Raw genomic sequence first — 144,179 nt, 5'->3', positions numbered from 1 at the left:
CTCTTCTTGGACACCATGAGTTAGTGATAAATGTCTAGACAGAGGTGTTACCAGGTGTGATTGAAAATTTATGTGTGAGCTCAGCTAGACCATGGTACTCCGATATCTGGTCAGTTGCTGTGAAGGTTTTTCTAAAGATGAGATTGATATTTAAATGAGTAGACTTGGGGCAAAGCAGATTACCCTCTATAATGTGGTTGGACCTCATCCAATCAGATAAAGGTCTTAAGAGAAAAAAACTGAGATTCTCCAAAAAAGAACAAGGAATTCTGCCAGCAGATGGCTTTTGGACCACACGGTTAAATCTCTGCTAGATCTCCAAGCTGCTGGCCTGCTCTGCAGATTTCGGATTTACCAGCCTCCACAATTCCTTAAAATAAATCTTTAAGATAAATGGATATATATTCTGTTTCTCTGGGTATAGATATTTAGATTATGTGTTTGCTCTGTGTCCTTTCCTCTTTCAGTCTCTTCCTCCCTCGCTCAGATCTTACCTTACTTCACGTTGTTTGGTTGAAAACACTAAGATGTTTGAGATGAGAGAACCACGGGACAAGAATCATAGCCCAGGAAGTTAACCCAGATAGCAATATGGCGTCTACGCTGGAAAAAGATTGGAACAATTAAAATAATAATGCCTGTAGACCATGCTGTTCAATATGGTAGCCACTAGCCACATGTGGCTATTTAAGTTAACTAAAATTATGTGAAACTAAAGAGTCCCTTTTTTAGTTGCAGTAGCTAACTTTTCAAGTGTTCAGTAGCCACACGGAACTACACAAATGGCTACCATTGTGGAAGGTGTAGATTAGAGAACATTTCTATCATCATGGGAGGTTCTGTGGGAGAGGGCTGGTATAGCGAAATCAGGAGACCTTCCACGCTGGCTATGGCAGTGGCAATGGAGAAACAAGAGGAAGTCATTTTCATTAAGTGTTCAGTATGTGCTCGGTAGTGTACCGTGAGCTTTACACTTGTCATCCTGGGTCGTTGGGAACTGTGCTCTACAGGACATAGTTATCCACCTCCCCACTAAAGAGAACGCAGTGTCAGCAACCAGGCAATCATGGAGATGAGATAGAAATCGAAGCAGTCTGAGCTCCAAAAGCTCCTGTGGCCATAGACCAATGTCCTCACCACACCTGGAAAGAGAATGTTTTAAACTTCGGATTGGAATCCTAAAGCCATTATACTCCATTTCGGGGCTTTCGCGCTAGCACTCACCTTGCTGCCTCCCTAAAACTGGCATAAAAAGCACTCCCCGCCAAAACTGGTTTGGCTCAGTGGATAGAGCGTTGGCCTGCAGACTGAAGGGTCCCAGGTTCGATTCTGGTCAGGGGCATGCCTTGGTTTCCGGCACATTCTCAGTGGGGGCTGTGCAAGAGGCAGCTGATCAATGATTTTCTCTCCTCAATATTTCTAACTCTCTATCCCTCTCTCTTCCTCTCTGTAAAAAATCAATAAAATATATTTTAAAAAAATAAATAAATAAATAAGCACTTCCCAAGTCCCCGACATTTGGAATTCTGAAAGTTTTTTCTCTACCTACAATTTGCTATCTTTCCACTTCTCGAGTTCTCCCAAACCTGCTGTTGTGGAGTCTTAGTCTATTAGGGCTGCCATAACAAAACACCAGGCACTGTGTGACTCTTAGATGACAGAAATGTATTTCTCACAGTTCTGAGGCTGGGCAGTCCAGGGTTATGGCACCTGCACAGTCACGTTCTGGTGAGAGCTCTCTGTCTGGCTCTCCCTTACTGTGTCCTCACATGGTGGCAGGGGCTGGGGTTCCTCTGCAACCTCGTTTATAAAGCACTAAGTGCACCCATGAGGACTTCACGCTCATGACCTAAGCGCCTTTCTCAGTCCTCAACGCCCAATACCATCATGTTTGGGGGTTAGAATTTCAAAGTATGAATTTGGGGAGAACACAAACATTCAGACCGTAGCTATAAGCTAGCTCAGTCTCAGCTGTTACAACCATCAAAACCCCCACATTTCACTACTGCAACTCTAACAGCCAATCTAGCATGGCTAAAAGTGGAAACTACGTGCTAGCGTTCTGTGACAGGACAAGGAGCTCACACCAGAATGTTAAAGAACACACTCCTTCTATCAATGAAAAAAGTCTTGCTGAGGAAAAGAAAAGTGGCTGAACTAACTAGGGCCCTGAGTGATACAATTGATTTACATTCTGGTGCAAGCTCTTTCCGTTGCCTCAGACTGAGAACAAACTGGTTTTGGACTGGGACTGGCCAATGGATTATAAAGGGCTTTGGCCTCATGGATTTCTGATTTTTTTTACGGCTTTACTTTTCTTCCAAAGGCCATGATTCTATGATCACTATAATACTCACCATAGATCAAAATCCACTAGCAATTAATCTCTTAAATTCCTAAAAATCTCTCAAAATTTATTTCTATGTTGCCCTGTGTTTTCACTTCTTCCAAACCTATAAAATCTGTATGCATCCTACAGAGCTTCCCCTTCTTTCAAAGTAAGCGATGTCCTTGCTCCCTTCCAATGACATCATTGCTCTTGAGATTACATCGACCTCCTAGTAAGTCCTTCAGCAACTAGATTTATAAATGACTAGAGGCCCAGTGCACAAAATTCGTGCACAGGAGGGTATGTGTGTGTCCCTCAGCCCAGCCTGTACCCTCTCCAATCTTGGACCCCTCAAGGGATGTCCAACTGTCCTCCCCTGCAACCTGATCACCCCCAACTGTCCTCCCTGCAGGCCTGGTCACCCCCAACTGTCCTCCCCTGCAGGCCTGGTCACCCCAACTGTTCTCCCCTGCAGGCCTGGTCACCCCCAACTGTCCTCCCTGCAGACCTGGTCACCCCCAACTGTCCTCCCTGCAGCCCTGGTCACCCCCAACTTCCCTCCCCTGCTGACTCAGTCACCACTAACTTCCCTCCCTTGCCAGTCTGGTCACCCCTAACTTCCCTCCCCTGCAGGTCTGGTTGCCTCTAACTGTCCTCCCCTGCAGGCCTGGTTGCCCCCAACTGACCTCTCCTGCTGACCTGATTGCCCACAACTGCCCTCCTTTGCAGCCCTGGTCCCTCCTAACTGCCCTCCCCTACCAGCCATCTTTGACCACATGGGGGCTGCCATTTTGTGTGTTTGAGTGATGGTCAATTTGCATATTACCTCTTTATTATATAGGATTGCCTTTTTTCTTGAATATCATGTCTCTAACTTCTCTCCAAATTTCCATCCATGGCACAGTATGTTCTTGTCATGTCTCTAACTTTTCTCCAAATTTCCACTCCACACTTTTAATCCACCTGAGCCAAAAGTTAACACTATAACTCTATCTCCCTTTCCAACCAGACTTCACTGCCTAACTTCTTAGCCAAATTCCATCCACCACTCTACTGAAAATGACACCTTGTAAAGATATTTTTTACATCTCATTTGTTAAAAAAAAAAAAAAAAAAAGTTAAGGCTCAAAGGCATTAAGTAACTTCAAGGTGGCACAGCCTCCAAATTTTGAACTCAAATCTATATGACTTTTTTTTTCATGTCCAATTCTGTTTACTCACTCATTGACACTTCCTGATAGTTCTTGATTTTGGAGTCCCTATTCCCCTGTTTCTTCGCTCTTTGGCACAGTCCTGTTTCCTGTTTGTCCACTGAGGGATCCTGCTCTCTACCCTTTCTCTATTGGTGGCCCATGGTTGCTACCTTCAGGGCAGACTCACCAGCAGAATGCCTCAGGGAGTCTCCTCCTAAATTGCTTACCTGGTAGGTGGGCCTCCGGTGAGGCACAGGCATTTGTCCATCCACCCAGCAGCTTGTTCTCAGGGAGGAAAGGCTGCCTGAACTCTTCTGCGTAGCCAGACTCCGAGCCATGCAATAGTCCCCAACAGAAAGTCGGGAAAGCAGAGGGGAGCACATGGGCAGGCTTTCCACACCCTGAAGGAAATGCAAAGAGAGGAACCCAGACCAGGAAAAACGAGAAACAAAGACAGAGGAGAGAAAGGCAACCCCAGATACCATCCTAAGAATTTAGCTTTACGAAGAGAGCAAGTGCTGGCTCGCTCCCCAGAACAGGCCTTGGGTAGGGCAGTTGCCTGCACTTGGGGAAGATTGTTTTTCTCACATGCAGCTGCAGCATACCAAGCTCCCAGCCTGTCATACGAAATGGTCTCATGGTCATCAATGCTCTCCATTCTCAAAAATGCCTTCTTATCCCTCCTTGCGAATGTGTTTACCTTTAACGGTGCCTCCTCTCCCCAAAGAGGTGGTCACAGTGAAATCCTCAGACATTTTCCTGACCAGTGACAGGACACTGGGGGCATCGGACCAGCTGGCCAGCCAGCTGTCTTCTTCCCTAGAGATACGGCCTGGTGAAGGGTGTGGCCCAGGATTCCCCCATTCCACAGGGAGCCCCGCTCATCCGTGAACCTAGGTGCCCTTCCTCTATGCCACTTGCTCTCCTCTTGTCCCTTAAGTTCCATCTTCCCAGGCCCGGGGAGGGGAGAGAGGAGGCGCCATCACTAGGCGATTTGGCTGCTGCCATGGAAGCCGTTACGCCTGATCCAGAGCTTTGTGGCACCCATTCCCCCCACTTATGTGAAGAGGCTGTCAAAGAGCTTCTCTTAGCGAGGCCGTGTTGGGTTACCAGCAGCTGGTCGCTGTTCCCTGCAGCCGGATTCCAGGCTTACGGGCCACGACGGGTTAAATGTCTGGGTTGCCCATGGGTGGCTGCCGTGTCACCCGGGCCTCCTGGAGACACAATGCCTTTAACTAGAGGATGGCTCTCATGGCGAGAATGACAGGAGCTGGCAAGATGGCACAGCGATATTTCAGGGCAGCCAGGCTCTCCAGCACCCAAAATAGCCGCCACTAGGAGACTGCCCCAGAAGGTCAAGCCACCGCTGCTCTGTCAGCATGAGCCCTCTGAATCATCTCAACACTTTCCATTTAGCCAAGCTCCTTCCCTCCTTCCCTGCCCGCCCTGTGCCCCCTCCCTGCACCCCCACTGCCCTTGGTGGGCTTCAGGGCTATCTTTGAAATAGAAAGGCAACCAGGGATCATTTCTCTCTTTTTATTATTTGGGTTGGATGGAGGATGTAACATGGGTAAGGCACAAGCCACTGGGAATTCGTCACCGTTTGCTGGGCCACAAAATTATAGAAGTTCAAGGCCGGGGCATCCTTGAAATCTGGCTGGGCCCATGTGGGCCAAGACTGCTCCCACAAATGCCAGTTATCCCAGGGATGCCACATCTTGGCATCTGGCCCCTTCCCCTCCAAAGGAGAGCGTGAAGTATGACCACGGGCCACACCCAGGGCTCCGCCGGCGCGGCTCCCTGACCATCCCTCTTCGAGGCTCTGTCACTGACCATCCCTCCCGGAGGCTCCGGGCCCAGCGAGGAGCTGCGGATTCCCGGGATGCCCCCGGCATAGCAGCCATGCCTCCGGGCGGCGGAGGCTCGTTAGGAGAGATGCCGCGCATGGCTCGGGAGAGAATGCTTTCACTGAGTCTGCATGTTTGGCACACGCAGACCATAAACAGAGCACCAAGGGAGAAATAGATGTGACCGGGCTGCCCAGAGGGTGTTGAAAATGTCTAATCCATCCAGGGCGGTAACAAAGCATCTCGGTGGAAGATAACAAGATCATTCCTCAAGCCGCGGCACATGCGTGCGCAGCCTGACAGCCTCCAGGCCTTGAGGGGGCTGAGGGATAAACAGGAGAGCTATGCCAATAATGAGCGTTTCCTATTATGTTTACATGTGTGTGAATATCTGGCCATATTTTGCAGATAGGCAGATTAGCAGCCCTGCTGATGGTTTGATCTAACAGAAGTGAAACATCACTGGCTCCTTCCAGAGCAGGCTCCCCACCCCTCAACGCACCCATGCAATAAGCTGTCGGAGTATCACTGACAGGCAGTAATCATACACATGACCAAGCGTGGGGACTTTTAAGGCAAAATCCATCTAAAGTGGGGCAAAAAGAAGTACTAGTGAGTGTCAAAGCACAAGTCACATCTGGCGAAATGAAATTTCATTCAAATAATGGGAGCCCACAAGAATTTGTGACTCAACCATAAAAGGATGTTGTCGCGTTTACTCATTCATTCACCACCCAACTGCATTGACTAGCAGAAACTCCACGAGAGCCGGGATCTTGTCTGCTTTCATTCATTGCTGTGTTTCTAGCTGTCTGCCACATAGGAACGGCTCGAAAAATATTTGTAGATTTGAATGAATGAGCGCATTCATCCATCAGTCAGCAAACATTGCCTGGCTATTGTGCAGTTTCACTTGTATAGGATTTTCCTCTGGGAGGGGCAATATATGTAAATACCCTAGCATCTCCTTCCATGAGTTTGAAACCAGCCTCTGAAAGGCACATACTATACAATTCCAGCTATATGATATTCTGAAAAAGGCAAAAGCAAGCACATTAATGGTTGCCAGAGGCTTGTGGGTAGGGAGGAGAGAGGTTGACTAGAAACAGCACAGGTGGCTCATAAGGCAGTGAAGCTATTTTATCTGAGACTATAATTGTAGACACATCACTGTATGCATTTGCCAAAACCCATAGAACTTTACAGCACAAAGGATGAACCTTAATAAATGCATATTTTAAAAAAATCATTTAGAAGATGGGAATCACAGGATGGAATGCAGAACGTGACAAAACCATCTATTACAAATGTATGAAGTAAATTCACTGAATTGGGGGGGAGGTTTGGAAAGGGGGAAGAGAGTGTGCCCTCCGTAGCTTTAGAAATGAGTGGAGTCTAAAACTGCAGGCAGAAAGAACAGCACATAGACAGTATACTCCAGTTGATAAAGTGGTTTCTTGTGAGGATACAAATTAGAATTCTGATATCACTATATATATATCCCATATAATAAAAGGGTAATGTGCAAATTGACCCTAACGGCAGAACGACCGCTGGACCAGTCACTATGAGGCGCACTGACCAGCTCTTGGTCTGTTTCCCCAGCCGGCAGGCTCTGGTCACCTAATGGCTCCCCCATGGCAAGGGCAGTTCTGGTGAGTGGGTGGGAACAGCCAATCTCTCGGTCCCTTCCCCAGGCCATCAGGCCCCAATCACCTGATGGTGAACGGGGAACTATGGGCTGGTGGTGGCAGAGAGTGGGGCCGGCTGAGGGCAGCTGGGGAAGATGGCCCTGATCGCAGGCCAGGCCTAGGGACCATACCTGTGCACAAATTCATGCGCTGGGCCTCTAGTGTGTGTGTGTGTGTGTGTGTGTGTGTGTGTGTGTGTGTGTATGTATGTATGTATATATATATATATATATATATATATATATATATATATATACCGTGTTTCCCTGAAAATAAGACCAACTTACAGGTTTCCTTCTGAGTGAAATATAAGGCATCCCCTGAAAATAAGGCTAGGATAAACATGAGAGATTTGGTCCACTGATTCTGAAAGAAATGGAGTCACAAGAAATTCACCAGGAAATTCAGGAATTGGATTGTTATGATGATGTTCCAGATGATGACATGATTGTCACTGAATAAATGAGTAAATTCTTGATACTGTAGGATTCACAGTTTGTCTGGTTTGTGTTGACAACTACAGTACTACTGTACCATATACAGGTAATAAATTTCCTTTATTTTCATTTAACAATAAATGTGTACCATATTCTGCTTCATGGAAAAATAAGACATCCCCTGAAAATACGACCTAGTGCATCTTTGGGAGCAAAAATTAATATAAGACACTCTTATTTTTGGGGAAACAGGGTACATATCTTAGAATTCAATAGTTAAGTAGATAGATGACAAAGAGTGAGAGGCAGATTTCTTACGCTTGGACTGGTAATTTTTAGATAAACAAAGGTAGGGAGCTAACATGATCCATTTTGTAGTGGATTAGGATTGGAGACATCAGTCTGAACTCATGTTTAATTTAACATAGATAATGATGGTTACATATAGACATATTTATAAACAACTGGGTTCTCATACATAAGTATATTTCCTTGTTCTGCCAGCTGAAAACGCCTAGAAGTAATGCCGACCTTTAGGCAATGAGCACACCTTGGCCAGATCTTGGTGTCAAATACCCTTTCCCAATAAAAAGAATAGAGCTTCCTTGAGAAACAACTGATGCTGGAGAGTGGGAAATGAGCTATATAAGAAATGCATCTTACAGTGCCAAGAAATGAGGAAGTGCTCAAAATTTTAAAAACTTAATTAGAAAATTGTAAAGGAACACAAGAGACAATTTTTAAAACCTCCAAGTGGGTAAGCTCCAAAGGACCAAATATGAAACAATAAAGAGCAATAACATAAAGTAATATGGGATTATAATCCAAGGTGTAAAAGACATATTCATATTGAAATAAATTAAGAATTTCTAAGTAATATATGTAGATACTCTGTATTTAAGGAAGTATGACTCACCACTCCTTAACTGTGGTTTACACACACACACACACACACACACACACCCCTAAATTATTGTGGAAGTGTAGAGTTGATGCTCTGTCAATGCTTTTCTTCTCCATTAGGTGATCTTGATAATAGTATTCTTTAAAATAAACTTGAAAAAAGTAACAATTATTTTGACATGTCTTTAAAAGTGCATAAGATTCCGTATTAAAGAAAAAAGAAAATCTTTGACTCTTTTGAGCTCCCTCCTGTGGCCATCAGAGAAAAAGGCAAACATTGTTTCTATAAATTAGGGGTACTTCGAGGTCCTAACAATGTCTACCCTGGGATTCCCATATCGCTGTGTAATGTCACACTTATTGGATAGGTTAGAGAATAGAATATTTACAGAAACAAAATAAAGAGAAGGTTATTGATTCTCCTTACAATTTATTACTAGAGTATCCAAAAAGAAAAAACAAAGCACGTTACACAAGACAAAAAACAAGAAGTAATTCCCAAATCAGCAATGCCAAGTATGCTCCACAGAACTATGACTTCTTGGTGAAATAAGTTTGAGAAATTTGGCATATTGTCCCCACCCACTAGGATCTCAACAATGAACATTAGCTTAGGAAAGACTGAACAACATGTTTTTCTATTTTTATTTGCCTTTTACTATTCCTTTGTGAATTGCCTAACCATATTATTTGCTCATCTGGGTGTTTACTTCTTATATTTTTGTAGTAGCTTCTTATATTCAGAGAATTTTTCTTTATTTTTATTGCAATAAAAGTACTCTCTCCTAATGTTTTTTTTATAACTTTAATTTTCATGTATCTCTCAATTTTCTCTTCTGTGACCTTTGAGTTGTGCTGATATTATCTTAAATAGTTGTCTTAAACTCTTTGTTCTGAGAATTGTTTTCTCATTACCCAGAACCAAATATATTAATTAGTTAACTTCTTTCCCAAATTGAATTTTAGCCTAATTTCTAGCCTGAGTTTTAGGAAGACATTGTGCAAATTAGGCATACAAAGCTTCACCTTCTATAACACACACAGAGAAAAAACAAAAAACAGAATTAAAGTTCTGAGCCCAAGTTTCTACATTACGTGCATGTCCCAAAATCATAAGAAGACATTTTGTCTCCAGAAAAAGTAGCTCACTTATTATGAAAAGCATTGGAGATGATAAAATTTCAGAACAACTAAAATTAATTCCAAGCAGATTATTAAATTCTCCCTAAAATGGAATGTGGTTTTCCAGGAATATTTGAAATGCCCTCGTGATTTTTTTATCAGAATAATATTTCCAGGAGATTATTTTAACTGTATCCTTAAAATCTTACCTCATGAAACCAAGAACTTTAAAACCAGGCTTGAGTATCCTGTAGCATCAGTGCAAGCAAGAAGAAAATAGCATGACAATGACAATTTTTATGCATATTTGTAGAATACTCTTTTTATGCATATTTTTTTTCTAGTGAGGCTAGAACAGCTGCATGAGAGAGAGAAAAAGAGTGAACCCTAGGAAGTAGGTTCTTGTTCATTAAAAAAAAAAAAAAAAAAAAAAGCCCAGCCAGTGTGGCTCTGTGGTTGAGCGTAACCAGGAGGTCATGGTTCGATTCCTGGTCGGGGGTTCCTTGTCAGGCACATGTCCCAGGCTGTGGGGTCAGTCCCCAGTGTGGGGTGTCAGCAAGCAGCCAATCAATGATTCTCTCTCATCACTGATGTTTCTCTCTCCCTCTCTGAAATCAATAAAAAATATTAAAAGAAGAAGAAGAAGAAGAAGAAGAAGAAGAAGAAGAAGAAGAAGAAGGAGGAGGAGGAGGAGGAGGAGGAGGAGGAGGAGGAGGAGGAGGAGGAGGAGAAGAAGAAGAAGAAGGACTTCAAAGTAAGATACAGACAGGTTTGCATTTTTGTCCTTTCTCTGGGTTTCATGAACAACCTATTCATGAAACATCACTTTATTTCTATTTACTCAGACAAATTTCAATAAAGCATCACTTTATTTCTATTTACTCAGACAATTGTCCCATTGTTTGTAAACCTCAACACGTGTGAATCAAGAATTTTACCAATACAGCCCTAGCCGGTTTGGCTCACTGGATAGAGCATTGGCCTGCAAACTGAAAGGTCCCAGGTTCAATTCTGGTCAAGGGCACATGCCCAGGTTGTGGGCTCTATCCCCAGTAGGGGACTTGCAGGAGTTAGCCAATCCATGATTCTCTCTCATCATGGATGTTTCTATCTCTCTCTCTCTCCCTCTTCCTTCCTCTCTGAAATCAATAAAAATATATTTTTTTAAAAAAGAATTGTACCAATACAGCATAGGATTTCAAGACAAAATGTAACACAAGTAAATATAGCACTTTCCTCAAGTCAGCATCTCTACTTTTCATGGACTGTTGGCTCCTCTATGAATTTTCCTGTTTCTCTTTCTCCATAAGTTCAGGGTCATAAGTTTGAACCTACTCTCTTACAGTGTGTCCTACCCCTCATGTCCAAGTATGGTCACTATGAGAGAGCTGTCACTGAGAGTCCTTGTGGAAAATTAATGGCCAACTACAGAGGGCAAAATGTTAGGACAGATGGCTCTGTCACCACTGCCAGTCTGAGAGGCTGAAAGAAACGCAGTGTCTGGGCAAATACTGGGCTCCATTTCGTACACTTGCTCCTTTGTTAATCCAATATCCCTATCAGCAGCTGTCCTTCATGGTTTGGTTGGGAGGTGGGAGGGACGTTTCATTTTCTACAGACATTTTCTATCTTTTCAATTTGTTAACGGCTCAAAGAACACATTTCAGGAATTCCTTGGGACCTCAACCCAGGAAAAAGTCCTCCTTATCATTTCTTTAAAGAACAACAGTAACATTTCTATTCTGTAATGCCAAGACAATATTGGTCTTCCTCTTGCTATGGATTACTGGATTTAAATTCTTTTTTAAGAAATTCTGCAAAAATCAGCCAAAAATACTTAATATCCTAAGATTGCATCCAGCTAATACCAACACATATTAAGAGAATGCAATGAAGAGGAAGGAGTCTTCTTCTAGGCCATTATCTTCTCTGTCAACATGGAAAAGCCAGTCACATTAGAATGATTCACAAATTTTGCACTTTTCAACAGTGTCTTGGAGTCAATTAAATATCCCATATCTTCCAATAGAACTTCCAGGCCAGAAAAAAAGCAATGTAAAAGGAAGTCATAAGATGTTCATAAAACCTTTTCCATCCTCTTCCGTCTTCTTGGTCTGCCTTAAATCTTATTTCTTCTTCTTCAGGACACTTCTGGTGCTGAGTTGCTTTCAGAAAAGAAGCAGAATGGTTCGGCTTCTCAAGTGTCAAGGTCATGCCCAAATCAGCAACAGAAGAGTATGTCTCGGGAGAGAAGCTTACTTGCATTCGAATTTCTTTACAAAAGGTAAGAATTTACCAGGATTCTTTGATACATAAATCCTTAAGAGTTTCCATCAGTGTCCGACACTCCTTCGCTTCCCATACTAATGTCTGAATTATAGCCACATAATTATCATCACTACTGTGACCGGGCACAAGTGCTGGCCACCAATTTCTGGTGCCTCAGCTTTCTGCTTCCATCTTTTCTGTTGTTATTTCTAAAGTAACAGTCTTAGAGCTCTAGGGAGTCAATTGGTGCTCTCATGCACTTTTTTAAACTTTAATAGGAGGGTTCTTCACTTTCACATGTTCTCCCTACAAAACATGTAACTAAAACCCTCCGTGGCTTAGAGTTGTCATTTACTCCATAAAAATATTATGGGGCTTTTCATTCCTACTTATTGGAATTTAGAGAAAGTGCCCTCGAAGCAACCTATCCGGTTAGCAAATCTCCCATCTGGCTTGTTAGAATAAACCCAGGCTGAGAGGCTTCCTGTAGGGCACAGCTCACAATCCAGACGTCTCATCCTCTGGTTACATGATTCTCTGGTTGCCCAATCTGATTGCTAAACTCTCTGCAAAGGCCACTTCTGAAAGGGTTGAGGATGCCCAACGTGTTGACATACCTGCATGTCTTTTATTCGTTCTTACCTATTACAGTCTGTGCCATTCAAAGTCTAGAAGTACCTTAATAATAAGTCAAGTCACTTGAGGGTTATGCGTAATTAGAGAGGAAATTACTATTTACAAGGTTTTATCCTAGCCTGGCAAGTGGGTCTCTCATGATCACATTGCCCAAGTACCTCTTAGGTCATGCTGACCTGACTAGCTCAGGGAAGGCCTGTATGGCAGCTTTGCAAACTCAAGGACCTAAAGTGACCACAGAGGATGGTCTGAAATTAAAATTTTAACTAAAAGCAGTTATGGTGGGTAGTTAAGTCCTAGGCTGGTCTCTTCTCTGTCAAAGATCAACTTCGACCTTTACTGAGCCTACTGTCTTTTTGCATCTAAGATAACATACTTGTGGCTAAGGTAACTTGTAACTTCCCTTTTTCCAGACCCCTCCGAGCACAAAAAATGACACCAGGGCAGAAGCTATAAATTCCCTCATTGTTATTGTTATCCTTTACCCAGCTATGGAAAAAAAGCATGTGTCCATCATTTTATTTTTTATCCAATCCTATTATCATCTCAGACTGCTATCATTTTCTTTTCTGTTTCATTTTTTCCTTCATTTAGTTCTTGCCTCTAAATAGATCCTATGCTCCTTGATGTGAGAGAAAAGTCTTTGATTCATCTCTGAATCCCATGCAATATCAAACCCATACAGTGGTGATCAAAAGATATTGACGGCGATGGGAAAAATATATGCAAAGATATGTAAGGCATTATCATTACTGTCCTTTGCTTTAATTTTGATGGCAATCCCTGTCCTATCAAATACTATCAAGTGAAAAAAGAATGCTGTAAGTGTGACTCCAAACACATTCCCCTTGTGATGCAAAAGATTGCCAAACTGTGACATTCTTGAGATTTTAAAATTACACTAATCCAAAAGATACAGTCTACATCTATTTGTTCTGCTTTTTGCCATTCATGTCAATAGTTTTCATATCTCTACTACACTAAACTCTTCTCCAGATAGATAAAACCATTTACAATAAAACTGGGCTGCTGTGGCAATACTACAGGGTTGGAAAGCAGAATGCAGTCTAATTCAATGGTGTATGGTAGTTCAGATTTTGCATAATAGAAACAGACTGCTGAGATACGTGTGACTGACATTGACCCATGGATAGATCCAATTTTTCTTAAATAGACATCTCTTCTTTGTTGAAGGCAAATATGTCTTGTCACAATTTGGCTGCCTAATTTTAGCTCCAACCAGCGTTTGCTTAGCCACCAAGCTCCAAATCCAGGCCAGAAATAGGCAGAAGAGTGATGGTCATGTGTTTCCCGAGAGCCCAGGCAACAGGCCAACACACATTGGAGCTAGAGTGGAATTTCTTGCCCTGTGAAAATGCAGTGCTAAATCTTCCTCTCTCACTTCTCTCTTGCTGTACAAGTGGGCCTCTCCTGTACAGTGAGCTGAGCTGTCACCTGAAACTAATGAGGAAGATGTGTCTCCCAGAAATCTGAGCTACAGTCAAAAGAATGTGACCTATCAGTCTTGACATGCCAACTTGGACCATGGTTTCTGGAATGGGTGAAAACAGGATTTTAAGATAGTTCATCTTGGTATTTTCATCAATAACTTCTACAATTTCACAGGATACATCTTTAAAGTCCTTAGATTGTCTCAAGCATATAACTCATAATAGTACATTTTTTACTATAGAAAATTAACTTCTTATTCTTCCTATCTTACTATCCCCTTTCATTTGAACTGTTTAAAATACAAAGTATGAATTCTCATACTCACTCCTCTCTTTCCTTTTCCTGATTATAAGTAGTAGTTGAAGAGTATTTACCAAGAAATTATTTATAAGCTTACAAACATAACTTGTATCTTATAGATATCTAAATTTGGCTGGAAAGGGGGTATGACAACACCTTTCTTTCTGGTGTTGTCATACCCCCTTTCACAGAAATGTTGTCATGTGTTAAGTCATCTATGGAGAAAAAGCAAAAATAGCATATTTACATTTGTTTCTAATACTGAATCCCTAGAAGACTCAAGAAAAGACATGTAAGAACAAAACAGTACCAAAGATAAGAAAAGACAGAGAAGGCCTGTGACTTTATTCAGCATAAAATCCTTAAGTCGTTTTCAGAAGATTTTTTTTAGTCTTTAGTTATATAGTATATTACAGTGAATGATATTTTAAGGTATAATTAAAGTTCTGAACTCAAATAAAACATGTTACCTTAAGAAAACTCTTAAAAGCATGTTACATTTCAGGACAATGTGACCTTCATATTGGGATTTAGAAAAACAATTGCAAAGGCAATAAACATGCAACAGCTAATAATAGCACAAAATATTAAGACTCTAACTAATATATGTGTGAAGTGCTATAGGAATGTAGTATTCTTATAGAGCTGGGATGAAAGGATGAGTGGGAACTTTATAATGAGAGGCTTGGAAAGGTATTCTGAGAAGGAGCAACAATATAATGAAAGGAATGCCAAGATGGAGGGGCATTGTGGGTCCAAATATTGGAAAAAAGTGTGGTAGGTAACAAATTGGAAGTAAGTGATGGGGGAGGGGATAGGCAGCGTCTGGTATATATTTTGTGCATAAAATGAAGCTGTGAGGCTCTTAGTTAAAAAAGCAGGGGGAGGGTGCTGTTAAAAGTACTGAAATGCAAAGCTTTTTCCTTTAAAAAGGAAGTAATGGAGTAATAGTGATATATGACTTTTATATACTTATAAATTACAAAGAAAATTATATTTTTAGTCTCATAATTTTATGTACTACAATGAATAATAATACTTTATTGATGTGATATCTTGATTTCTGGCTCATTTTTCTACAAAGCCACTTATAACAAATAATTCGTACTTTCAGGAACTTAATTTTTAAACAATACAGTTAAAAGCAATGCAAGATCACAAATAATTTCTGATGATTTTTAAATTTCAAAATGATTTTTCCACGATACAAATTTACTGGAGTTGTTAAGGATATTTTTATGGGCTGTGATAACACTGGGATGCATTCCCGATAAATTATTTTATAATATAAATTTTAGCTGAGTACTCTTGCAGAATGGTATCTTACATATTTGACTTGTCATGCAAATCTGAATTTAATTTTAAAAGAAAATTTACACAGTAGCTTTTTAATGTTTCCTCTGACATTTCCTGAAACGTATGGAAGTTGTATAAGAAATGAAAGTATGGAGGTTGTATAAGAAATGAAAAAGCAGTTTCATGATTGATATGTAACTCAAAATACCTGTTTATACATTCCATCTCTGTCTTCACTTTACAAGAAAAAAATGATTTTTAAAATGTCTCATTAATGATCATATAAAATAGCATTCCTCTCTGTCAAATGTGATCATCTTTATATTTAATTTCTATTTCTAAGCCTGTGGACATTTGCTAAAAAAAAAAAAAATAGACAAATTCAAAACTCTTTGAAGAATTCTAACTCTCTCATATGCTTTATCACAATATCCTCGTGTAAATTTTAACTTTGTAATAATTTGCGGGCAAAATTTACTGTCTTGTCTCCTAGCTCTTGACCCTACACACCAGCTGGAGAATTCAGATTTGCGCAAATGCACGGGGGTGGGGTCCAGAGACGCATGAGAAGCCCACTGTGCAGGGACTGACCCCAGGCAAAACCCGTCTTCTCTCCAGAGCCACCACTGCTGCCGCTGCTGCTACTTCAGCTTCTACTGCCAACATTGCCACTGCCAACCTGGGCCCCGGTTCTAACTCTTGAGTGCTCCCTTGGGGACCCACGGTACCCAAGACTCTCCCAGAGACATGCATGCCAGGGGGCCAGGCCGAGTGCTCAGCCAATAGCTGCGGCAGTGCTGAGCCACGCACAGGCAAGCTGCAGCCAGACGTGTCTGTGCTGCTCATGGTGCCCGTGCCCTGTTGCTCCATGTGACATTTGCTCCTTACAAAGCACAAGTTCAAAGATAAAATCATTAAGAATTTCAAGAAGTCTGTGGCAGAGCATTAAACCAAGGGTGTGGTCCCTGTGTGACTGTATAAGCCACTTGCCTAAGAAGCCTGCCTTGGGAATGGGGAATGCCAGTAGGAAAAAGAGTGGGTTTTTTATTGTTGTTGTTTTTGTTTTTGTTTTTAAATATATGTTATTGATTTTTTACAGAAAGGAAGAGAGAGGGATAGAGAGTTAGAAACATCAACGAGAGAGAATCATCGATAAGCTGCTTCTTGCACACCCCCTACTAAGGATGTGCCCGCAACCAAGGTATTTGCCCTTGACCGGAATTGAACCGGGACCTTTCAATCCTCAGGCTGACACTCTATCCACTGAGTCAAACCGGTTTCGGCAGGTTTTTGTTGTTATTGTTGTTGTTGTTTTTAATAGTATAGGGTTATGTTTTAAAACTCTTTACATGCCTTTTTTTTTAAAAAAAAAAAAAAAAAAAAAAAAAAAAAAAAAAAGCACTAACTATTTAGGCACTGAAGATTTTTGAAGAGGGAAAGGGACATTCAATTGGTATTTTAGAAAGATCATTCTGATTGTCAAGTCAAAGAATAATACTGGCAGATCAACTAAAAAATGTATATAATCTAGACAAGTGATTTTTATACAATCTAGACTGGATTTAGGGGTACTCATAGATGTAAGAAATGACCTCAGGATTTTGAGTAACAGATACGTGCTAGGCACTTTACACACATTATTTCTGATCCTCTAAGATGCATACTATCCCCATTCTTGCACCTGAGGCAGCTGGAACCTTGGGGTCCAGTTACGCAAGGTCACGCAGTAAATGGAACAGAGCTGGCCTTCAGTCCTGAGCTCATGCTCCCCTTGCCCACACCATTTCCTCCGGGCTCCATGAGGACACCCCAAACTGTGGTGACAGGTGCAAAGCTATCGTGAGAGGAAAGAGTCAAAGATTCGGTTAGTGTTTTCTCCTCCCCCTCCTACACCCTCCAAAGTCTTACAACTTGTCCGTGGTTTTCCATGTGGTTTTCGAAAGGTCCTACGAAATAAGGAGGAGCAAGGTCTGAAAGGAGAGAGACTGCAGTAGATTCTTCCGAGGCCATCTGTGCATAGTGCCTAAGACATAGCTGGCATTCTACACATATTCCTGTCCTTTCCTTACTGCTTCTCTAGACATGGTCTCACAGTGCTCGTGTTGGATTTGGTTTAGTTGGGAGTTTTGTTTTGTTTTTCCACCAAGCTGACACCCCACTTATGCTCCAATAATTGTACATTTGCACAAAAGGCCATGGGAAATGTGTGCATTTCCAAGCTGTGGAGACATTGCCCTTTAGTTCCGGACTAGCCCAGGGGATGGCATGGTTGGGAGAAACGAAAGAGATAAGGATGTAAATGAGCGAGGTGATTAGCACTCAGGCAGCATCCAATACATGTCAACAGTCGGTCAGCCACAACAGAAGGCTTTTTAAAGGGCCGCTGTTACCTTCCACAGTGAACGTCTGAGGCTGCCCACAGGGAAATGGGGAGAACCTCCGTTCGGAATGCAAGCCTAGGCGTTCCACAATGGCTGTGCCTGCATCAGTCAACAAGACTGCACTGGATGTCTACTATGAGAAGGATGATGCTGCTTAATATCCCCTCTCCATTTAACCACGGAGACCCGAGAAACTGATGATGTCGGAATATGTCACATTTGGTCATAAGGGAAAAACTAAGAGAATGGAACCCGAAGCATTATTTCACCAGGCCTTGGTCCTGTTCCCCACAGCACATCACATCCGGTTACTACAAGTTTGAGCAAGTCAGAAATTATTTTAGAACAGGTTTCAAATGACCCATTTCCCATTGTTCCAATCCTATCCTTTAAGACATGACCATTGACCAGTTTAGCACTTTCCAAGATTAAAACAAAGTTTAACTACACATTCAAGTCCAAATTTATTGGTGGGAGGGTGCTCACATTTGCTGAGTGATCATCTTCCCACCAATATGTAAAGGGCAGCAGACACCGAGAAGCCCTTTACATGCATGTCCTCCTTTACATGCATGTCCTCCTTCACTTCCACAGTGACTATATGAGTATGTCCATTTTACAGATGAGAAGACTGAGGCTCAGAGAAGTGAGGAGACTGACCACAAAACACAGCGCTAGTACAAAGTGGAGCCAAAATTTTGCTTGAGCTCTATTCAATTTCAAGTGACCTCCGTGTGTCATCCGTGATGCAGACTTACACATCCCAATCCAAAAATGTTGTTTTACTGCCTAAGACAGACTCAGTGCCCTCTATTTATTCTGTGACTTCTTATTTTCTGGCAGAGCCTTGCCACAAATCACATCAACTGCCCCAATGCTTGCTTCCTGCTGTTCAAATAAAATTAAAGCCATAGACCATAACTCTCATTTTTACAGCAGGTCACCCACGACATCAGCTTTTGTAGTAAACTGGAAAATCATTGCTTCCCCCACTGATAATCCAGGCAAACTGAGAAATACCGTGACTTAGCCCGAGTTAGACAGTTGGCTCCAGTTGTGCCCTGTGTACTCTGCTTAGCAACAAGCGTCTGGTCTCCGATGATGAAAGAGCCCGGAGCTGTGTGCGGGCCGGCGGAATGTGAGGAGCGCTGGGTGTGCAGGGTGCTGGGCAAGGAGATTAAAAGCGGGCTGGCAAGCGTGGGCTGGAAGGAGAGGGCTGCACGGAAAGGCATGTGTGTGTCCTGCGCAGGGAAGGGCGTGGGGCCACACGGAGGATCTGCAGGACGAAGCAGGGGCAACGGATGCCTGGTTGGTCTTTTGAAAGGAGGACTGAACGTTGTGAAAATATCCAAGTCCCTAAGCCACCTGTGGAAGTACCTACCCTCTGTTCATGTCTCTCCACGCCTCTGTTCTCACGGAGCCTGTGGAATCTTTAGAATAGGGGTGTCGAACTCAATCAGAGAAGGGGCCAAAATCTAAAATCTAGCCTAAATCGCGGGCCGAATGGTTTACTGAACAGGCATAAACTGACAATGTCATAAACTGACAGCGGAGTGCAGTGATGACAGCACGGTGCGGGCCACATTGCAAGGCCTGGTGGGCTGGTTTGGCCCGAGGGCCTTGTGTTTGACATATGTGCTTTAGAAGGTCATTTTCTTACATACTGGATCCCACATTTCATTGTGCTATATATAGGGTGTCCCCCAAAATGTATATGCACACGTTGAGTAATTACAGTAATTAATAATGATTAATTAATCATTATTGCTGCTGATCCATGCTGGCCCAGAGCAGCACTGCCATCATCCATCCCACTCTGCTCGGCTTCCTCCCCCTTCTTCTCTCCTCACCCATGGGGCAGCTGACAGCAGCAGTCACACGGGGCAGCTGACAGCAGCAGGACCCTGGCAGGGTCCGAGAGGTTACCACAGGCAGTGGGTGAGATTCTGTTGTCGGGAGGTACGCTGTTCAAATGAGAACCTGAAGAAATGAGCCCCCAGTGAGATGTGAGCCACTAAGGAGACAACCACCATGAACATCTTAGTCATTTCCTTCCAAGTTCCTTATATTCCTAGAATTTGTCTTGTACAAAATTGGGATTACTTGTATATAGACACTTTAACAGCTGATAGCTCAACTTTTAAAATAAAATGTATTTTAATAAGGACTGTCTGTAATTACTCAAAGTGTGCGTTTACATTTTTGGGGACACCCTATATATAGCACATGTATGTGAATTTGTATGCAGATATAGCTATAAATAGATGCAGGGAGTTATATGCCTGACTTTTTCACTTAAGATTATATAGCCAATATTTCCTCATATCAATGGATTTTTTTTTAAATAAAATTTATTGTTGAAAGTATTACAGATGTCCTCCTTTGTACCCCATTGAACCCCTCCACTCTGCTCCCCCACTTCACTGTCCTATTGTCTTTTTCCATGGGTTATACATATAAGTTCTTTGGTAAATCTCTTCTCGCCCCCCTTTCCCCTTCCCTCTGAAATCTGTCAGTCTGTTCCACGCTTCCATGTCACTGAGAGCATCTGTCCAACAATTCTTGGGAAATGTACATACTTCCATTGTATGATGACATGACCGAGTGGCCCTCAGTGCCTTTGAGGAAAGGGTGAGGAACCATTTGCTATAATGTTTCAGTCTTTCCTCTTGACTATTCCTTCAATCTAACAGATTCCAGGTCTGAAAAGGAACTCATGGTCAGAAACTGGGCAAAGCTTCTTGATTTTTTTTTATTTTTTATTGGGGCACATTCCCTCCACTTCCTGATCACCCATCCTTGATTTATTTTTTACAGATTGAGCAATACCACTGGTGGCCACCCAAGTACCTAGCTCCTAGACCACATGTGTCAAACACAAGGCCCGCAGGCCAAATCCAGCCCGCCAGGCCTTGCAATGTGGCCCGCACCGCGCTGTCATCACTGCACTCCGCTGTCAGTTTATGACATTGTCAGTTTATGACTGTTCAGTAAACCATTCGGCCCGCGATTTAGGCTGGATTTTAGATTTTGGCCCCTTCTCTGATTGAGTTCGACACCCCTACCCTAGACCATGATGCTCTGGTAACCATCCTCACCGGTCTCTGTAGGTCAGCCTCCTCTGGCCGACAAGGGAACCTGTGGCTCATTACAACTACTGCACCTATCTTGCATCTGGCGGTTAAGTGACACCACCTGAACTCTGTTATTTTATTATCCTATCAGTTAGTAGAATTCTGATGTAGCATCACACCATCCATCTTGGCCTACAATGGACAGCCAGGATTCAGCTTCTCTTTGATGCTAGTGTAAGGTGACCAGACGTCCCGCTTTTGGCGGGGCAGTCCCGATTTTTAACAATTTGTCCCACGTCCCGCGGCGACTTCGCGGGACGCGAGAAAAAATTGTTAAAAATCGGGACTGTCCCGCCAAAAGCGGGACGTCTGGTCACCTTATGCTAGTGACTCTCTCATACCTTACAGCTTTAGTGGCATCCTGCACCCAAAGATGGCTCAGTAAAGAAGTATACAAGACCCAGCTCTCTCCCCTAAGTTTTGCACAGTTTTGAAAGACTGTCCTACCACCAGAGCTCCCTCTAGGACTCACTATTTTTACAAGACAGGTTTCATTTGAAGTAACTTTTGTTTCATCTCACAAATCCTCAACAATAAGGCTATATTTAGACAACTCTATGAGTTATGTCATTTTCCTCAAAATAGCATACTGACCCTAAACCATGCCGTCAAATAATAAGGAATCACCATGCACTGACACACTGTAAACAGACACAATATCCCTGAATCTGAAAAGTAGTTGACCTATCAAAGGAGCACTGTCATATTCCTGTGTTTTATTATGGCATTGCTGGGTTTCCCTTGCAAGCCTGAGTAATGATTTCTTCATGTGTCAGTTAGCAGTCAGCTTATCCAGCCCATAAGCTGGTCCTGCCCTCTTCTTATTGGCCAGGGAGAAAGTGATGAATGGCAGCAGCTGCTGCCTCAATCAGCCCCAGGTTCCACCTTCACTCTACAGCGATCATTGACTGAGATGCCTAAGAAACCACTCAGCTGTGTGTGTTAAAGGCCCCTCAGAGAGGCCAGCATCTTGTGCACTTACACGTGAACTGAATTTGGGAGTGTTTGGTTCGTGAAATAAAAGTGTCCAGCCCCACCACCTTTCCCCTGCACTTATAACCACAGAGCACAAACCAGTGCTATAGGCATTCTGGGGATCTGCGTGCTCACTGACAAGCAGCCAGCCTTAGTTCCTGAGAGAAAAGTGGGCAAATGGAAAGGGTTTGTGTAGGCCTCCTAGAGCCGGTCAACACTAATGTTGGAGAGCGTTTCACAAAGGGAAGCGTGTTTTAGGAACTCTGCAGTCACTGAAGCTGGAAACGGCCCAAGGTGATAAGGAATAAATGGGCCAGGAAAGAGGCAACATTCCAATGGCACTCGGACTTCTCAGGAACGGAGAGATCAGTGGATTTTATACAGCTGGTTTCCTGAGTGCAGGTTTTGGGGGATGGCAGAATTAGCCTCAAGTTTTGAAGTGATGACATTCTGGACATCAGTATTCTGTGCATAGTGCTATGAGGCGTGAGTGCCTTCTAGGAGCTCCAATATTCCTGGATTTGGAAGCTATATTGACCCTGGGACTCCTTGACTGAACAGCTGACTGGCCTCTAACGAGTATCAATAATCTCCAGAGACCGAGCAATGGAGCTGGGCTGACAGCAGCATCTGCTGCCTGTCCATCATCTTTCCTGGCCAATAGAAACAGGCCATGGCTGGGAAGGCCCTGACGCTCTCTCCTCAGTGGCTATGCCAGATGAAGAAGTCATTACTACTCAGGGCTGGAAAAGAAACCAAGGATGCCTGGAGGGAATAAAAGAATGAGAGAACAGGATACAGTCAGCCAGTTGGTCCCTGGAGCACATTTCAGCCTCCGGGCACTCTTTCCAGATGCCTTGCATTTTTCAGTGTGCAGCCACTTTCCCCGGGCCTTCGCTGGGGGAGTCCAAGGTTTCAGCATCCTCGCATAGTGCGAATGTTGGGAGAGCGATAGGAATGTCTTGAGAAGGAAAACACAATGTGGCGCCTCCGAAGAGATTCAGTTTCCTCATTGTGTTGAAATTAATTCAGGGATTCTAGCAAGGAGCCATGAACGGCATTCAGAGAGAGTGAGGGGGGGAAAATGAGAGAAGTAATCGTTCAGTGCTTCTCCAAACACTCAACATGACCCAGGTCTCTCTGCACTTAGGATGTGTGTGCCTTTCCTGGCTACCCTTATCATTATTTTTAAGTCCTGTTTCTCAAACATCTTATGTATATTAATCCTATCTAATAAAAGGGCAATATGCAAATTAACTGTCACTTTGACACAAAGATGGCAGCACCCATAGCCATAAGATGGTGGTGCCCAGTCCTCTGAGCCCCGCTGGAATCCCCCAATCCTGGGGGGGAGGAGAAAGAGGGGTGGCAGCCACTGAGAGCGGGCAGCATGGGCGGCCTGGTGGAATGCTTGCTTCATTGCTGCAGCCACGAGTGTTCTGTGCCCAGCCAAGGATGGGCTCTGGGCTGTGGAGAGCCTCTGGGCAGTGGGTGTGGAGTGCCCAGGCCCCGCAGAGAGCTACTGGCACACGGATTCGTGCACAGGGCCACTAGTAGTGATGATAATAGTAATAGTAGCTTCCTTCAGAACCATGCACAACACTTAACTAAGACATTGTACATTCATGACTTCATCTGAAGCCCTAGAAAATGAGAACAATGTGGTATTGTGTCCATTTTAGAGATGAAACACAAAAGGTCAAAGAAGATGTGAGCAGCGCCAGGTAGGAGAGCTGATAAGAGGCCAAGGTGGAACTTGACCTCACATGCTGTTTCCAAGTCCAGGGCTCTTTCCACCCTCGTGGATGGCTCACATTACATCAGCCCTGTCCACAACTCAAGTAACACCGGTCAGCTGCGATCCAGAGCAGGGGGAAGATAAACTATCCAGCACCCGGGAAGTTTGTCTGGAGTCTGTTTCTGCCATGATGTCATTTCCCTGAAGAAGTTACATCCAGGCCACCAGTGTGGATGAGTTGTGCGTAATAAAATTCTCATCTTTCCATTCACCAGATTGATGGCTCCTGAACTGGGTAATTTGAATAATCTCAGTCCCGTTATGAAGAACATCCCCTCTCATTTGAGCTTTGCTGTCATTTTCTCAAATCCCTGGGAACTGAAATAGGGACAAAGTAACTGATAAAGTAAGTCTATATTGATACTGAGGTCTGAAAGGTAGAGTAGAGTGTGTGTGTGTATGTGTGTGTGTGTGTGTGTGTGTGTGTGTGTGTGTGTTTGTGTTGTCAAAAAGCAATGTGATTCACTTTGCTAGCCCATGGAAAACAATTCTTAATACTTAAGTGTAGAATTTCTGCGGGAAAACATTTAGATATGGCAGAGCATATACGGAGCAGAAAGTTAGCCGTTCTCAAACTATTGTCAACTTCCAATAAAGCACATGTTTCAGTTTCTCTTCATCAGGATACAAGCTTTTAAATGCCCTTTTCTTTGTCCTTTTACTCTTTTTATACAAATGAAATATGTATAAATCTTTTCCCCATCTCCTCAAAAACATGCAAGAAAAATTACTCTATTGTAAGTAAAACAGCATGACTAACCTGTATCTCCTTATTTTGAAGCAGTCTTTTTGCTGCTTGAACATTTCACACCAATTAAGAGATTTGGATTAGGCACTTAATCTTGGATGCATTTTCACAAGCCCTCAGAGTAATGCTTAGCAAGCTTTAATTCATAATCCCAGAGTGCATGATGCCAACAAAAACAATCCACAAAGCACATCAAGTAAGAAAGAAAAATAACAATTCTTGATCTTTTTTAGATAGCTTGCAGAAAGATTAGGGATGGGATAAGACCATTATGAATGTGTAAAAATGGAAATTTCAATAATTAAGATGCTAATTATTCTTTCTACTAGAAAATTGGTGAAAATGTCCAACTTTCCCTAAAAATAATACCAGGAAAGACTTATCTTCCACATACAAATCCATTTTCCTCTTAAATTGTAAGAACTGCAACAAAAAAGAGGAAGCAGTAGGAAAAAAGTAGAAAAAAATAAAAAGCTATAGCCCTGAATCAGTCAGTCACTTCCTGTGAATACAAATAAACTATAAAATATATTGAACCAGTTGTATCATTTACTCTCTTATTAAGGAATAGACAGGAGTTGATAGTAGACATTTTCTAGATTTAAGAGAAATGATATCAAAATTTGAACCATAATGGCCAAACATTTAAGATAGATGAAAAAAAAAACAACACAATATTAAAACAAAGAATCACTGTCTAGTATGGAGAATGCAAAGTGAGATTATTAATTTAATAATAATAAAATAAAATAAAATTACTATAGATAAAATTTACAAAAGCAAGTGTTACTCAGTCCAACTCAACTGTAGCAGAGATAAAAGCCACGTTGAAAAATTTACCATTAAATCTGTATATTATTGAACTGTCAGCAGAAAAAATAAGGATATCACAGTTTAATGAGTATTTACTTGCTTTTATACCTAATGTAAAAAATAAAGGTTTTGACTTATGTGAAGAATGAAACAATAACTTTAAATTTTAGATATTAAATTTAAAAGTTTTAAAGGGGAAGCTTAATGCTGTTGGTGAAGGAAAAAGTTTACAAGCCACATTTTTAGCTAAAAACCAGAAAGTATTCTCTCTGCCAAGTACACTACATACTTTGAATTTCTTACTAAGAGACATGGCCTCAACTGTGCAGATAATAATGACTTTTGGGTAACAATTTAAAAATTACATGCAATGTATTCTGGACCCACTCAAAGATAGAATATCTCTATGAAACATATCAAATGTAACTTTAAAACCATTCTTGGACACATGACCAAGGAATCCTGACTAAGTGTTTGTAAAGCAATTAAATTTAATTTAGACCAGTTATGAGATGCACAGTGTTAAGCCAAACCACAGAAGATCCTCGAAGAGTGAATTATGGGCATTGGCAGGAAATGAAATTAATTTTGAACTTGTAGTAGCCACAGTTACTGGTATTGGTAAGAAACTGTTGCTTGCTATTAATAATGTTAGCAAATTTGTCAAAAGCCAACAGATAGAATTTTAGCAATTCAAAATTGTAGCAACATTTTTTAAACTTTAAAAAATTTTAAAGATAGTTTTAAATTAAAGATATATAAAATACGCTATAAAGATAATATTCCAACAAACTATAAGTCAATTAAAACATGGGGAAACAAGTTCACCTGACTGTGAAGTTGGGTCACATATAAATAATCCTTAAGTGAATTTCTATATAGACTATTTCCTGGCCCATGGAGATTAAATTATAGTTGATCAATATACTACTATTTTTTCTTAGGAATATATATATATATATATATATATATATATATTAATTTTTTAAAGAAACAAACTTAAGAATGTACTTTAGATATTGCTTATAGAGATAGTCAATTTTGTTAACAATTTATAGGATGAAATTAAAATGTAATGTTTTCTGAAACAAAGGTAAATCCTCATATGCTAAACCATAACAATGTTTGAACCTTATTTGTAAAATTGATGGTTTATTTCTAAATGTAATTAATCCTTAAGAAACTTATTGGCATTTCCAGTCACTACTGCCTCAGGAGAGCAATGTTTCTCCAAATTAAAATTAATAATAACTATCAAAAAACTACAGTGCTTCCAAGAAAGTGGTTTAGTTTGACATTATTTTTTACAGAAAACAAATTTTGTTAATACCTTCATGACAACATAATTAGCAATTTTGCTAAAATGAAAGCAAGGAAACTATGTTTGGTCATATTTTGCTATGCTATTAGTCATCCAAACACCATCAGTCTATCCATAGAATGCCTAAACATGTGCAATAATACTTAATTCCAGTTGTTATTTATTTTGTCTACTTTAAATCAGGTAATATATGGTGTCACGCATATTTTTTATTTGTTTCTGTCAACTTGATTTGTGATTTTTCTCCAACTTTTTGTGTCTTCCATTTTTATTTTTATTTTTATTTTTTTAATATATTTTATTGATTTTTTACAGAAAGGAAGGGAGAGAGAGAGTTAGAAACATCAGTGAGAGAGAAACACTGATCAGCTGCCTCCTGCACACCCCCTACTGAGGATGTGCCTGCAACCAAGGTACATGCTCTTGACCGGAATCGAACCTGGGACCTTTCAGTCCGAAGGCCAACGTTCTATGCATTGAGCCAAACCAGTTTAGGCTGTCTTCCATTTTTGACACCTCACTCAGCACCTGTGAAATGTATTTACATTGTTACTGCAAGTTACAAGTCAAGAGTGAGAGTTGAGTACTTGATGCATCTCAGTCTCTCCTGATCAACCTCACCAGTGAGGCTGGAAATGCAAAGGTAAGTTAGGTCCCTCTTTGCGGTTCACTGATTTATTCCACCCCATTTAAATTCTGAAGTGCACTTGTGTCTCAGCTTTAGGACAGACTAGAGAGGGTTTTCACTTGAAGCCTATCTTGGTGATGTCGAAATGGGATACGTTAAGTGAGCTGTTTTGAAAGTCCTTGTTATGGGACTGAATAACATAAATGAGCAGTTACTACAAACAGTAACCTAATCTGCTGGCAGTTGTGAAGGAACTGACCCTTTAACAGAGAGGTTTTATGGAAAATGTGCCCAGAGTCAGTTGCTGTGATAATCCATTGGAATAAATTGGTAGGGCGACCCGATTTAACAACTGTGAGCTTCAGCCATGCAACAGTTAAACAGAGAACACTTGTTCCTGGGGAAGATAATTATCCTCTGTGCGCCCTGACTTTCGGAGCACGATGTATTTGATTACCTCCGCTTCCTTTTCCAGCAGCTGAGAAACATAAGATTCGAGGTGTGGTGGTTACTTCCCCACGCTACTTTCCCAAAGAGCTTGCAAATCTCCAAATTTTAACAAGCATTTCTTTTTGTTCAAATTGCTGGATACTTTCCAAGACGACTGACCAGTCAGGAGATGGTGAATTACTATCTCCCTTTTTTTATGTATCTGACTTTTATTAGACTTCATCTACAAATGAGCATCACCCCAAAGCACAGATGTGAATTACTTTCACCATAAATAAGAATCTAGATAACACATGCAAGAAAAAGATAGACAATACCAGATCCAACCCATGTGGATACTTTGCTGCTATAATTTCCCCGAACTCTAATCTTCTCAAGATGAAGATATTTAAATTTTAATGAACAAGGATAGACAGTGTCTTTTAAAAGAACTCCAGTAACAGTTTCAGAGGCTTTGTGTTAACCTCCGCAAGCAATATTTGCTAGAATATTCCATCACGCACAAAATCATTAAGGAAATAAAAAAGGGGGAACATATTGGCCAATTTGAAAATTGTTAAGACCAAGAGCTAGCAAGAATGTGTAGACACTGCCAAAACTGCTTTGGCTCAGTGGATAGAGCGTTGGCCTGTGGACTGAAAGGTCCCAGGTTCGATTCCGGTCAAGGGCATATACCTTGGTTGCAGGCACATCCCCAGTAGGGGGTGTGCAGGAAGCAGCTGATCAATGTCTCTCTCTCATCAATGTTTCTAACTCTCTATCCCTCTACCTTCCTCTCTGTAAAAAATCAATAAAAGTATATTTAGAAAAACCAAAAAGAATGTGTAAACACTGGAACTCTCTCATCCCTGATTGGTGTGAGTATAAATGGGTAAAATCAATAACAAACATTTTGGCATTAATTAGTAAAATTAAGCATACATAAATCCTATAACTAGCCATTTCATTCCTACATATTTCTTTAGAAAAATTCTTGTTTATACCAGTAGACATATTCATAGCTGCATGTTTTCAATATAAAGAAATTTAAACAACTCAAATACTCATTAATAACAGAATAAATTGTACTTTTATTCTCCACAACAGATCATTATACAGCAGTGTACACAGCAGAAAATAGACTGCAGCTTTACATATCAACATTAATGAATAGCAAAAAGATAAATTTTTTTTTAAAAAAGGATATATATATAGTATGAATTAATTTACATGAAGCTCATAAGCACAGAAAACTAAACAATATATTTTTAAAGAATGTCCATTACTTATAATAAAACTAGGGGAAATAGACAAGGAAATGCTTAATTTAAAAAAATACTTTTCTTACTCTGTAAAATCAAAATTTTATAGATGTATTCTTCATTTCTTCAGTGGTCAGGACTTATGAATTGTACATTTATCCAATGGGACTCTGAGCCATATTATAGTTTATGAAATACTAGAGGCCCAGTACACGAATTTGTGCATGGGTTGGATCTGCCTGGCCTGGACCCAATTGACAGATTAGGGCTAGGCCTATTGGGAGGAAGAGACTGGTGGTGGGAGGTTGGGTGGCTGGCCCACCCCTGGTCAGCCAATCAGGGCAGGGCCGGCTATGGGGAGGGCCTATAGGCAGATTGGCTGCCAAATGGGGTGGGGGGCCGATCAAGCCTGGGGAAGGGGCTGCAGGAGATTGGCTGCCACCCAGTAGGGGGCAATCGGGGGGTGAGGGGGCGCACCTGAGGGGAGGGACTGTAGGAGGTTGGCTGGCTGTCCCCTCCCCCCACATCGGGCCAGTTCTTTGGCCACAGTGGGTGTCATAGCAACCAGTCATTCCAGCTGTTATGGTATTCCAGTCATTGACTTTATATATATATATATATATATATGAATATCCATTTCCAAATAAATCTAGGAAAAATGGCCAGTGGCCTCTAATTTCATGTAGTTTTATAAATTTGGTTTCTTACTGTCAGACTATAATGAGAATATACTTATTACACATAGAAGAAAATAATACCCAAAACAAAACACCATTTGGCTATGATAAAACCTGTTGCAATCTGGTTAATACCAAATCAAAGCTATTTGTACAATTTAATATTTATCAGGATATAAGCTATTAATAGATGCTTAAATCCCAGGCCCTGCTAAGGTAATATTGGAACATTATACAACCATTAAGATCTTAACTGAGCATTTGTGGAGCAATTCCCTAGGCGAAACCTAGATCCGAGTAAATCCTTCTCGTGACTTAGAGTGGGACACTATGCTATCCAACGACTAGAGAAGAGACTATGGAACAAGCAAAATGCAAATATGTGTACTGCTCTCCTGCTATTGACTCTGTGACCTCAGAAGGATGATTGAACTCCTAAACATGAGCTCCCTGACATATAAAATGCATGTGATAATAGGGCTGTTAGAAAGCTTTAACAAAAAATATATATAAAGTGCTAATTCTGTCCAACCTTTTAGAAGTTGGGAACACAAAATTATTTATTTTGAGGTAAAATTTATAATGTGCTATTCTTTAAGAAGGATCGTAGGTTGGAAATAATATCAGAAATGTCTATAAATATTATTTGCAGACTATTTTCAAATCTAACACAAGCTTTCAGAGTTTGGGCCATGAGCATCCTTAAACTGTGATCACCTCGTCCTGTTTCTTCTTCTGCAGATGAACAAATAAGCTGAGAGTCACCCCGCAGTCAGAAGCCGGAGTCTTGCTATCCAGTCATCACTGCTTCCTTCCATTCAGCCGCCTCCATTCTTAAGAAAGCAGCTAAGAGATGTCATCAGGCTGAGGCTGTATTGCTTTCACAGAGAAGGCAGGCACTGCCCCATGAAATGCAGCCAGTGGGCTGAGATCCCAAAGTATGTGACCTTTCGAGCTCCGGGCACTCTGGGATTAAGTCTGCCACCACACCTCAAGTGCTTCAAAGGTGGCAATCGGCAGCATCCCTCCCACCTTTCCTCTCCCATTCCAACCCAGAGGGCTTCCCTCCAGCCGCTTGCCTACAGGGCTATTGGGCAACATGAGCTTGGAGGTGTCTTCTTCTTGACACCTATCACTTGGGATTTTCTTTCTACTGATAACTCTCTGTAGTTTACAGACCTACTGCCCAAGGTGAAAAAAAAACCTTTGCTTCTTCCTAACTTGTTTGTATAGTTGTTTTAACTTAGCACTTTATGTGAAATGCACAGATACAGCCTATTTTTCCAAACAACAGTAGTCGTTTGGTAACGGTGTGATCATGATGCTTTACACAAAAGTTTACCCGGAGGAATAAAGAGTAGTGCCTTTCAATAGCGACTCCCCCATATATCCAGGAACAAAGCTCTGTATACACTGATGCAGATTCGGGTTTCAAATTTATGTTGCCATTGAATTCCTAAAGATAAAAAGAAAGCCAAGGGATGAACATGTGTGTCTGTTTTGAACCATTTCAGAATCACTCTCTTCTTAAACTATTTACAAACATCAACAAACATTACTAAGGTCATGACCATATTCTGAGTGCGTGTTTGGAGAAAGAATTAGCTGTGGCCTTAGCCGGTTTGGCTCAGTGGATAGAGCGTGGGCCTGGGGACTGAAGGGTCCTGGGTTTGATTCTGGTCCAGAGCACTTGCCCAGGTTGCAGGATCAATCCCCAGTTGGGGGTGTGCAGGAGGCAGCTTCTCAGTGGTTCTCTCTCATCATTGTTGTTTCTATCTCTGTCTCCCTTTCCCTTCCTCTCTGAAATCAATAAAAATATTTTTTAAAAGAATCAGCGGTGCTGAAGAGCATAAGCATTAATTTACTAATATGAAAAGAAGTTTCCTGGTGAAAGCCACTTTGAAACCTGGATTTTTTTTTTTTTTCTTTCCAGTTTGATTTCTTACATGGTTAGTTAGGTGGCTTTCATCCCAAATTATCTGGAGAACTGCCAACTATCCACCTGCACTCATTGAGTGGCAATATTGTGCATGAGGCACACAAAATGATATGCTGTTTTTGTAATTCTACATTTCAAAATTTTAAGCTTTTTAAATTTTTTCTGATAATTATTTTACAATTGATTGACCCATGCCTCTCCTACAATAAATAGCCAATGAAGTTTGAATTTCATAGTTAATAACTGGATTTCCCCTTACAATACGATGCACAGTATTTATCCTGTAAAGTTAAGAACAAAATTAAAGGTGTATTCAGCTTTGGGGTCTGCTAGGCTAAGTGTTCTGATGCGCCATTGAACCCCAGACTACATGTTTTTACTTAACGCATAATCAAATTTACTTATGTCATCATGAAATCTGCTTTAAAAATCAGTCACCATTACCGAAGATGTTAAAGACACACCATGCCAGTCTACCAGTCAGTGCTAAAAATTCCTCCCACATGCTGAGAGGAACTCCCTACCAGCAGTTTCTAAGGAGCTGTTTCAAGAACTCCTGAAGCACATGACAGGAGTCACCCTGATGGATATCTCACCTCTGTGACGGCCCTAGCCTCCTCCTAATCCCCTCAGCATCCTGCTGAAATGGCTTTTATAAACAAAACTGTGGGAGTGGATCAACAACAGTACTGTCAAATACCTAAGCCAACAGTTTAAATCCTCACTTCCAAGTTCTGAACCTGCAGATTCCTCTAGTTGTCTTTCCAAAGGCGGTTCATACATATGCTAATTTCAAGGCTGTCCTGACCAGATTGTGTCTCAGAAAAAATTTTCCCCCCAATGTCAGAAATGTAAGGCAAATAAAGTGAGTTTTCTAGCCAGGTAAAGTGAAAAAAAAAACAAACAAAAAAACAAACAAACAAACAAAAAAAACACTTCTTCCCACTAATAAATAATTGATACGTGCTTTTTAACTTAACTCTTTGTGTCCAAGTAAATATCAGAGAATATAATTTTCTAACTTTTCTTCCCTTGTAAAAATCTAACAAGCCAAGATATTTTGCACACATCTATTCCAAATCTTTATTTCAGCACTTGGTATCATTTCTAAAAGTGTGGGTCATGTGAATTAATTTGTATAGTAATGTCTTTATACTATGCATTTCATAGAGACTCATTAAAAATAGCATGTCTAAAAGATAAATATGGTATTAAATATATTTGCATTCTTAGAACTGGCCATTAATGTCAGCATGAAATTCAAGAAAAAATTAAATACAGAAAGTTGTGGTTATTTCACCTATGCTGAAGATGACATACTTGACATAAAATATCTTTAAAATATAAAGGAGAAAAGTTTAACATTCTAATAATAATCAAATATATGTCAATAATTCCAAAGCAGTATCAACTATTCATCAGGCCAGCCCATGGAGGATTTTTACTTGAAAACACTGGTAAGAACTACTCTAAGTTTGTATGAAAATAATTGAACCTTCTTTTCCTTGTGTGTGGGGTTTTTTGTTTGTTTGTTTGTTTGTTGTTTTGTTGTGTGTGTGTGTGTGTGTGTGTGTGTGTGTGTGTGTGTGTTTTCACTAAGTCAAACTGGAGTTCCCCCACTTAGCGTTTTTGTGAGGTTTCAGAGTACAGGAATTTCTCTTTTTTATTCCTTTAAAATAAAATCACCATCCAGCCTCTCCATCAATTACTGGAGTATCATTGCTAAGTGACACTCCATGCCTTAAAAGCTGGCCTTTGCAGACATATTTTCAGCTAATACTATTAATAGTTTGAATCCACAAAATCTTGTCAGCTACTCTTCAAAGTCCAAACACATCTCTGCTCTGTAAAACAGGCAAAATGGGCTTAGACACATAAAAGTCTATGAGCTTATGACTGCGTCCATCCCGTTTGCTTAGCAGAATAAGGGAGCATAAAATGCCAACACTCAATGATCTACATAAACCGGAGGGCCAGTGCTGGCTGCAGGTCAGTTCCCCAAATCAGTTCTATTCGCACATCTTTCCCACACTGCTGCTTTGCAGTCTTCAGAAGAAGATGGCAAGGTAGACAGAAAAATGCAGAAGGTAATGTAGTCATTACAAAGTAATTTAACATCATATATGACCTTTGAGAGTCAAAGTAACTTTTATTTTCACAGTTCTAGATAGTCTTAGAATTGCACACTACAATTAGGGTACTAAAAGGAAATTTTGGTGGAATTAATTTTCACATGGCTAACTCCCTGCTGGCAGCTCAATAAATTGCTATGAAGCTTCATAAACTGAATTTTTTTCTAGAAGAAGTTTTGATCTTGCTTCTGCCCATTTAGGAAGTTAAAGGGAAACTGGATTCGATGCAATCGGGTTCGTTCATCCTGGGGGTGCTGGTACGTTTGTCCACCAGACCCAAGTTTCAGGAAATGAAACTGTTTGGTTTGCAGTCTCTTCTACAATAACGGGGTGAGGGGCAGAGAGAGACCTGCACCCCAGTTTTCCCCTTTATCCCGTAGCCCCTTCCCAAGGGCCTGAGCCAAAACCTGGCTTGTGTGCGGCGTTGGAGTCCTGGTGTTTTGAATGGCTGGAGGAGGTTTGAATTGAGAGGTGCTTTATTTTCCACTTCAGGGTAGAAAGAAGAGGGCATCCCATCAAATGGAGAAGTGCCGCCTCCTGTGAGTGACAGCAGCTCGGAGCTGCAGAAAGGGCTGAGCCTGCTCCAAAAGTGCGGGCTGTTTGTTTCCTCCCTTCTCTTGGAGCTGGTGAGAGGAAAAGGCGTTCCTGTCCCGGTTCAAGGCGGATGCCCACCCAGTTGCCTGTGCTCCTGTTGACTCCCGTGCAGACAGCAAACACCTTCCTTGGCTTTGGCAAGGCTTTGGAAAAACGGTTTCCAGTGCCAGAGGCCGAGGAATGGGAACAGAAAGCAGCCTTAGCCTCTTCACTTCCTTCCTTCCAGATGTGGAAACGGCTGCTCCTATCGTCCTGTCCTCATGCTCCCCCCCCCCCCCCCCCCCGACTTTGTGGGAAAATCAGAGTTCTTCCAGTGGCATGGCCGAAGGGAAACAGAAATGTCCAAGCGAGGGGTATGAGGGACGGGCGGTGAGGACCACAGCCCAGCATCCGATGGCTAGACGTGCACACAGCCGGCGCCCCCTCTCCGCGCAGCATTTCGGGTCACCATGTCCCCACAGGCGCCCCAGGGAGAGGCCCTCTGTCCCGACTGACAGCGGGCCTGAGTGAAGGGGGAGTGTGGCCCCCGCAGTGACCTGTGCTGGGCACCTGGGGTCCTGCAGCACCTGAGACCTGGCTCAGGCCTGCGCGGGCGGGGTGTGGAGAGGGAGGCTCCAGAAGCCAGCAGCGCTCAGCCTGGCTTCTAAATGAAGAGGTCAGTAAAACTGGATTAAGGGGTGCCTCTATTTTTTATTTTAATTTTCTTTCAAATAGATACATTACAGTTAATTAAAGAACTTCTCCAGCTGATACCGGTTTGGCTCAGTGGCTAGAGCGTCCGACTGCGTAGGGAAAGGTCCCGGCCCGGTTCGATTCTGGTCAAGGGCATGTATATTGGTTGCGGGCACATCCCCAGTGGGGGGTGTGCGGGAGGCAGCTGATCCATGATTCTCTCTCATCGATATTTCTAACTCTCTATCCCTCTCCTTCCTCTCTGTAAAAAATCAATAAAGTATATTTGAAAAGAAAAAAGAAAAAGAAAGGAAGGAAGGAAGGAAGGAAGGAAGGAAGGAAGGAAGGAAGGAAGGAAGAAAGAAAGAAAGAAAGAAAGAAAGAAAGAAAGAAAGAAAGAAAGAAAGAAAGACCTCTCCAATTGCCCAGGCGGGCTCACCATTTAGAAACGGAATTGGAGCCATGGAGCCATTTGCCAATTTATATAATTCGGGCAAAACCAAAAACTCCACCCCAAGACAATTTACTTAAGATAATCATAGTTTAGAAACAACGTATCTCTATGCGTGTGCATTTGTTCGCAGTCTTATAGCCTGAGAACCGACGTCAGACTTTTTGTTGCGTTTGTTTAATTCGAGAATAAGTGGCGTTGGCTGGCATCAGTAATCCACCTGCCTCTTCCCTGGGTCTGGGCCCTCAATGCTCCCAAACTCTGCCCCCACCCCACTCCCGCCCCCGCCAGCCCGAGTCTGGCCCGCCGCTATTCCACCTGACCAGCATCAGAGAGCCTGGCTCAACTCATCCCTCAGCTCCTGACAAACGCTCCCGGGGACACGGGGTGTGCCGGGTGCTTGGGGAGGACGGAGAGCATCCGTGTCCCGGGAAGCCGGTGGGAGCCAGGAACACCCCGGGGCAGCGAGCTCTGGTCTCAAAGCGCCCGACCCTCTGCGGGACGCCCGCGGAGGACGCGCGGGGCCGGGCCCGGGGAGGGCTCGGGACTCCTCGAAAGCAGCTCGCCCCGCAGGAGCCGGAGGGGGCGGGGGGGCCTGCGAACCTGGCGGGTTCGGGTGGAGCCCATCCCAGAGGAGGGGGCGGGATCGGACTCCTGAGGGGCCGAGGGGCCGCCCCGGAGCGGAGTCCGGTTGTGGGGGCTGGCGGCGGGGGCTCCGGGCCGGAGACGGGCGCGCAGGGGGAGCAGGACAGCGGTGCGGGCTCCAGGGGCTGCCGTTCCCCGCAGCGCGCGTTCCTGCGCGCCCGGAGGAGGGCCCCGGAGGAGGGCCCGGGAGGAGGGCCCGGACCCCTGGGACACGCAGCCTGCGGGGCCCGGGAGGACTCCCAGGGAGAGCGGCCAGCACGGCGCCCCAGCCCAGCGCCCCGCCTGTGCCCTGCCTCGCGCCCCCCGCGCGCACACACTCCCCTGGCCCATCTCCCGCAGCGCCTTTCCCCACCACGCACCAACTTCCCCTCTCTTTCCTAAGGTGATAACCCCCCTCCCGCCTCCCCGCTTCCCTCCGCTCCCCCCCCCCCCCCCCCCCAGTCCCTCCGCCCCAGCCTGGCCGGAGTCCCCGCACCTCCGGCAGGAGGCCTCTGGGCTGCTCCGTACCCGGGCCGTGCAGCCCGCCGCGCCCAGGCCCCCGGGGAGCCGGGTCCCCGTCCCGCCCTCTCCATTGGCCCCGGTCCCCGCCCTCCCGCCTCCCTCCCCTCCCCTCCCCTCCCCTCCCTCCCCTCCGCGGCCGCCGGGTGGCGTCAGCACGCCCGCTGGACGGCCGCGGGGGTTTAAATGCCCACGAGCCGGAGCCCGGGCGCGTCTGTCCCGGCGAGCGCGGCCGCGGCTGGGATTGCAGGGGCGGGAGCGGGGCGAGCAGCGGGACCCCGAGCCGCGGAGCGCACTGCCCCCGCCCCTCCGCCCATGACCCCGGGGCTGGGGTCCGAGGGCCGCCCGGGCAGCAGCATCCCCGCGCCCCGCCGACCCCGAGTGGAGGGTGAACGTCTGAGCCGGCTCCGCCGCGGAGAGCCATGAGCTGTCTGGATGTTATGTACCAAGTCTACGGTCCTCACCAGCCTTACTTCGCCTCCGCCTACACCCCCTACCACCAGGTACGTGCCGGCTGCGGGGCCGGGACCCGGGGGGCGCCCCTGCTTCTGCAAACCCCGAGGTCGGGGCGTGCGGCCGGCGGCAGCGCCGCCCGGATGCCGGGATCGCCGCGCGGCTACCCGGTGGATCGCGCTCACCCCTTTCGTTTGCTTTCCCGGAAGGCAGCTAAGCCCCGCTGCTGCGTGTCCGGGTTTGCCGGGAATCATCCGAGGAGGATGGCGCCTGCTGGGTGGTTTTCGGTCTGTCTTCTGGGCCCCAGATTCGTCTGAACCCAGGGCGGGTGCAGGGAGGTAGATGGGAGCGAAGCTTGCCCACGGGAAACCGAACTTTGGTCCCGACAAAAGCAAAAGCCTGTTTCTGTCTTTCTGTTGGAGATGCAAAGACCCTGGTTCGCATCCCTGCAAACTTATATAAGGCATGATTTTTTCCCCGTTCCAATTCGCAGACGATCGGGCCAATTAATTTCAGAACCAGAGAATTCGTTACAGAGAGTACCATAGGAAAGGCATTGATTGTATCATCTTCGCTTTGCAGAGTTTGGGGGGTATTCCTGGGGTACAATGGACTGGGCGGAGGCAAGCTTCATAGAGAATACTTCCCCTTCGGGAGACGGGGTCACCGAATTGGGCTGCCCTGCCATCAACAAGCCCACTTTTCATAAGACCACTGAACCCGGGTTCTGCAAACGCACGTTTCCTCTCATTGCTCCTGTTTGTCTGTTCTCTGGGCTGTGTCTGCTGAACAGTTCCCTCTGTTTCCCCAGCTGAAGTAGCGAAAACTAAGGACAGTAGTCCAGGAAAAGGCCAACATCACATCCTGGGGCTGGTGAGGGGCCTGACCGGGTTGGAAAGTGAGGGCCTACACTCCGGCTTTGGGGGAATTGAAATACACCCCAGTGTGGGACAGAGGCCACACCTTCACCCATTCTGCTTGCAAATTCAAAATATCTATCTGGCTTTTGTTTTTCCCCCTCCTCCTCATCTCACTTCCCAGCCTGGAGATCTGGTCTCCGTGTTTGTTTTAGAGCCAAGCGGGAATGGGGTGGAAGTAGTGAGATTGTTAAATGGCTCTTTTGACTTCAGCATCTGAGCCCAGCTCCTTCCCAGGCTGGAACTATGGCAAAGAGGCGATGGTGGGGCGGTTTCCTGTCTGTCTGTTTGTCTCCTCCCTGGCTCTGGACCAATCTATTGCATGGAGATCCCTGCTCATTTTTGCACGGCCAGGCCATCTCTGCCTGCACAATGCTTCCACCTTACATCCAGTCCACTGCTCGTTTCTAAGAAAGTGTGTATAGCAGTTGCACTTCATCTTTTAAAATCACTATCAGATAAGTCACTCCTGACAGAGCCTCCCGGCCAAGATTTTCCGCGGCTCCCTTTTATTACGCGTTTCCTCTGTGTGCCCAGAGATGGCAAGGCTGGAAATGCTCATGACCCATTGGTTTTCCTTTACTCCGGAAGGAAGATCTCTTTACAAACCGAGACAGACTCTTAAATGGAAAGTATACGGGCAACCAAACAAATATCCACTTACGCGTATGACAACGGCCCGTGTCAGGATGTCATTCACCTGTCCACTCACGTGATTCTTTCCTAAGTGGAACCGTTTCAGACCTTCCATTCTGCAGCGGGGCTTCTTCTGTAGCCCCGGTGTGTGGAGGGGGTTGTCATGTTCCGTCATGAGGATGCTTCATCCCGCCTCCTGTGTCTCTGCCCTGGATTCCCGGCAGGGAGCAGTCGGGCCCTCACTGGACCGGATGCCCTTTAGTCATGGAGGCTGGTTTTGAAAAATACACACAGGGGCAAGCAAAAGGAGGTTTGCAGTTGTGAGTACGGGAAACACAGAGCTTATTCTTGCATTGTTATTTAATGACTCCTGTGTTATTTATTTGTATTATGTAAGCCTGCTTTTGCCCACTCTGTATATCTGCCCGGAGCCTGGCTCTGTGGTCCAACTCTGGCCCATAACTTGGTTCCTCAGGCGTCTTCCACAGCCTTCACCCTGACACCTCAGCATTCTGCCTGCGGCTGGCAGCAATGCCGGGAGACAGAGAGAGATCAGGAAGGCAACCCGCTTCTCGGGAAGCCCACTCATGTTCAGGGGCAGGTGGAGCAGCCCGCATCCATGAGCACCAGTGCCAGTTCCCTCAGGGATGGGAGGAGGAGGAGGCTGAGGACGTGTTGTCTGAACCCAACCTGCCTTCTCTTTTGAAATTGACTCCTCTGTTCTTTCTCTCTTTTGAGCAGAAACTAGCTTATTACTCCAAGATGCAGGAAGCCCAAGAGTGCAACGCCAGCCCGAGTCACAGCAGCGGCAGCGGCAGCTCCTCCTTCTCCAGCCAGACTCCCGCCAGCATCAAGGAGGAGGAAGGCAGCCCGGAGAAAGAGCGCCCACCAGAGGCCGAGTACATCAACTCCCGCTGCGTCCTCTTCACCTACTTCCAGGGGGACATCAGCTCCGTGGTGGACGAGCACTTCAGCAGGGCCCTGAGCCAGCCCAGCAGCTACTCCCCCAGCTGTGCCAGCAGCAAAGCCCCGCGGAGCTCGGGGCCCTGGCGGGGTGAGTGTGGCGGCCCTCAGAGATCCCTCTCAGCCCAGGGTCCCCTAGGGGGGCTCAGGAGACGGAGATGCAGCTGAGAGAATGCAGGGTGTCAGAGGAGAAGGGAGGATGGGCCTTTGGAGATGGGTGAGGACATCATCGAGGGAGGAATAGGCGAAGGCATAAGATCTCTCCTCCAGAAGGCAGAGAAGAGCAGAGCATTGACCTAGAAAAAGCACCAGCCTTGGAATTGGGAGGCCTGTGCTGGCTGGGTGCTGGTTCCACCCGCTTCCTAGCAATATGACCTTGGGCAAGTCTCTTAACCTCTTCGAGGTCACTCTATTTACTGGTCTCTAAAATTAGAATAATACTTGCCCTCCTGACTATCCCTGGAGATGGTCCTAAGACAAACAGAAAATGTATGTAAATGCACCGTGGACGTGGGAGGTTTTCAGGGCCCTTACCCAGTTTCTGAAAATTTGCCCAGAATACAAAGTCCTAGGCCCCGCTGCCAGCAAACTGTGCCAAGAAATGTCTCCTAAAACCTACCTGTGCCTTTTCCTCAGGTTTCAGTTATTTGGGAATTCTTGAAGCAGAAAGCATCTTTCAATAAGCAAATAAAGTAGCAAGGAAATGAGTCTTTGGGTACAGCCAAGACATCTCTTTATTGTTCTACCCTTCCCAGAGAGCACTGCTTTATCTAGTTGGGGACAATGATTTCTTAGACAAGTCAACTATATGTTCCTTCTATTCTGAAATCTCCACCTCCCTTATTACCCGGACAAAACTACAGTTAACTGTTCAGTAAACTTTCTCACCAAGCTCAGTTTTTAACATGTACCGAACTGAGAAACCAGGACTTTGTTGTAAGAAGGAAAACAAATATTACATTTTGGGGGAAATGACAACTCTTACCCTCCTTCTTCCCCCCTCCCCCTTGAGTCTGAAAGTTTGTAAAAACCTTGTCTAGACAAGCTCCAAAAACATTCATTTTGAATACAGAACATTCTTTTTTATTATTCAGACGCCTAAATAGGTATCTTTAAGAGGGAGACTGCTCATTATTTGGAATGTATTTTAAAAGTATTTTACCTTCTCTAGGTGTACAGATGCGTTCCCCAGAGGTGCTCAATAATGAGTTCAATGTCTTTCTTTCCCTCCCTCCTAACGGAAGACAACGCGTCTGATCTAAATGCTGTTCTCTTAAAATGCTCCCAGACCCTAGGGACCCACAGTGATGCTGACGGCAATCATAATAACAATACTAATAGTAAATCAGAAGAGTGGCTTCCATCCTTTAATGCACAAAGTTTGTTCATTAAAACTCAGAGGACCTTTCCCATCCCGTCCCTTTGTGCAGATAAGACAGCTGCCCTTGTAGTGTGTCTGGTTTTCTGTTCTTGGAAAAAATAATATCGGAAAGAAGGTTTCTAGCAAGGAGGCTAATAATAGCAAGACTTCGAACTATGTCTATGGACTTCTAGTCTATCGGAGGCGCGTTTTCAAGAACAAGGGAGGCTGAAACGCGAGAGGGGCCGGGAGAGGGCTAGGCGGCCGACCAAGAGCGGGAAGAAGAGTGTCCAGGCTGGGAGGCAGCGGATGGGAATAGGGAAGCCGCGTCCGCCCCGAGGCCGGCCGGGGAGGCGGCTGAGAGGAGTTAGGTGAACTGCCTGCGCCCCGAAACAGGGGCTTGGCGAGGGGAGGTCTCTCCGCTCCTCCACTTCCCACCATCCCCGGGTCTGCAAAATCGGGGGGGCGGACCTGCACCCCGTAGAGTCCTCCCTCCCTCCCCCCCTTTCTTTTGTCCGGAGCCCGGACCTTGAATTCACAGGCTCCAGCCCCTTTGGAAGGCGCCGCCCCAAAGGCTGGGCTGCCGACCCGCCCCCAGCCGCCGCTCTCCGGCCGCCGGCGGCCCCGGGCTCTCGGCTCTCCCCGCAGCCTTGGGGGGTCGGGGGGCGCGATCGATGGCGTTTCCCCGCGTTAACAAGCTCTTTTCCCCCTTCTCTCCCCTCCGGCTGGCCGGCCCGCAGACGGCTCCTACCCGATGAGCCAGCGCAGCTTCCCCGCCTCCTTCTGGAACAGCGCGTACCCGGCGCCGGGGCCCGCGCCGCTGGGCAGCCCGCTGGCCGCCGCGCACTCGGAGCTGCCCTTCGCCGCCGCCGACCCCTACGCGCCGGCCGCGCTGCACGGCCACCTGCACCAGGGCGCCGCCGAGCCCTGGCACCCCGCGCACCCGCACCCGCACCCGCACCCGCACCCGCACCCGCACCACCCCTACGCGCTGGGCGGCGCCTACCCGCGCCCCGCCGCCGTGCACGAGGTCTACGCGCCGCACTTCGACCCGCGCTACGGGCCGCTGCTCATGCCCGCCGCCTCCGGCCGCCCGGCCCGCCTGGCGCTCGCCCCAGCGCCCGCGCCCGGCAGCCCCCCGTGCGAGCTCGCGGCCAAGGGCGAGCCCACCGGCGCCGCGTGGGCCGCGCCCGGGGGACCCTTCGCCAGCCCCGCGGGAGACGTGGCCCCGGGGCTGGGCCTCAGCGTGGACTCAGGTAAGCGGGGAGCGGGCTGAGCGCGGGACCCCCATATAGCGTCCTCCTTGGGGTTGTGTTTCGGGAGACCCTGGGTCCTGGGGGGGAAAGGAAGGGGGGACAGAATGGGAAAGAAGGACTCTGCCCTACCCTCCTCGCTGGTAGATGTCACAGAGGATTTTTTTTTTAAAAAAATACCATTTGTTGGAAAGGTTCTAGTTCCACGCTGTTCGATTCTGTAGCCGCTAGCCACGTGCATCTGTTGAGCACTTAAAAATGTGGCCAGGCGGAACTGGGATGGGCTTGAAGTGCATAATACACAATGGATTTCAAAACTTTGTAGGAAAAAAAAAAAGAAAGTAAAATGGATCTCACTCATATTTTGATATTGAGTGCGTGTTGAGTTATTTTCATCACATTGCATATTGAATATATTAGGCTAAGTAAAATATATCACTATGACGAAGTCTCACCTGTTTCTTTATACTTTTTTCCCCCCAATGTGGCTGTCAGGAAATTTAGAATGATGCACGTGGTTCCCATGTGTTGTATTGGTCATTTCGAAGGGTGCAGTTTAAAACCCTCTGCAGCTTGGGGGTACAGGGAGGCAGAGGGAGTGTCTGGTCACCCAGTGACAGTTATAAGGAAAAATATATGATGAATATCAACGTAAGTGCCAAATTAGGCAAATCTCTTAAAAACATAAAACTTAAGAATAACAATGTTCCTGGCTTGAAGGGCTGAATTTGAAAGGTACATTCAGACAAAGCTTTGCTTTTTTGCTGTCTTTAGTTTTAGGACAAATTTTAAAAAGAGAGAGAGTTATAAATACAATCACTGGCTTGTAGTTTTGCCCACTCCCCCTTCCCTCGGGTGAAGATTTGGCACTTCTGTTGGCTTTGCTTTTACTTTCGTTCATGCCCGTTAGATAAATTCTGTGACTTCCACAGTAAAACAGTGGTGTTTGTCTTTCTCTTTCCCTTTCCTTAACTCTCTTGTGCCTCCCCTCCCCCACCTCCTTCTTCTCCCTACTTGCCCCTCACCCCCATCTCCTCCCTCTGTCTCTCTTTTATTTTCTCTCTGCTTTCAGGTTTGCAGCCTCAGGACAAAAGCAAGGATCTGTACTGGTTTTAGACAGCTCACCTTCCTCCCCATAGGTCTCTGCCTAGCGCCCTTGGTGACGCTCAGAGCTGAATGGAGTGGGTTTGTAACGGCTTCTGATCTTGGTTTGCAGCTCGCCGCTATTCCCTCTGTGGTGCGTCCCTCCTGAGCTGACCTGCTGACCCAGGGCTCCCCCTTCCCTTTCCCTTCTGACCGGCCAGAAGGCTCAGCATCTGTGCCTCTCACTTCAAGGATGAGGACATGGGGAAAGGCAGAGCCTTCGAACTTCTCCCTGTGTCGGGAAAACCAAATCACACACCTCAGAAATGTCATCTAAAAAGAATTCCTTCTGTCAAAAGGGCAGATCCAAAGACTCTGAATTGTGGTAAACGACTTTGGGCAAACCCCCAGAAATATCTGTGGTGAGGTCACTTGGGAAAGACATCCGGACTTTTTGGTGTGAATATTTTCTATGCTGATGTGAATTATTTCATTACGTAGTGTGATCACAGCACTACTGATGTCAATATCCTCAGATTTAAAATGTATTTGTATTTGCATTGGAGACGGTGGGAGAGAAGTACAAAGAAGCCCATCATTCTTCCTCACCTCGGAAGCCTCCAGCTCCTTCCTGCCCACTCCCCCCTACAGCCCTGACTCCAGGCACAAAGACACACTCTCTTCCTCTGGATCGTGGAAGCCTCAGCCTGCTTATGAGTGGCAAGTGGCTCATCTGGAGCCACCTGCCCACGTCTTACTGAAATGCAGCTGTTGTAGGACAACTGTTTAAAACTCCAGAAATACATCGACCAAGGTGGCACTTCCCAGTGTTTGGCATAACAATTGCAATTGCACTGGATATATTTTATATGTGTGTGTGTGTGTGTGTGTAAATATCATATTTTTTACAAGGAACACTTTACGATGAAAGAAGAAACCCTTCTCTGCCTTCTCTCCCACAAATTCTGTCCCTCGATTTCCTCCCCCAATGAGAAATAAAAAAGGATCAAGGGATCCCCAACTGTCTCCATGAAGAAGCAGGAATCACCCATGGGGGAGGAATGTTCCATGGAGTCTCCAATACCTCGAATATTTTCCTCTGTCTCTGTGGTCATGACTTGGTCACTTCCTTGTTGAAACAGGGGAAGGGGTCTGTGCACTGGGCAAAGCCGAAGGTGATGAGGAAGAAGAAACAAACATTAAAGGTGTCTGTTTACTACAAGGCCCCTGTGTTGTTTCATACAAAGAAAATAAATCGTCTTATGTTTCTCTAGTAGAATAAAATATAGCAGTATGATCTGATGTCAGAAAGTAAAATTACTTTATCATATATATACATGTGTGTATATAGATGTTACTTTTTGCTTTTCCAAAGTGTTTGCAGTTCTGTGAAACCTGATAATAACCCCTCTATTCATCAAGCCTGGAATGAAATGTTATGTATCACCCTACTCTTTTTACAAGTGAGAAAATCAATTGTGGCCATAGCAGCTCAGGTCTTACCTCTTAGCATTCATGGAGTCAGAAACAGAGATGGCACTGAAAGCACCATCCGTACATCATTCAGTCAGATATACATTTATTTTATATATATTAGAGGCCTGATGCATGAAAATTTGTGCAAGAGTAGGCCTTCCCCCGGCCACCGCCACCCCTCTGGCATCCAGGGCCCCGGCTGGCTTCCCTCTGCCCTGGCTTCATCAGGAAGGACATCTGGAATGATGTCTGGTTAATTAGCATATTACCCTTTTATTATTATAGATTATTAAATTTTTTTGGAGAGAGAGGATGGGAGAGAGAGGTAGAAATATCAATGATGAGAGAGAAGCCTTGATCAGCTGACTCCTGCATGCCCTCTGAGGGGAATCGAGCCTGTGACCAGACCAGGCATGTGCCCTGACTGGGAATCGAACCAAACTGGTGCCCCCCTGGTTCCTGGCTTGATGCTAAACTGCTGAACTACACTGGTTGGGCTGTGTTTATTCTTTTCCAGAAAAGAATGATTGTTACTTCTTAAATTCTAAATGCTTAAGACAGTAGAGTGGTTGGTTAAAATATGTCTTTGAAATATTGGTCATTTTTATATCTTAATAAGCTAGGCTAAGAAACCAAAGCTACCACTAGGTGGAAAACATTATTAAGAAACTTATGGTTTTCTCATGACATCAACATAATTTGTGTGACTCTGAGAGAAATACTTTGTGTTATACCCAAGTTGCCTTTGTAGATTGTTAAAGCATAACATTAGTTCAAATCCTGACCTTCATTATAACACGAGAGGCAAATATCATTTATCTTGAATAACAGTCACAGAAATTGGGGGCAGTTAAGGAGCCTTACTCAGAGCATGACTTCACAAAGTTACCCATCCTCTCTTCCTATCATGTTGGGAAGCTATGAAGTAGATTATGATCATTGCAAGGACCTATTATTGTTTTGTCAAGTGTTTGAAGAATGAAACTATGAACTGTGTTGGATATCATTCATAAGTAAGGTAACCTTATGTCCCAGTTTGCCTAAGACAGTCCCAGTTTATGTCACACCGCTCTCTACCACTCAGATGGAAGGTACTATGTGGCTACACTGCATGAGATATGGTAACAGTAGTAATAACTAATGTTAATTGCTTTTCATATACCAGGCACTTGTCTGAGGGCTTTACTGGGATATATAGGTCAACTCATTAAAGCCTCACAACAGTTATATAATATGTGATATTTATTGTTACGATCCCCTTTTTACTGACAAGAAGACAGAGGCTCACAGAGGAGAAATCATTTGCTCAGTCATATAGACACTCAGTGGCAGAGCCAGGATGCCAACCCAGGCAGCCCAGCTACAGAGATTGCACCTTGTCTGATTGCACACTGCTTGTCCATTTCTGGTTTGTCTCTGGCTTCTCAATTGTGGGCTTCATTTATCACCCCCTCCAATAGATGACTAAGGAAGGGAAGAGGCAGGGCAACAAACAGTAGAGCCTACAGAATCCCAGGTCTCAAAGGAACTATCTTAGGACACTGTCCAGACCCTTCATCAGATGTCACTGCCTTAACCAGTCAATCAGACACAGCTTTTCATTCTCCTCCGAGTAGAATGTTTCACTGCTGCTCTTCATTCACTTTGGTATTTAATTAGCCTTCACTGCGCTGAAGCTCTTCACACCCAACCTAACCAAGTCGTGGAAGAGTTAGCCTGAAGTTTGGACGTTGATGTAATCGCTAAAATTAACTTTGGACTTCTCTGCGGGTTTTTTAATCCATGTTCCATTGGCATGGATCACTGCAGAATGCAAGCATGAATAAAATGCACTGAGTTCCAGCTCGCTTTTTAGAAGTTGTCCCTGGGCACGCAGTGGAAGCGGAAAGCAGAGCAGTGCGTTCTCTGCTACACACTTCTCCAAGTAGTCCTCCCTGAACGAGGCTTTTTGCATGCTGCTGCACCCGCAGGAGCACTCACAAGATCTCTGATCAGATCCCAAAGGGAGCACTTGCCCAGCCACAAGGTTCCAATGGCTGAGGCCTCTCTCCTGAGCTGAGTCTGACCTGAGTATCAGGTTGCTGGTGGGGAGACTCACTCACTGGAACTGGCCTTTGGGGCAGTCCTGAGCAGACCTCCAACCGGCTGAGTGGGCTCCGGTGACCAGGCACACAGGACATGCGGAGCAGAGCATTTTATCCATGCTGTACCTCCCTAAGTAGAAATGCAAGATGCCCTTAAACTACAATGATCCAGTGTCATAAGAGCATCAGAGAGAACTTTGGGGAATTCATAACCCTCGCTGACATTCTTAGGCCCATCAAGTCATGTGAAATACGAATTCCCATGCCCATCTTGCTAATATTCGTGAAGCCATGCAAATTAGAGAAGGCCCTGGTAGTGGGAAAGAAGGATATTTAAGAAAGTGAGACGTGAGGAAAGGATGACATGAGAAAACATGATGTTTCCCCCTATACTACACCTGGTTGGGGCCTGAAAGAAAGATTGGATTCCCCTCTGATCACCCCCAGTGGGATTTTCTGGGCCCGCCTCATCCAGTTTTTCCTTTGTGCGTGGCCTCACCATGAGGGAGAGGTGATGAAAAGGGGAGAGACAGCTCTCCACCACCGAGTAATCCCTTTGCCTATTGCCCTCTGGCTGAGAACTCAGTCCCCCAACTCCAGGGAACTCTATCTGTTCTGCGCCTTTAGTTGAAAAGGAATTGCCATCCTGTCTCATTTCCCCTTTGAAGTTCTATTCCAATGGATGGCAAATTCTAGCAATGGCTCAAGAATCATCTGGGCCCAGATGGGAGAGAGGGCCGGGAGATGGGTGTTGGGGCTCGGTCTCCCTGCCTGGAAGCATCTCTGGCCACTCTTTCTGGGTAAGAACTGCATTTTCCCTGCCCTTTTGCATCAGAGGAAAACAACTGTTAAGGTACCTTAACCTCCAGTTCACTGAGAATCACAAACCTGCCTCTGTGTGTAGTCATCTTCACCTGTTCTGGTAATATAAACCAGGAACTTTTTCTTGTAAATCACTTAGTGACTGGTTACTTTGGAGATTGAGGACATAAAAAAGATAACTTATACAAACTGCTTTCCTTATAAATGCCATTGCCATAAATGCATTTTTAAATGGAAAAATGTTTGAGAAGACTTTTAAAATAAAAGAAACTGGAAGCCACGATTCTTTCATAACCCTGCTTTAAGTCTGTCGATAATTTGCACAGAAATAATTCATAGTTTGGTTGTTCTTGCTATATATATATAGCAAGTCTTTGCTATATATATATATTATTCCATTCTTCCTTGCAATATTTCTAGGATTATTCTTCTTCACTATCTATTACATATTCCTAAAATCTGGAGAAAAGTAATAATGTTGTAAAGGCAGTATGTTTATTACAGTTGCTGTTTGTACTTAACGGAAGTTTTTATATTTACACAAGCAACAGAGCTAAGCAAATGTAAATTTCACATCTGCTCAACACCAGCTCTCTCTCGTCTCCCATGAATAAATGAAATGGAACCCTAATAATACAAGCACAGTATCTGCAAAATGAAATCTGTTTACCTAAAATAACACACACACACACACACACACACACACACACACACACACGCGCGCGCGCGCACGCGCCTAAAGAGAAATCAGAGAACTGTGCCCTCAGACAGGCACAGACACAAATGATTATTCTCACTTGACAGACCAACTGTACTGCTCTTTCCTTGTATTTCACTCCAGCCCCAGAGACTGCTGGATCAGGAAAGAGACACTTGATAGCTGCTGTTTCTGTGGTTGGAATATTTGTGAAGTTAACGCATAATCTGAAAGCAGAAGCTAATAAATTATGGGGTGCTAATTGGAACCGGTGTGGAGCTGTCAATCACGTTACCCTAAACGGAGAGAGACCCTCATCACCTAAAAAGGCAAGGCAGCCTTCAGGAACAGTTGTTTCCAGCCTTGCCCTCCGCTCCAGCAGAAAGTTCACGTCCAGGCAGAGGGGCCCCTGGTGGAGCCAGTGGACGTGATTCTGCTAATCAGAGCTCTCTTCAAGAAGACCACAAATTATCTTGCAGGGGGGAAGGAATAAACTGTTTTACTGAAGAATGAATGTGTAGAGAAGCATATTGCTTAGAGAAATAGATCTTGAACATTACCCTTTATTTGGAATTTTTCACTTTTAAAAAAGTTTAACTTATTAAGAAAAAATCTAAAGTTCTCCACAATATAGTGTCATGTCTGCTTCAAAATGGAGTATTTCTACGAATTTCCAGTGTATTCTTATGAAATTAAGCTCACCGAAAAAGATGTCTGAACTCCCTCTGACTTACTGGAATTCACTTATTTCCCCTAGAAAATCAGTGGCAGCAAATTTCCTGATTTTTTGTTTTGTTCTTAGGATCTCCTAATAAGCTCTTACCCTGCTATGTCTCAAATGGTCCAAGTGATTTTGCTCAAACTATCCTCCACTGTCATCATTATTGCCCATCAAAATAGCATAAGTGAATTAATACATAAATATCACAACATAAAAGAAATTTACGTTAAAGTTCAACTAAACTTTGCAAACAAAATTAAAGAATTAAAATTTTCTGATTCCTAATCAATATTTGCATGATTCTAATGATCTAGTTATCAATTAGAAATTTTATTTATTTTCAGAGTACATACTTTAGTTTCTACATGTATTTATAACCACTAAAATATTCAATTAACCTTATAATTTGGAGCAGTCTTTAGAATACTTCAAATAAAAATAGATTTCACTTAGGAAAAGAAAATTCTATATTCACACTCACTAAAAAAAAATAAAATAAATAAAATAAATTATAATTGACTAGAGGCCCAGTGCATGAAATTCATGCACTGGGGTTGGGTGGGTCCCTCAGCCCAGCCTACCCCTTCTGCCCCATGGGGAGGGGACCTACGACACAGTCTGGACTCCCTCTGCGGGAGGCAATCAGGCTGATAGGAAAAGGCACCACCTTCATCATCCCACTGCTGCTGCCACTGCCAACCGCCGCAGTCACCAAAGAGAAACATCAATGTGAGAGGGACATTTTGATTGGTTGCCTCTTGCATGAGCCCTGACCTGGGCTCCAACCAGGGAGAAGCCTGCAACCTAGATGCATGCCCTTGATCAGAATCTAACCTGGCCCCTCTGCAGGTTTGTATCTCCACTCCAGCCCCTAGCCCCAGCCCCATGCTGTGGGTTTGTCTCGACTCCGGCCCTAGCAGCCCAGCATCGCGGCTGCGGGGCTGGGGCTGGGGGCTGCCCCAACTCCCCTCCCTCCCCCTGAGTGTTGTCAGTGGCACTTGTTAAAATGTATTTCTCATTCAAATTTAACTTACATAGTTCTTAATAATATCAGCCATTTGTATTTTATCAGTTACTATTATCCATAATAGATTTTACCTGTGAGAGACTTTAGCCATTGTCGATTTTATTTTGTATTAAATATTTCTACCAATATTATTTATTATGAATTATAAAAATGAATACTAATTTACACTTAGATATTAGATGGAACATATTTTATGGGATGTTCTCCTCAGATATTCTATACATTTCTTTACTATCCAAATTGTGATACATATGTATTACACTGAAAATCCAATTCTTCTATACATTTCTGATCCCTTTGTATTTTTCAAAATAAAAGACCATGGCACTGGCAGAGCAAAAGTCCTGGTTGTAAGCAATGAAAACTGATCCTGGCTTGTTTGACATTTATTAAAAGGATATGGGGATTTACTGATAGAATCCCAGACTGGGGGTTATGGAGCCTGGAGCAATGACTAAAAGCAAACTGCAGAGCCGGTCAGTCTGGTGACCCCAGCTGCCAGAGGCACCAGGCTCTCGACCTGCTCTGCCAACCCTCCTGGCCCTGGACACTGCAGTTGTGCCAGACCAACAGCAGTTGCCACCATCCCCAGGAAGGACTCACTGCGATGCCTGTTTCTTTGCATCCTTAGCTCTCAATTAGGCGCCTGGGAGTGTCCCTGAGTGGTGGGCGCCAGATCACGTGCCTGCCTTCTGCTCCTGAGATCCTGGAGGAGCAAATGCAACGTAGCTCCCAGCAGGGGACGAAGGTGGTGGAATCCCCTAACTCAGGAAGCAGTATCATTACAAAGAATGACAAATGCCCAGTAGAGGGTCAGGAGATCAGAGAAAACATTCTGCCTTGTTCAGCGGAACAACAGATGTGACCCCAAGTCCTGGACCATTACTTGGAGGCTGTTCACCACAGAGCACAGGGAACACATGGACTTCCTGTGTTCCTCTCCATCAGCCAATCAAAGGCCAGTTTAAAAGGAACTGAATTAGCCAAGGTGAAAGGGGATACGTGAACCTCTTCCACTGTAGGTTTTAGCAAATGTTCTTCTCTGTACCTAGCGAACATCCTGTAAGACCCAAAAAGCTCTCATTAGATTGCTTTTAGAGCAGTTGAGACTTCAGTATAATATCTAGGTAGTTGTAATAATAATTGATGATGATGATAATAATAATAATAATAAAAATAGGCTTGAAATCAGAGTGTTTCACTGAATATTTTAAATAGTTCTCATTTAGGTATTTATTATTTCATGTAGTTGCTAAAAAAATCACAGAGCTTGCGTGTGCATTGTATAATCATTTATATTTAATTTTGATGACAATTTTGTGCTAAACATAATCTTAAGTACCATATATATAAAATACATACGGCAAATAAAAACAATCTTTATAAGCTAATTTCCATGACAGCACGCAAGTCACAGAGCGATTTTTATACAACCCAATGCTAAGCTTTAGGATTTAGACATCTTCATGGTCCTATTTTCATTATTTCAAAACCTCCAAAATGTTTCACAATAGTCATGAAAGACAATACGTTATTATAGCAATAGCATCCCAAATGATTTCTTATGCCATCGATGCTGGTTCCTTTGGAACATGTAGAGTTATTTAGGCATTTCCTCAGTCCCTTTTGGGATAATCTGTAGTTCAGCTGGGTCCCTGAGCATGCTTCTCATGCCTCCCTCAGATCTTTGAACATACCTATTTTGTCTCTAACCTCTGACCAAGATGTTCCTGTTATAGTCCAGACTGAAGGGTGGGCAATGGTCTAAGTGACCTCAAGGGTAAGGGAGAGCAGCTTTCCTTCCAGACTCGTGAGTCTTCCTTTGCTTCCCAAATGCTCAGTGGTTCACCTCAGAATCCTGTTGAAGTTAAATAGTTGTGTGGGGATTGTCAAGACTATCCAAGTGGCTCTCAGAACCAAGATTAGAATCCAGGAACTTTCCAGTATTAATTCAGAGTCCTAGACCACCTCAACATCTGTCATTCTGCTAAGGTTTCCTTTCAGTAACTACTTAACGGGAGTGTTTATCTCAACCCTGCATTTCCCAAACCGAGTTATTAATCAGATCCATCTCCATGTCCACTGTGAGCGAGACAGGCATAGTTCAGGCCCTCAGGCTTGCCAGGAGGGCAGTAAGCCACTTGTTTTTCTTGGCAGATACCTTTGTCTGCATGTGGTTCCTTCTCTTCTTTCCTCAAACCACAAGATTCAGATTCCTTGGAGCCTGGAGGACCCTCAGAATGATCTTCACCTTGGCTGCATTCTGTAGCAAGTACCATATAGTTTAACCCTTCTTGGTTCTTGGTTTCCACTAAAGCAATGGGCACACTGTCCTCCAAACTCACGCAAATCATGCTGCCATCTTCATCTGTGAAAATAATAGATATAACAGTTATTCCAGAATCTATTTGATTTCCTCTATTTGTATGCAGGCAGTAGGAGAACTATAACACCAAACCTTATACATTGGTTCAGCAAACATTTATAGGAGGATCACTAATGGAACACAAAGATAAATAAGACATGCTATCCCTGTCCTTGAGGCTTCTGCAGGCTAGCAGGGGAGTAGCTCTACCCTAGGGGGCGATGTGTGCTATCATGAAGGAACTCATAGCATGTGGGAGAGCCCGCAGCTGATTAACTCTGCCAGAACAAGTGGAGCAGGTCATGGTCTTTGTGATAGAAATGAAGAAATCATGGCCCCTTTTGTCTAAAGCGCTTACCCTTCCATCCTGCTACTCCAGCTAATCTACCTTTAAGGATGTATTCCTCTGGATCACATAATTGAAACATTTATTAAGATGATATAATGTATGGGATGCCTTCTATGTGTCAGGCTGTGTTCTAGGTCCCAATGGCACAGCAGTGATTGAAACAAACTTGTTTGTTCTTCGGGGTTTACATTCTAACTGGGGGAGACAGACATAAATTAGCAGACAAGTAAATGTATGTCCAATGGTAATAAGCTCTATGACTATGAAGGAAACGTAGGTGGAAAACGGAGCAAGAAAGTAATGGTGGGAGAGGGTGTTTGTTTTTTAAAATCTTTATTATTAAAAGTATTACATGTGTCCCTTTTGTCCCCCATTGACCTCTCCCAGCCTGCCCCAACCCATGCCCCTCACTCCCCCCAGGCTTTCACCACCCTATTGTCTGTGTCCATGGGTTACGAATATATGCATACAAGTTAATTGGTTGATCTCTTCCCACCACCCACTCTCCCCTGCTTTCCCTCTGAGGTTTGGCAGACTGCAAAGTCCTCTTTCATGAGGCAAAATACTAGTAGAGACCTGAATTAAGTGAGAGAATTTGCTGTGTGGCTACTTTAGGAAGAAGATTCAAGGCATAGAGAGAACAGTAAGAACCAGGGAGAAGAAGAACAGTAAGAACCAAGACCAGAAGAACAGCGAAGCAGCAAATGGGGCTGGCCCTCCTCCACCATCCCCCTGGAACAAATGGCATATGAAATCACTAACAGTGATTGGCAAATTTAAAACTAGCATGCTCCTTCTTGCCCTCAAAAGGCTGATAGGAAATGGACACTGGCCTGGCAAGTTATGATGGCAGGATGGAGGTAGGAGGAAATGACATGATACATGTTATTAACAATAAAAAATTATTGTTAGCTATGTATCAGGTACTATTCTAAGCTATTTGCATAGAGCAACATGTTTCTATTAGCTAAATACAAGTATTATCCCCATTTAGGAGATGCAGAAATTGAGGCACAGATGGGTTCAATCATTTGCCCAAAGTCACACAGTTGGAATTGGAGCCCAGACTGTCTGGCTCAAGTCTGAGTTCTCTTAGTCACCCTCCCCCAGGGACAGGTGAAGTTGCTGTGTTGTGTGAGGAGGGCCCACGTGGGAGGGCAGTGGGCCCTACAGGAATCCTTGAGAAGCACAGACTCCGACTGTGTGTCTGATGTCAGGGTGGCAGCAGAAAAATGAATACCAAGTGGGTAACTGAGCTTCTTCACGATTTTGCTCTTATTATTCTCTCTTTCTTTACTTAAAGGCTGACCTTCCTACATAACAAAGTATAAGAACTCTTGTTGAAACCTAATAGCAGAGCTTCTGAAACATTTCACAATATTCTAGGTAATCAAAAAGATAAATACACACAGGCATATTGTGGGAACTGTTTTTTATCAATACTTTCCAATCATTGTACATTCGTACCTGGATTAAAAAAATTATGATCAGAAATAGTTTTGTAATTTCATACAGTATATTTGAAAAATCTGGACTATTTCAGTAGCTGATGATGGTCCTTTCCTTTCTCCACCCCATCCTTTCGGCATGCAAATGCACAGGTGAGACCTGCTGGCTGCAACCTCCACACTTAGCCCTGATGTACATCCAGGTTGGGTTTATTTGCAATGAATTTAAACTGAAATATAAGAAAATGTCCAAGGACTAAGGGAAGCATCATTGTATCTATTTTTTCCCATTGGACTTGAATGGATCTTCCTATTTACCAAGTTCTACACCCGACACAAAGCTTATTTTATTGTAAGAGCATGGGGTTACTGTTCCTATTCTCTATTATTATGTACTTTTTTTTTCAGATCCTTCCCACTGATGATGAGCAGGATGGCCAAGCTGCAGGCTCACAAGCTCTTTGGCATCCTCTCATGTCTTCTTTATCATCCAAACACCATCTCAGCTTATTTCAAACCACATGCATGGTTGAACAGTGTTGTAAAATATCTTCCCCACAGAAATAACTATCAGATGCCAGGTTTGGTTGGTGCTTAAGTGCTGAATATCTATGGAAGGATCTAAATGCTATGATTATTATCAATATGCACTAATTGCCACTGAGAAACATATAAAATTAATTTGCTATATCTATAAGAATGCCAACAGACAAATTAGGCTGTTCCTAAATGGCTTAAAGAAATTAGGCTAAAGAAAAGTTTAGAATTTCACAAAAACATAAATCTGCAATATAAGTCCAGCAACTCACTGCCATGCTTTTATCCCATTAAGTAGCATATCAGGAAACTTTCTAATAAAATGTGATTTTTTTTTTTTTTTTTGCCTATCGTTATTTGTCAAAAACTTTTATATAAGGCAAATAAATGTTTTATACAAATTCTGGCACCATATGTCAAAGAAAAACCATTAGCTAACTATGTCGTTGATCCATGATGCTTAGAGCAATATTTAGTAACTTGACCCTGGCAAGCTTTCAGCAATCAGTACATCTGATTGCATAAGGAGACATGCAGGGGGAGGGAGAGTGGGTAGATTTCTATTTATTTCTGTTTAAAAACCATTGAATAGAAAGCCGGAAGGTCAACCCTTAAGGCACAGATCCTGAACAGACACAGCATGTACTCAGCAACCCTCCCTTTAAGAGGGAAATATTAAAATAAAGACTTCCAAGTAAAACCGGGCATTCGCAGACGAGACATATGCCTGCTGACTGGCTATGTTTAGCACGGCACAGGGGCATTTAGATTTGTCTCCGTTATTACTTCTGGGACTGATGAGGTGATGTTTACACAAATGTTGGGATGAAGTCACTGGGATATTTTTACTAGATGCCCAGATACGTTGCTTCTCTCTCCATCCCCTCCCCACCCCATTAGGTCAGTAGGACCAAGGGATAAGCATGGTATGATTGCTCCCTTTAACCCTAATGCCCTTGATTTATTTTTTCCCCAAAAAAAGCCCTTCCAGGGCTTTCTTATCTTCTCCTATGTATCTGATAGTAACAATGAAGACAGACATCACACTGCTTTGCTAAATATGCAAAGCAGCAAACTATTATTGAACACATTCTCTTTTTGTTGCAGGTAATCAATTAAGTTTAGCTTCACCTTGAAAGGAAAGTTCCATGGCTTTACAAAGAAGCACACCCTGACTTTTTATTCCATTTCTTCTCTCTTCTTGGCCATTTTTGTTTAGTCACCTCTCAACTGTGAACATTTTTAGTGATTTCTACTTTTCTTACGATTCCTTATCTTCAGGAATTGCACGCATTGCAAATAACAATTCCGTGGCGCACAATTGCTTGTTTCTGTCTAAATTATCCAAGTTTGGTTATATTCCGGGTTAAACTCTTCCTGCATCTTAATTCTGCATATTTATGTCTGCTTCTCTGTGTTTTTGAACGCTATTTAGAATTTTAATGCAGTCTGCCGAAAGTTGGCACCTGAATAACTTGGATGTAACATTGGCGTATCTTGTCGAGTAAGTCACGACTGGATAACAAGGTGGGGAGAGCGGGTGGACAGCTTGTTATCCAGTCCTGTGGGGGAAGTCTGGGAGCACAGGGTCTAGGGTAAAGCAGAGTGCAGCCCCACCCCAGCAGCATGACCATTGTAACTTGTTCGGTCCACAAGGGAGAAAACACAGAAAAATTTGACAAAGAATCAAACTTACCTATGAAACCCTCATTTATGACTCCACTGGAGTCCGCTTCTTCTCTGCACTGAGAAATACTGTTTAAGGACATTTTTCTGAATAACTGAAGCTGGTCTTGAATTTTATGGAAAGTAGGTCTTTGGTCAGGATCCTGGGCCCAGCACTGGGCCATTAAATTCCACCTGGATATGTAGGTAAAGACATGGAAGTTAATGGTGATTAGAAGTCTTTAGGCAACCCTTACTGATAACATAGCCCAGTAGAAGAAAGAGAGTTTGAGTTACTGCCAGTTTTCCATAATTGATATAAATGAACCAGAACAAAGGTTTTGGTTTCTTATTTAATAGTAGTCTACAATGTTACTATCTTTATTAGTTACCACTTTTTTTTTTTTTTTTGAAAAGCTGGCATTATTTTAACAGTTATTATTCCAGATAGATAGATAGATAGATAGATAGATAATAGATGGAAAATGCTCACTTAACACATAAGGAAACCTAGAGCTATAAAATTTATTGAATACTAAAAAGACTCTACATTCATACCTTAATATCTAAAACAAAACCTAAGACTACTCCAAGCCACACATATATTTAGTGGGACAACTAGGGGTAGAAACCAAATTAGATTCTAATGGCTTTACTCTCCGTTACACTGTCAGGTTTATTAACATTCAGTTTTCCCAGACATAAATAGCTGGTTGATTAAATATTACCTTTCCCTTAACAGTTGTCTGAGAAATGTCTGTACAACATGCCTAACCAATATTCATTCACTCACTTCATTCATTCATTCATTCATTCATTCATTTATCCATAGAACACTTGTTACACCAGCTTTGTGGTGCCTGTCTTCATAGAAATACATATACTAAATGTAAGGTGATAAAATTTCTCACATTACAATTTATACGAGCAGGAAAAAATGTAGCCCTTTTATGCTGTTTGTAATTAATTAGGTCTTTTTCAGAGCCCCTCCCTGGCAGAAGAAAATTAGCATCAGTTATGAATGCAGTTTAAAATCTAGTCCAATTCAATATCTTAAAATAATCTTGGCTCAGTCTTTTCTGAATAATAGCTCAATCTATCTTATGTTTAGGCTATTTCTACTCCTTCCCTCCTCTCCGAGATGGTGTCAGGCTGTATGCTGGGTGAAAGTCCTGTGTGATTTACAGGGTCGCAGTGAAGCATCCTTTGGGCCCCACTGCCCCTTGGATCATCACAAGTCTCAGAGTAGCATGATCGGGAATTACATCGAGTGAGTGGCCTGGCCCATCCTGCAGGCACCAGTGGCTATCTGCTGTCTATGATCTCTTTACTTTGTCTTTGCACCCTTCCCCAACGAACTGGTTTCCCCTTTCCTCTTTCTAACCATAACCTATTTGTCCTGGGACTACATTGTGTGCTACATCTGCCAACAAGGCCCAGGGGATGCATTCCTGTCTCTGCTGCACACCCACAGGGGACTCCTTGGCCTAATCTCTAGCTTTCAACAGAACGTTCACACCAGGTGGGAAACAAAGGAGGCTCAGAAGTTCCCACATCCTCTGGGTGGACATGCCATTCTGCCGCCCTCAGGATGCTGGGTCTCCATGTCACTGTGGGGGTCCCCGACTCAATGATCTCCGTGCCATCCTCCCACACCAGGAGGAGCGGGCAGTTGCTCCATGCCCTTGATGTTGCACACACTGATCTGCCTGAACCCTACAGAGGAGGGTGCAGGACCTAGCTAGCCAACATCCTCACCCTCCTCCCTCTGCTGTCAGTCCTCTTCTTCCTACACTTCTCCGGGGCTTGGCGAGAGTGGTATTTCTCCTCATTTCCCCTTTTTTATTAGATCAATGTCCTCCTTTAAAAAAAAATAGATCATCTTTATATAGAATTATAGGTCCTAGTTACCAAAACTGGCATTTAGTATATTAACAAGGAGCGAATGGATTTTAGATAACCCCCTCTCCTTCAGGCTTGGTTTTCAAGTCTACCGACTTACTAAAAAGATCAAGTACCTGCTCTCTCTCTTTCTCTCTCTCTTTCTCTCTCTCTCTCTTTCTCTCTTTCTCTCTTTCTCTTTCTTTTTTGGAGCTATAAGGAAGATTGGGGGCAAAGAGAGAGAAACTTATAAAGAAACATAAATTGGGAAGTATTTTAAAATATTAGGATTACTATATCAACAGATAATTATAAAATTACAAATTGCAAGTTCTAAAAAAAAAAAAAAAGTGCTCAAGAAAACAATGTGAAATCTAATAAAGATGGAACACTTTTGGTGAGTTGCTCACGGAAGGTCCCTCTGCAGAGGTGACATTTAAGCCAAAGAACTTGGTGGGAAAATAAGATGCTAGTCATGGGGATAGGGTGGGGATGGGAGTCGGTGAACACACCAGGAGAGGAAAAAGCATGTGTAAACTTCTAAATTTGGAAGGAGCTTGGCACGTTGTAGAACCTGAAAGGAAGCCAGTGTGGCTGAAGAGCCGTCATTGAGGAGGAGAGCACAGGAGATGAGGTCAGAGGAGGAAGGCAAGATCACGCAGGTCTCGGAGACCAGGCCAGAGCTGGATTTATGACACTACAATGGTAAGCTGTTGAAAGTTTTTAAACAGGCATGATTTTCATATTTTTAAAGGATTACTCTAACTGGCTACATGTGAAAAATGGGTTGTAGAGGGCCAATTGGGAAGTCAGAAATTTATTTCAGAAGACTAGCTGAGAGATAATGGTGGTTTGGACTAAGGTAAAGGCAATGGAGCTACTGTAAGTATATATTCAATCATAGTTAACAACGATCCGGAAATCATTACGGGTATTGTATTTTAAATAGCTGGGATCTATTTTAGGAATTATAGTTTCCATTATAATGTGATATGCAAATTCTATTTCCATCTCTTTCATTTTTTGACAAGCACCTCAGGCTAGAGTAGGTACTCAATGTGAAGTACTATGGAGAGACCTGATATTGGTCTATTTACTAGTATTGATCTGATGTCTTTTCACATTTATGACAAGGAAATATTTACATTCTGGATATAGAGTGCCAAATTTGGCTCTATGTTTTTAAAAATTAGAATCATGGCTGAGAACCTAATCTTTTATATATTTCTTTATAATCCGTGGCATTTAGAAACAGGGGTGATAAAAAGATCCCAATGGTTAAATTTGAAATAAAATGTTGTTAAATATTTTAAGTAATCATTAAAGTAGAATCTTGATGACTAGTCTAAGTTATTTTAGGAGGTTAAAGGGGACTGTAAAGTATAATTCCCCACAGGAAGCATATCCTGAGAAAAAAAATACAGTTATGAATCAAAGATATTGGCAAAGAATAGGCTTTCTCAAGACCTGTCATACTTCATTTATGAAGTTTTTACTTATTTTATTTATTTATGACTTGCCTCATTCTACAAAGGATTTTAAGACACTTAAAGGCGATTATTTAGGACAGAAAGGACAAAAAAAAAAAAAAAAAAGGCAAGAAGGAAGAAGGAAGGGGAGAGGGAGGAGGAAAAGGAGAGAGAAGCCATCTTTACAATTGTCACTTGGCTAGACTACACCTCACCATTTCACATCACCCTCCAAAAGTTCAGCCTCTTGTTTAATCTATAGAATTTATTTAAGCAGATATTACTATTTTTCATCTACAAAGACTTAATTTACATGGAATATGATCATTATTCTTAATTTTATGATGGTGAAAACATTTGGCATATTTTAGATAATATATAAAACTTTCTCTCCCATATCCAGGGGAAAAAATGAAAACTAAGTTGTCCTAGATTAAGCTAACAGAAACTCTATAAAGTAAGTCATTTAAATGAAAAGGGTACAACTTGGGCCCTTAAATAGCATTAAGCTCAGAGTGGAATAAAATGAAGAAGGTTTTAAGAATTTAACCCTGAAAATACATGTTTTTACATCTTTCAGGTAAATTAATAACAACAACTATTCTTTTGGTGTAAGGGTATCCTAATAAAGAGGGAATATGCTAATTGACCCTCATACCATTGCAAACATGGTGGCACCCACAGCCAATAAGAAGGGCATATGCAAATTGACTGCCCCACCCTCAAAGATGGCAGCGCCCACAGGCACAAGATGGTGGCACCCAGTCCCTCTGCCCCACCTAGGTGGCAGGCACACGGCTGCTCTGCGGCAGGCACACGGCTGCTCTGCATGCCTGCCTTCGGAGTCCCCCAGTGCCCTCAGCCCCTCAGCTGCCCAGGATCAGCCCAAGATGCAGGCAAGCCTCAGATGGCAGCTGCCCAGCTGCCCAGGGCTGGCCTGAGGCTCAGGTAACCAGGGCCAGCCAAGGCTTGTGCTGGTGGCAGTGGCAGCAGCAGAGGTGTGATGGTGCATCACTTTCCCTGATCACCGGGTTGCCTCCCACCCCTGAAGGCTCCCAGACTATGAGAGGGGGCAAGCTGGGTTGAGGGACATCCCCCTCCAATGCATGAATTTTCATGTACCAAGCCTCTAGTATATTTAATAAAAAGGAAATATGCTAATTGACCATTACACACTCACAAAGATGGTGGCACCCACAGCCAATAAGGAAATGATATGCTAATTGACTGTCACACCCTCAAAGATGGCTGCACCCACAGCCACAAGTTGGTGGCTCCCACTCCCCTCATCCCCACCTGGGCAGTGACACAGCATTGTCAGGCCCACCCCTAGGTGTGTCAGGCACTCCACAAACCTGCCTCCACAGTGCCCAGTACCATAGCCCTCCAGCTGCCAGGGCCTTGGATGGTGGCTGCCCAGCTGCTTAGGGCCAGCCCAAGGCACAGGTAACCAGGGCTGGGCCTAGGCTTGCGCTGCCAGCAATGGCAGCAGCAGAGGTGTGATGGGGGCAATGCCTTCCCCTGATCACCAGGTCACCTCCCAACCCTGAGGGCTCCCAGACTGTGAGAGGGGGCAGGCCAGGCTGAGGGCATTCACCCACTCCAGTGCATGTATCAGGCCTCTAGTTTCCTTATAAATAGGCACTTGTCATAATTCAATATCATGCACTAGAGACTGGTTTTAGCTTATACTTACAAATGCTCAAGCATATTAGTCAATATACAATATATACAGGTACTTTACTGTTGTTAAAATTTACCTAGGCTGGATAGTCCATCTCTACACAGATACAAACTCATCATATTTGAAATATCTCATTCAGCTAAGTGTTCAGGCTCAAATTCCTTCATTCACAATGCCAACCCTTGACTCCTCTTAGCCTCAATTCTTTTTCAAAATACCATGAGACTCATTAACCGTTCATTTTTAGTGTCTATGAGTAAAGAAAGGCCTTGGATTCAGAAAGCAATTCAAATTCAACAGGTAAAAACTCCATGGCATCTTTCTGTTTTAAGGAAATGAGTTTCTATAGGTATTTAAACAAAGCACAAGAAATACTGATTTTAAGAACTCCCTTACTCATTATGACAATCCTAGAGGGACTCAATTAGCATCTAGGTGCACATAGTTTTCAGGGGTAAAAATACGATGGTGCACCTCATCTTCTCCCATTGTTGCCACCCTCATTTGAGAGACACCCCGGGAATTCCAGGTGCCACCGTAATAAGTCTGTCGGAGAACCCCAAAGAGCTCTCTCTTGAAGTTGCCCTTTGAACCCGTTTCCTCTTGAGAATGGCATGGTTGTTGTGTGAACTGAAAGCTGAAGGGAATACCTGGGACTGGGCTTTCCCCCACACACCCCGGACTATGGGGAGAAGAAGAGGGTGCTCTGAACCTCTGCATTCCATTAATAGTTGAGTTCAGCACAGCTTCCTATGGGCTCACCTGACCCAGAAAGCATCCAGGTGCTGGGAATTTAGGCGGTGAATAGAAGGTGCGGGATGGCTCAGTGCAGACTTTCAACCCTCTAAGCTCGGCCTGTGATCTCAGAGAGCGGCTTCAAATAAAAATCAGTTCCCTCTGTACTCTAAGGAGAGTAGTTAATCTTTATCATGACAACTTAAGGCCAGCGCCAGATTGAATGGCAGTGCTCAGAGCCCCATTTCCCAGCACAGCTTGTTTTCCTGTGGGCGATGAGTTAACCCTCCCTGGCTCTGAGAGGTGTATAGCACTTGGAGGGAGGGCTGAGGGCATTGTTTACCTTTTCATTACTGATGTTCAAAGGAACTTCAAAACCACCAATGCAAATTTTGGTTTCATGGAAACTCTATTGTTGGATACTGAATAATCAAGATAAAATTATGTAGACTATTATCTTTTTCTAGCACTTTCCTAGCATGCATTCTCCCTCCTTCTTCCAGTTGCATTTTTGGATATCTTTGGATTAGAATAAAGTTCAATCATTTTTTGTTCCACAAAAGATAATTTGTTATCCACCTCTATCCTCCCCAAACTATATAAATGAACACATCAATCAAAATGTATAACAGTGACTCATACCATACCAATGATTCCTAAAGTGCCTATGTCAGATAAAATTCTAATAGCACAGTGAAAATTTCATGTGACTGAAATTCTGGAGACATTTTCTGAGATACATATATAACTGATGCCTGAGGCACAGGCATTTATCCTAGCTACTATTAAATTTTAATAACCTTGTGATCATCAAAGAGTAGGTGATTTTGATCTAATTTTAAATTAATATACACATTTTTGTTAAATAATTAGCAACCTAATTATATATTATATAAATATATATTATTATATATGTATATAATATATATATATAAAATATGATGCAAAAATAATGATTAGGTTGCTAATTATTTAACAAAAATGTGTTTCATGCTTAGCTATGCTGGGGTATTTTTTTCTCAAACTCTAGATCAAAGGTTTTCAAATTGTGTATAATTTCTTACTCCTAGCTTACAGAATTTCTCCCCATCTCCCCCAAATACCTGAAGCACATTTTTAATCACTGACACCAAACTTGTTCAGGTCTGTGTATACCTAATCTCCCTGCCAATATCCCAGAAGTTGTAAAAGAAACAATCAGTGATTCAAATCTTTTAGCTGGAAGGTTTAAATAATACAAACACATTCATCAGTAAAACATCCACCCAAGGTGCCCAGTACTTAATCATCTTTTGGCTCCGCTATGAATCATCCTCTAAATAACACAACAGAGTCAAGGCAGTACAATCGTGGTGTGTATCCGCATACTGCTAATTCCTCTTGCACTTGACCGTACCACAGAGTTTAGCACTTTATTACGTGTTGGCTTGTTATCCAGCTGCTCCACATGTGAGTCTTTTCTTTCAAAATACAATCTGAGATGTTGAAAACTCATGTCCCTGTTTTAAACACCTCTGTATATCATACAATCCTTAGCATGGTGTCATGCACATAACAGAGAAATTTATACGTGTTGCTTAAATGTTCTTTCAGAAACTTCTTAAGTAAAAGACCTCTTGGGAAAAGTCTCAAGACAATATTTCTGCTGAGGATGTACACAAGAAGATGGATTAGTATTAGTAAAATAAATTGTCTTGTTTTTTTATAATTGGATTAAATTCACCTACTCTTTGAGAATCACAAGTTTATTAAAATTTAATAGTGACTAGGATCAATTTGACAGAGCAATTGATCACTAATACTTAGTCATTACATGTTTAGCTCATAAACAGATAACAACCTCTATAATTTTAAGCAGTACTCTATCCCAAGATCAGCTATGTTAACAAATGCAATCTAACTTTTACAAAATGTATTCCTACTTAATAGAATATTTTAATTTGTAGATTAAGATATTAGCTAAATCACAGTTTACAAAATATAATGGTACACACACATATACACACCCACATTATACATGCCCAGAGAGCTTTAATTTCTTATAATTCACTTAACCAGGAGTATAAATATATTCTGCTCTTCCAAATTTTGTTTCTGAAGTGAAATATAATGTGTATATATAAATTTTTAAAAATCATGTATTTAGAAAATTTAATATAAATCCATTTCTAGCTTATGTAGGATATACAAATATATGAGGACCAGTTTTCATTTTAAAACACCATACCACTGAGGCATTACAGTGCGTGTGCTCGCGTTTTTGTTTGTAGGTACTTATGTTAACATAATCACAACTTACAGATCATCAGGGCAGTCTCTCGGTGGCTCCAATCTCCCTCCTGTTTGCACATAGTTTAAAACATCGAGGTTAGAATGAGCTGGATAAGGCTGATGACCAAGAGTTAAAATCTCCCAAATCAGAATTCCAAAAGACCTGAGGATATCAGAGAGTTTGCTTTAATTCTACTTATTACAAACATCATGTTTACAGTCGTTTCTTCAACATAATACTCCTGGGGCAATGGGCTATATTTTGTGATTGGAATGATTGGGTCCATAAAAGGCAAGTGGGAGACTTAAAAGCAAGTTGATCACAAGAATAAGTAGAACTAGTGCCCAAACAACATGACTCAGTGGTTAAACATCGACCCATGAGCCAGGAGGTCATGGTTCAAATCCCAGTCAGGACACATGCCCAGGTGGTGGGCCTGATCCTCAGTGTGAGGCATACAAGAGGCAGCCAATCAATGATTCTTATCATTGATGTTTCTAGCTCTCTCATTCTCTCTTCCTCTCTGAAATCAATAAAAATATCTTTAAAAATAAAATAGAAAAATAGAATAAGCACTTCAGAGGTGACAGGAATGCTCAGTGGGAACACACACACACACACACACACACACACACACACACACACACACTTTGCTCCTCCTTTCTGGCTGAACCATTGGAGAACTGCAGACCTCCATTATGCAAGATATGCTTCCAGGTGAGCAAGAAAGCATTTGTTTGTTTGTTTTTCTAAGTTTGAGTACTAGTAAACATGGAGAAGGAAGGTGTTAATAAAAACTGGCAGCACTGAACCTAGTTTTTATCTCATTCCCAACTGTGTCTAGGGCTGGTTCAGCTTAAAAGTTATTGAACAAATCCTTAGATTTTGAGCAGCTCTCATAGAAAGTTTGGGGTCAACAAGCGAAAATGAGTTCTATTCAAATAATAAATATATTTCTAAATCTCCCCAATGTCCTAATGTTTTTGAGATCTGTGATTTAAAGTCTACTTATAAATGAATGACCGAACATCCCCAAATAGTAGGCATTTAGACGCATACTTAGATATTAATTCATACATCCCAATTCCTATTAGTCAAAGCCTCTACACTTTGGGGAGTAACAAAGTGCCTGAAGTAAATGTAGCTATTTCGTGTACACTAGTAAGATGAAGGATCAAAACCTGTTGGAGCGAGGTGTGTAAGCTGCTGAGACCCAGAAACAGTCCCCACTAGACACCAGCTTTCACTTTAGTTTCAGGCAAACTGCAACCTCTCTGGTCTTCTGTTTTCTCACATTAAAAACAATACACAGTGGAATACTATGAGCAGTAAGAAAGAAGGATCTCTTACCCTTGCAACAGCATGGATGAACCTGGAGAATATTATGCTAAGTGAAATAAGCCAGTCAGAGAAAGTCAAATATCACATGATCTCACTTATATGTGGAATCTGATGAACAAAATACAATAGGTCCTGAGACATGGAACAGACTGGAACACACTGACAAATCTCAGAGGGGAGAGGGGTTAGAGGACAGGAAGAGATTAACCAAAGAACTTGCATAGCACATGGACACAGGCAATAGAGTAGTGAAGGGCTGGGATGGGGCAGGGTCAAGGATGGGAAAAGGGGAGCAAATGGACGACATCTGTAACACTGACAACAACAACAATCTACATATATAAAAAGCCAGCAACTGGAACGCCATAATGACCAGAACAATGCCCACTGCAGCCAGCGAACCGGCCTGATAGGGAGGTGAGGCCACCAGCCAACCTCCCTCAGCCCCTCCCCCAGCCAGCCCACCCTCAATGGGCCCCCAGCACCCTGATCAGTCCAAAGCCCCTACCCCTGGCTGGCTCCACCCCTGATTGCCCCACCCCCACCCCAATAGGGGGTGGGGCCAGTGGCCAACCTCCCAAAGCCTCTCCTTCTACCCATGGCCCCTTCCCTAGGCCACAGGCCCCAATTGGCCCTTCCACCCCCTTCAGGAGTGGGGCTGGCTGGCCCACTGCCCACAACCTTTTCCCTTGGCTGGTCCCACCTCCAATCAGCCCCCACCACCCCGATTGGCCCGTGGCCCCTTCCTCAAGCCAGCTCTGTCCCCAATGGGCCCCGCCACACCAATCGGGGGTGGGGCTGGCCAGCCAACTTCCCAGGACCCCTCCTCTGGCCACTGACCCCCAATCAACCACCCCACCCCAATCTGGGGTGAGACTCACCATCCAATTGCCCTCAGCCCCTCCTACCAGCTGGCCCAGCCCTGATTGGGCCCCCATCAGGGCGGGCCAGCGGGTCAACCTCCCTCTGTATTCTCCTTCCAATAGGCCCTGCCCTGATCTGTCCCAATTGGGACTGGGCCAGCCGGACCCCACCTGTGCACGAATTTGTGCACTGGGCCTCTGGTCCTATATAATAAATAGTAATATGCAAACTGACTGAACAGCAGAACGACTGGTCACTATGACACACACTGACCACCAGGGGGCATATGCTCAACATAGGAGCTGCCCCCTGGTGGTCAGCATGCTCCCATAGGGAGAGTGCTGCTCAGCCAGAATCCTGGATCTTCAGCAGTGCTAAGATCCATGGGGAGCATGCCTAAGCAGGCAGTTGGACATCCCCCGAGGGCTCCCAGACTGTGAGAGGGCACAAGCCAGGCTGAGGGACTCCCCCCCCCCCCCCCAAGTGCATAAGTTTTGTGCACTATGCCTCTAGTAATAATAAAAAGATTAGAAGACCTTTTAAGATCCTTTTTGGCTCTGACATTGGATGGTTCTGCCCACATTTCTATGTGTCCTATTAAGCTCACCATACATCAGACTGAGTCGTGAAGATTCCATCCATCAAACTTTCCGGAGCCATCCACCGAACAGGGAGCAGGCCTTCTCCCCTCTTTCTGTAGTAATCATTTTTGTAGATGTCCCTCGCGAGTCCAAAGTCCCCAATCTTCACCACCCGTGATGGACTACCGTAGTCTTTCACCGAGACGAGGCAATTCCGAGCTGCCAGGTCCCTATGGCAAAAGCTATATTTAATTAATAATAATAATAATAATAATAATAATAATAATACAGTTCCAGAGATCAGACAAGTAATACTAGCAGGTTTGTAGAGAAGAGAGACTTTAAAAAAAAAAAAAAAAAAAAAGAATTATTGCTATTTTGAAGGACTGAAAATGTTCGTTTTGTATATTTTACCCGAACTACAGATGCCTAATGCGCCAATATCCATAGGAACCTGCCTCCAGGACCACTGTACCTGTGAATGAAGTGCAGCTGCTCCAGGTAGACACAGCCTTTTGAAATATCCACACACAGGTCTACAAGGTCAACCAAGGTGAGTAAAGGACCATGAAACTGTAAGAAAGGGAAAAGATTAGGCACTTTTCCCATTTGCACAAACTACACCTATACATATATATGTATAAATGGCTTCATACATATGCATGTGCACACATACACATGGTATTTTAAAGAAAGTTTTAGTTATGGCTGCAAGAATTCAAGCAAAGAGGAAAAGAACTCTATTTGTATGATTTCTTCCCAAATATACATAAAAAACAGACTACATTTCGTAAGCAGAGGCAATCTGGGACCTTTGTTTGAAACTGGGTGTTCATGCTGACGGACCAAGACTTAAAACCCGATTCTGCTACTTACGCATCGTGTGGCCTTGCTCAGTTCGCTTTGTTCACTCAGCAGCTTTCTCGTGGGTAAAGTGGAAATAATGAGCTGCCTTCGTGGGTTTTCACATAAGGTATGTAATCTGGCTGATATATAAAAAGCACTTTATAAACAGCAGCTGCTCTCATAAGCAGCAATCATGACAGTTTAGTCAGTGCTCACCAGTTTCATTATTTACCCAAGGTCACGCTATTGTGTCAGTCACGACAATGGGCTTGTTCCTCATATGAGCAAAACACACTCTTTTTCAGGGTCACGTCTAAGAGAGCCAGCCCAAATAAATTGTGCCTGTATGGCTACAATGATTTCTACAAGAAAAAAGGCCAGCTAAAGTTTTTATTAGAACCATAGGGAAAAACTCTGTCCCTTGCCATTTCCCTGCAATTACCCTCGTTCAGGCCTTGATCATCCTTATCTGACTCTTCCCAAACTTCCCATGTCTCCAGCCTCCTTGTGCTTTAATTAGTTCATTCCGTTGTGACCCAATGCCTGTAGGGTTCAATTCTGATCAAGGCCATGCACCTCTATTACAGGCTCAATCCCCAGCCCTGGTTGGGGCATGTGCAAGAGGCAACCAATCAATGTGTCTCTCTCACATTGATGTTTCTCTGTGTGTCTCCCTCTCCCTTCCACTCTTTCTAAAAATCAATGGAAAAATATCCTTGCATGAGGATTAACAAAAAATAATAAAATAAATTAAAAGCAAGAGCCACATACTTCACAGTTAGACAATAAATGCCCAGCAGAGATTTGATAATTAACTTGTTTTTGAATATGTGTTTTTATTATTTTGATGGCATGGTTTTATTTGTTTTTACTTTTTTTCCATTGTAATACAACCTTGGAATATCAAAGCTAAAAGTAGCCGGAGAAAGTTTTTAATTTAATATCCCATTTTATAGACGCAGAAAGTGAGACCTTGAAAACGAAGGACTAGACTAGTGGTCTCGGCACAGGGATAGGGAAAAAGATGCTTGTGGTAGTTCCTCCAGAATGTGCCTATGAGCACTCTCTGTGGACAGATGGCTGGCCCAAGTGAACTCAGCATGATGGGGGCTTAGAGCCTGGGCCACAGAGGGCCCTGACCTTAATCCCGGCACTGGGCACCTAACAGCACCCTGTCTTATATGGCTGGAGCAAGGGAGACGAAGCATGGAGGCCATCCTGGACAGTTGACAGGAAAGGCAGTGGAAGAACTGAACACTCTTAAGAACTGATCATTACAGCCATTAGGATCCCGGATGCGTGGAATAATTTGGAAAACATGGACCCATGCTTTCTTTTAGCCTACCTTCATCCTCTCTTCTCTCCTCGAAAGATGACAAAAACATACACAAAAACAAACCAAAACAAACAAAAAACTTACAAAAATCTATATATAAGCTTTCTTTTTAAAAAAAATTATTAATTTCAAAGAGGAAGGAAGAGGAAGAGAGAGATAGAAATATCAATGATGAGAGAGAATCATTGATCGGCTGTCTCCTGCACAACCTACACTGGGGATGGAGCCCATGACCCGGGCGTGTGCCCTGATCAACCTGGGCATGTGCTCTGATCGGGAATCAAACTGTGACCTCCTGGTTCAGAGGTCAATGTTCAACCACTGAGCCATGCCAGCTGGCCAGATAAGCTTTCTTGTTAAAGATGGGGAATTGATGCTTTTAATTTTAGTTCCACTCTCTCCCCTTACTAAAATGAGAGTCCTGAGGAAATTTTTATGATATCACAAGGGCAAGTAGATCAAGAAAATAGACACAACAAGACAGGTTAGGACAGGGAAAACATATGGAGGAGTGGAAATTTAGCAGAGCCTAGGGAGGTGAAAGATGATGAAGGAGAAAGCAATAATTAAACTGATTTTCACCATAGAACCCCACAAAGGCTCTTGAATTGGAGGTAGCAAGTATCTCTGAATTCGGGGGTGAAGGACAGGACTCAATGCAAGGAGAATGTTTAGAAGTTTATTTTAAGGACTAACTAGCTCTTAGGTCTCCCCACTGTAGCTGGAGGCTCTCCTCTGAGGGGAACACACACACACACACACACACACACACATACACACACACACACACACACACACACACACACACACACACTGAACCAGAACACCAAGTTTGAAGATACTGAACATACTAAGGCATAATTCTAATACTCAGTCAAGACATGAAGACTGGAAATATCAATTTGGGAAAGACAGACATACAGATTAAATACAGAGAAAGATGTGCTTTTTCCAACTCTTCACAACCTCTGTTCTCCAGGGAACATGATTCTGGCATTGAGGGAGCTTTTTTCCAGTTAAATACTGAAAACAGGCTCAAATAACCAGAAAATCCCAAAAATTAGTCCAGGGTGCTAATTGTCTTAATCCAACATGAAGAAAATGCAGTAATTCTTTCCAAGGAAGTCTTCCAAGGTTCTCCCATGGGCGGAAACTGCAGCCTATTGAGTTTAAAGAAAATTACTAGGGCATTTGCATTATAAAATCCACACTGGGGACCCCATTTCCTACCGTTGTCATCCGGGCTTTACGCAAATAGGTGAGGAGATCACCTCCTTCCATCAATTCCAGGATAATGTATTGGGGTTCATTCAGCAAACAAACTCCAAGCTGCTTCAGAATGTTGGGATGATTAAACTTACTAAAAGTGGAAAGAGACAGGCGGGTGACATGACAGCGACAGAAGTCCTAGCTGAGGTTCTTCTGGAATAGAGCATTTGATTATCTATAGTTTCCATCAAAACCCCTGCTTTTTTTTTTTTTTTAACTCTTACAATTGAAGGCCTCCTTTTTCCAAGTGATGGGCTGTGTTCTTTTCTATTTAAGTGAAATATCTGATAGATACAGAGGTAATATGGCAACCCCTAGTGGCCAGTGCATATGGATAGAACAGCCTGTGTTTTAGAAGAAACCATGTTTATATTCAGTACTTTGTGTTTTGGAAAAGAAAGTCATTTGAACGAATTTCCTTCTTCAAAAGTTATTTGAAAACATTATATTTTTTTGTCATCACAAATATGAAATATTATTCTTTCTTTTGTAGAGGAACAATTCAGACAGGCAAATTTGGCTACAACTGTTTCCTCAAGATGTCAAAGCAAATAAATTCCAATCGAATAACTAGACCCACTGCCCCAGGTCTTCCCATTAGGATGTCTTTCATCAGTTTTCATGCTCAACAACTAACTCTATCACTGAAGTCAAATTTACCAAGACAAGAGATATTTTCATTGGCATCACTGTACTTAAGAGAACTCTCTCTTACTCAGTCTACTTCAACCATCCCCACATACTTAGAAGACCATTAACATGCGTAAAGCTGGTCAGCTTCAGAAGTCACTTGCAAAACACACGTTTTATTGAAGGTAAAAGGAAAACCTTTTGCTGGAGGACTGCTTGTGCCCTGACTGGATTCTATAAAATATTTGTCATTACAGGCATATTCCCATTTAGACTTCAGCCACGCTCATTTGGGGCATGATCTATTATGTCAGGTGATTTTGAATGTTAGAAATCTACCAATCAGATGTAAAAGCTTCCTGCCCATACCAAGGGAAAATAATTTTAGAGCTGCCCTGATACCTCATCAGATACGCCTCCTTCAGGAATTCAATCTTTTCTTGGTCTGTGGAGCCCTTCTTCAAAGTCTGTGCAACATAAAAACAAGGCAGGAATCAGTAGAGCAGACATTTCTGTGGGCTCAGTGCGTTAATGGAGATAATCTTGGTTTTGTTTTATAATATCCACCCTGAAATTGCAAAATAAATAATGGATGGTGCATGTGCATGTACTATGTAAGCCTATTCAAAAGATAGCTCCTGTTCTTGAAAGTATTTAAGTGAAATATATGATAGATGACAGATCTAGTAATATTTACACGAAGTCTCTCCAAAATGTAAAAAATTTAAAAAGAGTACAAATTTAGAGCTTAAGCTAATTTCTAAATTTTCACAGTTTTCTATTCAATGTCTATTTCCCAGGCTTCCTTGCTAATAATAACCTAATTTGTTTCTCAGAGGCAAGATGACCAGTCCCAGGCAATTGGTCTGAGATAATCATGAAAACCATGGCCTGTAACTCTCCAGCCTCTTTTGCAAATATGACTCAGTTCTGGTAGGTGAATGTTCTGTCCTGAATGAAGATGTGTTGCCTGACTCCTTGGCAACCATCTTGGGACCATGAGTTAACACACATGTACAAAGTGAAGAGAATTGCAGATCTACTGGCACTGCACTAAAGCCAGCAGTCACCTGTTACATAAGAAAAATAAACACTTATTTAAATCAATTGAGAAAATTTGGACAACTTTTCTGATTGTATTGCCCACCCTCAAAGCAATAGATTCCTAAAAAGCTGTGATTAGGGTATTGCTCGATTACAGATCAGCAAAATATAGCCTGTGGGCCAATTCCACCCTTTCACCTATTTTTGCACAGCTTGCTATCTGAAAATAGTTGACATTTTTTTCTAGCTTTATTGAAGTATAACTAACCTGATAAATTTTTAACTGGTTGAAGAAAGTATAAAAACAATATAATTTCATTACACTTAAAAATTATGTGAAATTTACTAGTAAACTTCAATTTTCATAAATCAAGTCTAACTGAAACATAATCACGCACATTGGTTTACATACTCAATGATAGAGTGGCATAGTTGCAACTGACTCAATATGGCCACAAGTCTAAAATGTTTACAATCTGCTCTATTACCTGCCTTGAGACTGCACTTAACAACCTCACTCCTCTTATAGTATATTTGAAGGGGAAAACTGCTGGGTCTTAACTAATTAATAAACATAGAAATTAGTATTAATTGCCGAAACCGGTTTGGCTCAGTGGTAGAGTGTCGGTCTGCGGACTGAAAGGTTCCAGGTTTGATTCCGGTCAAGGGCATGTACATTGGTTGGTTGCGGGCACATCCCTGTTTTGGGGCGGGGGGGAGGTGTGTAAGAGGCAGCTGGTCGATGTTTCTCTCTCATCGACGTTTCTAGCTTTCTATCTCTCTCCTCCCTTCCTCTCTGTAAAAAATCAATAAAATATATTTTTAAAAAAGAAATTAGTATTAATTTCAGAGCTTATGTAGGGAATGGAAAGGAAAAAAAAAAGTGATTTCTATAGCCATAAATAGCCTCCTACCTTCTAGTTCTCTTTTCAGTTAAAATCACTCATCTTTCATTACAGTTGCACCCATGCAAATCTATGTAAGTATGCTGACATAACATGTCAAGGAGCTAAAACCACATTACCTTCACTGCCACTTTGGTTTCTCCGCTCCCAGCTCCTAAGATGTCCACTGCTGTCCCTTCATACACTTCTCCAAAGGCTCCGCTTCCCAGCAGGAGGCACAGAGTCAGATTTTCCCGAGGGAAGACAGGAAGACTTTCAATCTCCTCTTGGGTCGGAAGAGTACTAGAAAATAACAATATTCTTGATCTCCCAAAATACAGATGGTTTACAAGTTGGTGTTGGTGTTGGTGTTATTGTTCGAAAGAGTATGAGAAAGAAAGCTCATGGCTTCGCAACCCTGAGGTGCATTTTATGTGATGAAGTGATGTGGGATTTTGTGTTTCAATTCCTTCCCTATTTCACCATCCAGAATATTCCTTCCCTAAAACCCAGACAGACCATGTCACTTTGCTAATAGGCACCTTCATTTTTATAGAAACATGCCTGTGTGTGCATTGCCTCAAGGTTTTTTGCTGTAGCTTGTTTTGTTACAGTCATCAATTAATTCCTTTAGGTTACCAGATTGTATAAAAAAGTGATTGCAAATTAGTAATAAATACAGCTGGATTTATGAGCTAAAAAGCATTTACTTTAACTAGTTCACACAAAAATCTCTTATATAAAACAAAATTTACCATGAGCACAAAAATCAACTCCATTTTCATCAGGTTAACTTTTAAGAAGCCAAGTTTTTCACCTGGAATATTATGAGCAGAGAAATGCATCTGCATTTAAAATGCTTTGAGTTTTTAAAAGAGAATCTTGAGTGTTAGGTGTACTGAGTGTTAGGTGTACTGAGTACTTTCCAAACCCTTCATGTTTATGTCTTAATTTACAAATTTCAATGTAAATGCTTATGACTATTTAATTCCCTTTTGTATGGACCATAGTATAATGTCTTATAAAAACATTTAAATTTTTCTTAAGTTATGTTGACAGAAGTTCAATACTCATCTATCTTAAAGAGCTTGTGTAGGCAACCACCATACTACTTCTGAAACAGAATATAGATGTAAGCCCATGACCTCCTGCCTGCCCTTCGTCTGGATGTCCCATCGTGATGCCCCAGACACTCACCGTATCGCACAGCAGCCATTAGCCAGCCCCACCGCAGCTGCCAGACCTCGCAACTCAGCCAACTCCTTGTCTTCGCTTATGAGAACGGTCAGCCCTTCCTTAGGAGTTTTCTGATTCTTTAATCTTCTGTGCCAGACTATAAAGAGAAAAGACATAATTCACAAAACAAAGTATTGTTTCCTTTTCCTTTAGGTATGTAAACAGTACATTAAGTGTTTATCCATAAGAACACCATTGGTAAAATAACAGAATTTAACTGAAAAGTATGCCCCTAATAATAATAAAAAAAACTAATTAAATCTAAGTAGCAGGCCATAGAAAAATGCATAGCTTAAACTACCTCACCTTTCATCGAATATCAAAGTAACATTTAAATATTTAATATATTTCTTATTGTTGTTATAAAAAAATTGAAGTATCTTAATATCGGAATTAATTTATCAAAATCACTCTTAAAGCAAAATCAAACCAAAACACACTTGCATAATAATTATTAGTGAAACAAATTCATTTCTGAGTCCAAATATGTTCAGGTTATACTCCTCAGTAAACCTGAGGAGTGCTTTCAATATAATGGCTATAATGGTATATTTTTTGAAAATGCAGAGTATCAGAATACATATCCATTGTTGTTCATATATATATATATATATATATATATATATAGAGAGAGAGAGAGAGAGAGAGAGAGAGAGAGAGAGAGAGAAATTATTGGAATGAACCCCACCAAATGTTAGCAGTGGTCCTCCCTAGTCATGAAATCATGGATGATTTGTATTATCTTCTTCATACAATGAGCAAATATTATTTTATATTCATAAATATAAATTACTATAAATAAACAATATTTTTCTAGATTAAAATACAATTATGTCAATAAGATCACCCATCTACCCTTGAATATTGGCTCAGAAGCTGAAAACAGCAAGGATGCTTTGTGAGATAATCATGAAAATCTGAACTTTATTTTATAGTAGCTCCTGTGTTTAACAGGTCAGAGTTTTATTCAAGTGAAATTCCATCCAAGGGGCCACACAGGGGTAGATCTTAAATACTTTTGCTAATGCAGTTTTTCAAACCTGAAGTGCTCTCACTACCCCTCTTCCTTTTTAAAAGCCATGTTAGTGCCCCCCATTTTCAGTGACACCTTACGAGACTTCTGCAACCTCTACTGATCTCTCATCTCTGAACTTATAAGACTAATGTGTCTCTAAGCACTTCTGTGTCACTGTCTTGTGCATTTCATGTAGCATTCATTGCCTTTTGTTGTTGTTTAACACGTATATCGCTATCTTTTCACACAAATAAGTCTTACCTCCCTCATTAAATGGCACCCTCCGGAGGTCAGCAATTGTAGTTTACTACTTTATCTTTCCCTCTGCTCCCAGCATATGGCTGATGTTACACGTTAGCTATGACTGCTCCCCACAGCAAAAGCTGTCAATGCTTATTTTTAAACCCTTATTTCAATTTTATATTTATAAGTATGACTGATGAAAGCCCTCAGCACCATGCAAATTTTAAAACAATTCCTACTTCTCATTATTTTAAGAGCTCAGTCTTTTCCCATGCACTTCCACACCCCTACCAGTAAAACCACATGCACGTCTCCTAAATAACCAGATTAGCTTAGCTGTACTCAAAAATCTGTTTGAGTTCCAAATAGAATAAAGACCTTTAAGTCCTGAGAAAGTCAGATATTCTTAGGATGTCTTAAAAGCATAATGGGTTGTCTGAAATTATCTCGTGCTCATCCACTGGAGTTATGAGTTTGAACAATGGTGATGTACAAGCAGGCAAGCAAAGGTCAGATGGAAGATTCTCCATGAACCCTTCCTTCCCAGTAGGAAAGCAGACAAGCAGTCAAGCCTATATGCCAACTGCCAAATATACTGCAGTCATATGCGTAACTCTGGAGGGGCTGGCTTAGTGACACAAACATCAGCTGTGCAATACTTAGACTCCCTGGAACCACAGGTTAATATCCTGGCAGGGTCAGCTGAAATTTTTAGCTTTCTAAGTTAGCCAAAGGAGTTCCATATATTATCTGTGTGGAATCTGTGAGAAGAAATCTCAATTCAAATTTTAGTGTGCTCTCCAATAGCTCATGATTCCAATCGATTTGGGGAAGAATAAAGATTTAGAACACGAGTGAAATATTGGCTTTTTCCATCCTGAGAGATTTCAACTATATGTTTGTACATTTTCCTTAAATGTTCTCTTCTAACTTTTCCTTGTTTATGCAAAAAAAGAAAAGCCACAATTTCCTGAATATGTGTTTGAGTGCTTTTTTTCTGGTAAATATCATGTTTTTCTTATAATGTTTTAGCATGTCTAAGACACATCATATTAACAAACCAAAATATTTTAGGGCCTTAAAGTGCTATTGATGTTTATGGTGAAACAATAGGAATAAATCAGAATGTGTGATCACTTAAATAAGCCTAAAGGCCCAATATTTGACCAAGCCTTTTGGAATTGTCACTGTATTTTCTCATATTAAACAAATTATTTTTTAAAGGCCTTTTAGGACTAGCACTTTAGTATAAAAGGAATAGTTGGAAATAGCCAGTTTTCTATCTACCTAATCTAATTCTGTTTTCCTAGTCATTTATAAATGAGCAGGGATTTGAGATAAGAAAGTCAGACATCTGAAAGAGAGAGTGGATCTGATAGGCCAGAAATGGGCCTTCTGCAAAAGAGGCCCCACTCCTCCAAACCAGGCTGTCTGCCTGGAGGCCCAGACTATCCCAAGCAACGATCGCCACTGGTCTTGCATTAATCCTACCTTTTTTTATACACCCAAAATAATTTCTCATTTATTTCAAACTTTACACCACAAAAAACACTTGCTACATAGTCAGTCAGAGACAAACACTATTTTAAAGAAAGTTAAAGTCAGTGTTCTTGCAAATAGTTTTATCTATAATATACCATGAAGTGTAAATATAGTTATATTGTTCATAAAATAGTTACTCTTAGACCCAGAAAACAACTCACAAAAGATAATGGTTAAGGACTTACTGCCAAAGATAACATTGTAAATTTTATGAATTTATTTCAGGTGAGAGATTTAAATAAACTAAGAAATAAATCAATTATTGTAACTAAATAAGTAATTTATTACCTATTAAAAAAAATTTTTTTTTTACTTACCAAAGGTCAATGGGATTATAACAACCAGAAATATTCCAATTACAGCAGTAAGTATAAAGCTTGTTTCTGGTATCCAAAAACCATCTAATGAAATAAATGAGAAAAAGAAATTAATTCATAGAATAGATCATCTAGGGCAGTGTTTCCCAAACTTTTGACATGTGTACCCCTTCTATAATTTTCGTAGAGCTGAGTACCCCTCGCACTCATGAGAACGTAGAATTAGGCACAGCTAAGCACGGTGCAGTGCATATCCCCACCAAACTCCGGTGCAATGTGTACCCCCACCAAACTCTTCCCGTACCCCTGGGGGTGGCGTACCACACTTTGGGAAACACTGATCTATGGTATCTACCTGATATACCAGGACTAGCTCCAATGATATTTTAGGAGCCAGTTAAACTATGTAGCTTGGCATTATCTATGGTAAGAGTATTTACATCCTGGGTAATCAAAAATCAATGTTTTTTATGTGTGTTTTTCCAAAGAGCCAGTTTACCAGTACATCATTGGGGTATACCCACCCAGGTTTTTACTTTAAAGAGATGGAGAAAACATGGATAATCATTTTAACAATTTTAGGAGAAGAAGTCTCAGTCTTCATCATATTTTATATAGTTGGGAATACTATAACTCTGTAACATCTTCATACACATTTAATGCCATGGATGTTAAACTAAGGAATATAAACATGAACACATGGCACCTTCTCTTAGGTGGTTTCAATTGAGAAGAGGAGATAAACATGTAGACAGAGCTTGGCAAACTATGGCCTGTGGGCTAAATCTGGCCACAGCCTGATTCCACACAACCCATGAACTAAGACTGATTTTTAAAGTATTATTTTAAAAAAGGAAAGAAGAAAAATATGCTATAGAGATGACTGACTAGAGGCGGGGAAAAATCTAACATGGTTCTGAGATTTCTAGCCGATGTGATTAGAAATATGAAATAGAACACAGTGGAAGATGGAAATATTTTGAGGAAATACTAAGTATAATTTTAGGCCTCTTGTATAGTGAGAGTACCAGGAATAGGATAATAAGCCTGGATAAAGACAGGCTCTGGACATCCTTGGAAGTCTATCGAGGAGCATGGTTTTGATAACGGGAGATTAAGAATTAGCTGGTTATTACTGAGGAGAAAATGATGATGGGATTGGTGTTTTAAGAAGAGTACATCAGATAAAATGAATAGTTTGGTAGTTTAGATAAGTTTTACAGTCACCCAACTTATTGCTCATGTTAAGAATGCACACTCTTTATCTCTGAACCTTTTTGTAATACGTTAGTATGTAGGTAGACATGGTAATATACCTCCAGATAATAAGATATTCTCACTGATTCCACTATATTCACCAAGTCCCAGAGTATTCACAGCTACTACTCTGAACTGGAATGTTCCTTTCAGGTCTTTGGACTTCCACGTGCAAATGCTACTGCAGGATCCATTAAATGCCATCTTCCACATTAAGTTCTGGTTCAGTGAATCATTTGAAGTACCCTTTCTGCCAAAGAAAGAGCAAAACCATGAATACAGAAAATATATGAGACAACATATGTGTTATTTCTAGACACTCATATATCATTTTAATGACAGAACTCCAGAGCATCTCCTCTTACCCTTGATCTCATTCCTTTCACTTGGTTTGGCCACAGAACACAGCAGAGTCTTAGAAAGTCATCCCAGCAATGAATGGAACCAACCAACTCAGCCCATCAGGAAAAGAATGAATAATCAATGGCCAAGAGAAAGCTGAAGCAACTTTTCCTACTATCAGAATGCATAAGCTTTCTTCAGAATTCCAAACACATAAGACAATTGTTCCATGATATTTGTTGGAAATTTTTATTTTTATTATTTCTCAGCTTCTATATCTATAGTCTCCAAATAGCATATCCAGATAGAAACAACACACAAAAAATACAATTAATCAGGAAGGTATACTAGCTCAGCTACCAAAGTTATTATGTCTGAAATTACAAGTTTTGTTGTTGCCATTTGTATTGGCCTACACTCACCTCAAAGTCTATTCACATTATTCTTCACATGAAACAAAGAAAGAGCACAATAGCTGGGTTTAACAGGTGTAGCTGGAAGAATGGAATCATAGGCTGAAGGCCTTGCAGTGATGTCTTCTGACAGTAAGAAGTCTGAAACTGTTCAGACCACAGCAGTTTTAGGACTTGGTACCAACCCACAATAAGCATGGGGACAGATAATGCAAGCCAGTTCTGCAACTAACTGAGAAGCAGTGGCCGCAAAGGCTGAGCCTGTGAGGGACAGGGCGTGGGCAAGTGGATCAGGAGGACCAGAGCAGCTGAGTGGGTGACAAGGAGCTGAAGGTCCTCGGGACCTTCCTGAGGAAAGCTTGATGACATGGTATTTTTGTACATGTTGTGAACTTTCATGGTAGGCATTGGCAATTTCATTGGTCAACCCAAACAATTCTGACCCAAAAGAACAAGATACTGAAACATTTATAAAATGGCTCTTCACAGCGATTGGCCATTGAGAAAGAGAAGGAGGAATTCTGACATTGGCTAAACATCTTTTATTTACAACACACAATACTGGTGTTTTTCATGTCATTTCATTTCACTGAGCCTTCACAACAGCCTACAGAGGTACATATTATTATCCTGTGTTTATTTGTTTGTTTGTTTGTTTGTTTGTTTTCAGATGAGAACATTTAAGTTTAAAATGGAGTAAAGCAAGGAGTTAAATATGGTCTGTGTACTTGCTTAAACAGTGTCCTACCAAAATTCAGGCTCACCCAGACCGTGTGACTATGACCTTATTTGGAAACAGGGTATTTTCAGATGTAATCAAGTCAAAGAGATCATATTGGATTAGGATAGGATCAAGCATAATGATTGATGCCCTCTTAAGAAGACAGAGATTTAGGCACAGACACAAACAGAGTGAGAATGCCGTGTGACAACAGAGCCAGAGACTGGAGTGATGCATCTACAAGCCAAGGAATGCCAGGGATTGGCAGCAATCACCAGATTAGCTAACAAGAGGCAGGAAAAGATTCCTTCTTAGAACCTTCAGAGGAAGCGTGGTCCTGCTGACACCTTTATTTTATTTTATTTTATTTTATTTTATTTTATTTTATTTTATTTTTCAATATATTTTTATTGCTCTAGCCAGTTTGGTTCAGTGGATAGAGGGCCACCCTGCAGACCAAAGGCTCTTGGGTTAGATTCCGACAAGGGCACGTACCTTGGTTGTGGGCTCCTCCCTGGCCCGGGCCCTGGTCAGGGCTCCTGTAGGAGGCAACCAATCGATGTTGCTGTCTTTCCCTCTCTCTTCCACACTCACTAAAACTCAATGGGAAAATATCCTCAGGTGGGGATTAACAAACCATCAACAACAACAAATATATATATTTTTTATTTTATTTTCCCCAGAGAGGAAGGGAGAGGGAAAGAGAGATAGAAACATCATTGATGAGATAGAATCATTGATTGGTTGCCTCCTGCATGCCCCTCTCCCCCCCCCAACTAGGGATCAAGCCCTCAACCCGGGCATGTGCCTTGACCAGGAATTGAATTGTGACCTCGTGGTTCATAGGTCCATGCTCAACCGCTGAGCCACACCAGCTGGACTTGACACCTGGATTTTAGACTTTAGACCCAGAACTATAAAAGAATAATGTCTGTGGTTTGAAGCCATCCAGTAGGTGGTATTTTGTTGTGGTAGCCCTCTAGGGAATTAACACAGTCTGTTCAGCTCCCAAGTTCACACACTTGGCACTATCACCACCCCTGTACTTTCAGCAAGTACAGAAGGTACACGAAAGTGTCCTGACTGAAGAAGTTACTTTGAGATACTAAAGGTAAAGCAATTCATTCTTTTACTCCACAGTCCAGAGAATAGAAACTTGGGATGAGAAGATGTGAAGTTTGGAACTATGCATTTAAGGTGTTCCTGAGGGAAACCTGTTAAAGGGGTCCTCTAAGGCCAAGGTGATGCCTGACTGGTGGACATAATCACAGTCTCAGGCCACCAAGGCAGCTCTGCAGGTCAGAATGTACTTTGCTCTGTATGAACAATGTAACAGAAATTTCGAGAAGGTTTTCGTTAGAAATATAGTTAATGCACTCCTCTAGCATGAGCAGGAAAAATTTTTTTAAGGTTATGGGAATGCCAGAGCATGATGCAGCAAAAATAGATCTAAAGCTCAAGTAGCCAGGACTATAATTATGGAAGTGACTTGTCCTTGGAGCTTCTTAAAAGATGGCTTCATAGTCCCGTGAGGGGCGTGTCTGTGGAATCTGAAATTCTCCCTTCATGCTGGCATGAAATCCGTTCATCTGAGCCAGTTATGATTCACAGAGCTCCTCATCCTGGCTGGAGCTGAGGTTGCGTATGCTCATCAGCTGATCAGTTTACATCAAAGGCACATTTTCAGTCCCCAGGAACACTCTGCAAACCGTAATCTTCACAGTGGGGAGAGAGTCCTGTCTGATCTGTTCCTGATTTTACGTCCCAAAAAATACCTAGCTCATGCACAATTTTCCCTATATATTACTCACTCATCTTGCTAAAACAAATTAACATCTGAAATGTACATGCATACCACCATCTAACATTAAACATCAGCTCAGCTGCTTGAAAAGAATAGATATTAAGTAAATATAAATTATATGTGCCAATTATAGAATTATTTCCATAAAGTTTTGACAGCACTTACAGATTTTTTTTGAGATCTGCCTTATAATTGGAGTGCCAAGGCTAGCTGCTGGGAACTGAGCAAAAAAGATAAAGAGACATTCAAGGTCTTTAAAGACCCTTCATATTAATTTATAAAATACATATTGAGAAATATTGTTACTTTTGATCTAATAACACTTTACAATTAACCTACTTAGCTCTTTGTAGTTTACAAAGCACGTTTTCCAATAGACATACCTTATCTCAAGTATATAGTATATAAGTCTGCTTCCATTATCATCAGCCTTTTCCCATAGTATTGAGTTTTTACTCCCTTCTAATAATTTTGGAATGCCTGGTTTACTTGGGACTCCAGCTTTGGAAACAAAGAAAATACTGATTGATAAGTTAGAAATATAAAATATCCTGCACAACATATTTTATAGACTGTATTTATTAAAAGGAAAGAAATACTCAGAAATATCTATAATAATAAAAAGCATACTGTACTAATTAGACCAGACATCCTTCTGGACGTCCTTCAATCCTTCTAGACGAAGTCAGGGCTGTGAGGGAAGCCTGGGTCTCGGGTACCAGAGGGAGGCTGGTGCTGGCAGCTGGGGGAAGGAAGGACTACTCTTGCACGAATTTCATACATCGGGCCTCTAGTTTTCATATAAGTGCATAAATTTTTAATGAGTATCTGATGTTTTTATTGTGATGGATTCATGATAGGAGTAACATATCCTAGCTTGTCTGAAATAAGTAATACAAAAAGAAAATATTGTAGAACATTCTCCCTTGATTCTTATAATATCAACTTGGAGTTATGGTATACCTTTTAGAACTCTAATGAATTTAATATACTTTTTAGATTTTAAAAAAATCTTTAACATGTGATTATAGTAGTCAGTAAGTCAATATTGGATTGGACATCAGTAGCATTGTTTTAATTTAGTTCTTGCTGCAAGATACAGCTAGATAGGAAATCCAAATACTGAAAGGTGAAATGATTTTGCCCTGTTCAGGATCTTGCAAGACCAGGTGAGTATTATCTCATTACTGCCTATAAGGACTCCTAACTCTTTAATTTCTTAACTCAAGTTTTAGAAATAGTAATTTACTCTTTTAAAACAAAATTACAACCTCTAGGATTGGTGAAATAAGTGATGAGAAAATAATTGGGAAACTTACAGGGTTTTCTCAGTATATTAATACTCACCTTTGGTCTTAAAACTTTCTGAAAGCGAGGTGCTGTTTTCTCCTGTCCTGTAAACCACCACTACTCGGACATGATAAGAAGTATATGGCTGCAGACCTGTGATGTTACACACATAAGCAGGACCTTGGCTGCATGAAGCTTTCACATGGTAAAACTCACTGTATTTCCACTAGAAAAAGAAGACTCAATTAACATTTTTTGTTTCTTTAAGAAAACCTCCTTAAACACAGAAATTCACAAACCAAGGCAATCAATGAAACTTTAAATAAACTTTATTTTCTATTAAAAGATAAGAGCTTCTTTATGTTTGATCCCAAACATCATGCCTACCTTAGACAGCCATTTTCTTTTTCATGATAAGCTATAACTGATATGAAGGACAGCTCGTAGGATAAGTCTAAGGCGGAGCATACACTTCTGACTATGCATCTTGAAGAAAATTTAGAGCTTGACTTCCTGTTTCCTCTAATCGTATGTGCCTGCATTGAATCAGGATGGCTAAGAATGCCATTTCACTGCTGAGGGACAGTAATGGATCAAAACAATGATACTTCTAATTCCAAAGATTTGTTCATTTCAAAATAAGGATATTTTTACATGTTTGATGCTATGAAGAAGTCCACATTGAGTTATAGATTAAGACATCTAGTTTTTCTTCCCAAAGCTTTTTCCAGACATCTAACTAGCATTGCTTATTATTACACAAAGGAAGACTAGATCCCCAAGAGAAGAAAATTTTTGCCCACCATCAGTAGCAAGGTTAGAAATAAAATATAGGAAATCTTACTTTCTTTAGATACTGGGTCTCTGATTTTACTAATCTTAAACTTCTTTCTCTGTGACATTACTTTTTAAAAACTCCATGTATCTGGACCCTTAATGTCACTTATTTGGAAATGGTGATTTTTTTTTTCAATGTACAAATAGGAAGAGACATGGTACGTGGCATTTTGTCAAGGGTTCTTTGCATATTTTCCCCAGTAGTTTCCTACGAAGGTCAGCTTCCATAAATAACCCTGCTTTATATCTCCTTTTTCACTTAGCGCTCCAAGGCCATGCCATTTCATTGGATAGACACTTTATATTAGTTCTCTATTCCATTAGGAACGACTGTCTATAGGCCTTTCAAGAAGCAGACCACCTTGCTCCATAAAGAAAGGGGGGATGGGGAATGAAGGATTGAGAAAAAATTGAAATGCTCATGTCAGGGACATTGCCTGATAAACGTATAAGCGTATCAATCCCATTGAGACACATAACCTAATGAAACATATACATTGGACCCATAACATTTACTCTGAACCTATAGGAGCAACGAGAGAGAGAGAGAGAGAGAGAGAGAGAGAGAGAGAGAGAGAGAGAGAGAGAGAGAGATGAGAGATGAGAGATTGCTTAAAAACTGGCTCAAAAATTCTAGCCCTTTGTGGTCCTGCCTCCTTAATGATCTGCTATAGTAATTACCTTAAGTTAACAGTTTATTTTTTTAAATATACTTTATTAATTTTTTACAGAGAGGAAGAGAGAGGGATAGAGAGTTAGAAACATTGATTAGAGAGAATCATTGACCAGCTGCCTCTTGCACACCCCCACTGGGAATGTGCCCGCAACCAAGGTACATGCCTTTGACCGGAATCGAACCTGAGACCTTTCAGTCCGCAAGTCGATGCTCTATCCACTGAGCCAAACAGGTTTCAGCTTAAATGAACAGTTTAGATGGACCAACATGCCACATCATCCAGAAGTTAACACAGATCCTTGAAATACCAGGAAGATGTTTAGCCAAGGGGGTTACTGGAAAAATGTAGGGTATCAGCCTTCCCACAGCAATGACTGCTTTGGACAGACCACAAATGTGCTGAGATGCCCCAGGTTACCCCTGTAAATCACAACCGTCAGACCCTTCCTTTGCAGGGGCCTGCAAGTGCAGGGGTGGAGGAAACCACAGAGGGATTTCAAATTATGTGGTGAAGGGGGCAGGGGATGATGCAGACTGGAATGTCTCAGGGATTGGATCTTCAAAAATGTTTGGTTCTGGTAGGGATTTCCCTAGATAGCTGAGGAAAACACAGTTTTAATGGGCTTCCGTGGGGGGGGGGGGGGAATAAAATAAAAAAAGTTGCCAAAGCAAAATTACTTCTTCCTCTCCAATCTTAAATGAAATATGTTCTTCTTCTGTACACTGTTATGATTTTTTTAAATGCATGAAATGTAAGCCCGAGGTAGAAACTTAGCTTTGTGCTCAAATTCTTTCATTTTCTATATAAGGAACTTTTGATAGAAAACAGAGAGACTACAAGTTTATCTTTGTCTCCTTCTTTCCTTCCTAAAAAAAATATTAATTAAAAAGATATGTGTTTACCCTTATCACCTGCCCCAAAGTTTCAGTATAGAGCTATCAATTCCTCCTCAGCTGTCCTATTACTATAAGGTAGGTTCAAAAGAGATAGAACTTTCTGACTAGATATCACCCATTAACCCTCTTAGAATATAGCCTTCTGCCGCGCTCATCAATTAGTATCTATAGAGGGTCACACATGTAGAAATTACTGTATCAGACAATTTCAGCTCCATGATTTAAGTGGTCTTTCTGAAACCTGGGTTGAGCAAGAGTAAGAATACAAGGAGTTTGGAAACAAAAAGTGTTGCATGAAAGTCGTGAGGACTGAACCAGGCAGTCCCTAGCCGCAGTCCTTCTCTCCAAATGTTAAGGAGTTGGGTGGCTTGATGACTCCTGGTTCTTCTGTGGACAGCACCCCAGGAGTCTGCTGAGGAGTGAGTCACCAGGGTCCTCCGTGGCCTGTCTGCCCCCATGTTGACTCATGTTGGCGCCTGTCCGGGTCTCTGACTTCTCACCAGTAAAACGAGAGGCTGGAGATCATCATCTCCAAGGTTCTTCCCATTTCATCTCTTTGATCTGGGAAATGAGCTTTATATCCTCCTCTTGACTCTAAACTGAACTGCATTAAGCTTACATCTAAATAGATGTTAGAAAAAAAAGAAAAAAGGTGATCCTCTAATTTTTCCAATTTAATTGCATTTTTATAAGGTGACCATTTTTTAAAAATATATTTTATTGATTTTGTACAGAGAGGAAGGGAGAGAGATACAGAGTTAGAAACATCGATGAGAGAGAGTCATCGATCAGCTGCCTCTTGCACACCCCCTACTGGGGATGTGTCCGCAACCAAGGTACATGCCCTTGACCTGAATCGAACCTGGGACCCTTCAGTCCCCAAGCCGATGCTCTATCCATTGAGCCAAACCAGTTTTGGCTAGGTTACCATTTTTTAAATAGGCAACACATCATCATAAAAATGTTCAGTGGAAGAAATCCCATTAAAGTATGGCCTTTGGTTTTATCAAGTCAACATTCACCATTGTGTCACATATTTCATAGCTTTTATATAAAAGTACAAGGCCATAAAATAATCTTATGTAGTAAACTGTAAAAAACATCCTGAGAGCAACTTTCATTTTTAAAGAAAAATGAGGCCATGACTATACTGATTTGTTTTTAAGTTACCACTGAACAAAACATTCTTAGCCAATCTTTACAAATGTGGACACATGCACATATAATGATGAAAATGAAATGTAGCAATTAGAAAAATGTAATAACCCATTCTAACTGTAGCAATATAAAATCAACCTAAACTTTTCCCTAGTGGTAAAGTAATTAGATTAATTGGTATTTTATAATTCAGTGAATATTTTTATATTGGTCAAAGCATCAAGATTTTTGGATGAGGAACACTTATAGTTTATATGCAAAGATCAAATGGTTTTGTATCTTACTTCTCTCCTGTTGCTTAAATGGTTGAAAGAACCTTTCTAAACAGGTTTTATTTTTTTGCTTATATGTGTCTTTCTTTTATATATATATATATATATATATATATATATATATATATACCAAATTGCTATGGACTTTATTTTTATTTTTTTTAATATATTTTACTGATTTTTCACAGAGAGGAAGAGAGAGGGATAGAGAGTTAGAAACATCGATGAGAGAGAATCATCAATCAGCTGCCTGTTGCACACCCCCTACTGGGGATGTGCCCGCAACCAAGGTACATGCCCTTGCCCAGAATCGAACCCGGGACCTTTCAGTCCGCAGGCCGACGCTCTATCCACTGAGCCAAACCGGTCCCGGCTGCTATGGACTTTAAACCAGAGAACCTTGCTGATAACATCTAAATGAAGTAAAATATTATGAAATTCATAAGCCATAATTTATACTCCTTTACAGGGAGTCTTTTAAGAGCAAACTAATCTCACTGGGAATTCTTCCTATCAGAAATTAGTCTAGATACTTCCCAGCTTCTAGATGGCAATCCTGAATCAATGAATGTGATCAAATATATTGTTAATTTATACAAGAGAATGTGGTCAAATTTATTGTTGATTTATACAAGAGAATGCTCTAGAGCACATATGTCAAACACAAGGCCCGCGGGCCAAATCCAGCCCGCCAGGCCTTGCAATGTGGCCTGCACCGCGCTGTCATCACTGCACTCCGCTGTCAGTTTATGACTGTTCAGTAAACCATTCGGCCCGCGATTTAGGCTGGATTTTAGATTTTGGCCCCTTCTCTGATTGAGTTCGACACCCCTACTCTAGAGATATACAGAAAAACTTCCAACCTATTCTACAGCATAAAAGAAGAATTTGCATCCAAGTGCACGGGGTGATCTACCTTCTGGAGTTCAAACCAAAACCTGAGGAGGTTCACGTTAGATGGAGCCTCCCAATCCAATTGCAGACTGGTGTTGCCTGGAACCAAGGCATGAGGCTTCTCTGGGGTGTCAAACATCTCCACGGCGACAGGGCGGCTCTCAGCACACCACATTTCCTCGGCGTGGCAGGCAAGGACCTTTTTGTAAATAAGTAAAGAAAAAATAAAATTGCTTAACCTTTTCAAAACCTTGTGCTTGAGAATGGCAGTGAAGGTACCCAATAGCCTCGCTGTACCTTTAGCACATATTGTCTGCCCCCGGACAGTCCAGTCACAAGAAGAGCAAGCCTTCCATGTGGATAGTCACTTTGTCTACGAGGAGTCTCTGGAACTGGGGCCAGGTGTGAGATTGCCAGCTGATAGCGGACTGCCTCCTTAGGTCCATTTGGCTTGGGAGACTCTCTCCAGGATATGACAAGGCTGCTGTCTGACTGCACCGTTGTGTTGATGAGCCAAACAGCCCCTGGTACTGAAATGCAGAGCAACACATGACAAGGGATGTTGCAATAATAGCACTGGGAGATGGAAGGAAGGGATGGGGTCTTGGTTGATATCAGTCATATCATGTGAGCAGAATGAGTGACAGATGTGCCTCAGGGAAGCCAGCCTCTTATATAATGGTAAATTAACGGCTGCCTGAAGGACTCTGGCTTATTTTTGCCTAATGACTAAATCATTCTCTGACTCTGGCCCCAGGATTTGGTCAATGATGATGAATAACCAAACTGGGGTGATTTTTGTGAATTCATCAGAGACATCTGAAAGAAATGGCATCACCCCATAACAATTGCCACCACTAAGGACACATTTGTAGATTCTAGGTCCATTTATCTTTAAGGCAATATGTTTTATTACTTTAAATGGAGAAAAGGCTTGGTCTTCCCGTCCCACCACATGCGCAGACCTATGAAGATACGGGAAGAGGGTGACACTGTGTGAGAGCAAAGAATGTGTTTCTTGGTCAAACAGTATTGATGCTGATGTTTCTTTCAGCTTCTAGTCACTTTTCATTTCAATGGAATATTATTTATCATCTTCTAGTGTTAGAGCAAAAATCATGTCATCCAAGTATTTTTCAACCAGTATACTTTTCTTATTAAGCTTTGAAAAGCTCACATAATAAAGATGACTTTATATTCACGGTAAAAAACAAACAAATATAGACAGACACATCACATATATTATAAAGTCTCACTCTAGCATCCCACACCAAGCCCATAACTCACCTCCACTTTTAGTTTTCCCCAAAATCTCTTTTCCCAGAGGTAACTGTTCCAAAGGATCAGAATAATAATTCCTTACAGCGATCTGTATCTTATATGTTGAAAATGGTTGTAAGCCTTCAATAAGGGCTATACTGCCCTGAAATTCCTGCAATTAATTTACAAATATTAATATGTAATTTTTATTTTTGTACAAACGGGGAGAAATTATTTAATCAAAGTGATAACATATTAAAAGACTCAACTTTTTTTTATTTTTAAGTATGGGATCATGAAGGACAGTCTTCACTGTTCTAATCTGGCCAGGTCTGAGTTGTTGAATAGCTACAAGAATAAATGCTAAATGACTGACAGCCTTCAGTCAATTTCGTGGCATATTCATCTCACATAAGAAGGTAGATTCCCAGAGGAGGACACTATTTCATTGGCATTGCGTTAGAAACTCAGCAAAAACGGTACTGGAAAGATGTGATACATGCATGTATACAATAGAAAAGATTAAGCTACCTTATCTAGTCATTCTTAGGAATAAAGTTTAAGTAAAACAGAGCTTCCTTAGGTCAATGGTTCTCAACTTTGGTTGTAGTTTGGAATCATGTCGGAAATTTTAAGAAAATACTGACTTCTGGGTCCCACCTCAGAGATCCTGACTGAATTGGCCTGAGGGGAAACCTGGACCCAGAGATTCCGAAAGCTCCAGTGTGCACGAGGCCAAGAACCATGCCTTTGGTGCATGTTAATCTCTGTAAAGACAAGATACATTGACTCTCACAGCAATGTCTGGTGCTACAGCCCAGTCCTAGTCAGCCAATGATCCAAGCTGCCTCTGAACCAGCTCTCTTTAGAAATGTGTAAAAAAGATAAAAACAGACAAAATAAAGGAAGTAATAAGAATCTGCTGTATTTTCTGGCAAAGTACACTGTGTTAACCTCAAGTAGGAGATGGTCAATTTCATTTTTTGACTTGGTTAAATAATTAGCACAAAGCAAAATATAGGATACATATACATGATTTCATCACAAGGACAACTAAAACACCAGTGCCCATGTTGCCAAGAATTATGCCAATTCATTTATTCACTCGAGAAATATCTAGTGAATGTCTATATAATGTCAAGTACCATCCTGGGTACTAGTAATACAGTGATAAATCAAAGCATAGCCCCTACATAATGGGACATTTCACAAAATACTGGAAATCACAAAAAATATACAATTTTTATATTAGATATATGCTGTGGAGGACAGAGGTATATGGCACTGTTCTCTCTGTCAAATGCATTTCTTACCCCTCAAACACAATCTGCTAGATGGGCCATAAAATCACATATGCATTACTTTCTAGGGATAATTAGATAACCTGGAAGGACAGAAAATCCAGTTTTTTCAAGGACACTCAGGAAATTATTACTGTTGGCGATCTACCAACTGGTCAGTTAATAAAGTTTGTTGAAGCATAACTTATTCCCAGACAAGAAGACTAGACACAATATGTTTTGATGAATCAGCTATAACAGGTTGCATAATAGCACATCCAAAAAAAATGATATAGAAAATACTATGACTAAGAATGTCATACCAAAAAAAGAGTATCTTGTAAAAAGACAAAGACCACCAGCTCCAATCTTACCAGCATTCTAGATTTTGGTTCAAAGCCATTTTTCCCACCACTAACTTCTTTGTAACACACCAGGTATGTTGGAGTTGGGCTGGTGATGCCATCCCAGGTGAGGTTTGTCCTGGAAGACGGTAATCTGATTGTGAGGCTGGTGTTAGTGGTGTTAAGTATAATTGGCTCTGCGATATCTGAAGCTAGAGACAGAAATGCTTTATCTAAAATAATAAGAAAAAAAGATTAAACATATACACATATGAACATTGAGAGTAATATAATTTTTATTTTTTACTTAACTTATAAGGCATGATGTATTGAAGTGCTGGAAATATTACTCAGGACAGAAAGACAAGTTTTTTTTCTTAAAGATGGATGAACTAGGGAGCACGGCAATGGGTAATTGCTTAACATTTCCAGCAGATGGAGCTAAAGTATATCTTTATAATGTAGAGAGTAGCATATGAGAGTGGGAGGGGACAATGGTAAGATATGTACACATATACCTTAATAAAATAAAATAAAATAAATAAAATAAAATAAAATAAAATAAAAAAGAAAGAACTACTTGTTTTGTTTTGAAGTAGTTAGAACATTATATTAATCATATTTTCATAGAATTTTAAAATATCTTAAATTTCTCAAAGTGAAAAATTAGTTTTTAACCAAAATGGCATTTATAAAATCTTCATTTTAAAAAACATTTCGCCACTTACATATTTTATAAATGAATACATTTAAGCAAAGATTATTTTAGTCTGTTTCATTCATTTCTATCCCTCTCTAGTTGGAATTATACTTAATTTAGAATAACATAGACATCTTAATGGCAGAGAGAACTTGAGAAAATCACCCATGAGTCTATAAAATGCTGTTTTCATTTTTGGTTGGTTGGTTGGTTGGTTTTTAGATTTCAAATATTTTTTTTATTGTGACTCACAGTAGTAAACATCTATAGTCAGTTCTCCCCGTAATGTGACACATGCATTCCTAAAAGTCACTGCTTTATACAAAATTGCACAATAAAATCCACAGGGTTTCCGGGGGAAATTGAGTTAGGGGCACAACACTAAAAGCTTCCTAAGTGATACATCTTTAAAAAAACAAGAACTGAATAAAAGTGGTAGGACACATGCATGTCTGTTAAATTGTTGATGTACAGAATACTATTATAATACTATTATAAATAGGCACTTGACCTTGGAATTTTATGCAATGCTTTGTGTAACCATTGTGAGTCTAAAATACCATCAAATGAGAAAAAAGGCAGGAAGAAAGGAACTTTCGGGTCTAAGAAGAGAAAGAGAAACAGGCAGCAAGAAAGACAGGACCAGGATTTCCCATGCCTCTGGTTGCCTCCTGCAGCCCAAGCCGGGAATGCACGCATTTGCGATCCCAGGCAAACAGCAATCCCAGCGCACACCAAACCCTGGCAGTTTGGAGCAACACTCAGAGCATGACAGAAGAGTTGGAGAAACAGCCCAGCTAAGGAGTCATTAGGAGACTTTCCTGGCCTTGAGCTGGGAAAACAAGTTGACTAAGCCTGTGCCTTGATTACCTGGAAGAGGCTGCAGCACTGAACTGTAAGCCCAGATGCGCTCGCTCCTGGGGGCCTTCACCCGAGAGGGGATGGCCCCACGCCTTTTCTTGACTTGGTAAATCTCGCTGCCGTCCTGGGCTGTGGAGACCCAGTACAGGGATTCCCCATCCACAGTTAAGCTAACAAGTGTTTTTCCTGTTTATGAGAAACAAAATAAAGAACATATCTTATGCTGTCTACTCCAAACAATATGTGAAACCCTTTTTCTATATCATAACTGCTACATTTTGAATCTTCCTATTATTTTGATATGAAAAAATTACACATTTTATGTCATTAGGCTAAGGACTTCCCAGCTAGGTTCTCATTTTAGCTTCACATGAAGCCATAAGTAACTACCATTGGTATTAGCTTCACTTTGTAGAAGGAGAAACTGAGGCTTGGATGGGTTAAATAATGTCAAGGCCATAAGGTTAGTCAAGGGCAGATCCAGGATTTACAACTTACCGGTGTGACTCCAAGCCAAACAGTGCCTATCTGAAGGGAGGTACTAGCTGATAGGCGCAGGACTCAGTGCCTAGCTCGATATTTTTACAATGATTTGAGCTGAATGCACAGTAAACATATTTATCAAATTCGTAGATACTATTCAGTGTTTACTGTCACTAGTATACGTATATAGTCCCTGACTTGGAATTCAAAAATATCACCACAGAAGTAGGAAATAAAATGAAATGTAACAGGAACAAATGGAACACCTTGAATTCAAATTTAAAATCAACCCGAGAAATAGCAAATAAAAGAAATCTAGCCCAGTAATAGTTTTTAAAAAATAATGAAAAATAATGATGGGTTTTCAAATGGCAGGCAGCCCAAAGATGGAAAGCAGTAAAAGATGGCTTAGGCAGGCAGTGGCCTCCTGCACTGACCAGAACACACTGAGCACTGTGAGTCATGTCAGGGGTGACTTTTAAGAGAATATTATGTAGCTGAAGTGAAACCATCGGAGGGGGACCAGGGCAAAGAAAGATCTAGAAGCCACATCCCCTGAGGTGTAGTATACTTGACTTTTTCCTCTAAAAGAAATGCTTAGGATGGGCTATGACAACTATCTTTATCAAGTCAAATGGCTATTGCCTAGAAGGTGATTGGTTTATTCTTTTAAATGTAGAGGTCAGAACTCAGATTAATAAATGGGAGGAATAGGAATAGGAATGGCTACATATAAGAATAAAAATATCTAACATTCAGAATTATCCCCCAAATTAAGCAAACTTCCCAATAAAGTAGTATTATATATATATATATAAATAGGTATTCGGTCAAGACTGTTTTTGAGGAGGGATTTCCTCCAATATCATGATAACTAAATGATCTCTAAAGTTATTTCAATTTTCTAATATTATGATTATGGATTTCAATTATGGGTTCCCCTTTTTATACCCATAAGATAATGCCTACGAGGTAATTCTTATGTATCAGGTGTCAAAGGAAAATTATTCTGACACTTCTTAGAATGTGAAGGAAGACTTCAGTCTATTGCAATATTGTAGAGGGAGATATAATATAGGAGAGAGATGTACTCAACTCTGAATATAAAAGAGATAACTCAAGATTCATAACCAATGTGCACAATGAGAGGGTCAGTGGGTAAAAATGATTAGGAGGATACATCGAGGGTAAGGAGATTCTTGCTAAACTGGCCTAATAAGATTCTTGGTAAAAGCAAGCAAGAACATCCTGGGTGTGGTATGAGGGCCTTAATCAGATATGTAAGGTGGGGGAAATTCTCTCTAAACTGATTTAGCAGGATTCTTGCTAAAATTGGACTCAGCAAGAATGGACGTGGACGGCTAAGGTCTAGGCCTGAGGGCTCAGATGACCTAACTAAAATTTGATTAAGAAAAGAGACTTTGCCCTAGCCAGTTTGGCTCAGTGGACAGAGTGTTGGCTGGTGGACTGAAGGATCCCAGGTTTAATTCCAGTCAAAGGCACATGCCCAGGTTGGAGGTTTGATTCCCTAGTAAAGGGTGTGCATTAAGACTCCAGGACAATGAAGTGTACATCTAGGCCTGAGTTGTGTTTCAGCTCCAGGCCCAGAAAAGCAGGAAAACCAGACAAGCAGCACCATAGCTGATCTCACCCCTAGCTGCATTGACCTCTGCCCCGGGGCTGACACAATGAGTGGAGACCATGAGAGGACACACCTGGAAATTCGATGAATGTTCTATTGAGATCCTTCCCAGGGACCTTTCTTAAAATCCCAACCCTTAAAATCCCAACATACTCTCCCTCCTGGGAGCACACCCAATACCCACGCTTTTCTTTTTCCCTTCCTCTTCAGAAGGCCCAGCTCACTCCTAAGCTCCAAGGGCCCCTTTTTTTGCCTCTGTAATTTGTTTCCTGAGTCCATTTCTTTTATCACTCACTTCTTCTACCACTGTGACTTTCTAAATAAATTTTCTCTTATACTTTGAGTCTTGGCTCTGAATTTTTTCCTAACCAGAACTCAAGTACTAAGGTCTGAACCCACCGGTCTAACACCTGATGCTGTTCTCACCATCGCCAACACTAGTAACTACTTAACTACTTCACCAGGGTGTTGTGAAGATGACATGAGATAATGCATTTGGTTAGCATTCATAGTTTTTATAGTGAAGCTCAATATACTGTAGCTCTACTGTTAATAATACAATAATAAAAATACCCCTATAGATCCAGAAAATTATGTGGATGCCTACATAGAATTTTTCTGAAAACAACTTGACTTGAATTCTACAAGAGCATTTGGCATGGTTTAGAATAAGTACCGTGTGTATATTCTTTTGCATACATGTGGGATGTAAGCCCTTCTTAATGGAATACAAGGGGCTGCCATTACTAATAAAGATCTACGTACACACATGGTATCTTACCAAGCAGAGCAGGCATTGTGATAACTTGCCAACACTGGTATCCTTCCAGATCCATGGCCCAGATCTCTGGCCCTTTGATAAAGTATATCTGTGGTTTCTTTATGTGAACAGTATCAATAGTCATTACTCCACTCAACTCGGATTCAGTCACATTGCAAGAACATTGGCTCCTTCCATTTGGATGGCTTGTGGCTGTGGGTTGCAGAATGCGGTGCAAGGTCTGGTTGATAACACTGTAGTAGAACATCTGAGAGCCCAAATCGGAAACTTCTGTCCAATACAGGCGACTATTGGAGGAAAAATACCCTCCAACTTAATGAGTAAAATATATCATTTCAAGTATTTGTTTCTTATGAAGAACAATCATTTCTAATAATCAGGGGGACAAATGTATCTTTTAGAGAGAATATGTCCATGTGCCCAATAACCTTCTTCTGAGATGGAGGAGGTCACAAGCAATCTAATTTGTAGCATTTTCCAATGATTTCCCAATAAATGTGTTTACAGCTAAAGCCTTGGCCTATAATGACTTTAGGTGCTGTATTGTCTTATTAATGATTGTAAATATAAAATACATTTGCAACTTTTCATCAACACCTATCTCCATTCCTCTCCTCTCAATTTTGTTTCTGCTTCTGAATACTAGTTAACAATCTAATTTCAAGATAGATTATATCCACGCTATGGCACAAACAAAATACATCTTTCCAGCCTAAGCAACTGACACTCAGTTGCTGAGTAGAGGCCTTAAAACTCATCCTCTGACATCAATTAAAGATGGATGAGCGCAGAATAGCATTTTCTGTGTTTGACATGCTGTTCACCTACCTCCTGCTCATCTTCTGCCATTGTCTCCATCCCCTTCTTGACCTCACTAACTGCGGTTATTATTAAATTCACTGATATAAAAATCTACTTTGGTTTCCTGCTAGCAATTAACCTACCTTTAAGCTAGTTAAATTGTTAGTATGGATTCAGTTTGCATATTTGTGGTTGTGGGCTCATAGTTTATTTACATGTAGAGATACTTACTAAAAGTTAATGTAGTGAGTTAAGACTCCTAAGCATCTATGTTCCCATCATTAACACCTAATATTAAACCAAAGATATTGTATTAAATATGTCTCTGTATTTCAGCACAATAGAAACAGTTATACTTCAGATACCTTAACAGGGGATACACGAAGAAAGAGATTATTGTTGAATTTCTGTCGCAGATTTTCAGCTTCCTGGGATATTTCACCTTGTGTTCAAGATCGACATCAAATATTTGCATTCCATTTTGTGATTCTTTCAGCACAAAGTAGAGGTGCCTTGAAATCCAATCAATTGTAATAATTGTGATATCAAAAACACGTGCATCTTGGAAAATCTTAAATCAGGTAGAAAACACAGCCAAAAAGACAGTGGTCATTTTTTTTCAAGTTTGAGGACTTTTCCGTAACCACTCATATTAGTCATTTATTGCACTTCTCTTTTGTAATCCCAAACCTCAATAACTCTGGGTGTGTGCCATTGTAACATCGGTCTCCTTCTCACATAGTGTATTTTCCCTAAGTGATTTCAACTATTATACCATGGTTTCAACTGTAAACCATAAAGCAATGCCACAGACCCACATCTTCAGTCTGATCCCTCCTTGAGTTATTGATTCAAATATTAAACTGCCTACTAATCATATATGACTGATCCCAGGAAACAGAATCCATCACTCTATGTCTCAAATCTCCTTTTCGCCTACATTTTTTTTTTTTTTTTTTTTTTGGATTCGCAACATTCACCCGAGGAGCAATCCCATCAACTGTGGTTCATCCTTGACTTCTTCCTATCATCACTTCAAATTGTGAATTGGTCTCATTTTAAGTATCTCCACAATTTTTCCTCTCTTTTCTCACTTCACTGCTTCTCATTTCCTGCCTTTCCTATCTGGTTTTCTGTGATAGCCTCCTAATTGTCTCAGATTCAACCTTCTCTGAGTCATTAGTCACACAGCTCACAGAGAGGTCTTTCTAAAACACAGCTTGATCGTGTTAATAACCCACTAAATTTCTTTAATGGCTTGCTGCTTGCAAAGGAGGCCCCTTCTATGCAGGCTCCTGCCTACCTCCACAGCTTTACCACCTGCCTTTCACTCTACCCTCACCTCCATTTCCATTCCAAGCTCCTTCTATGTGGCTCTCTTGTTTCCCTGACTTAGCGCTTGTTGCTTTCTCAGCTTTTCCCCACCTTTACTTGGCTCATCTTCTTGGAATCCAAGATGTCTTTCCATCCTACCACAACCAACCTGGATGGTGCATCCATTCTATGAGATTCCACCATATCCTGCCCTCGGCACAGCACTTAACACTGTGTTCAGTCTGCCTTCTCCACTAGCAAACATTCAGTGAATGCCTACCAATGCCAGGCACTGTGCTATGTGCCTTATGTGCATTATCTCATTTGATCTTCACAGAAATCCTATGATGAGGTACTACATAACCATAGCGATTAAATAACTTGCTAATGGCCACAGATACAGTAAGTGGTGGAGTCAGAGTTAAATTCTAGGTTGTCAGATTCCAAATCTCACCCTCTTAATCACTATGCCAACTGTCTTCCTAGTGTTAGACCAGTACTAGACGGGGTTTGTTTAAGGACTACGCCTTTTTTTTTTTTTTCACCTTTATTCCAGGAACTAACATAGCCTAAACACAATAACTGTTTATGCTAAATTAATCCTGAATGGCATTTGCTCAAAACCTAATCTGAGTTTATTTGTGACTAACTAGTTATAGGGCATCTGTCATTTTCAACCATCCTAATCTTAATGCCTCAGTCACAGGTGAGTCATTTTAATGACAGGGCAGTGTGATATGCAGATCTTCTACTTGCTTCCTTTCACAATTGCACTGAAAGGCCTCTTAATAACAAACAACCTGGATAGTTAACATACTTCCTTCCTTTCTAAAGAATTACGTAGTGGTGTACCTCAGAGCTGGACTGATTGTGCAAGTTCAGAAGAAAGAGGGAGTCTCCCTGAGCATAATACGCCATTGCGTTATCAGCTGTGTAGCCCACGGCACTGATGTCTCTTTCCGCGGAAAACATCCACACAACTTGATCTCCATCCATATCTAACAAAACCATCTTGTTGCCCGAAAGAGTTATGAGGCATGGAAATGGGTTGACTTCTGAAAACAAAATACAAATAGGTAATATGTACAAGAAAAATAACTTGTTTACCAAAATTCCTGAACTCAATATGATGTCATTTTGAAATGGGTTTCCTTTTGTTTATCTACTACATCAGTCTCAATGGAGACATACTAGTTGCTTTAAGCCTAGGTATATTTAAGCATTTTGATTATGATAAAAATTTATTTTTTTATTCGACTTTAACTTCAGCTCAGAGATTATACTTATATCCCTGAGAATACCAAGAGTTAAAAAGTGTTTTGTTTTGTTTTTTTAAAACTCTACTTGTTATTTACATGGTTGTAGATAGTACCTGATGTTTGGGACTTTACCAAGTCAGAAAATGGTCCAGGTCCTATGGATGTGAAGACTCGAACCTAAAGAAAGAAAAAATTGAATTTGACAGTGTCCTCAGTGATAATAATTAAGTTCTGAAACTAATAAATTATTGAATTTTTTTATTTCACACTCTTTAAAAAATTTTTTTTAAATATGTTTTTGTTGATTTCAGAAGGAGGAAAGGGAGCGATAGAGACATCAATGCTGAGAGATAATCATCAATTGGCTGCCTTCTGCAGGTCCCTATTGGGGATCAAGCCTGCAATCCCAGCATGTGCCCATACCTGGAAAGAAACAATGTACCCAGGACTCATGCCCTCAAGTTGAAAAGACGTCACTGAGGGAGTGACATTGGCAGTAATCCAGTCTTCCAATGTTTTGTTGATGGCACTTTGGTTGGATATTTGATAGAAAATTTCAAATCTTGTTAACACACCATTTTCATGCTTAGGCTTATTCCACCTAAATTCCACCACAACTTCATTCTTATTGTGGTATCTTCCACTTGATAATATAAATATTCTGGGATTCTCTGGTGCTGATGGAACTGAAAAGCAAAGATACCAATAAAGCAGAAAAGAATAGAAGGTTGACTTTCATCACTCATGATGAGAGCATGGAGCAACTTAGTAATAACTCTTTCTCGTTTCAGATAGTTGAGGTATAGCTATCTTGTTCTTAAATATCTTCAGGAGAGACTATTCTATAGATTTCTTCAGGAACCTATCTTAATATTTTAGCAAATCTCCCTTATGTCTAATCTAAACCCCTCTTATTACCACTTAGGTACATCTTCTTGTCTGTGCCCTGTATCGATGGAAGGTGGCTTATTCTCCTTACAAAATACAATATTTACTCTCATTTCAACAGAATGATTCAGCTGGAGGTGGGAACGGCAGTCACCAGTAAGGAAGGCAGTAACATGATCTATCCTTGAGCTAGTTCAAGATAAAAAAATACAGCTATCGGGGATCCTTGGTCCTCTCCCCTTGAACCCTCCCAGGAGACAAGATGTACCCCAAGAGTATGATTTGAAGGTCACCATTTATCTTAGAGCCAAACCAAGCAATTCACTTTTGCTCAGTTCTTTAATTTCTCTATCTTTTAAAGGAAATGTCTCTTCCTGGTCTTCCAGTTATTCCTTTTAAGATATGATTCTTCTTTCTTCAGACTCTCCCACTCCTCTCTCCAATCACATTGCTTCTTAATGTTCAATGCTCATGTTGTTATCCAATCTCCAGGCCTTCTTATATTGCACTAACATGGGATACTCACTCTTCTTGCTTCATTCCTCAGGGCCCAGCTAGAGTTTCCCCTCCCTAAAGGCCTTCCCTAGCCATAGCATCTATGTAGTACATGTATATTGCCCGCTCTTAAGAATGTTGAGGCAGTTTGATGTAGGTGAAGGTTGCGCAATCTTGCCTACCATGCCATCACTACTCAGTTATCAGTCTTATTTCTATTATTAGCAGAATGTGTTTATCTCTATTGTTTTATGAGCTCCGTCAGAAAAAGTACCTGTTCCCAATCCTTGCTAAATCCTTCCAAATCTAGTATAGGACAGGGACACAGTAAGTGTTTAATAAATATTTGTCATTTTGAATAATTTCCCAACTATATTGTAAATTTCCTGATGGCAAAGGCCAGATCTTATCAATCTTCCTTACTACTCCCAACACCCAGCAGAGAGTTGATGGCCCCAGCCCTCTCGACACCCCCTTTAGATATAGTCAAGTTTATTTCCTCAGAAGAATCCAACCAAGGATGACATCCCAAGACAATATCAAAAATAGCATACTTGGACCCAAGTGCTAACTGCTCTGAACCTGCCTGAGCTTATGTGACTCATAGAAAAACATTGTTGAAAGAATCTTAATGTAAATAATATTCTTTATTATATTGTTACATTACATAATGTATAATTACATTACATATGTGTAATGTAATTTTATATATATATATATATATATATATATATATATATATATATATATATATATATATATATAATGGTAAATAGATGTCCATGCTTATTGAGCTCTTACTGCCTGCCAAGTCCTGTGCTAGGAAGTTACGTAAATTAAATCAATATGATACTATCATTTGCCAACATTTGCAAAAATGACTGAACGGAAGTTTGATGAAACTATAGTGAAAAGTCCAGACAAAATTCCAGCCCTGTCGCTTACTCTCAGTTTTGCTTGGGCAACTACTGAGCTTGTTTTCTCCTTTTCATAGTCAAGATAATAACACCTGTCTACCTACCTCAGAGCTGTGTAAGGATCAAATGAAATGATGTTTCTGACACATGATAGGTAGGTAGTAAATGTTTAATAAAAGAGTGGTACACATAAGTATGCTTTTTACACTTGAAAGTGATAGACACATGCAAAGATATAGGTAGTATCCATTTTAAAATATATTCCAAAGAAAAACAGTAAATTTAAACATCAGTTATTCATCCCTGGAAGATTCTGAATTACCTTTTAAGTGAATATCTCCCAATAAGCCTACCTCCCACAAAACTGTCTCTGTTCATAAATGCTCACTTTCCTTAGAAAGCATTTCACAAGTTATCTGAAACATGTTTGTGCATCTTGTATGTCATTACAGTGAAAATAAACGGCTCTCAAAAAATCTCTGAAATATACTTTTGGGATAAATTTTGCAGGTATTTTAATAGAGTTGTTCTAATCTCTAAAAAGTCATTGAAAGTGTATTGAATCTAAACACATCTATACAAAACTGAAAGTTATTCTAAAAAAAATTATCCGTCCTTTCTAGATCATGCAAAGTGAGATTCTGCCCTTTTCTTTCTTAAAGATTTTAACCCTTGTACCTGTTTCAGGTGCTCGAAGTGACAGAGATGTTTTGGGGCCCTTGCCCCAGTAGGTATAAGGAGTGACAGAAAGATTAAATAAGGCGTAAGGCTCCAGACCTTCCACAGTAAATACGGGTAAAGGCTGTTTTTCACTAGCCAGGAACTAAAATACAAACACAAAACATTATTTTCTTAGGGAGAAAATCATAAAATATTTTATTTAACTTAACTAAAATCTCCAAACTTTACATATAGAGTCAAGCTCTGCAAATTTGGAAATGCTGATGTGGTAAATTCCAATTAGAGTCTAATATGCCAGCTGTTCGCACTAACCACAAAGCAGTCAGAGACGGGCTGTAGACAAAGGGTCTCAGGAATAATCCTGACAGAGGCTAAGGGAGCAACCGGGGAGATGGGAGTGGCTCAGTGAAGAAATTACAAATCAGTATGGGCAGGGCTGGAGGCAGATGGTACAGTCTGTCTGAGGAGGAAGCTACTAGAACCAAGGCCATACCTTAGAAGGAGCACTAAATTCCACACTGTAGAAAATTACACCCCAATCCACTGCTGGGACGGCATGCCACAGGATTTGAAAACTTGAAGCATTTCCTTCAATCCTAAATGAAGACTCTTGAACGGAATCTGGGATCACCTTAGGGGTAAAGGAGAAGTTCCCTGGGAAGAAATGAAAAAAAAAAAAGAATAGGAGAAAGAATAGTTTTATAATCATCATTAAAAAATACAGTAATAAATAGTAATTATCAAAACAAAATTGTCCTTTATTTTAAAATATTCTGAAAATTAACGTATTTTCTGACCATTTCAAGCTGTACATTTGAGGTAAGAATAAACTGGCTGTGCCTGGCCAGCATGGCTCAGTGGTTGAACGTCAATCTATGAACCAGGAGGTCATGGTTCAATTCCCTGTCAGGGCATATGTCCGGGTTGCAGGCTTGATCCTCAGTGTGAGGCATGCAGGAGGCAGCAATCAATGATTCTTTCTCATCATTGATGTTTCTATCTCACTCTCACTCTCCCTTCCTCTCTAAAATCAATATATATATATATTTTAAATAAACTGATTGCAAGCAAACCAAAAGAAACTACTAAAACCCTTTCCCTCTTAAAACGTAATTCTTTTTTTTTTTTAATATATTTTATTGATTTTTTACAGAGAGGAGGAGAGAGGGATAGAGAGCTAGAAACGTCAATGAGAGAGAAACATTGACCAGCTGCCTTCTGCACACCCCCCACCGGGGATGTGCCCGCATCCAATGTACATGCCCTTGACCGGAATCGAACCTGGGACCTTTCAGTCCGCAGACCTATGCTCTACCACTGAGCCAAACCGGTTTTGGCTTAAAACGTAATTCTTAAGAAAAAAATTTATTTAGGAAGTATGGAGGAATGAGGGTGAACTAGAATAAAATATCGTACCTGGCAGAGGTTTGAGGGACGTCTGAATAATTGTGAACTGGTTAAATTTGGCTGGTTCCAAAACAGCGACACTGGTTCGCTGACCTATTTCTTGAGCTGTGATAATCTTAAAGCCATTGATCCAGAAAAGCCGACCACTGTAGTACATCAGTGCATTCTGGGAAATGTCGGAAGTACTCCAGGCTGCAAATTCTGTGATGGTGGGATCCCCAACACTGCTGAGACACAACACCAATTAGTGTGTGTATCCTAAATGGGGGAAGGGCTGGTACCTTCAAATACTGCAGGAAACATGTTTGTGTATATAAAAACAGAAAATACCTTGCAACAATAATTGTCATTATTCTTAGTTTAATATTTAGTTGATTTTTACCTTTTCCTTAAAATATTCCTAAAGCGAATTTTCTAGGGCTTTTCTTATTAATGTGATACTGCAATGGCAAGAGTGTTACACAGGTTTTAGTAAAACTTGTGGTTCTTGGTAATACCCTACATCAAAGTCACAACCCAGTGGCTGGTTTCTCCTCACTGAGCTTGTCTCCCTCCTATTCTTTGTTATTGACTTGCTTGCATCATTCTGGCCTCTTTGGTCCTTCTCTGTGTACTAGTCACAAGTCTCTGTTGCCCCAATGATACTTAGTAATTTCTAAAGCTTAGTCAAAATGCTTCTTTTCAGACCAGGGAATTCAAGCAAATAGACTATGGTTTAAATTGCTTTTAGAGATTTTTTTTCTCAATGGCAGGGAATTTTACAAGGACTTTTTAACTTTAACACTTTATTTGGTTGTTTCTAAAATGACTCCAATTATCTAATACTCAGTAAAAACTCTCAATGATTTTCTACCTTTTAGAGCAGAGATTTGACCTTTTTTAAGAATGATTTCTCCAAATCTTGTTAAAGTGTTGACATTTCCCTCTTTAGAAAATTATGAAGTATGACATTTAAAATAAAAATAAATGAAAGTCTTGTTTTGAGAATTTCACAATATCTCCTTGGGGGAAACAAAAACAAAAACTACCTCAGAGGACCATAGCTAGGACTTACGAACCTTATAAAGACGCATGTTCACTGGTGCTATTCCCATAGTCCCTGGTCTAGTAAAAGGCTATTTATTTACACCTACTCAGCTGTGAAGACAGTCTCTGGTTTGCTTTGTGGACTTTTACCCACCTGACAGTGTCTTCTGCTCTCTCTATATATACCCTATCACACCACATTCTACTATAATTACATGTTTACAAACCTATCTTTTCCCACAAGCACAATGCCTGCAACTGAGTAGATAATTAGTAACTGTTTATTGAAAAATGAATTCTCATGCATTATCATTTATAACTGAGGGGCAAGTCATTCTCTTCTTCTCAATCAATTGCCTTCCAGGGTTATTACTTACCCCTGCCCCCGAAGAACAGCTCTGTACAGGTGAATACATTGACTGTCTTGAACCAACCAATACAGGAGCCCATCACTCAGGTCTAAAGTTAGAGCAATTACCTACATAGAATATAAGACAAAAAAACAAAAACAAAACAAAACAAAACAAAACAAAACAAAACAAAAAAAGATAAAATATACAGCTGAAGGATACCTTTGTTGAACAAGTCACACTTAAGCTACAGATTTCTCTTTAAGGTCCTCTTTGGAACAATAAACTCAGTTTTGTTTTGTTTTAATTTTTATTTTTTACCTTTCACTGAATATAAAAATTATATGAGTATGGCTATTCCTATATAATTTGGATATAAGTGCACTGGTTTCCTAAAAATCTTCAAAAGGCAGGGACTGTTGCTCACTTCTACATACTTATCTCCAGCAGCAGCAGCAGCAGCCCCTGGGAACTTGTAAAGACAAATTCTCAACCACATTCCAGGACCTACTGAATCAGGAACTCGAGCCTGTGTCATGTCAAGCCTTGCCCAAAGCAAGCCATAACTTTGGTCTCTTCAGCCACATCAGACAATGAATTTCATTGCTGTTGAAATCGGTTGTTCTCGAGCATTGCTGCACATTAGAATCACGTGTGGGGTTCTTTAAACATCTCAATTTCCAGGTTGCATCCTATTACAGTGTGGTCTCTGGAGATGAAACCAATCCCCTGGATGTTATCTAATTCCCCAGGTAATTCCAATGTGTCACCAACTTTGAGAACCAACGGTTTAAACCATTTTAAATTGTATCTTCTGTTCATTATAACCAAAACATCCTGACACATTTTAAAAATGTAATACAGGGGTTTTATGTTTTATAATTGGTAAAGTCACATAAATATAAAGTCCTATTTCCAGCTGACATCTGAAAACCTCTCACTACTCTTTCTTTGACTTCTTGTTACTATCCTGTCTTAATTTATGTCCAAATGTCTAAGTAAGGCCTGAGGAAAGACTGCTTCTCCTATGAAATAGACTGTATGAGATAGATGTTACAATCAAAGAGATCTTTTTGCTTTCTTTGACTTTATATGCATTTTTCAAGTGAGCTGAGATTGCCAGGAATCTGACCTCAGAGTAGCGCATTCTCTCTATAGCAGGCCTGGAGACAGAGAGCTATCAGATAGGATTAAAGTTGATGACTATATTTTTAGCAAGACACAGCAGCGTATAAACAAAAATGATGAGCCAGTGAAAAATGTAAAAGGAATACAATAATGTATCCTAGAACTAAAAATACTTGCTACATTACCCAAGGCCTACTACAAAGACATAATTTTGAGGCATATGAGTATAAGAACCTTCAATGTTCTTATAAATCACAGCTTTCTGTTTAAAAAACAACAACAACAACAACAAAAACTCAACCTATTCTTTTCCCAAAAGGTAAAAATTTATTCTAGCAACTCCCAACCTTTTGGCAGTTGAATTATGTCCCATCTTCATGCTAAAAGAGATTTAAAAATATATATATTTTTTTATTGACTTCAGAGAGGAAAGAAGAGGGATAGAAATATCAATGATAAAAAAAAGAAATATTAATGATGACAGAACCACTAATTGGCTGCCTCCTGTACACTCCACATTGGGGATCAAGCCTACAACCCAGGCATGTGCTCCGACTGGGAATTGAACCATGATCTCCTGGTTCATATGTCGATACTCAACCACTGAGCCACACTGGCCAGGTTAAAAGAGATTATTGATTACTTTTTTAGTTAAAATGAAATCAGGTTAATCTTGCTTGATTATTTATAATGAGATGCAGTAGAGTTTTCTAAATAACAAATTAACTCTATTTTCTCTCTTTTTAAGTTTAGTTTTTAATTAAAGTATGGTTGACATACAATATTATATGCATTTCAGATGTACAACATGATAACCTGACATTTATATACCTTATGATGTGATCACAAAAAGTCTAGTAACCATCTGTTACCATACAAAGCTATTATGGTATTATTTTCCCCATCTGTATATTATTACATCCTTGTGACTTTTTATTCTATAACTGGGAGTTTGTGCCTCTTATTTCCCTTCACCCTTTTCCACCCACCTTCCCACCTCCATCCGCTCTGTAAACCATCAGTTTGTTATCTGTATCTCTGCTGCTAACAACCAGTAGCATGAGTGGAGGCATATAGATAAGACATCACACCATGAAAGCAGAGCACGGATTCACACTAACAGCCTTTGACAGGACTTAGAAATTTAAAGAAAGGTGTTTTTACCAAACATGCTCAAAAAGCTAACGATTTACTCTATAGAAAAGTTGCAGGGCCACTCCAAAGCTTTCCTCGGTGGAAATAGCTCCAGCGGCTAGATCAGAGCAGTGGAGAAATTACTGACAATATAATATAGGGATAGGAGGTTACTCTTGAGATGCAATCTTTAATACATTTTTACAAAAAATAAAAGTGCTCTCCCCTAACATTTTTTATTGAGACATAAAAAAATATTTTCTTTGTATTCAGATTCAAGTGGCTCCAAAATTTCATTTTTTTGACAGGAGTGATTCATTTCTGGATATGTGTATTCATTTCTATTTCTTTTAGATATCTGTGTTCCAATCTGTATATGCAAATCAGGTCCCTTTAAATGTCTGACAAATTATCCATATATCCAATGGAATTAAGGATGAGATGACTTAACTATTTGTTTCTTTGTTTATAAATGATCTGATATATCTGTATTATGTATATTTTACCTCTATTGACAAAAGAAAAAAAACAAACTTTTTAAATGTTCAAAACTTAAGAAATATCATAGGCACAAACAGTATGAGTGATGTCTTTCTTCTTCATGCTTTTTTGCAATTTATAAATTTCCTATAGTAGACATATATTACTATTACGATCAGAAGAAATTCAGAAATTTAGAAATTTAGATGAATACATAGAGAATAGTTAAAGAGGATTAAGAACAATGATTCTAGAAGTTGAGGAAGTAAAAATAATATTTGTTTTAAAAACATTCTTATATCAGATTGTTATTTAGACTGAATCACAATAATAAGAGGTTAGCTATTAAGCAGTTACCATGTGTTTGGAACTATTGCCATTACTTCCCATGAATTATCTCATTTAATCTTTGCAACAAGCCTGAGAGGTAGGCTAACAGTTAATATTCTCATTATCCAGAAAAGGAAACACACAGAGAACTCAAATATTTTGTTTGGATCTCAGACAGGTTTTAGAGCAGTCAACATCCAAAATTGACTCCAGCTGCCATAGCTCAATAGTGGAGCATCTACCCATGTACCAGGAGGTCAGGGTTCAATTTCCGATCAGGGCACATGCCCAGGTTGCAGGTTCAATCCCCAGTGTGAGGTGTGCAGGGAGCAGCCTATCAATGATTCTCTCTCATTATTGATGCTTCTATCTCTCTCTCCCTTTCTCTCTGAAGCCAATAAAAATATATCCTATATAATAAAAGTATAATATGCAAATTGTCTGAACAGCAGAACTTCCAGTTGGGGGGGGTAGGGTGGGGAGGGGGCAGTAAGCAAGTGGCTCAGGCCAGCCAAAGCACGTGCCAGTGGGCAGAGGGAGGGGATGGCAATGGGGGAGGGGGCTGAGTGGCTGCTGCAGTGGGGGGCGGGGCTGGCCACTCACCAGCCAGGGCTGTCCCCTGATCATCTGCCTGGTTACCTCCTGCAGAGGGAGGCCAGACATCCCCTGAAGGCTCCCAGACTGTGAAAGGCCACAGGCCTGGCTGAGGGAACCCCCTCCTTCCTCAAGTGCACGGATTTTGTGCACCAGGCACCTAGTTTAAAAAATAATAAATAATAAATCACCTAGTCACCATCCAACAAGCTCTGATATATCTCACAGAATTTCTAAGCCTATAAAAACAATCAGAAATTAAAATGCTTTTAAGTGTGGACCATTTGAGATAACGCAAACTACTAAAAATTTCCACCTTAAATTTAAAAAATTTAAATCAATTATGACAATTAAATGAAAGAGAAATTTTGCTTATACCAAAATCTTCCTGTAGCAGTGTTTCCTTTCAGATTCTACCTTAACTATACACAATAAGCAGAAACAGTATTATCATAACTATACAATAGCACTACTCAGAATTATTAAATAATCAGATCTTATTTTTAATTGGTCACCTTTTTCCCAGAAAACCAGGGCTGTGCCTGTAGTACAAGGGAACTCTCTCCATTTAGCCTGGTGCTTTCCACGGAGTAGAGTGTGGTCCAATAGAGATATCCACCAACAGAATCCACCACCATGTCATTCACCAACAGCTTCACGTGCGTCACAATATCTGTGTGTCCTGTCAGCACGGACTGCCTTTGTATCTATAAAACACAATCATAGGATTTTTAAATGACATCGTGATTTCTGAATAGTTTATTGCAATTATTATTAAACTGCTGCATTCACCAGTCATTTTTTCAACCATAAGTACGGATTGGCACTATGTACTAAACCTTGTAAACATAATACTCATGGTGCCTGCCCTCCTGAAGCTTATCACTTTTCATGTTCCTAAAGAGAAGGGATGTGCATTTATTTTGAGTTAAAATACTTGCTCTTTCTAATCATATATCCGGTCAAAACACTGCTGGCTAAGAATGTATTATATCGGATTCCTTTCTATCAATAGATTTTTCTAACATTAAATACTGCCATTATTAGTGAGTATGTATGATGTGCCTAGCACTATATATTTTTTCAATATTTAAAATATAAGCCCTGGTAACCCTCACAGTAAGCCTATTAAGGATTTCTATTCCCTATTTTTTTAAGAGTAAACTGGGCTCAAAGAAGTTAAGTAATTTTTCCTGGAGTTAAACACCTTTTAAGAGACAGAGCAAATAGTTGAAGCCAATTTTCATATCCATTCTTCTACTTTTTTCTTCTAAACTATTTTCCAACTAACCCATGTTAGGGAGCTGTCTCTAATTATCTGCGTCAACTCTGCTTACATGTCACTGGCACTTACGATTCAGACTATACCATAATGCTGGCCTCTAAATACATTAATTTGTGTATATCTTCTATTATTTCATTTATGTATTTTTATCTCATTAAAAGACCAGGGGCATGTGGTGATGGTTGCATAACACTGAACATATTAGAAACCACTCCATTTTACATAACAAAAGAGTGAATTTTATGGCTTGTAAATTGTATCTCAATAAAGTTTATATGTTTTTTGTTTGTGTGTGTGTGTGTGTGTGTGTGTGTGTGTTTTAAGAGAGCAGGGACATATTTACTATTTACTTTATATTCCCACCTATGCTATTCTCCAGGATCTAAATCTATTGGCAATAGATAAATGATTGGTGAGTGAATAAAAGTGCGTACAGTAGCACACTCTTGATTAGAAACCAATTTCAGTACCATATTGCTTGATCTGTCAGACTAGCGTTCTCATCACTAACCATCTTTCCTTTCAAAGTCTACCACTGCACATATGCAAGATGTCTTCGTGTTGCCTCCAGGTCCACTCTCAACCCTCTCCACCCTCCTCTTCCCCCTGAGGACTGACATCTATTGTATGAACAGCATTTCTGGACTCCCTTGTTCTCTGATTTCCAGTGAGGTTCAGCCAAAAGAAGCAGTAGCAGGGGATGGGAGGGCAGAAGGAAGGAGGGGTTGGGAAACTCATTCCCCCGGACCACGCATTATGACAGTGATTGTCAGCAACTCTCCTTAACCTACAGTCCTCACAGGTCTTCTCCTTCTTTCCTTTGCCCCATTTATGCCTGGAAGTAGTTATATCTTTCCACACTTGCTAGCCTAGGGCATGCTTTGCCATCCTTTGCTTAGTTTCCTTAACCCTGTCTACACCTTTGAAAATGGTCCCTTCACTTAGCTGGAGTGTGCTGTCTTCCTCCAGGACACTGACCCACTAGTGGACATTTTAATATATTTATTTTTAAGATATTGTTGGAAATAGTACACCAGAGATATAAAATTTCCTTCGCACATAAATGCATTTTAAGAAAAAATTCAGCAGACTTAAATATAAATATTCAATAAATAATAGCATAGATGGTACACTAATATGAAAAAAAATCATGAAAATAATATTCAAGCCACTGAAGTGGGTGGGCATTGCTCTAGAGCTTCCAGAATGCCGGGCTTTAACTTACCACATATGTCTTTCCAGCCCAGTAGAGAAAGTGACCCAGCCACTCATAAGCTAATGCCCCTGCTTCTGCAATGTTGGGCATGTGATAATTCTTGGAGATATTCGTCCCATTCAGCAGCCACACGTAAACATCACCTTTCAGGTCACTGTAGTAGAGTCTGTTGTTATACCAATCCATGTCTCAAAACAAAGTGAATTGTTAAAAGTTATTTTTTTTCATGTTTACTGACATAAGCATAGCAAGTCAAGAAATCACACTTGCACCAGAATCTAATAGCATATGCTAACATAGAAAGTCACCAGAACTTCAGGGGTTGGTCAAGAATATTTCAATAATGTTACCTCAAAATCTTTACCCCTGGAACTAAAGAGAGAGAGGAACTAATATTCATTAAGCATTTCCTCTTTCTAGAACATTGTCCCAGACACTTCTACTTGTCTCACTTAATCCTTAAAACAAAACTAGGAATTAGGAAGTATCCTCATTTCTGACATGGCAAACCTCAGACTCAGTGACATTATCTACTCTGCCTGAGATCTAGCAAATGAAAAGGGAGGGGAGCCAAGATTCAAGGCAACTCCAAAGCATTCTTTCCATTAGACAATACCTCCCAAGCCCAACTTCTTTGTTGGTCAAAGAAATGCTGTTGTGCTTTTGATGGCCAAGCAAATAGATCAAATAATTGGGTAGTTATAGAGGATGCCATCTTCCAGCAAGGTCTCTATTACATCATCCTGGACTGAAGACTTTTCTTCATTCTAATGTCTTCCCGCAAAATGGCCCACTCATTACTGAATAATCCTCTGTCATGAAATTCTTTCTTATTCTTTGTTTATATCTTCATGAAGCCTTTTCATGCTCCAGTCTTATAACCAACTCATAATCAATTACCGAAGCATAGCTGTCTTAGTGGAACATGTTGTTACGGTGAGACAACACTGATAGATTAAAATACATGAAAAATATATCAAAGCCTCCATGAAATGGGCATGAACCAATAGGTAACCTCACATTCTGTGAAATAATAAAGAGCATTCCTACTTGAGAACCAACATTTTCTTAACACTGTCCCTGGAGGTATAGGTCAGTCAATTTTCACCCTGTCATTATTGACCTAATACCAAAACGCTTGATTCTTTGATTTATCAAATAGCTTGGGAAGTCTGATGAGAAGAAACCTGTCATTCCAAGTGTATAGGGACTTGGCATTTACCTGACACATTCTTTATATCAGAGGATAAGAATTCTCCTGGGCCAAAGCTATTCAATGGTTTACTCCAAAGACCATCTTCTTTGACAGCCATGATAAATGGTGGTTCTGTAGCTATTGGGTTAAAAAAAAAAAAATTAATTGAAGAAAATATCACAGAAAGCATACTTTTTAAGGCACACATTTTATAAAGTAAAAGAATATCAACATTTAAAAAAATACTGTGGAAGGGTATGAGCAATTGTGTCTGCTTAATAGAATTATATATCGTACTAAACATACTCTCAGATTTTTACGTAATTATTTAAAATTTAATGTGAAGAGAAATGTATGATGATATTGCCTCTATAGCAATGTCATGGTTGTGGCAGAATTTGCTTTTTGGGTTTTGTTTTTGTTTTTGTTTGTTGTTTTGTTTTGTTTTGTTTTGTTTTGTTTTTGCTTTGGCAATTGGTTGCTATGTTCCCATTCAGAGCTCCCAGAAGCAATTGTGTTAACAGTATCAGTAGAAATGGTACAATTATCTTAACTTTTTTTTTTCTGCCAAGAGGATGATATTTAGCATAATTTGCAGCCCTCAACTTCTCTCCACATGACCTTCAGAGCTCAAGGAGTGCTATTGCTTAATAAACCATAAGAAAGAAGAAAGTCATGAAGGAGAAGAAAAATATGTTTTTCCCACAAACTATCTTTAGAAAGTTTGTGGGAAAAACATATCAAGCCAGACACATAAAAATGTTATTCAGTGCTTTGTGTGTTTTCCTAATCTCAGATAAACATACTCAAGAGGTCATCACACCCTCTTTTAACTTTTTACTCTATTGGAAGTGAGTAATTTTAAGGAACACAGGAGTAAGTCTTTTTTGGGGGTTTGTTTTTGTGGGTTTTTTGTTTTTTTTCTTACAAAATCCCTCCCTAAATCAAGAACATTTTCTCACCTGGCACCAAGGTAGTGCCCACCGAGGGCTCTGACCACGGGCCTGGCCCCTTGGGAGAACTTGCTCTCACGGAAACCTCGTATTGTGTGGCACTCTGCAGCCCGGGGACGCTCAGCACGATCCCACTGATGTTAGAGAAAACACGAGTGTTTTCGGGAAAGTCTTGGGTTGATATTTTCACCTCGTAAGTCCAGTTCTGCCAGGAGGAAGGGCCTAATCAGAAGAGTTAACCAATATTACTGGCCGGGATGACATCAGCAAGGGCGAGCAAAGGGTCAGGAGCAAATTCACCTCCAGCCTCACCTTGACTGGAAGGGTCATTGGGCAGTAATACCTGCTGCCCCACTAATCATCAGGGTTAGTTTGACGGTATCACTAGAACAGTGTCCCTTCCACCCATGCCACTCATCTTGCTTATTGATGGAGTCATTATTCCCAACAAATCAGAGGACACTTGGCTGCACAGAATTGACAGAGGGATGCTCTCTCACATCGCCAGGTGGAACCAGGCTCTTAATAAGCAAATGCTTGTGGTGAATTTCTAATATAATTCTAGTGCTTGCATAGCACTTTTTTCCCAGAAACCCAAACAATACCCCCCAAAATTTGCTTATTCCTTTTCAGCTGTCTTTGTGACATACAGCAAAGAGGCACAGCTAACTTTGTCTTAAAGGGGAAAATAGACAATGTTTGTTAAATACCCTAGGTGGCTACGGGTTGGTAAACTACAGTCCCGGGGTCAAATCTAGCCCACTCCTGTTTTTGTAAATGAAGTTGTACTGGAACACAGATACTCATTGGCAGATTATCTATGGCTGTTTCTACACTACAAAGACAGTGCTGCATAGCAGTCTCAGAGACCGTATGAGCCACAAAGCTGAACATCTTTATAGCTGGTCCTTCACTTCTAGAAAAAGTTTGCTGGCCTCTGTGCTAGGTATTGTTCTAAGTGTTTCCATTTATGCATCTTACTTTAATCTACATGACAACATCATAGAAAGAATTAATATCCCCATCTTCCAGTAGTGGAAACTGGTTAAGTAAGTTGTCCAGAGTCATTCAGCTAATAAATGGCAAGACCAGCCTTTGAGTCCATGCAGACTGGCTCACCCACCACACAAACTGCCTCTGCAGAGATAGAACTTCAGGTTTAGAGAGTTTTAGGAGGTAGCTAACATTAATTAAAAGGCTATGATGGATACAAAACCTCAACCCAAGTGCCCTAACCCCCTGGCTAATTGTCAGGCAGACTAGCTTGTCAGTGCCTGGCTCCTAGTAGACATTCAAACATTTGAGGCATTCTGTTGGGATATAAATGAAAAACAGAGAGAGCTTCCCAACGCAAAACTAATAAATGCAGACTAAACGTGTCAAAACTCCTTTTTGAGCTAAGTAGCACTCTGATGAGTGAATCATCACACCACATGAGCTCTCAAAACTGAGTGGCAATGTCAAGCAGTTCAAGCTTTCCTTTCCTTCCACTTGAGGCCATGACCACGCTGGGGAGAGGGCACTCACTGGCGCCTATGGTGAGGGCTGGAGGCTTCCACTGAACCAGGGCCTGGTGGGATCCGAACAGCACAGAGACCTGCTGAGGGCGGGCCGGCAGGGGGTATGGCTGGGTGTACCTGCTAAACATGACCAAGTTACCAAACCCAAACTCTTCTATGTGTCTCAGGTCACACCCCACGATGAACTCATTGAAAGACAAGGCATCCTGCCGGAAAACAGCCTTGCCATCGGTGACAAGGAAGTGATTGTTCTCCCAGTCAAAGCTCTTCACGTCAGCAAAGGGGACATGCGGGAGGACCAGGTGGGAAGCAGAGCCATCCAGAAAAGTTGACATGAAGACGTGGGTGGTGTCGTTGAAGTAAATGATCCGCTTGGACTTTGGCTTTACGGCAAAGTCTTTTAATGTGCAACTCTCCACAATGTGCATGGCTTCTGAGTCCTGGCCAGGTGGCACCTGGAGAGCCACTCTATAGATGCCATCCTTCAGGAGATAAAAGACATACCTGGTGTGGGAACAAAAGGAGCCTGGTTTGACTCAGTGCAAAAGTAGATGAGTAAGCTCCCCAACCCAATGCTTTATCCAACTGTGCAATCAGAATCATGTATCTCCGGAGTTAATAAGTACAGGGTTTCCCTAGTAGCAAAAGAATAAGGATATTTACTACAGATATACTCTATTCATTTAAGTTAGAAGTTGGAACATTGAAAGATTTTAGTCTCACTTATAGTGCTTAGCATCCTCACTTATACATGACTTTTTTAAAAACATATTTTATTGATTTTTTTACAGAGAGGAAGAGAGAGGGATAGAGAGTTAGAAACATCGATGAGAGAGAATCATCAATTAGCTGCCTCTTGCACACCCCCTACTGGTGATGTGCCCGCAACCAAGGTACATGCCTTTGACTGAATCGAACCTGGGACCTTTCAGTCCACAGGCCGATGCTCTATCCACTGAGCCAAACCGGTTTCGGCAATACATGACTTTTTAGAATCATAGAATTTAAAAGCAAAAAGGATTTAAGGATTTTTCTAATGGAACCTATTCTTAAAGGAAAGCACATTATATAAAAGTTACATAGCTAGACATGTTATTTTGTATAAAAAACTTTTCTCCCCAAACCACAAAATTTTAAGTCTAATTCTATCAATAAATTTTCCCATGCATTGTAAATGAAAAAAATGGAAGAAAGCAAAAACGTTTCAACCACTTTTTTAAAACCTCAGCTATTGGTTCATGATAAATATTTAGCAAAGCTACTTTGCATTTTTAGTAGACTAAGCTTTTAAAAATATTTACAATTGCAACAATAGAGCTGCCATTTTACAACTCATGAAGAAATACTGCAAAAGGAAGCAGGACCACCCAGTAATCAGAAGAAAGAAGCAATGGAAGAATTTTGAAAATTCATATAATTTGAAACCAAACATGAAAGGAGTTGTGCAGGAGAATTTGTAATCATGAAAAAGGAAACACCTTATTTTGCTAAAATTCTTCATTGACAATCAAATCTGTCAGGATATTAACTAAAACATAAAACTATTAATTTGAATGCAGCCAATTGCAGATTTGTGTTCATGGAGACAGATGTACTTTTGCTTAGTAAATCTTTCTTATCACAAACCCGTGGATTGGCAGGATTCAGAGCTACAACTGTCCAATCATTGTCCTCGTCCTATGCAGTCCCACTCTTGTTCTCCAGATGACTATCCCAAATCGTTATCAATATACTCACGACTCCTGTGCTAGAACCTTATCCTGAGATATAAACTTCATGCTGGGACATGAACCTACAATCTTCATCTGAAGGGAAGATTGTGGCAGGCAAAAAAGCAGAAACACCTTGGCTCCTAACTTCCTGCTTTTGTTTCCCAAGTTCAAATTGTTAAGGGATGTCAGAATAGATAGAAAAAACGTTATGGGGTGAAGATTACAATTCTTATACCGAAGCAGGGAAGAGTGCATTATCTCTAATGCTCATCGCCACTTGGGAGGGGAAAGAAAAAGAAAGGGAAGGTGAGGCGAGCTGGGGTGTGGGAGATAGAATATAGAGGGGAAAGGAGGATGAGGCAGGGACAAGGGGATAGGGGAAAGGTTTATAGCAGCAACACACTCAGTGAGGTTATAATTCAATGGTGCAAAATGATAGCATAAAAGAAAGCTTTTTTTTTTTTTTTTTAATAGCAGGAGAATCAACTTTTCCCCACATCTGGAGTGCTTTAGGAACATTCCCTACATGTTGCTCAAAGTTACAACTGGTTTTCACAGAAAGTCTACCACTGTATGAGGAGATGATTAGGAGAAGGCCTCGAGTAGGAAGTCACGTACTGGTGTCATCCCAAAATAGCTGTGTGGTCTTGGGCAATCACTAAATCAACCTCTTCTTTGCTTTCCTATTTATAAACTTAGGATATTGAAAGCACCTACATCATAGTGTTGAACAAGGATTAAATGGAATGTTGAAATAATGCACTTAAAACCACATATTAAGTGCCTTATAACTGTTCATTATCATTATTATTTCTAGTCACATTTCAAAATCTAAACAGAAATTAACCTTTCATTTATGGAAAAAAGAGCCACCAAAAACCTCACTGAGATGCATTTTGAGGGTTTGGTTTAGTGAGGGAAGTTCATTATTCTCAGAATGAGTCCTTTTATGTAATTGCCAGCAATAAAGGTACACTTAACAGGATTTTCCTCTTTTACAAATGAGGAAAATAAGATTCAGGTCCAAAGGACCTGCCTTACATCACAGTGTTTTTTTTAAATGTTTCTGTAATTCAGTGATTCTTTCACGAAGTTTAATTTGAGATCAATGGACTTTTTAAAAAGTGAAAATAATTTTATCCCTACAAGAAAGAAAAGCATTTACTAGTAATCCTACAAACACTGGCCTTGCTTGTTAGTTACTAACCTATAATTAGCTGGCCATAGTTAAGGAGTAAATCACAAGATAACTTTTTATGTGTTCATCCAGCACTTTTGATAAAATAAAGATCACAGGCATGAGGTTACTTGTTTGAGGTCTTATTGCAATATAGCAGCACACCTGAGCTAAAATGTGTCCATTCCATTTGTAGTGAAGGGAAAAATAGTTATTTGTAATGGAAAAGTTTTGCTTATCATTAACCATCAATTCTTGTCTCCTAAGGTGGATGCTGGCAGCATTCTGATCAATCAGCCTCTTCATAGGCATAAGAATCAGACCAGAGAAATGAACTGATACTGAGTTGCCCAGCAAAAGAACGAGTGCAATAAAGAGAGGAAATTGAAGGGCTTCTCTCAGGAAGCACTGAGGGGGGCAATGAGACCCGGGTTGTGCCATAAAATAGTGACAGTACTAGAACCCAGGTCCCTGAGTCCCAGATGAGACATCTTTCACAAATATCCATATTTTACTGTGAATGAGAAAGGGAAAACTCTTAACTAGAGAAGGTGTGGATCCTGTTTGAAAGAAATTCCCTCCTGGCTCTATAGAATGAAAACATTATCTGGGTTTATTTAAATTTGAGCTAAGATACATAGATTGGCTCTTCTAAGATGACAATGTCTCATTATTAAGCAAGTTTCCCAAAGTTTCTTACCCATTGAAGAATTTGTATTTGTAAGACTAATCCACTTACCCATTATATGAATCAGCCACAATTTTTTGAGGTGCAATAATTGAGGGAGGAGTAATTTCCTCAATGTTTGAGCAGTTCTCTAAGTCACAAACATATACCTAGAGAATCAAAATTCCAGCAGTAGGATTAGTGTCTGTCTAGATTCAATTTGGCCAACAAGTATTTCTTGGGCATCTATTCTGTGCTTAGAATTGTGCTGGTCACTGAGCACTTTTTTAAAACAAGCATAAATCCTATGTCCTAATGAGTTTATAACCTATTGACATCAATGAAATACAAGTGCCTATTTTCCTGGCTTTCGTAGACACTCAATTATTTTTAATACTTAGGCTGACCCAAGCTTATGAATTTCACAGCCATAGTGACTATGATAAGTCTGTCACTTTTAAGAAGGAAACTTGAAACACCTCAAGACTGTGTCTTCTCAAAAATTTCAGTAATACTGGTTTTCAAAGACCTAAAGTCAACTCTGGTTATTACTTAATTCAAAGTGCTTGCAGCTGATTTTGACCATGATGGGCAGTCCTACCTAGTTATAATACAAGTACCACTTCTATCATATGAAAGTTGAATTATCATTAGCATGAACTCATGGCTCTGAAAAATCACCGATAAAGATGACTAGTAGGTTAGGACTAGTACTAGGTAAAGTCTAGACCCTCCTATAGAGCAGATCTATGATTTTGTTAACCTAGTGTCTAAAACATCCTATATAATAACAGGACAATATGCAAATTGTCCCCTTGATGGCTAATCACTCATGGCCCCTCCCCCGGGCCCTTCTTCCCAGCCAGCCTGATGGGCCCCCATCAGGGGGGACAGGCTGGACTCCACCTGTGCATGAACTTGTACACCAGCTCTCTAGTAATAAATAATTGATGAACACTTATTTAATGAAAAATCATGTTTACTTGTAAATACGTCTGATATACATATGAATATCAGTATCTGCTTATTCACTTTAAACTCTCAGACTAACCAGTTCATCCATGATGAAATATATTCTCTGATAAAGCCAGTCGATGGAGAGGGAAGTGATCACTCCTGAACCTCTGTAAACAATTCTCAGGTCAGACTCATCAGACATGTTGGAAGCCTCCTTGGCCCATATGAGAGTCCCTTCAGAGAAATAAACAACTTGCCGCTGGACATGAACTGATATTCCTAGAAGACCACACAAATGCACGTGCGTTATTTTATAGCACCGAACCAAAAAAAAAAAAAAACTTACAGAAAAGATAATTTAGTCCCTTAATTTTTCATGAAGAGATTAAAAGAGAAATCAACCTGGATCTTCCTTTTCACACGAAGGAACTATTTCTCTCTACTATACTGACCTGTAATGTTATGGTGTGCAGCATCTGACTGAAGGCACTGTGCTTCATCTACCAGATGTTTTAAAGATCTCTTTCTTAGAGAAGATTTTCTGGATAAGAAGAGCCACTGTTCCTCTTCTTGAACTAAAATGACAACACGATTTTCAGAGATAACCCCAAGCATATACACATCGACACAAGAAGATCAATGCCACCCTCCAGAGCAAGAGGTCGAGCACTTGAAAGAGGCATTTCAACTGCAGTATAAACCACATTACTCTATGATCAGGATAGCAAGTACAGTGTCAACCAAGAGGGTTGTATGTGTATGTGCCTCTAAGTGCCCTCAAAATAACATGACATGGAGTATCGCCATTCCCAACAGCCTTGCCACAAGAGAGATTCAGCTCATTATGTCAGCCATAAGAATTTGACTGCTGGGTGGAGGTGGTCCGGCGCAGGCCAGAGTGGGTATTACAGAGTGGGTGCTACACAGAGAGCGTACACACACACACACACACACACACACACACACACAGGCATTGGTTGTCTTCCTATTGTCTTCAATATCTCTCCCTGAGGCAGGACGAAAGTCCTTGGAGGAAGGAAATTTGAGGACAGCAGAACTCTGCTTGATGTCCTGTTCTTTTGGAGGCTGATGAAGTGTGTGCCGGTGAGCACTCTTAGGGCAATTAATAAATGTTATGCAATAATCACAGTAATGACAAGCTTAAGCCTGCTCTATATTTAACTTGCCCTTTGGACATGTTTTTTTGCCTAGCCAAAATACCTCTCCTTTCCTAGAGTCTCCTAACAGCCAAAGAAAACAAAGGCTGGTAAGAGGTGGCATTCAATACCCACCGGCATAAGTGTGTGCAGTTAGGTAAGGGGCAGTCAACCAGCCAATGGACTCTAGGGAAAATAGACCACAGACTCCTAGAATTCTGGATCTTTTTATGTTTTTCAAAGCTATTCTACTAGATTCCTCCAAACATTTCCAGTGCTTCTTAGAAAGCATTTTCATTTATTATTTTGCTCACCTAGTCATCATGCAATAAATATTCAGTCTCTCTAGGCAATTGTTAAAATGCCAAAGGCCACCCTAGCTGGTTTGGCCCAGTAGATAGAGCATCATTCTGTGTACTGAAGGGTCCTGGGTTTAATCCCAGTCAAGGGCACATGCTCTGGTTGTGGGCAGGAGGCAGCCAATCAATGATTCTCTATCATCATTGATATTTCTATCTCACTCTCCCTCTTCCTTCCTCTCTGAAATCAATAATATATGTATTTTTAAATAAATAAATAAAAATAAAATGCCAAAGGCTTCCCAAAAAGGTACTTATAAAATAACAACAAAAGCTAATTTGGTAGATTCGCTATTCAGAGTGGTAAAATGGAGATGATTAAGTCTACATATATTTGAAAACCTTACGGAGACTGGCAGAAAAGATATCTGCTATGTATTAAATGACAATGATGCACAATATAAAATGAGGGTTGAGGCAGAAAGATTATGCATTACCCCTACGTCTGTAAATGTGTTACAATCACTAGTGATTTTACCTGAAACCAAAGATTTGCTTGAGGCCATTTTTTTAATCCCTAAATTTTCTGATTTTACTCTTTACATTCCTAAATTCTAATGTGAAACCTTTCCATCTAACAACTTACTTCAATAGACCAAATTGAAAGATTTCCAAGTCCCAAGAAGACAGTGTCCATCTGGGCAGAAGAGGGGTGTCTGGAGGAACACCAGATGACCCAGGACCTCTGAGAGCGGAACCACCACTGCCACCCCCTCCAGTTCTGTGTAATGAAGAGCAGCGCTAGGCCATACCTGCTGGGGATGGAGTGGAAATACGAGATTCTGCTTCTGGCCCCTCCCCAACTTCATTTACAGCTGCAACAGAAAACCTGTTCCAAAAACAATTTGGAGAGATGTGTTTTACATGGCATGGTGTGAACAGGAGATAAAAATAGAAGGAGCAGTAATGTTTTCATTTAAAGGACAACGTGACAATGCATGTATCTCGCTATTTGGTGCCAGGGCTGGGCACTAAATAGCCATCAATCACATCTTGTTTGCATTTCCCATAGAACAGTTCAGGGGCACAGAGGTCAAAAACTGAACTCTGCTATCTGCATGACCCCGTTCTTACCCTAATTTAGAGGGACTTAGTAAATGCTAGAAAAGCTAACAATAATAAAATAATAACCCCTAACGGTTAATACAAAATGCCATTAACAGAATTTCACCTCCTTACTGTTTTAGGTTGAATTAAATGAAGAAACGGTACTAGTGGTATTTATGATGTCTTTTATTAGCCCATGTTGATAAGGATCCTCTGAATAGAATAGAAATGCTTGAGGATGTTTCTGTTTAAGATGTGTGATCTAGTGAGCATGCAAACTTGAGGAAAAACACAACTTCATCCCAACAGTACAGATTCAATGGGACTTCTCAAAATACATTTAAACTAACGTTGCTTAAATAGTTATCCCTACAGCCATGCTGGTTACCTTTCCCTTGCACCACTTAATTCTTACCTGTAGGTGGTATTGGGTAGAGTAGAGTAAAACTGGAAACTAGTTCTCTGTGTTCCTGAATGTAATTTCTGATTTTTGCTGATCAGCCTTAAGTTATAACCCAAAATAGGTCCGCCTGGGAATTGGGGTGGAGCCCAGCTGACTTCCACGGTGTCAGGACTGGAGCTCTCAATATTTCTAATGAGAGGAGCAGTTTCAGGAGCTAGAAGAGAGAATGGGGACACAGTAAGCAGAAACGTGCAGGGCTTATGTTTTTAGAGAGGATAGAAAACAACGTTTTTAGAGAGGATAGAAAACTGTTTTCTTGAAAAGGTAACATAAGTGAAATAATCAATTCAAAATAAGTGATAGACAGAAGGTGGGAATATATCTATAAGCTGCCACTCTTGATCCCTAAGTCTTAGCCCTTAGCTGTTTTCCTAAGGGACTCTTTCAAATGTTATTTTCCCCACTTCTAGCTTATGAACTAGAATTAAATGTGGAAGTGTACAGATAGGATAAGTATTCTAGAAGAAGAAAAAAAAGTTGTCAAAAAAATCTCCAGAGACTTAAAAGAGTTGAATGTGGGGCAGAACCAAGTTGGGAAGGAGAAAAGAATCCGGGAACAAAATTGAGTCAATGATTAGCATGAGTTGAAAGAATTAAGTCCTGGGGCCTTTTCACTCCCTGGAGTGTTATGCCTGGCCAGTTCCAGCTGAAGATACGGGTTCCGATAAGCCTGAACTAAACAGTCTGCTTCACCTGATGATCCAGACCTGTGGTCAGCAAACTCATTAGTCAACAGAGCCAAATATCAACAGTACAACGACTGAAATTTCTTTGGAGAGCCACATTTTTTAAACTTAAACTTCTTCTAACGCCACTTCTTCAAAATAGACTCACCCAGGCCGTGGTATTTTGTGGAAAAGCCACACTCAAGGGGCCAAAGAGCCACACCACTGACCCAGACTTCCCCCGGTTCCTAGGGTCCCTTGGAATCCAGGTTGACTACACTTTAGCTACACTCCTTCCCTTTCAAAGAATTAAAGAAGCATGCATTAATTAATTCAGTCTCATAGACTTCAGAAGCTACCTAAGTGGCAAAGAACAGAAAGGAAAGAAAATGATTTATCAGCCTGTCTTCCATTTACATCTCCACCTACTTCTCATTCCCCCCACTCCTGAAACCACGTGTTTTACTTCCTCTTTCCAATACAAGTCGCCCCTTAATGTCCCTTTGCTCTTTAGTGGCCTCTCTCCCTCTGAACACTTCTGGCAGATGCTCTATGTCACACTTGATTTATTAGAGTTGGGAGAAGTTAGATAGTTCAGCCCTCACACTGGACTGGCAGAGGGAGGCCGGGGAGGGGGACGTCTGTAATAGTGTCAACAATAAAAACAGAGTTTAAAGAATTAAATTATTAAATAAAAAGGCCTCTAATTGACCTCTCAGCCTTTTTCTGATACAATTCCTCCCCAACCCTCAGACTGATCTCCGGCAAACACAAACATCATTGCATCACTCCGCTGCTCCGTGCACTCAGTCACCGTGATGAAGAAGGAAGTGGCAATTATGTCAAAAAGCCTACTCATTTGGGTTAAGGCCAGATATAATCTGCTCCACTTCAAGCGAGTTCGATCCCACTTACATGGTGTGATTATTGTCCAAATCTCCCACGAAAGCCCTCCCTGAAAGACTGGTCAGAGTAGGCAAGGTAATCCTTGCCCCAAACCATTCTTTTTTTTTTTTTTTTTAATATGTATTTTATTGATTTTTTACAGAGAGGAGCAGTTTCAGGAGCTAGAAGAGAGAATGGGGACACAGTAAGCAGAAACGTGCAGGGCTTAGGAAGGGGGATAGAGAGCCAGAAACATTGATGAGAGAGAAACATTGATCAGCTGCCTCTTGCACACCTCCCACTGGGGATGTGCCCACAACCAAGGTACGTGCCCCCGATCGGAATTGAACCCAGGACTCCTCAGTCCACAGGCCGATGCTCTATCCACTGAGCCAAACCAGTTTCAGCCAAACCATTCTTGTTGGTTAAGAAATTATCTACATAAGGGCCCTAATTATAAGGCGGTCATACCGTCTAAAGTCATGTATTTTCCATAGCTAACAGGGAATAGGACCATGTGTCAATGGAACACAAAACAGATAACTTTATATGCTTTGATGTGGCTAGAAAAGTGAGGGCGAATTGAAGCATGAGATGTTATCCATGCAAAGACCACCCAGTACAGGGTCTGGGACACCCGGAGGACATGTCCAGGAGAAAGGCCCAGAAATGGAAAACAAAATTTTTATTTTTCATTATTTTTATTCAACAACCATGGTGTCTCTCCAGCTCTGGAGAATGATCCAGCACAGTTGAAGCACATCAGGCATTTTTCTGAACAAAGACGGATGCATGTATTCTATTCCAATCTGCAACATTGCAAACATGGTCCTAGATCAATGTCCGACCTGAGGGAATGGTCAGAGAATAACCCGCAGAGGTGGCCACACTTACCCTGAGATCTAACAAGCAAGAGGAGGACACTAATCGGGGAAGGGGGGAAATGCCCAAATCAACTTGATCAGCTGTCCTTCCTTAGGTCCAAGGCCTAGTTCAATCAGAGGGTCTCTCACACAGCTGCATCTCCAGAACTGAGACGTAAGACAGCTAACACCTGACCTGGAGTCAGTCCTTCCAGGGTCCCTCAGCTACCGCTGAGGCCCAGGGCACCAGGCAGCTCTCCCTGAATGTCTGCCCCAGGAACTTGCCTCCCTCAAAGGCTTGAGGCTCGATCCTTTTCCTGATGGGAAAGTCACATCTTCAAATAGAAGAAATCAGAAAATGCTCCAATGTATGTAGTATTTCTTTTATTCAATAGCTATCTCTGATAAAATGTAGTATAAATGTACTATTGTAACCTTCCGGCTGGTCTCTCTATTTGCCAGTCTCTCTCATTCTCTCAATCCATTCCATGTGAAGTTGTCAAAATTATCTTTCTGGGGGGCAGGTGAAACAATTGCTCTTCTGCTTTAAAACCTCCCATAATTCCTATCTGCTTATTGAGCCTTGCTCTGACCATCTATTTATACTGCACCCAGACTCTCCTTCCCCCATTTCTAATCCCATAAAGGACAGATCCTGTTCAGGAAAACACTCCTCTGTCAGAGTGTCCGGCACCTTCCCACCTACGATATACTTTCCTTACTTATTCTGTTCACCGCTTCATTTCTACTCCACCAGAAGGTGAGCCCCACAAGAGCAGGGCTTTTTGCTTTGATCACAGAGGTCTGGTGAGCACTGAGGACTCTCCCTGGCACATAGGAACTCACTTGTGGGATGGATCCATTAATGATAGCACAGATTTATTTCACTGTTTAAAAAAAAAAAAAAAAAAACCATACTAAACAAAAGCTCTAGGATAATCTGTTTCATAAGCAATAAGGACACACCAGCCGAAACCGGTTTGGCTCAGTGGACAGAGCGTCAGCCTGCAGACTGAAAGGTCCCAGGTTCGATTCCGGTCAAGGGCATGTACCTTGGTTGCGGGCACATCTCCACTAGGGGGTTTGCAGGAGGCAGCTGATGGATGTTTCTCTCTGAACGATGTTTCTAACTCTCTATCCTTCTTCTTTCATCTCTGTAAAAAAGAAATCGATAAAATATATTTTAAAAAATAAATAAATAAGGACACGCCATACCTCCATAAGGGTGAGTCCTGTAGCTGGGGCTCGCGGGAGAAGACAGCTGCAGCCGGGCTGTGAAGATCCAAACCACTCGGAAAACATACTCCGTGAAGGGGTGCAGGGACTCCACCACATAGGACAGTTTGGACACGGCCTGGACCAACGAGAGATCGATCATCAGCACCTGTAGAACCGCCACCTCCGTGACGCCGGGTACAGAGGAGGGTGGAGACGGGGGTGGTCGTTTGGAGGTAGGGGACTTGGACCACCCAGGCCCCATGAAAGGAAGGTCTGGAGCTTGGAGCTGAGCCATCCAGACGTCAGTCTGCAAAAGTCACCTAGAAACTCTTTCCTGCTTCAAAACTGCAAAGTTATGGATTCGATTATTTGGTATTTACCACAAAGCTTTACTTTAATTGTTCAAGTTGATGATACAGGGTGTCGCAAAAGAATGTATACATACTTTGAACCCATTGTGAATGCCAATGGTTAAATCTGAAGAGAAAGAAACATCCATTGGGCTAGTTAAGCTGTTAAAGTATGTATACGTGTAGGGGGGCATCCCGTATACTTGGTGTCTTAGGGATATTTTTCTCTGAACTGGCTCATGCCTTCCTAAAAGGGCCAGTTCTGATACCTTCCTGCCCTTTGTCCTCATTAGAATCATTTTAAGTGGGATGGGCCGATATGGGCAGATAATGGCCAGTAATATGAGTAGTTGGTTATAGGACGCTGTGCTGAAGGAATAATATGTATGTCTAGTATATTTTCTTCAAAAATAAAAAAAAATAGTCCTAACTGCTTTGGCTCAGTGGATAGAGTGTCAGCCTGTGGACACTCCTGGGTTCGATTCCAGTCAAGGGCATGTGCCTTGGTTGCAGGCACATCCTCAGTGGGAGGTGTGCAGGAGGCAGCTGTTCAATGTTTCTCTCTCATCAATGTTTCTAACTCTATCCCTCTCCCTTCCTCTCTGTAAAAAATCAATAAAATATATTAAAATTAAATAAATATAAAGGGTTTAGCAGTAACGTGTTACAGAGTAGCAGACATTAAAATTCATCTCATCCAAAGCAGTCATTTTATGATTTACTCTTCCCCAGATTGTCTTTATACCTATAACTAGAGGCCCGATGCACAAAATTCACACAAGAGTAGGCCTTCCTTTCCCCAGCTGCCAGCACTGGGTTCCCTCTGGCACCTGGACCTGAGCTTCCCTCGCAGCCCCGGCTTCGTCCGGAAGGTCATCTGGTCTAGTTAGCATATTATGCTTTTATTATTACAGGTTACATGTAGTAAGTTGGCACTTTATTGGAGAAAAAGACTGCTTCAGTACACAGGCAGCTTCTCATACCTCAGTGTAAGTCCAGCTCCCCGGATGTTGTGCATATTTCCACTGAACGATGTATTTTACTCCGGAGATGTTGGCAGACTTCCATCGCAATGTCACACTCTGGTTCCCAATGGAAGAAGCAAAGGGCGCAGAGGGGAGGTCTACATTTTCTGGGGGGGAAACGAGATTTCATTCACCATGCACCATCGTTCCCACCCACAGTGTGCAGAATTCCAGGATCTCCACATCCTCTTAAACACTTTTACGTTTCCGGGTAGAAGAGACCAGAGTGTTACACATACAAGTAAGTGTATATTTCATAGCTTTAAAAAGACATTTGTTTCAAAGCCATGGTAAAACAGAGGCAAAGTAGGTTTATTCTAAAACATAAAGATGGGGATGAACCAAATGGGAAAGAGAAGCTAAACTGAGCTATATACTACTTTTAATACAGTGCACATCCCAAAAGGCTCTGGAATGAGATAGCTGGGTTACAATTCAGATTATATTCCTCTCCAGCTGTACAGCCCCAAGCAACCCCAAGCAGGAATTTATACTTGTGCCTCATTTTTCTCATCTGTGAAATGAAGCCAATGATAATACTTATATCTCTGAGGGGAAAAAAGAAAAAGAGCTTAAACCTATAAATTATTGAGAACAAAACCTGACTCATAAATGCCTAATAAATGATAGCTATTCATATTTCTATCATTCCTGCCATGTGGAAAAGGGCCACGGAGGGTATCTCAAATAGACTAAGACAGCAGACCAACAGGTAGCATGTGTTCAAGACAAACAACATGTCAGGTGCCTGGGCAATAAGATTTGTTGTAACAAACTAAAGATATGGTTGTAAGCACAAATGCCTTTATTTAGACTGGATACGTCGTATCTGTCAGTGGTACAGACACTGATCCAAAGCTAGTGAGAAATTTAAAATAAAGCACTAATTATACTGGCATTCTAACCAAATTGTATAATTCAGTAGGTAGCATAATTTCAGAATATTAAAATAGGATGTAAATTGGTTTTCCAAACTTTCTCAGTTCTGAAATCTCTAGTTTCTCAGTAATTTTTTTTAAGATTCTCTGGACCAAAGGAATTATCTATCAGTTATAGTTATTATTATAACATAAGTTAATAGATCAACTTAATGATTTGATCCATCAACTTAATAGATTTGAAAAAAATAGCGCATACATTTAAAGACAAAATAATATATTTGTTTCATCCTTAAAATGATGCTAACTAATGAGATCTGTGTGGTTTTTGGGGACTGTACAATGTCTTTAATATTATAATTAGATTGGGTACCACCACCTCATTTACTGTCCCATGTTGACTTTCTCATGGTACTTGTTTCTTATCACAGCAATAACCAAAACAGCCCAGCATCACAAAGACATAATATCAACAATAGGAACGCAGTGCAATCCATTGTTTATAGCATGAACTACCTCCAGCTAGTAGTACTGCTGTAGGCAGTTAGACTGACGTGAGCAGAGCAATGATGATGGGCCAGGTTCAGAAGGTCAGCGAGGTGGAAAGCCCCAGGTGCCTAGTGGAGGTCAATCAATTGTAGGGTGGGGCCTTGCCCCCAGGGTGGCTTATCCTCCCCTAGCATATCACTGGTTGTGAGATCTGGACCTCCTGACTTTTCCTCCCTAGAGATAACATCAAGGCCTCAGTTGTTTTTCACCTCCTGGCCCAAATAAGCTACCATACCAGCGATGGCTGACATGTAAGGACCAGCTTCTATGCATCATGGAAATGTCCTTGAGCAGTGGTCGGCCAACCGAGGCTCGAGAGCCGTGTGCAGCTCTTTGGCCCCTGGAGTGTGGCTCTTCCACAAAATACCACGTGCGGGCACACACGTCCAGTGCAACTGAAACTTCGTGGCCCATGCGCAGAAGTCGGTTTTCGGCTCCCAAAGGAAATTTCAATGGTTGTACTGTTGATATTCGGCTCTGTTGCCTAATGAGTTTGCCGGCCACTGTCCTAGAGTCTTGTAGGGGGCCATGCTTCTGGGAGGTGCTTTCTTGAATAACTGCCAGCTGAATAATTCACTGAACATTACATTTAAAAATTCCTATGCTCTCAGTTCATTAACACAGTGGCATTCCTGACATCAAGTCTCCCTCACATCTGTCTCTCTCGTTGAGAGGAGTGACTGCAGCTGCTGAACGAGGGCAAAGTCAGGTTCTAAACATCACTCCTGTGCTCTGCTCCCCTCTTTGGCTCTGAAAGAGGAGTCTCACTGAATCTCTACCAAAATGGCTTTCCCACGTAAAATGATGGAATTACAGAGAGACAGATCGGAGGGAGCTATGGAGGTGGAGCATAGAGGGGGTTTCTAGAGGGGTGTGGAGCATCACCAGTCCCTGCTGCATGTGTCCGCTCACCTAGGACCTCCTCCTCATAGGCGCCTTCCGCACCGCTGCAGCCGTCCTCACAGGACTCGCGCTGTGGAGACAGGGAGCGCACCGGTCAGAGCAGCCTTGCTACACTTTGGCCGATAAGCTTCTACAACAGTTTGAAATCTCAGTGCCTGATAAATAAGTGCCCCTGCATCCCAATGATGGCAACTATATTAAAGTTCTCATTTGCCAGTGGGATAGGATCAGCACCTTTCGAACTCTTTTCATCATGTCCCAGATTTCAAAATGCATGCAATGAAAGAACGTGGTGCACAAATGCATGTGTGTGTATGGCGGGGGGGGGGGGGGGGGGGGGGGGGGGGGGAGAAGAATACATTCTTGAAACAATATTTACCCCCCTCCCCCTTTTAACAGTTTTATTGAGATCTATTTCATGCAACCTAAAATTTACCCATCCAAAGCACACAGCTCAGTGATTTTTAGGATATTCACAGAACTGTGCAATCATCATTACAATCTAATTTTAGAATAGTTTCCTCCCCAAAAGAAATCCCATATCTGTGATGCAATCTTTATTCTATTCTATTCTATTCTATTCTATTCTATTCTAATCTATGCTAATCCACTTAATTTGATTATTGGGACTCTATTCACTAAATTGATTTCATGAACCTTTCATGGGTCACACCTCACAGTTTGAAAAAACACTGAGCTTTCCAATGCAATTATATTTGCCATCTCAGTCAAAGATTTGGTGAGCTAATAACCTAAAACTCTAGCCTAAGATTATACCTATTTATTTCCATGCCTTTCTTGAAAAATTAAAAGTGGACTATACTCTTTATAATACCTGAACATTTTAATGGAGGTCTTAATACCAAGGTTAAATTTTAAAGTCTAAAAAAAAAAAAAATGTAACGATAGTTAACATATTATCTCAATAACCAAAACCAGAGTAAACATTTTGATGACTGAGACACAAATTTCCTGGAACAGATGTATTAAATTAGCTATGAAAAAAAAAAATGGAAAAAAAAAAAGGAGAAAAGACACCCATTGTAAACCTACAACACAATCATGATCGATCTCCCTGGTCTCATTCAGCTTATAATGCCTAGGAAAACATGTTATTGTTTCTCGTGATAATAGTGGAAACCATGGCACAATGCATTTGCCCTAAAAATCCCAGGTAGAAGGCTATGATTTGCAAATACTAGTTGGCCAGTGTTTGGTCTGTGAGCTCAGAGGAAGCAGAGCCTGATAAGCCCAGGTTTGCTTAGTTAAGGATTAATTTAAACACCTCAGGCTGGGCTCCAGATTATTTAACTTAAGGGTTTCATATACTTTTCACATCTTTTAGGTTTCCATAAAATACATTCAATATATCTGTGAAGAATAAATATACCAAGTGGCAGCAAAATTATCATGTAACATAGGATTGTGTTTCCAAGAAAGAACACTGAGGAGGAATGATGTTTGTTTGGAAATATAGCTAGTATTGACTTAGGGGAATATATGGGCCTAGTTCTTTTAAATTTTTTTCAGGGGAAAATAAGAACAAAATTCTGATCTATCTAGGCATTTAAATACTTTGTTTTGTTTACTTTTTATGAAGCTTGTATATTTTCCAGTTTTATGGAGACATAATTGACATATAACATTGTGTACATTTAAGGTGCACAATATTTGATGCATTTATATATTGCAATATGATGATCACCATAGCCTTACCACCATCTTGTCACATAATTACCATTTTTTAAAATACATTTTTAAAAATAGGTTTTTATTGATTTCAGAGAGGAAGGGAGAGGGAGAGAGAGACAGAAACATCAGTGATGAGAGAGAATCACCAATCAGCTGCCTTCTGCATGCCCTCTACTGGGGATCGAGCCCACACCTGGGCATGTGACCTTGACTGGAATGGAACCTGGGACCCTTCAGTCTGCAAGTGGTCGCTCAGTCCCCTGAGCCAAACCAGTCAGCGCAAGATCAATTTTTTAAAGTAACATTCAAGCCCCCCCCCCCCTTTCTCTCTCTGTCTCTTCATTGTCTATTTACATATGTGGCACCTCCCCCACCCCTGTGTTTTATCTCTTCTTAGCTAACCCCACCACCATTCACTCCCAAGGAAAAATCACTCAAGTACGAAGTCATCACAGACTATGGAGAAATTATTCCAATTAAAAAAAATTTTTTTTATTTGTATTATCAACTAAAGGGGAATTTTTCCATTTTACTAATGGTTGATATTTGTACTCCTTCCTCCGGCAAGATAAGTTAGTTTTGTTCTCTGGTTTTTAAGGACATTTAAAAACAAAGCAACATGGATTTTAAACTGAGAAATAATGTAGTCAGAAGTACCTATTGTCAAATGATCTAAAATAAACTCTGAAGATCAGGTTCAGTTCAAGAAGATTGAGGAAGACAAGCTCAAAGTCCTAAGGTCCTTCTGAAGGAGCAGAGAACCTGCTGGGAGCTGCGGGGGAGGGGCCTGGCCTGGAAAGGGGATGGAGGATGTGGGGGCGGGGAGACCTGGGCAGCAGAGTCAGCACAAGGTCCCTCATTAGAACAGCAAGAAAACACACACACACACACACACACACACACACACACACACACACACACACCTGCTATGCTTCAAAATGCTGTCCAAGGAGTTTGTCGAATCAGGAGGGAAAATTGCAACTAAAGTGTTCTTTTCTTAATGCATTGTATTTAATGAAAGAGCATATGCTTAATGGGGAAGACGATAAAATCAGCAGAAATAAGGACACCCTGAATTCTGCTCCTGCCTCTCTCCCTGCCACCCTCGCCCGGCCAGGCTTCAGGAATTAGACCCTTCCAACCAGAACAGCGTATGTGTGTAAGTGTATGTGTGCATACACATCTGTGTAGCTTTTTAGACATTGCATATGCACACAGACATATAAAACACAGCGAATATTTGTGTCAGCATGGAATTCCACTGTCGTCTTTATGCACACCCAAGAAGAATGTCTGTGCACTGAGAATGACTCAGGTTTCTCCGTTCTTATTTTACCAGCTTTTCCGTGGGAGATACAGACATGGAGTTGGATGACATCCTTTTGATAAGGATGGCCAACTTACCTCACAAATTGTGGCATAGGTGTCATTCTGCGGGGGGGTCGGGAGGGGGGAGAAGGGGAAGAAAACAAAGAAAAACCACTTAAAATCTATAAAGCTGTAAATAATTTTAGTAATACTTAGCTCTATATTTCTCCCAAATTAATTTCTTTTTTTTTCTTTCTTTTTTTTAAAATATATTTTATGGATTTTGTACAGAGAGGAAGGGAGATAGAGAGTTAGAAACATCGATGAGAGTCATCGATCAGCTGCCTCTTGCACACCCCCTACTGGGGTTGTGCCCGCAACCAAGGTACATGCCCTTGACCGGAATCGAACCCGGGACCCTTCAGTCCCCAAGCCGACGCTCTATCCATTGAGCCAAACCAGTCCCGGCCCAAATTAATTTCTTATCCCGCCAATGGCAAACAACTGATAACAAAATAAAAAAATAAATAAAATAGCTGAAACCAGTTTGGCTCAGTGGTAGAGCATCGGTCTGCGGACTGAGGGGTCCCTGGTTCGATTCCGGTCAAGGGCATGTACCTTGGTTGCGGGCACATCCCCGGTAGGGGGTGTGCAGGAGGCAGCTGGTCGATGTTTCTCTCTCATCGACGTTTCTGGCTCTCTATCTCTCTCCCTTCCTCTCTGTGAAAAAATCAATAAAATATATTATAAATAAATAAATAAATAAATAAATAAATAAAATAAGTTTTTTAAAAAATCAAACAAATAAAAAGCCGTTAAAAGCAAGGGAGCCCAAAGCGGGGCCTTCTGCCCAGACAGGCCACTGAAGGAAGAGCTGTAAAACTTATATTTGCATCACTGAGGAAATGCTATAAACAAGCATGATGGTGGCCAGGAAGTCCCAGTCAAGTAAGGGGGGGTCTGTGATGGACCAGGTTAGAGAAAGAAGGGATGTTGGCAGATGCCCAGGGAAGACAGACCCTGAAGACAAGCTAAGAAAGGCCAGCAGGTCCCTCTGCCCAGACTGGCCATGCTAGCGTCCACTCTGCAGCTGGACTGTTTTCTGACAACAAATGGTACTTTCCCTTCGTTCACTCATCCCGTGTGTGTCTGAGCAGCTGCTACCTGTCCCTCCCTTGTTCAGTGCAGGAGACACAGTGTGAACAAGATAGAGAGTGTCCTGCCCTGATGGGCTTAGCTGTGGGACAAAGCCTGTGAGTAGACAAATGGTGCTTAAAATTGCAATTGTTAAAAGGAGAGGAACCTGTGTCTTTTAGGGTGTATAATAGTTCCCAGGTCCAGATCCCAACTGCCCCACCTTTGGGTAACTTCCGTTCTATGAAGCACAGGGTCATAAACATGAGAATGGGCGTGAGTAACTGCTATGACAAAGATCTACGAGGACATACCATACAGGAACAGCTATGAGGACTATAGAAGAGGCCAATGACCTTATTTAAATCCCAATGCTACGATTTGAGTAATTAATAGAAAGTGATATTACCCAACATTACCTCAACCTTACTGATTTAACCTCTGACCTGAACAACCTGCAATACAGCCAGCCCACCTTTAAATTACCCAGTTTTTATCCATGAGATTGAGTAATGATCGTGTTTCAGGCACTATCCTTAGGAGGGAGATTCGATTCATATCCTATTTTAATGATGAACCTAGGTGCTCGTGACCTCTGGATTAGATTACTACCATCTTCCCTTCAGATCCACTTCGGACATGGCCGAAGGCCCTGCTATCCAGTACGGGTCTGGAGCCACCAGCATCGCCTTAGCTGGGGAGCTTGTTATCAGTACAGAATCTCAGGTCCTCCTAGACCCACTGAACCAGAATCTGCACTTCAACAAGATTCCCGGTTAAGTGTATATTGACATTTGAGAAGTGCAGGACTAGGAATTTAACAAATACCTAACATCCTACTAACAGGCCTTTGTAGGAGGTAACTATTGGGCATCCCCAGGTGGGGTGTCATGGTTTGTGTTAACCTCCCATGGTCTCCAGTTGGGAATAATAGTAATTTCATTCCCCCCCCTCCGCCCCCCCCCCCCCCCATTACCATGTTTCACTCCGGCCATTCTTTCCCTTTAGGCCAGCCAACTAAATGAAAGCCAATGGAAACTCAAACGGGGGTCCTCTTAGACAACATTTCTCTTAAGGGGAACATAAGTATCCAAACAGAAACACAGTGAACACTTACACACTTTAAAGCACACTTTTCCTGATCTACAGAGTTCCAAAAATGACATCCTTGGATGCACTGCAAGAGACAAGAAGAGACAATGGTGACTGAACAAGAGGGACTCTTTTGTCATCTAAAAATGCAATGATGTTTTAGGAATAGAAATCTACCGAGGAATCTGTGGCCTCAAAAGAATTAGGACCTTTGGGGTGATAAGCAGAGCTGTCCTGTCTGCAGACAGCAGGGCAGTGCGGTTCACTGAAAGTTGGCAGGGGTGCTGAGTGGAGTTCAGTCTGGAACGGGCAGGTCAAGAACCCAGAGAGCACCCAAACTTCAGGCAGCTCACTGTCCCCTGGGTGGTTGGCAGCAGGTCAAGTCTAGGTGAGCACAACATTGAACATATCGTGGATCCATTGGGTGGCCTCACGTGACAAGCCAAACTCAAGCTGGCGCTCAGGCAGAAGGCAGCACATCAAACCTTGAATGGGTGGACAGTTTGAGTAGTCTACTGCCCGCTGGCCAGCTTTCGCCCCACAGCTGTCCTGAAAACCTTCTCCCAAAACCGTCTGGGCCTCCTATGGACCGATTTGGCCCATTTCTCCTAACTGCACTTGGCCTGCCTATGCCTGAGGTTGTATAGACATTTCTTCCACAGGCCACAGAGACACCTGGGCCCCTTCTTCCTCTCAGTTCCTTCTTTACCGTCTCCTCCCACCCCCCCCCCCCCTTCCCTACACATTTTGATTTTGTGTTCTATCTTCAACTTTTTCTCTTCTCGTTCTTCAAGTTCTCCACCAGTGAGCTCATCTACTCTCTCAGTTTTGAGAGACTGTATGTTTCCAGGAATTTATCCATTTCTTCCAGATTGTCCAATTTGCTGGCATATAGTTGTTCATAATATTTCCTCTCATAATCTTTTGTATTTCTGCGGTGTCAGCTGTTACTTTTCTTTCATTTCTGATTTTATTTATTTGGATCCTCTCTCTCCTTTTCTTGATGAGACTGGTGAAAGGCTTATCAATCTTATTTATCTTTTCCAAGAATCAGCTCTTGATTGCATTGATCTTTTATGTTATTTATTTAGATTCTATTTCGTTTATTTTTGCTCTGATCTTTATCATTTCCTTTCTTCTCATTCCTTTGGGCTTTGTTGTTCTTTTTCCAGTTCCTTTAAATAGAAGGCTAGTAAGGTTGTTTATCTGAGATTTCCCTTGTTTCTTGAGGTAGGTCTGGAATGTTCTCAGTTTCCCTCTAAGACTGCGTTCGCTGTGCCCCATAGGTTTGGGGTTGATGTGTTCTCACTTTCATTTGTTTCACTGTTACCTAGCACAGTGCTTAGTTCATACTTGTGCTTTGAATCATTTAAACATTTGTTGAATAAATGGGCACAGGTGCAGAGAAGTAATAAAACCATAAATGTCATGGTCAGAAGAGACATTGGAGACTGCCTAACCCCACCCTCTCAGATAACACATAATAAAACTAAGTCTCAGAAGTATCAAATAATTTGCCCGAAGCCATGCAAATATGTACTGTAGAATCAAAATAATGGACTTGGATTGGGCCTGTGTTCTCTCCACTTCAACACTGTCCCTGACTTCATCTGCAAATACTCTATCATTCACTTATAACTAATTTTTTTTTATTGTCTTTCGTCCAGCAGAGACAAAAAAAAAAAAGAAATATTTTACTTAGGACACACCCTATTGTAATAAAACCTGACCATTGCCCCCTTTTCTGCAATCATTGCTAACACTGTACAGTTCTTAACCATGGAAGCCATTACTTACTGTTTCACTCAGATTGTTCGGCGGACCGTTGTCCACATGCCTGTCCTGCAAGGAAGAAGGAGACAATGAACACCGGCTCCCAATATTGTGTGCGGTAATAACTACCACACCTTCTTTTAAAAAAAGCTTCGTGGAATAGTGCTGTCTCCCTTCTCAGTGTTTTCTAACGGGAAATTAAGGAGCCAAAAGGCTTAAAGTCATTAAATTAGTCATGAAATCAGACAAAATCCCAGTGCAAATTATAAGATTTAATGTCTAAGAATTCTTCAGCAGTGGAAAAGGGGGTTATAAGGAGGGGTAAAGGGCAATGGAGAGTCTCACACAATATTAAACAAGCCTGTGACATTAATCAATTAATCAAGACAAAGAACTCTGGATAAAATATGAATTATGTTCAGATTAAAAAAAAAAAAGTCTTATTAAGAGCAATTTGTGAGCAACTGCTATGTTCCAGGCCCTCTGCAAGGTGTTTTACACTCAACTCATTTAGCACCTCAACAACCCATTAGGTAGGTACTGTTATGAAGGCCACTGCACAGCTGAGCAACAAGGAGGTGTAGTGAATTGCCCAAGAGTTAGAATTTGAAGGGCGATGAGAGGAATTGTCCCCAGAGCCTGTGCTCTTAACCAAAGCATGGGTGCCTCCTGTGAAACCTGCATCAAATTCGCATTCTTCACTTTGGAATTAGGAGCTGCCCAGTTTGCCTGAGTTCCTCCTGCCCCAATCAACTGCTTAAAACACACACTCCCGGTGCCGGGTCTCAAGTCCTCCTAACCCAACGCCTACTTCTTGGCACAAGATTTTCTTCCTGCCCACCTCAGCCGGAACTAATTTCATTTACTTCCTGTCCTAATAAATGAAACAGCAGAATGATCTGCATTGTAATCCCACTGCTCCCAATGTGATATTTTGAAAATTAACTTGTGCTATATAAACTCAGTATTCTCATCTGAGACAAAAGTAAAATAATACTTAATTCATGAAGTTCAGGGGGATTTGACTAAATGATGCAGTAATTATTATAGTACAGTGCCAGGCACTTAGAAATCTATTAATATTAGGTGCAAAATTGCTATAAAGAGTCTTTTGCAGACATTTCTTTGGTTACTTATGCAATAATCTCTTCAGATAAATTTCTTGATGTTCAGGGTTAAAAGTATATTTTTCCTTTTGATTTTGATATTTATTAATCCATGTTTTCTAGAAATCTGTCAATTTGCATCCTAACCACAGTATATGAAAGTACCAGTTTATCTAAACTTTGCCAACAAAATGTTTTTATCTTTACCAAATTGATAGAAGAAAAATTGGTAATTCATTTTTACTATGTATTTCTATGGTTTCTATGAAGTTAAACTTCAAATATTTTATAGCCATTTTTAATTCTTTTTTTAAAAGGTAGGTATTCATGTTTTAAATTATTTTAAATGCTTTTATATATAAGCATTGATAAAATTTTATCACATGTAATACTTTTTTCCATTTTTCAACTTTGTTCTTACTATATTCTGTTTACTATCATATAGTTTAAGTTTGCTTTTTTTTAAGTATTTCCCCCAGGCATTTGCCCTACTCTAACAATCCCCTATGCTCTGCTTATCCATTGTCTCCCTCCGACTCCCTCAAACCCCGTCTATGAACCATGGATCTTGTCATTGTCTCCATAGTTTTGTGTTTTCTGGACTGTCACAGGGTTAAAATGACATAGTATGTAGTCTTTTCCGGTTGGCTTCTTTCACTTAGTTATGTGTATTTAGATTCCTCATGTGTTTTTATAGCTTGATAGTTCATTGCTTTTTTGCTCTGAATAATATTCTATTGTCTGGATGTGCCATAATTTATTCATTCACCTACTAAAGGAGGGAGTTATTCTTAATTCTAAATTGATAGCCCCACTTGGACTTGAATTGTTACCTTTACCATATTCCATACTCCCTATGTACATTGTCTTATTTCTGAACTGTATTCTGTTTTACTGGCCTGTCTACTCCTTTACCCATACCAACTGGGCTAATTTCTAGAATTTTTGGATTGTGGTTTCATTCCATTATCTTGTTGTAAAGTTACATATTATATACAAGAAAACTAATCATGTTTATATTTTTAAATAGTACAACCTTCTGAACTCTATTGCAAGTCTTACTGAATTGAATTGATACTTCTAACAGAGCACTCCTTATTCTAAATTGATAGAACACTAGTTCCACAGTCCGTGGGATTTGTTACTTTAAAAAAAAAAAGAGGGGCGGGGGGGGGGGTGTTGCCAAAGAAGATGAAAAAAATATAATTAAACAAAGCCACTCATATGCTATTGTGCCCTGTGGATATACAAAAAGAGAGTATGGGAAAAGCAATTCCATAATTGCTTGATCATAAATCTTTTTTTCATAAAGGGTCTCACAATTCTAGTGTTCTGAAGAATATTATGGCCATAGCTGGTTTGGCTCAGTGGGTAGAGCGTTGGCCTTCAGACTGAAGGACCGGGGATGGATTCAGGTCAAGGGCACATGACCCAGTTGCAGGCTCCATTCTCCAGTAGGGGGCGTGCAGGAAATACCCATCAATGATTCTCTCTCATCATTGATAATTCTATCTCTCTCTCTCCCTTTCCTTTCCTCTCTAAAATCAATAAAAATATTTTTTTAAAATATTACATTTTGTTCTCTGCAGCATGTGGCATATATAATTCAAAAATGTTAAGTCAGTTGATGTAAAATACCCATGCTCAAGCCTAGAACTATGGTTTGTGCATTTTTGGACAGCAATTTGGAACATTCCTTTGTATAATACTCTTTTGTTTCTTTCTTTTTTTTTTTTTTTTAAAGCAAAGATGCCTCAGTATTAAGAACTACCCAGTAAAATCAAAGATGACCTTCCCAGCAAATGCCCAGACTAACCGGACAGAGAAAACAAAAGATTCAAACGATAGAATACACTGGAGCACTTTACACATCCTCCGCCCTGACCCTGGCTGTGTTCACTGCCCAGTGGCCTCGCTGTGTCCCTGCAGCCTGCGTGGGAGGCCCAGATGGAGACCCGTCGGCCCGGCCACCGGGCAGGCTGCAGACCGTGTCTCCCCAGCCGCCACCGCAGCAGCTGGGCCTGCTCTGTAGGTGGTGGTGGACGGAAGGCAACTCCACAAAGGAACAAGCCGTCTACTTCTACTGCCAAACCCCGAAACCAAAAAACCCACACACACAGACACGCTAAACCTAGACGTAACTAAAAATAATCAAATACATAAAACAGGAACTAATGGAAACAACCAGCGTCAGCTTTGACAGCAGCAACATTAACAGATTATGGCAAGACAATCATATGATGGGCTATTCTAAATACATTAAAGATCCTGTTTCCATTAAAACTTCAGGGCATAGAGGAAAACTCATATGTACCACTATGTGAAAAAGCTGAGAGCACAACTGTGTGTAAAACTATACACACATTTGGGGGGGAAATACTGAAAGAAAATACAATCAGAGGTTAATAGTGGTGGATTTGTAAGGTTCTTCCCTTTACTCTTCTCTATTCTCTATCTTATAGATGTTTTACAATGAATATGTATTCTTGTTTAAAGCAGAGAAAATATTTAAACTTTTTAATAAAGAAAACATTTAATTGTCCCAGTTTTCCACTTTTAAGGTTGAATTACAACTTTAAAAACCTAAAGCATACAATTCTACATTAATGGCAACGAAGTCTTCAGCAAAGATTTATATAAAATACCAAACTTTTTTTTTAAGTTTGATTATCCATAATAATGTTCACAATACTTTAAATTCAACCAAAAAGAGAGTAACACAAATCAATTTCTTTAACACAAATCATTTTCTTTTCTAATCTACCCTTGACTTCTTTCCCTAATTCTTTAGGATGAGCATTTTATTTTATTTGGTGTTTTCATTATATTTCAAAGTATGCCTCTAAGTAGTGTCACATGTAAGCTATCATGGTATTTCCTTTGTCTTTAGATGAGTGTATCTTTCCCTGGCCAGAATGTATTTGGCTTTTAAAGTGAATTCCGTTGTGTTTTAAAGTACAACTAAAGCACAATACCTAAAAAGATATGAAATAGTAAATATAGGAGGGATGATACCCAGAAATGAGAAGAAAACATTAATTTTTTTTTTTAAAGCCTCATTACTGAAAAATTACAAATGCACAGAAAGCAACAAAGGACGATACAAACAATTCTCGCTTTTAAAATAGAATGTTGTTCTCTAGGGCCCTGTATCTGCTGCCTGGGTCACCCACCTCCCCATACAGTCATCCATCCCAATGGAAACAGCACTGATGCTTACAGTAGACTCGCAGGGGTCCTCAAACTTTTTAAAGTGGGGGCCAGATCACGGTCCCTCAGAGAGCTGGAGGGCTGGACTATATGAACTACTAATTCCTACTGTAACACCTAGGCTGCGCTCACTGCCCAAAAAACCTGGCGGGCCGGATCAGACTCCTCTGCGGGCCACATGTGGCCCACGGGCAGTAGTTTGAAGACCCCTGCGTAGAGGGCATTGCCCTGGGTCCAAATCTTCTTCGTGCTTCAGGACAAATACCAACGACTTTGTAATAAATGAGTTTTTAAATTATAATTTTTTAAAGCATGCAAAATTGATTGCATGGAATCTTCCTTTACTCCAATCCCAGTCCTCCCCCCCAAAAAATCTATGAACAGATAACAAAATAAAATGGGCCTGCCCTACCTTCTTTAATTATAAATGGTCCTAACTTACTTTGAAAACAAACCACAATATCCCTCATGAGAAAATTTCCTATAAAATGAAAATAATTCAAACCCTTATAACAAGCTGAATGCTATGTTGTAGTTCCCACCAAGACAAATAGCAAGACGGGTAAAACTTACCAGGTTAGTTACACATGACTGTAGGCAGCTGTTGAGCACTGTGCACTGACCCACAGAAATCCATAGGCAGCCAAGAGCCACAGCATGGACCAGTGTCAGGAGAAGCCAGTAACTGCTCTTCATCACTCCACCAGCGGCGGAACCTCAGATGCGCCTTCTGATTTTCTCCATTTCGCTATGTGAATTCTTCGGGTTTCATCACTCCAGTTGAAAGAGAGGCGGGTGGATTTTTTTTTTTTTTTTTTTTTTTTTTTTTAATAATATACTGGGGCCTTTTCGTTTAGACCTTTGAATCTTAGATAGCTTGTCATATGCCCATAACAGCCATTTCATCACTTAGCTTTGTTTTACTCCCATAAAGGAAATCACCCACGGACTAAAGGTTAGGAGCGCGCTTCGCATGGGAAGTAAACGAAATGGGAGCGTGTGATGGGTGCACAGTCCCAAACCCGCATCACCCACCGCTTCACCTTCTTGGTTGGTTCAGCTATGCAGGAAACAGGGTTTTGACCACCTAGACTTCAGCATTATTACAATAAAAAAAAATTATAAGAAAAATGGAAGCGCCTAAATCACACGATGAGGCAGAGAGGGAACAACAGAACCCTTTGAAACCAAGAGCATATTTTAAAATAAAAAAGCAAACAAAGATGGAATTAGCAGGCAAATACGGGGAGGGTGAGGTAAAGGAAAGGAGGTTTGGTAGAGTGCTTTCAGAAGTTCACTACATATTAACTAAAAGGCTGCCTTATCAGGTCTGGTGAGACAGAGAGCTGGAACTAGCCATCACAGAGACCTAAGATATGCACAAGTGTAACTGTCTTCAAAAGGAAATATTGTAAGCATTTCAATTAGCCCAGCATCAAGATAAAGTTAAGCTGAAGTTTAAACAAAGAATTTGAAATCTGCAAAGTACAGCAGTGAGTCATTCTAGGAAAATACTTCTTAGGCTCCTGAGGGTTAACTCTTTCAGGTCAGATATTTTTGTGTTGGTGTTTTTCTCATGGCAATCTAAGGTATCAGATAAAATTCCTTGTCTTTTTAAATAAATGATAATAATATACTTAACCTTCCCTTAATGGTATGAGGTTCTCCTCGTAAGCAATACATGCATAAGGTTTTGATTTGAGTTGAACTTCTTTTAGTAAATGTTGACAAAATTGATGTACATGCCGAAACCGGTTTGGCTCAGTGGATAGAGTATCGGCCTGCGGACTGAAAGGTCCCAGGTTCAATTCTGGTCAAGGGTATGTACCTTGGTTGTGAGCACATCACCATTAGGGGCTGTGCAGGAGGCAGTTGATCGATGTTTCTCTCTCATTGATGTTTCTAATTCTCTACCTCTCTCCCTTCCTCTCTGTAAAAAATCAATAAAATATATTTTTTAAAAAACAAAACTGATGTACATTGTAAAGATGAATGGTATTGACTCCAAAATTGATCCCTAAAATTGTTTTCTTGAAAACCTTTTTTCATCTACCTGCTTTCCCCCCTGCATTTTAAAGAATGTAAATTTAAAAATATACAACCATTCGATTTCTTGGTCAGAGGAATATGGTCCTCTTTCTACAAAATATACTTTTAAATCAGAGAAGAATCTACCTTTGGGGTATTTTCTCACCCCAACAAAACTTATCTTCTTCACTGCATTGCCAGTGCCTTTTCCCTGATTAGCACAAATAGTATTTGTAGCTTTACTAAGTATTTCCAGGAAGACCTTAGTTCATTTTTTTTTTTAAGTCAAGTTCCTTCAAATTCAAGATTTTGTGCTTATTCTCATTTTTGGAATTTAGCCAACACACAGATTTGCACTAGTGAGAAATGGAGTGTGTTCAAAGATATTTGTTGCAGAATTACTCATGTTTGCAAAATATGGGAAACAAACTAAAAGCCCAATAATGTAATACTGGATCAATTCATTCACATATCTTCTCCAGGTGATTTCTCCATGTGGCTTAGTTGGACTTCTCGAGAGCCTGATGTTCTCCAAGCAATTGAACTGTGTACATAGGAGCTTGGATCTTTGGTGGCAGCATTCCAGTGTTAAGCTGTGTTGTCATTTATGATTCCATTTTAGAAATCACAGTTATTTTTGCTGCATTTCCTTGATTACCAGAGTCACAAAACTGCCCAAATTCAAGGAGAGAGGAATTAGACCCCACCTCTTTTTGTTGTGGTTGTTGTTATTATTGTTATTGATTTCAGAGAGGAAGGGAGAGGGAGAGAGATTCAGAAACATCAATGATGAGAGAAAATCATTGATAGGCTGCCCCCTGTATGCCCCACTCTGGGGATCAAGCACACAACCAAGGCATGTGCCCTGACCTGGAATCAAACCATGACCTTCTGGTTATTAGGTCGACACTCAACCACTGAGCTATGCTGGCTGGACAAAAGGATATTAGTTTATTACAGTATTTAGAGTGTGATTTCACACACAAAAATGATTACATCTCATAGCACCTTCCTGGTCTGCCTCCTCTGACCCCTTGCATCCATAGCCTCCAACTTCTCACAAGTGAACGAACTCACCCACACTCCCTATCTGGACTCTCAGTCCTACCACTGCTCAGAATGTAAGGCACCTCATTCCGTAGGTGAAGACCACACTGAGTCAACTCTGCTGGATTTCTCACTTTAACCTTGTGACGCATTTCCATTTATTGAGCTTCTGCCCAGAGTGTGGGGTTCCGCAAACTTCTGCTAGACATCTCTCCAAGTTTCTATCTTTACAAATAATCTGTTCCTTGACACCTGGTTCCTGCACCCTAGCTGATGGCTGAATTTTTGCAGTCAGATCCACTAGTCTCTAAGGCGAATACTTGCTTTCTACTTGCTGTCACCCCTATGGTTTGCCCGTACTTTTAAAGTGACCTACCTCCACTGCTTCCAGGCACCTCCTATACTCCTGTTCC

At 41.2% G+C, this 144,179-nt stretch overlaps 2 protein-coding genes and 1 long non-coding RNA gene across 5 annotated transcripts; 2 read left to right on the top strand and 1 right to left on the bottom strand.

Annotated features, from left to right (window-relative positions):
• The first annotated feature begins 36,777 nt into the window (after positions 1 to 36,777).
• Positions 36,778 to 44,562, top strand: VGLL2 (vestigial like family member 2). Its single transcript, XM_084889781.1, has 4 exons — positions 36,778 to 37,074; positions 39,319 to 39,631; positions 41,641 to 42,156; positions 43,370 to 44,562. The coding sequence occupies exons 1-4, from the start codon at positions 36,994 to 36,996 to the stop codon at positions 43,408 to 43,410; spliced, it is 951 nt and encodes a 316-aa protein (XP_084745907.1). The 5' UTR covers positions 36,778 to 36,993; the 3' UTR covers positions 43,411 to 44,562.
• A 6,700-nt stretch (positions 44,563 to 51,262) lies between these two features.
• Positions 51,263 to 141,827, bottom strand: ROS1 (ROS proto-oncogene 1, receptor tyrosine kinase). The gene is made up of 44 exons (XM_084890124.1): positions 141,265 to 141,827; positions 136,400 to 136,444; positions 134,628 to 134,687; positions 132,473 to 132,499; positions 129,386 to 129,446; positions 127,005 to 127,153; positions 125,669 to 125,807; positions 121,993 to 122,194; positions 121,283 to 121,359; positions 119,467 to 119,589; positions 119,109 to 119,293; positions 118,130 to 118,227; positions 114,509 to 115,005; positions 112,991 to 113,203; positions 112,056 to 112,166; positions 110,843 to 111,021; positions 108,848 to 109,039; positions 104,694 to 104,794; positions 103,300 to 103,514; positions 102,377 to 102,537; positions 101,881 to 102,025; positions 99,326 to 99,588; positions 99,016 to 99,079; positions 98,496 to 98,698; positions 96,695 to 96,900; positions 95,529 to 95,815; positions 92,632 to 92,808; positions 91,092 to 91,294; positions 89,465 to 89,609; positions 88,475 to 88,707; positions 88,200 to 88,376; positions 83,501 to 83,669; positions 82,537 to 82,654; positions 78,933 to 79,123; positions 77,617 to 77,700; positions 74,461 to 74,596; positions 73,404 to 73,566; positions 71,738 to 71,802; positions 70,667 to 70,796; positions 67,730 to 67,827; positions 67,281 to 67,484; positions 64,496 to 64,630; positions 56,459 to 56,622; positions 51,263 to 52,431 (listed from the first exon to the last, which is right to left on the bottom strand). The coding sequence occupies exons 1-44, from the start codon at positions 141,385 to 141,387 to the stop codon at positions 52,121 to 52,123; spliced, it is 7,029 nt and encodes a 2,342-aa protein (XP_084746250.1). The 5' UTR covers positions 141,388 to 141,827; the 3' UTR covers positions 51,263 to 52,120.
• Positions 58,899 to 121,291, top strand: LOC311625642. 3 transcript variants are annotated; one of them, XR_014795543.1, is made up of 4 exons: positions 58,906 to 59,013; positions 67,680 to 67,807; positions 114,669 to 114,803; positions 121,125 to 121,291. It is a non-coding gene; the product is annotated as an uncharacterized lncRNA (long non-coding RNA). The 3 variants fall into 3 exon arrangements; XR_014795544.1 differs by lacking the exon at positions 121,125 to 121,291 and adding an exon at positions 117,658 to 119,015 and having other exon boundaries at positions 114,669 to 115,056; XR_014795545.1 differs by lacking the exon at positions 121,125 to 121,291 and having other exon boundaries at positions 58,899 to 59,013.
• Positions 141,828 to 144,179: the final 2,352 nt, after the last annotated feature.

Source organism: Pipistrellus hanaki, assembly GCF_964339955.1.
Source record: "Pipistrellus hanaki genome assembly, chromosome: 7".
Classification (NCBI taxonomy): Eukaryota; Metazoa; Chordata; class Mammalia; order Chiroptera; family Vespertilionidae; genus Pipistrellus; species Pipistrellus hanaki.
The sequence above is the reverse complement of the archived record's forward strand: the minus strand, read 5'-3'. Positions and strand labels throughout refer to the sequence as shown.

Bases quoted from the DNA above. Each gene is read 5' to 3' on its own strand.
- VGLL2 (XM_084889781.1), top strand. From the start codon at position 36,994: ATGAGCTGTCTGGATGTTATGTACCAAGTCTACGGTCCTCACCAGCCT. The intron at 39,632-41,640 runs GTGAGTGTGGCG...GCCGGCCCGCAG, and splicing joins GAGCTCGGGGCCCTGGCGGG to ACGGCTCCTACCCGATGAGC. The intron at 42,157-43,369 runs GTAAGCGGGGAG...CTTGGTTTGCAG, and splicing joins GGGCCTCAGCGTGGACTCAG to CTCGCCGCTATTCCCTCTGT.
- ROS1 (XM_084890124.1), bottom strand. From the start codon at position 141,387: ATGAAGAGCAGTTACTGGCTTCTCCTGACACTGGTCCATGCTGTGGCT. The intron at 99,589-101,880 runs GTACAAGGGTTA...TTTGCTTTTCAG, and splicing joins ACTTCGAGCACCTGAAACAG to TTCCATCAGCACCAGAGAAT. The intron at 88,377-88,474 runs GTACAGCGAGGC...ATTTACAAAAAG, and splicing joins GCAGACAATATGTGCTAAAG to GTCCTTGCCTGCCACGCCGA.